General features: G+C 36.2%; 2 protein-coding genes across 2 annotated transcripts; one reads left to right on the top strand and one right to left on the bottom strand.

Moving 5' to 3' along the window:
* The first annotated feature begins 61,821 nt into the window (after positions 1–61,821).
* On the top strand, positions 61,822–67,122 carry LOC117329395. Its single transcript, XM_033887331.1, has 2 exons — positions 61,822–61,978; positions 65,495–67,122. Exons 1-2 carry the CDS (start codon positions 61,944–61,946, stop codon positions 66,117–66,119), a joined length of 660 nt encoding a protein of 219 aa, XP_033743222.1. The 5' UTR covers positions 61,822–61,943; the 3' UTR covers positions 66,120–67,122.
* A 200-nt stretch (positions 67,123–67,322) lies between these two features.
* On the bottom strand, positions 67,323–124,179 carry LOC117329394 (transmembrane protein 272-like). The gene is made up of 4 exons (XM_033887330.1): positions 123,215–124,179; positions 80,990–81,161; positions 73,461–73,520; positions 67,323–71,727 (listed from the first exon to the last, which is right to left on the bottom strand). Exons 1-4 carry the CDS (start codon positions 123,326–123,328, stop codon positions 71,279–71,281), a joined length of 795 nt encoding a protein of 264 aa, XP_033743221.1. The 5' UTR covers positions 123,329–124,179; the 3' UTR covers positions 67,323–71,278.
* Positions 124,180–144,179: the final 20,000 nt, after the last annotated feature.

Genomic DNA, 144,179 nt, shown 5'->3' with positions numbered 1-144,179 from the left:
ACAACACAATGATGTTCCAAAAAGGATTAACTACTTTTTTCAATTTCACGCTCTGGTAATTAATAGAAGCTAAGATGATCCTGGGGGGCTAGAGTCTACATTGAGAATGCTCGTATACGCGGTATGTCATTAATACCCATGTAATCCATCTTATGTTAATACCATTTGAACGCCAAGGTATCTCCATGACTAAACTACAGCAGCAGGATATGGGCACTGTTTATTACAGGACGTTAGGAGGATAATATGGGCATCGCCGCTGGTAATGAACGGTGGGAATTATTGATTTCACTTTTATTTTTACCTTCTATCGGATTTCGTGCGAATTCACTTTCTGCTAATTGGGGATATGCATTAAAGCGGATTCCTAAATGAATCAGTTTGTCGCCGTGTTATTTTTTAAATCTAAGCCTTCTTGTTAAAGTGGGGCAATCTGATGATAATGATTGCCAAGATTATAACATTTTCAAAAAAGAAACAGGCAGATGTGGTTGTTTTTCTGAGAACACACCTGATAGTGGAAGACCAAGCTGCTGCTGCCAGAGTGAACAGATACAATCTCTTCAGCCCAATATCTTGGGGGAAATTCAGTAGTTCAAGAAATTAAAAGGAATACTAATTGATTTCGGTACATGTTATACCAATAATACGTTCAACTGGTGTATCGATTGCAATAACGGTGGATGAAGCCTCAGCTGATTATGACGTATGTGTCGCATGATGGAATGCGTAAAACGCTACACCATTTGAAAACCTATATAAAACCCCGTTTTAGGATGTACATGTATTAACAACTTCAATTAGCAAGAAGCAAAGAACTTACGAGTGTTATTTGGCAGAAAAAAACTCATGCACATTCTTTGCATGCTCAATATGAAGATGTCTTTAAGGGTCATGTAAATAGCAAATCCATCGGTATTTCACAGGCTCTAAGTCACATTAGGGTTCAATTAAACAGAAGTGATTTAATCAATTGTAAGTATGTATCATAACCAACTATGGACATTGTTGTTAACATATAATTTGTTAAGCTGTATGTAAATGTATGTTTCAGGGGAACACAATTAGGTCACATATTGCGAAATATAACCATATCGTTATGTTCACAAGTGTCTATAGTACACAATAGCGGCATTTGTGTGACTTTATTTAACTCTATATACACGTACGTATGAACATTGATTATATTTTGACCATGATGTCCATATGGCGGTTGTGAATAATGACACACATATGGCATATAAGGAGGCATTTCAATCATCAAAATATTCTTACTAGGCACTATTTAGAGTTCTGAACATAGCAAAAAGATTGTTGAGCATGAGGTGAAACTTGCAGATTTCTAGAATATAGCCCAAACTCCAGTTAATGCCTTTCTTAACTCCCGGGGAAGCATATAACTGGAGCTGCCATTTCAGGGCTAATAGCTTACACATGAAATTTCTTACACTACCCTATAGGGTACTCATTTAAAGCTGATTTGATTGGAACACAACGGATTAAAGTATCTTGTTTATGGATACAAACCAGCGACCGTGCCGGAATTCGAACTACATTTGTAGCGACCCTTTGGCCACGTAGCCCAGTACCCCTTTAGACCACCCTGTCTCTGTACAAGGACCTGTGTCCAGTACGACGCTTTCCGGGACAGATGTCTATTGATGGCAGCCTTGCAACACGTGATCTCAATTTGAGTGTTGTATTGTTTTAATGTTCCTATCGCCAATTATAATCCTTAATGGATACACAACACCTGACAAAGATGATCACATAAAGAATCACATAAATTTTCATTGTTAAACAGGTAATAAGCTTGCTGAAGGACGCATCACATCTTACTTTAAAGGTTTGTTGCACGTATATACGCTACTGATTCTCAATTCAAATATATATTTGTCTATAAAGACAGAATACATAATAAAAACTAGTACAGATCAATATATCAGGGATGTTTGGTTATATTTTTGTCTTCATTTGCTAAAACATAATCTTTTATTATGTATCAAAAAATGATCCATCATCATATGCAATGGATAATAGAAGCTGTATTTTTATATACGCTGTAAAAGCCTTCATTTTTATGTTTAAGAAACAATAAACGTAATACAAAGACAGACTTCATGATCACTCCCTGTCTATTTCAATGTCGTCATTCTACAGAAATCTAATTCCATCCTCCCTCAGGCGACTCTATTAGTGTATCGGCGGACTAAAGGCAGTTCGGCATTAACATACACATTGACACTATTGTAACTTTATTTGGTCTCTTCGACAGTTTCTTTACCAATCTTTAAATTGATAATGTAACTTTAAGGAAGCGATACATCTAGAACAGTAACACTATATCAACCTCTCTCTACTTGAGTGTATACGCGTTATATATGTATCTATCTGTCGTAAATTCATAGATAGTTGCGCACCTTAATCCTTCATACACATGACATTACTGTGAATTTTCCAATTATGAATATTTCATATAAAGATTTTTCTTTAAATCATCAGGTAATCACAATCACACGGTCCCTTGTAATCACATGTTACCTAACACGCTACATCGTCAGGATCGGAGGTAGATTTATGTCAATTAACAGCTTAACCGTCTGTTTTGGCAACTTCTCAATTAAATTGTTAGGATTTGAGGGAGATTTATGTCACATTAACAGCTTAATCATCGGTTCTTAGCAACTTCTCAGATACATTGTTAGGATTTGATGTGGATTAATGACACTTAAACAGCTTAATCGTCAGTTCTTGGCAACTTTTCGGATATATCTTTAGGATTTGAGTGGGATTTTTGTCACTTTAACAGCTTAATCGTCAGTTCTTGGCAACTTTTCGGATACATCTTTAGGATTTGAGTGGGATTTTTGTCACTTTAACAGCTTAATCGTCAGTTCTTGGCAACTTTTCGGATACATCGTCGGGATTTGAGTGGGATTTTTGTCACTTTAACAGCTTAATCATCAGTACTTGGCAACCTATCAGATATATTGCTAGGATTTGAAGTGGATTATATCACAGCTTAATCGTCAGTTCTTGGTAGTTTTTCGGATACATCGTTGGGATTTGAGGAGGATTTATGACACTTTAACAGCTTATTCATCAGTTCTTGTCAATTTCTCAGATACATCGTTAGGATTTGAGGAAATCGACATAACTTGATCATTTTCTATTTCTCCTTTGACACTGCCGTAACTCTAGCCTTTTGTGGAGTGTTCGCCCCTGTGGTCAATACTATGGATTGTGTCCCCTGCTATAGACAGAATTAAGTCAATACAAGACATATCTTTAAAAAAGATAAACGGCAAAGTTGTAATGCTGGTGGTTATAATGTAAAACTACTGGTGAAATGAATTAACGAACTCGTCTAGATCTAATGCGTTTCAGCACGGAGCACTTAATTATATCAGTTTGAATAATTTTTGGTGATAATAAGACTGCGTTTGAATCAGGAATATAATTTTATTAATGTGTCATTTGAAAAGATAATCCACTTATTCAGCTTGCATTCGATCTTAAGTTTGTTTCGTTTTTAACTGCATATCTGTATTTTGAATTTACCGGTACATTGACCAATCACATACTTCATCTTGACCAGTAACGGCACCTGTCACGTTATATCCGGGGCCAAAAGAATATTATACGGCTATGCCGAAAACTGGTTAACAGTCCTTGTAACCTTGCCATGGTTTCCTCAACGTTCCTTTATTTAAAAGGAACTTCCTTAACTTAAAAAAAAATCTACAGGAAAGCATTACCGGATTTAAGGGAAAATCTAAAATCTCAAGTTAAGGAATTAGCTTAAGTCAAGGAATATCGATGTTACTGGTGCAAGATCTATGTTTATAAAACGCAATGACAATCCGGTGTTTGTTATTGTTCCTTGTCTTTTAGATTGTCATTGTGAGCCCATTAGGAACCTTGGTGATACGTGACTATATTATCAGAACGTACTATGAATTACTATCAGAAACCTACGTATTGTTGTTGTTAGTTACGCCCCGGTCTTACGCTGTTTTAAGCAGTAAATGATAATGCTGTATGGAACGCCACGCAATAGTTTAATACGGGTAGATAGCAGATCATCATGACCATATTCCCTATTCCGCTAGGCCTATATAAAGCATATTAATATAATTTCTACCGTGGTTTTTCTAGTACTTTCAAAACGTCCAGTTCATGGAAATGTTACGTCCTTGCCTTTATCCCAAAACAACGAGACTATGAGTGGGCGATATTTGTCTAGATAAACATTTAACAGTCTTATCTTATTGACAAAGCTGCTATATTCTCCATGAACACGGTTATTCTAGGCATGTGCATTCAAAAATAGATGTTATGATCAGACCAGTGATAAACACGTGAGGGTGTACCTAAAAGCAGGTTCGGTCGTTTATGTAGCTCGGTATCTTTATAGCCCATTTTGTGGAATCTATTGGAATCGAATTTCCATTCAATATTATAATTAATCTTAAATTAGAGGTAATTTTAGCTGATAAAGAATTTCATTGACATTTGAGATATATTTGACTAAAGAATACAAAGGTTATCGTTCTGATTGACAGAGTACGATGTACAGCAGTATGTACACAATAGTTGTCTAAAACCGGGAATAAATACTAAATGGAATTCACTCGACGTTACCCCCCCCCCCCCCCCCCCCCCCCCCCCCCCCCCCCCCCCGCCTAGATATCTAACGAACTGTATCCATGGCAATGTGAGGTAATATTTTGAACAAATTGGAAACCTTATTACTAGATAATTTCTATTGTAGATATCGCATGTTAATCTTTCCTTGGATAATTATAAGAGTGAGTGGAATACATACATGAAAGTACGTGTTCCAGGTGTCTTAAGTATAGATTCAGATACAAACTGCAGATTGTGCTATTGACAAAAACATATGGCTCCCCTTCTCACTTACAAGGCATCGGATTATTTTTCGCTCCACTAACTTTTAATCTTGAGGTCAATATCGCAATGATCCAATGGCAGAGCACTGCATTTCGTCAGTGGGGCGGTAAAGGTAAAGAACAACTTTCATAGAAGATATCTTAAATGGTTTAAAAGTTATTGAAAATAAAAAAAATACATTAGAAAAAATGTACATGGACATTTGACCTTGAGAATCAGGTCTATGTGACCTTATGGCAGTGCATTTCACGTCGTCTTTAGGTTATGCAAGTATACTAAAATTGTTATAAAGAAATCTTCATTGGTTAAGAAGTAACATTATGTGGCCCCGACGATTTTGCACATATTTGACCTTAGCTTGACCTTTAGGTCAATGTTACAGTGATCCAATGACAGAGCAATGCACTTTGTCAGTGAGTGGTAAAGATAAAACTGTTTTACGATATGTTTAGTCGTTTAAAAGTAATAATGTATATCTTTATTCCTATCATACATAAATTAAACCTAAACCATCTGTAATACATTTTATATGTTACTTTTGTATTCCTTATTTTGAGGTGGCGGAAAGCCGGAGTACTCGGAGAAAAACCATCGGCCTACGGTCAGTACCTGGCAACTGCCCCAAGTAGGTTTCGAACGCGGAACCCAGAGGTGGGGGGGCTAGTGATAAAGTGTCGGGACACCTTAACCACACGGCCACCGCGGCCCCATGACCATGGATCAGAAATTATTATTCCTGGTTACGGAACATATTTGGTTTCCTCATTCATACGATGGTTATTTTCAGATTTTGATTTTCATTCTTGAACAGCAATATTGAATTTGATTGCAAAACTGATATGCATCACAACTTTTTAGTTCATGTACCATATATAGTTGATAAATGGATTTTGACGTAACAAAGCGATTATAACGTGTAACATTTGCCAGATATTTGCGTATTAATCAGACGTAGTATATTGGATTACCGTGACCCAATACATTACAATGTAGCGATTAGTTTGAGACTTTAATTTATCATAACGATTTTTACTTTGTAAAACTGTTTTAAAAACTATTTTATCAACCTCTTTGTTCTTTTTTCTTTGCGTGGATAGGTCTTAAAAATACATTGTAATGAGAAAATAAAAAACAAATTGAAAAATTGATTCCTTCACTATCCTTAGATTGCTACCGCCTGTGTACATTTATATATTGCCTGAAAGAGACCTTCCGGAGTAATCGGGCCTCCCGACGGCCAGTTTGTGTGAGAGTTTACCAATATTTTGCAACTTAGACATATTTATCCGACCTCCCTCTGGGCTTGTTGACCACGGGATACATTATTAGATAAAAGAAATGGAAAAATCCACTGCGTTGTAATGAAGGGAAGCTAGTCGATTTTGAAAAAAAACGAGATCTTTGCTTCTATGCGGGCAACAGTAAGTCCCATGTTTGAATGTATGCGTCATCGATGACCGCCCGGTCCGCATTTTGAGGACAGGGTATTGATATAAAGCTAAATGGTGGTAAAGCAGAAGATGATTTTTGGGGTTCCTCTTAATTTTCAGGTTATCGTGTATTTTCGTGCAGTTGTATATTAAAGTTCGTATTTTCGTTTTACTGAGTTTAAGGCTGAACTAGAGTTTCATTTGCACAGCAGCATTCTCTGTTCGTATTTGATATGACCATTTGTGTGTTTATTTTTGTTTAACGTCCTATTAACAGCCAGGGTCATTTAAGGACGTGCAAAGGTTTGGAGGTGGAGGAAAGCCGGAGTACTCGGAGAAAAACCACCGGCCTACGGTCAGTACCTAGCAACTGCCCCAAGTAGGTTTCGAACTCGGAACCCAGATGTGGAGGGATTATGATAAAGTGTCGGGACACCTTAACCACACGGCCACCGCCGCCCCATGACCATGGATAAGAAATTATTGTTATCAAAACCGTTTCATATGTTTAAATAAACGGAAAGAAAATATAGAAATGTGACGCAATCATATGCATGCTACTAGTCGACCGTCGTTAAGCATGGGCTAAAACGTCTAATAGGTTTGACAAAGCTTCATTTTCAGCACGTATCCTTTGACCATTTACTCGGAGTAGACAAACAATTCTGTAATCGATATCTCGTGCATATTCATTGATATATATAGCTACCGCCAACATTTGAACTTCCAGGCCCTGCAGTGTAATATACAGGATTTAATTTCTCCGCGTTCCATGAATTTTGATATCAATCGCATTCGAATTGTACAGGCTAACCTACGCAGGCATTATAGGTGTACACTGCGGCCAGACGTTCTATTCCAGGCGCTAAAGACAGATCAAAGCAGCCACTGAGGCAGACCTTTCACTTTTATCCTCAATTATGTAAATTGAAGCAAAAGCAGTTTGAAATCCGTCTTTGAAATCCCACCAATGGAAATTGTTTATGTGACAATGTCGGTCCTTTTCTAAGGGACTTAGTTTTACTCCATACATAGCAAGGCCCTCAGTGATTCACGCTGTTTGTAAAACCATTGGAAAATATATGCCAGTATTTTCATCAGTGAATAATTAAAAAAAATAAACGAATAGAAATATTTTACATACCTGTCGTCTCTGTGGAACATTATGAAACATGTTCCGTGTAGATATGCACATTATATATTAAAAGGTATCATTGGTTCCTTTTGGTAATGTGTTCCTCCAACACGCACACGTGTACATGTATATCAGGAACATACATCTACTTTGTATTCATTTAAATTTAGTATTTATTTATCTCAGCTAAACACGATTAGGTAGCAAATTTTTTTTCTATTTGTTTAAACTGCAGCTATTCCATTATTACGATATATTTTGTAATAAACTGTGTTCCGTGAAATTGGACATTATTATACAGTAAACATTAATGACAATTCGGTAACAATATGTCTTTGGTCCATCAATGGCAGTTAAAACTTTATGTAAGGGAGATTAACACAACGTTCTCCTTACACAGAAGAAATAATATATACTTTATGCAAGGAAGATTAACACATCGTTCTCACTTCACAGAAGAAATAATATATACTTTATGTTAGGAAGATTAACACATCTTTCTCCATACACAGAAGAAATAATATATACTTTATGTTAGGAAAGATTAACACATCTTTCTCCCTACATAGAATAATCATATACTTTAGGTTAGAGAGTTTAGCCCGTCTTCGGTCCTACACAGAAGAAATATATAATCTATAACCCGTCTTCGGTCATACACATAATAAATATATACGTTATGTTAGGAAGATTAGCCAGTCCTTGGTCCTACACAGAAAACAATATACATCTCATGTTATGGAGTTCAGCCGATGTTTGGTTCCCCATAGAAGAAATGTAAGGGAAATTAGTCCATCTTTGGTCCTCCATAGAGGAAATATAAAGTTTGGTACGGAGATTAGCATATCTTTGGTCCTCCACTGAGAGAAATATACACTTTATGTTAGGAAGATTTTCCCGTTTATTTTGATCTCTTTGATCATTCACAGAAAAAGAAATGTAAACGTCATGTTCTGGGCATTATCATAACACTGGTCAGATTATCGATCAAACGCCAAATAGAATTCTGCTATTGCAGCTCATCAGAAACCGGAAATGGATTTACTGATCATGATAATTACTCGATCACACACTGGATTGACAGTCTACCCAACTACGAGAGATAATCAATACCTTTGGTGATGTAAGGAATTATCCATAACTATCTACCATCCTCATCTGTACCCATCCTACTGAACAGACATTTCACAAAGGTGGTTCATTAAGTCAATGAAATTAAAATCAATTGTGTAATGCCTTCGCACTTAAATGAGTAGTGAATTCCCAATCCAGTTTTTGTTCTTCAAATTTCAAGACAAAGCATACTCCCTCTAATATTCTCCTTCATGATTTTATGACTCATTGGACAATTTTAATGTGATGATTTTGTCTGCTTACATCACCCAAAATTACTCTACGTTCGGTTCTTGAGTGACGATCGTCACGGCGTGCATATAGTAATGCGTATAGATATCTGTATTATATTTCCGTTTCCAATCTGTACGCTAAAGCGGCGGGTTACTTTAATGATTAGAAGCAATCTTGTTGATTAAACAGATATCCGGTGATCGACCATCTAGAATCAAACATGTTATTAGATCAAAATTAGATAAGAAACTAGAATAACAAGCCTATCCGAAAGGTTGAAAATTCAGTGCACGGAGTGGAAAACAGCACTTGAACGTTTGATCGAAACATTCATAACTGAGGAACCAAGGGGATAATCTGAATAAATTACACCTGAAACTTTGTACAAATCAAACGATAACCAGGTTAAATGGTCGCTTGATTGTGATTGGATATTGTTTGACGAATACCTTTACTTTGTTTTATAGATGACATCCACCGTATTAAAATCTATGTCGTTTCTTCAATAGGAGGACAGTATAAAGGAAAGCTACGGGGATATCAACCAGCTATAAAACATATTTTATTCATGGAAGGAAGTGTAATATTTTGCCAAAGTGATCATAATACCCGCCATAGACAATCTCCTTTCATTCATTGAAGGAAGTGTAATATTTTACCAAAGAGGTTATAATGCCCGCCATAGACAACTTCCTTTCATTTACGAAAGAAAGTATAATATTTTGGCAGGAATTATAATGCCGGCCATAACAGTTTCCAATATTTCAGCAAGCAACATATCCAGGATCAATCATCAACTCTGTCATAGGATTTGCGAAAAATTACTCTTTCAGGATTACACTAAATACATACCTTTACATAGGACCCAATAGTAACAAGCAAAGCGAATGATCTACAGCGTAAATAGGCTGGGAAGATTTGAGCGAGTACGATAGTTTATAAATATTATGTTATAGCCGCTGAAACGGCAGTATAGCTCATCAATTAGAGCTTGAACAAGTAATCTTTTAATTATCCCAGAACATCATTGTATAACCCTGTTTATATACCTTATCTGTCACTTCCTAGATATCATAATGGAGAACAAATATCAAGTTACCATTTCTTAACAAATCTAAGAAAATTCACATTCCTTTATTGGTTTGGTCTATTGACATACTAATACATAGGTGATAAGAACAAGTGCCATTGATATGTAAGAATATGAATGTACATCTTCACAGCTCTTGGTATAAAATACAAATTAAAAAGAGTTCGGCTTCTTTTTTATTGACTCCGATATAATACGGGATATTCTTATGCGCTATCGTCAGTTTTACTTAAACGATCTACAGAAATGTTTTACATAAGATGTACGCAGAAACTCAATTACGACGATCACTTATGGAGAAACGAGCAAGAGAATAGCAAAAACGGAAATTAAAGCACAATTCTCTTTTTTCTATTTGCATAAACCAGCAATCGCCAGTGGGATCTGACATTTATTATCAACTTAAGACAAATTTCCGAAATTTACAAAGATACAGTTATATAATGGCCAATCGTATTCCAACGTTCTATACGATAAAAATTGTTCCCCTATTACTATGATACGATAAAAAATGGCCAAGGGTTCCCCGAGATAACATCTGGACGATAAGCAGAACCAATAAGGAGAGACTTTGTGACAACTTAGCAGATATCCCTTATTCTTTATCTGATCCCTTTAGTCTGGGTCTGGGTCGTCGGTGAACGCCATGGACATTACCATTCATTTGTTAACTCGACACAAGAAATAATTTGTACTTTTACATATGAGTCAATTGGATTAAGTGGCCAACTTTACTGTAGCATAAAAGCTTCACTTCAAATAGTAACGCACGATGATATGTTATATACTGTATAATGATAAAATAATCTATAGAGGACGGTATCTATATACTGATAAGATTTTTTCGTATCAAAATCACACTGCTATAAGTTCGTTGTTGTGTACACTGAGTTCAACGTCATCGCAACAGTTAGGGTCATGTGAGGACGAAGAAGCATCAAAAGAACAACAAATTATTGAAGGAGGAGAAAGAAAAGAAAGAAACAAATCAGGAAGAAGCGTACTTAAAGTTGGTAGCAGGCCAATTATGAGTTCGTAAAGGTCCCTAAACAGAAGAAAAAAGGACAGAAGTTTATCCCCGATTCTACAAGAGGCTTACCTTTATGATCCCGCATGGTGAAAACGTTATGCGATTCGGGAAAAAACACCTTTTACTAGATTTTGATACACTCCTGAGTCGATCTCGGCTGGTATGACTTTTTTTATTTTATTATGGTGTGTTTTTTGTTTTGTAATTCTGAATGAATTGATTTAATGATAATATACATGTATGTACAATGTACTGGTAATGGTGCGTTTATTTTCGATGTAATAAAACAAATATTGCCCCTTTTCTGGGTTGACATGAATATTTGACCACACGAGAGGTGTGATGTCACCGTACACGTAGCAATACTTGTATTATATCGCGTCTTACTTACACAATGACAGTATTTTATGAAATACATAAAACTATATTACGCTGCAAATACCAGTCATACAAATACAAAATTAGTTAGCTTTTCAAATACAACATATATTCTGGCATAATTTGACGAGAGAACGTTATAATAAATCCGTCTATGATAACCGGTTGCGCCAGGCTCTGATAACCGACTGATTTTATCAAAGACTATTATTCATTTATGGAAATAGAAGAAATATAACGTGATCGTTCAATACAAAATTAGGACATAATGGGAATACGGAAACAACCTCCCTGGTGATCCCTTGGATCAATCCGACAGTGTACGCTTATCACAGCAGAAATAAACCCAACCATATAGTAATGCGTCTAGCCTAATCGCAAAGTGGCATATATGGACATCAGTAGTGACGGCACTGACAGGGCAATATGTCGCCGTCTTTCACGTACATGACAGTTATTAATTAAACCTTTGTCACATTTCCTAACCTCTAATTAGTGATGGCAATATCTTGGAGAGTATGGTATTGTCTGATATTAGTCCGATAATACATTTGTCTTAATTTTGGGATTATAGATGATCAGAAAAGAAATTCAAGATTAAAAATGCAATTCATGAAAAAAATGTCAGACACACTAACTTAGCAGGTCATTCTCCTTACTCGGAAAAAAAACTTACAAGAAGTACCTTTATGTACCTGACAAACCAGGCAAAATCCTTATGTTCCAGCGGGAAAGTACAATGTACCTCAATTGAAAAGCAAGAAGAAGGAAAGGCACAGATATAACAGCAGGTTATATAGTACAAAGAAATAACGTCCCTACTATAGGTGATCTAAGGGAAAATATTGACCGAGGACAAAGTGCGAGGTGAATATATTTCTAAGGTCGATATAACCATGTATCGATCGAAATAGAATATTTATATATATATTTTTGTATCATTTTTTTATACGATTTTTTTTTGAGGAAAAATAATATTGATGACGGAACATATCCAACAAATATCGGATGTTTATTTGATCCTTAATTACATTTATGCGATGAATGCATACAATTGTATCTCATATTTGGGTATGTGTCTATATTATCAAATAACTTTCCGGATAATGTTCGCGCTGACATTTGACTTAGTTTTATTAGGATAGTATTATGCTGCTGAATTGATATAACCTAAAGTAAACAACCCTATTACCTTTCCGTAGATGTCTTAAAAGAATGCCACCTCTATATGCTAACGATGTAAAATTCCGGTCACACCTTTTTCTTTTACATTAAAATGTAGTTAGCTTAACATTCATGATTGTAATAGCAAAGGAATTTCTTGAGCATCCTTACTCGGTGTTTAAATTGTTTCGTCTCCGGACAGCCCGCACTGCTTTCTTTTTATTGGCTGCTGATGAGCTCATCAGGGTTATGTAAGGGCTGGTCACTGATTGGCTAACAGAAATTAAGGCCCGCGTCCCCTGCCTCATTCGGCAACCATCTAGGATATAAGTATGAGTTACATAGAAGCCTATACTGTTTTGTATAATAATTAAATCTGTTTAAAAGAAACACATGTTTTGCGGACGGACATACCGATAAAATGGTGGGTGTGAGTTCCGTCGTCGCCTGTTTGCCTTTTGAAATCGTTTTCAATACAATACACATTTTGCTTTCTATTTTAGTATGAAATACAATACCTTATTCCCTGAAACATATTTTCTAAAAAGGAAAAAAAGCAAAGTGAGTATTGATCAATTAGCTCGTGTGTTAGATAGCGACATATGATCCCACAGGGGTGTCGTTTGTAATCTGCTTGGCCCAGGTGTTAGGCGTATTTCATTTATCTTAATTAGGTAACAGGGATGATTTCCGGAAGATTCTCAGTTGCAATATGTCACTGTATGAAGTGGGAGATATGAGACAGACATTAAATGGGTGTCACAGCGAGGACTAGCCTTGCCAAGGTTAATGATGAACCTGTGAAGTGGGAGAGATGAAACAGACATTACGTGGATGTCACAATGGAGGCTAGCATTTGCAAGGTAAATGATTAACCTGTGAAGTTGGAAAGATGATACAGACATTAAATGGGTGTCACAGCGAATACTAGCCTTGCCAAGGTTAATGATGAACCTGTGAAGTGGGAGAGATGAGACAGACATTACGTGGATGTCGCAATGGAGGCTAGCATTGGCAAGGTAAATGATGAACCTGTGAAGTTGGAGAGATGATACAGACATTAAATGGGTGTCACAGCGAATACTAGCCTTGCCAAGGTTAATGATGAACCTGTGAAGTGGGAGAGATGAGACAGACATTACGTGGATGTCACAATGGAGGCTAGCATTGGCAAGGAAAATGATGAACCTGTGAAGTTGGAGAGATGATACAGACATTAAATGGATGCCACAGTGGAGGCTAGCATTGTCAAGGTTTCTGATGAACCTACGAAGTGGGAGAGATGATAAGATATTAAATAGATGTCACAGTAGAGAGAAGCATTGTCAAGATTAATGTCGTCGCCACTTTTGTTTCTGTATGTTACGTGTCAAAGAAAATTAATCACGCTTTCGAAATATTTTTCGTATTTCGGATAGTACAACGAGTAACATTTATCTTTTGACACTTAAAAAACGTTATTGCTCTCATTATTTAATCCGCGTAGCATCATCCTTATTTTTTGAAGTGCAGTAAAATGCATTCAATTAAATCTGCAATTAACTTATTTTATAACCCAAAATCCAAAAAAATGAGATTTGTTTCAGAAAAAACTGAAAATAATCTTTAAATAATTAAACATTTATCAAACATATAAATGTATACTTATACAAAGCAGGAAGTTAATCGGGAAATTGATGTCAAGAAATAATATCGAGAATGGAAATTTCGAGCCAAAGTGTAGCTATGGTTTAATATAGGATTGTAGGAAGTAATAAGGCGGAAAATCCCACTTGTCCACTAGGGGATTTGTCCCGCTAGACGTCCGGGGGTCGGTAGTGCACCTCTGGGTACTTTGTATTGGATATACTCGTGCGCTCTAATCACGGCCATCGATTTTATAAGTAATGTGTGTTTTATCTCTGGGCATTGTATTCCAGCCGTCCTTTCATTCCTGATGTGGTATTAATTCTACCTCGCACACGAAGCCATTGGGGCGATATCAAGTCACGCATCATCTTTGTCCTGCTAGTCTGTTGATGGTCAAAAGCTAGTAAAACTACAAGTAGTTTGAATGAGGAAAAGCTTGTAAATACTCCATAACGATCTGATATATGTCAGGAATCACTGTAGCTGTAGAACGTGGTGTATTACGCGTTAGGTTTCAATCGGCTTATAAGCAAATTTGTAGATATTCGAAATGTCACGATTCCAGGTGATTTATATGCTATTAACAAAGTAAAATACTAGTAGGAAACATACTTCGGTAGCATGCAAAAATAAAATAAAAGCAAACGTCGACATCAAAAGACAAAGGCCGTACCTATGACATAGAAAACAGACGTTAGGTGTTTCCGAAAAAAGTAAAACAATGTCTCAGTATTGTTGCAAGTGCCCTACGGCTTACTCTGCCATCTGCAGAAAGAGAGCAACAGGAGTATCGTTGATGAAGTGTTGACATTTCATTTCTATCTTGTAAATTTCCTGATGGCTAAAATTAGACCTTTCAATTACATGGGAAGACATAATTAAACATTATTTATATTTAGATCTCATTCATGCTCTTCAATATTGTCTCCAAACCGCCGACACTAAAAATAGCAGACTTTGCAATGGTTGTGGGACAAGCCTTTAACACTGAACTCGTATGGGGGACAAGAGCTGGTAAGAGAACGTTCAGCACACAAACTCATGTATTTAACGCAAAATACACATAGTTTGGTAAACGACAAATGTTAAACTTGAATGACATATGTTTATTAAGTGCTTTGTGAGTGATTTTTATAAATTACACTGATATGATTAAACTGCAGGTTAGAAAATGATTTCTTGGACGATGTTACAGAAAAAAGTGTTCCTCATCTAGCTAGTAATTTATCTGATATGCACATATCTTCAGCATGAGTTTAAGATATGCAGATATTCACATGCAATGATGATGATAAAACTCTCGAGAGTTAAAAAAGAATTTAAGTACAAAAATGTTAGAAGATTGTGACCACGCATTGCTAATATATCCTTAAAAAGCAAATATACACAACAACAAAAAAAGTCTTTTTGCAAATCAATTGTTACTCCCTTTTAATATTACGCCTTTAAACAGATTTGAGTGCTATATTAATAAAGTGTATTGCTAATCTAGCAGTTGTTCACTTACCTTTTACATGTACGAGGACACAAAGAAAAAATTCTCCATAAAAATCGCTGAGCCAGATGATTTTTTATAATCCATTTGGATGTGATCATGTAACGGTATGGAAAAGTGCGTTAAATATTTCCCAGATAATTGTGATACATTAGGTATGAGCCTTTTAATCAGCCTTGTCCGTGATTCCTGCTGCTGTAACGATTCAACTGTAATCCCACGCCTACGCCTAGCGTTAAGATTCGCCAGCAAACCAGTGTCGCTGTCTGGTGACACTATGTACAACACCAAGACACTACCTAGTCCCCACAGAATATATTCAATAAAGAAAAAACTCACATCCGAGATACCGACACATTTTTCACCTTAGCGACGTTTTCCGTTGGCGATGCTGATACAATTGCAGGAAGGCCATAGAGCGACTGTGTTCAACACACCTGGTACAGCTGTAGCGGCGATCTGTTCACCAGGCTGGTGCTGGCACTCGTATCCTGGCTTCATTGTGACGCAGGAGACAACACAGGTGGCACTGCAAGTAAATATTGAGATAGGAAACCATACCGGCGGTATTGCATGTAAATACAATAATGTAAAGTAACACAGGTGGTACTCGTTGTTGACAATACATGTGATGTTACATGCATTCTGTAATAGGTGACAAAGCAGTTGATAATGCATTTATATACTGGAATATTTAACCGTTCTGATAGGGAATACACGTGGTGTTTCTTGTTAAAACACATGTTATACTATAATACTGTTGCCACGTTCATCCGTTCGTGATACAGTACGTGTTCTACAGCAAGGAACAACACAGCTAAGGTTTTCTTTGACATCAAACAACACATGTGAACTTACATGCCCACTGATACAAATATATTATGGAATGATTATGGAATAGCACTATTCCGAAACTGCAATATCGCATTGGCTAGATTCACTTATGCAGTCCTAAACAACGCATTTGATTACCGATTTTCACATATATTGTATCCGTGGTAGCTGACGTTTATGCCGAATGAACATTTTCATATTATAAAATGTCGCTATCAATTGTTTCTCAATACACTCGTAATGTCGGCGTGTCACATTTAACTACTATCGATGACAAATTAAAAAGTGTTCCCTTGAACCTTTGTATTGCATGATATTGGTTTTCTGCTATGCTCTTCAAATATTTATAGTATTCAATGGTGGGAAATCTTCACTATTCTTCCTGTAGTATACGTTCGTCCAATGATAATTACAACAGGATGGTGCAATCAATTAGTAAGTGTGGTATGGTACGCTAGTTAACCGATACATCGTCATTAAATGCAGTATTGATATGTAACAGCTTATGTAACGAGATATGAAGCAATAATTGATTATTGAAGGCACATTATAATGAAGGCTGATTGTGGTACATTGTACGACGCTGATAATATGAATGTGTACCATGTCAGATGACGAAATTCACTTTGATACAATAGCTTCTTTCATTAGTTTCAGCAAATTTATAAATTGTAAATCCATGGGATGTTAGATTTATAATTCGAATTAAGCATATAGCAAACAAATCGTTACACATGCATAAACATTCGGTTATTTGTCGTTTTAAATTATCGTAACAGCCGAAGTCATCCGAAGACTCTGTCCACATGCCACATGTTGCTACTCAAAACCTTTACTTTGCAGGTAAGTCGTACCAAAGCCTTAAAAAATGGAAGTCGCTATTCCTGCTTAAAGCTCAGGAATAATTTGGAGTTGAACGACTGCCTCGCCCATTGTAAGTATAATGTGACCGGGTGGTTATCCTGCTTGATGTTTTCTGCTGTATGCATTAATGAGAGCACTACATTTATCCGGCAAACATGAACATACCAGAGCTTGTAAAAACACTCACTGACCAAAGGCATTCAGTCCGCATACTTGAGTTGCAAAAATATGAAAGGAAGAAGAGAAATACTAAATCTTAAACATGTAATTGATAACTATTGTCGGGCACGGATTAAAGCGCTCGAGAAGTGTTATTGAGGGAGGAAACCCGAGCACACGGGTGACAACCACGTGGTCGCGTATGTGGCTCCATACCTTTTCACATCCAAATGGGGAATTAAACCCCGGCTGAGTAGGTGAAAAGAAGATATGATACCACTACGCCATCCGTTCGCGAGCTGCAGATTTAATTTGGGTGTTCTAACATCCCTAAGAAGAAGATGCAATTGAAAATACCAAATGCTGCAAGGGTTTGCCACGTAAGTGGTGTACTTTCAGCTAGAACTTGCCAGAAGTAAAATTTGACGTGTAACGAGTATTCAATTCACGGTTCAGTGTTGGATACAACTCTTATTGCCCGATCTCTACTTATCATCACAAACATCCAGATAACTTATTTGTTTTCTCTGAAACACGCAGCATATAGTGACTGATTCTATGTTTTGTTATCTGTGTGAATTGACAATATATTACTCACTGAAAACGTTACATCATTATCGATGATATGTCTAGGATGAAAAGAAATAGGGTCGATTAAATGGCCTCGTGTACAATGACTAACAACCGGAACTAACATGTGTGACGAACGGTTGGCTCCGTGATCAATTCCTACATTGCCCCATTATTTACTCTTGATAAGAGAGAATCTAAACCGCGGTCTGTATAACAAGTTACACTCGTTGAGGACCTCATCCTAATGTTCCAATAATAGATATAAATTCCAAATGCTTGTCTGGCGTTTTCCCGGAATTCCTCATTATTATAATTCTTCCTCTGAAGGTGAAACTAGCGTTTGTTGCTGAACCATTGTATGCTACACCCAAACCAAGACTTCTGCCCTTCAAATTCTATGGTGAACAATTCATACTGTATTTGGATATACATTCGGGTACATTCTGACAATTCGAGGAGAAACAAGGGCCAACAATACTAATATCACAGGAATAAGAATAGTCACAAACAGTTTAGAAATAACAGGGTTGGTTTATCCGATTTCTATGCTGCTCTGTGTTAGATCATTGATTATGTCAACACATTCCCGGAATGGATTGCGTATATAATGACTGTAAATACAAGTGGAGAAGAAAACACGTATAATCTACTATAACAATTTAAACTCATCCGCCTGGTCCAAATGCCATGATACCATGATGTGATGATGACAGTTGATAATCCAATTTTGTTTTTCTATGTTTCGTTGTGATAAAAGTTGGCAAAAGATCTATGGAAAGACTTTTTTTTTTTACTTATAGAATAGCCTAACATGACAGCAGTTCCTTCAACAGAACAAATCTGTTCATACATTTTATCATGTAATATCATAGAAAGGTTATATTCTTTCCACTTATGATTTAAACATATGCGAAGGCAAAATTATAACATCCCCCATTATTATACACATACAAATCACAGCCATTATATTTTATTGTAAAAGTCTATCACATGCATGTAATCAGGTGATAGCGACGCAGAAACTGTATTAGATAAACATTATATAAACAGAAGCTCTCTGAAAGGATACAACATGGAATAGGGAATTTACCTCAGGGTTTACAAATATCATTACACAATGCATTTAGAGTTGGTTTACTTTTTAACGTCCTATTAACAGCCATGGTCAATTGAGGACGTTTTAAGTATTTGAGGGGGAGGAAACCGAAGTACCCGGAGATAAACCACCAGCCTTTGATCAGTACCAGGCAACTGCTCCGAGTTGGTTCGAACTCGCGATCCAGAGGTGGAGGGTTAGTGATAAAGTGTGCCTCTCTGCCACCGCGTTTGGAGGAAAAATGTGTAAAACTCTCTACGTACAGAGCAGTGCAATACGTTCTAGACATTCAAAGCAGAGTTTTAATTTCTACATATAATATAGGACAACATTTGGGACAGAGGAACACTTTCAAACAATTCTAAATATAGAAATATGAAATGTTGGTCAATTGAATTATTTTAACGTAGAATATGCAAGACAAAAGTTGTTTACGTAATTAATGGACAAGCGAACAATTTCTTAATGTACTATTAGGACAACAATATTTGCATGTAATATGTAGGTCAGTTTAGTGATTGGCAGGTAAATGACAAGTGGACACTTCCCAACCTATTTATTACACTGGAAGGCATGAAGAGCAGATTACCTTTGCTGCATGTTGTGAGTTACTGTTCACGAGTGGGACCAATCCTATCTGACATTTAAACACTTCGAGGCATTATATTGGAGACACCGACTGCAAGATAATCACATGACACGGAGAAATTGCATGTGAAAGTACATTCAACTCATTTGCAGTTTTTGTTATTTTTTGCCTTGTTAATGTGGTTGTTTAAAGAAAACGAAAGGTAGTTTTCAAACGTGCAAGAAGAACCTCGTTTCGCTATTGTCTTTGATCATGTGCAATTTATCATTGTACAGCGTTTCGTATCTTCCGACAATAGCTTCCGTGAACCATTCAATTCAAAGTGGGTATTTATTTCAAGGAGAATGCCATTTATTTGTATCCTGGAAATGATTTGTTAATGGAGGAATATTCCTGCAACAGAGAGTCCGCGGTTTGGTTCTAGCTGACAGGCACGTCTCTCTTAAGGTACATGCAATAGAGACAAAGAGCTACCGATATTTCCATGAAACCTGACTGAATTACAGACGACGTTTAGTACAAACATAGTGATTTATTGATTAGCATGATGCTAATTTGTGATTAGTCAGTTAAACGCATGGCAAGTCATCTCTCAATTGATGTACAGAAAAAACATCCTTTTGAGAAAGACAAGCTCCAGGCGGAAAGAAGGAAATCCGCTTGTTGTTCGGGATCTAAGTAAATTATCGACAGAACTAATAATTAACAATCGTTATTAACATCCTTAAACTATTCTCCGTCGTCAGTTATCTAATCGTGTCTATTGTATCGCAGGAATTATATTCCTGTGGCGCATGTAAAATGCATAAATATTCATAAAGCAGAAGCGAATATGGATTTAAGGCGACATTGTCGAAAGTGCTGTTTGAAAAACCCCGTAAATTACAAACACTTCAAGGTCCGTTGAAAGGTTTCTAAATGACAAATATCTCAGTCTTTATCATGGCAGACACTTGGTTCACGATTGAATGGTGCATATATTAGCGTATAGTCAAAATAATTCTAAGGACGAGACAGATTTAACTTAAACCAAAGACATCTGTAGCTTGCCCATAGTCCTTTGTAAAAATTATATTGCATTTACATGTATGATGATTTCTTTTATGGTAAGCTGCTGAACCAAGCTTTTCCCAAAACCTCTTACTACAATAGTAACTTTGTAATAACTTCCTAAGTAAGTCAAGGATAAAGATATTTTTGTTGATTTGTATTGTTTAATAAATTATCAGGGCAGTAAAGATGTTTAAGGTGAATTCCTACCTGAATGAGTTGAGCTTAAAGGCGGCTTGTATTGTCATACCACTGAAATGTCTTGTTGCGGGCCAAATACTGATATCGGAATTGGCCTTTTATATTTCTCGTTCATTCCTTCTATTGCCGTGAATCAAACAGTGACCACCAAGCAAATCCAATAGTGACATTTGGAATAAGATTATATGAAGCGGATAATGATACATCATACAGATTCCGAATACATTCACTTTTTTTATAACCAGGTGTAATAATTGAAATTTACAATTTCCGCCCTTACATAGAATGTAACAAATTGTTAGGTGGCATCTTTAGAGCTCCAAAGATTTTTTTCTATATCAGTCCTAAACACATTTCATGGAAAACTTTTTTAAATGAAAACTCTCGTTCTATATACTATCAAACCTTACTACAAAAGTGTTCATGATTGGCCTTATGTAAGAGAGCAACCGGAGAGGTATTGAACATACCGGCGAAGTTTTCAGAGGAAATCCAAAGAACTTAACTAGATGGACTAGATCAATCTAACCGGAAGTAGTTATATCAACAAGACTTTTTCTGATTAATCCGATTCATGATAGGCCTACTGTAAACAATAGAATATTAACCATAACAAGAAATAATGAGGTACCCATAAGTACAGCATGTCCATCTTCCATAGTGCTGTTCGAGAAACTCCAATACTTTACACGTGACAACACTGTACGAGCTATTTGATTGAATTATATATGGCATGGACTTTCGTATGCGCGAATATCGTACCTCGTTACCTGGTTTCGGTGATACCAGGGGAACGTCGAATAAGTAAATGTTCTTATAATATAGAGTGATTCCGGTGTATGTGTACATTTTAATGGTGACAGTGTATGAACGTCACATGACCAGTTAGTGATCCAAACTACCTCGAAATGTGGTATTGGACATTTTGACCCATTTGTCCTATTCATTATCTGATAAGTGTCTTAATTGAATGGCTGGTAAGATATTCTTTTTGCCTGATTCAGGCTTTCGATTGTTCAGTATCGATTGATTTGTTAGGAATTGACATACACGACGTATGGATGGGATTTCAACCTGGTCTCATGACGCCATCACCTGTGCCTATTCAAAATACATTTACATTTAGCTTGTGCTAAAATACACGATTGCACGACAGGAAGACAACCGATAGCTTGTCAACTATAGCAGGATTTCTTGACGGTTTTTACAGAAGCTATTTTGTACTTTTATAAAAAAAAAAAAAGCGTACAGGGAAATCTCAGAACTTGCAACGTCTTTTCAAAATAATGACTTTTTTTGTTAGCCTGGTAAATGCTCAGAGAGTGAAAATCGATTGTTGCAGTTAGTTGACTCGCTCAGGTAAATAAGAATATAATTGTTGTCGTATGTAATTTATTCATGACGAATAAACTCTTGTGAATTCATGTGTTCTCATTATAAACATGAAATACTGTGTTTACCCTATATAAATCCACGGTTTATTAACTTAACTAATGAATAGGGGCATAAATTATATGAATTTTGACATCTCTTTGGCCTTGCGACTTGTGTCGTTCACATGGGTATGGATGATTTTTAAAAGAGAATCCCAAGTTAAGGTTGAAACAGTAATTAATCAATACAATTGATACTGATTTCCGAGTGAATTATACTCATTTTTTTTACATTATTCTTACTCAGGATGACGTACAATAGGCATGAAATAGCATGTATTAGAATCACATTTGAATATTAAACATATACCAAGACTTTTCATCTGTTCTGGTTGGATAAAAGATGGTCATGTGCGGGTTGCGGGTTATACAATATGCATCCAGTGCTTTTAAATTTAGAACAACCAGATCATATGGACTGTATGATTTTTAATTTATAAAATGGACTTTATGGAATCCATAGTACAGCACACTTTGTATTTTCATATTAAATACATCGATAATTCAAAAAATAGAAATCAGATTAAAATATATCTGTCCTAAATGTTTTATGATATTCCAATTGAGACATTAAAAAGTGTGTTTGCTTGATCCAAAAGCCTTTGATGTTTTGGACTTAAGAAAATAATCAAATAGTATTGATAAAAGCATGTGTTGATTTTATGCTCTTTGATATGTTCGTTCAAGTTTAGAATAGTATACAGGTAATAGAGTAAGTATTAGGTAATTATCAAATAATGGAAAATATGTTAAAAACATATGTAAACATTCATTACCTTTGTTATCTGTTAATATGGTGTTATATCAACCTGGTAGAACAATAACTTATAAGCAGTCAATATTATTTTTCTTGGTGAAATTAATAGCTTTCCCGTGTACATACAAATGAATATACTCTTCAGATAGAAATGTGAATTCATTCGCCCAATACCTACACTACACGTACAAATCAAATTGCGACATATTTCTATTGAGGAAAGCGCGTGACATATTTCAAAGGAAGCAGATTCTCGGAAGGAATGTGAATACATGTTGCGCTTTCAAACAGAACATTTCACCGTAACACTGCAGTCATTACTTCAAGAGTATTGGGTAGGAGCGTGTCGGTAACTTAGACAATATACGTGCGGTTTGATCCATCCAGAGATAGTATGGCACGGAACGAGAGAACGTAATTGCTCTATTAGGACCATTTGCATGTATGAATACTCAGACGTGCACTACTTAATTCTATTTGGGTATATTTCCTGCCCTATTACACCACTCATCAGTAAGAATTCGGAACTCTGATATGCATGTAAATCTGAAATAAGATTTGTCAGGTTCGAAAGCGAGTAGAATTAGATGATATATCCGGCCTTTGATGAATCTTTGTCATGAGAGCCAATACCATTAATTAAAGTAATCACTTACACCGTATTATTTTAAATGATTCCTTTGATTTATGCTTATCGACGCCACAACAACCCCGCGAATGCAGGAAGCAATTAACCAACGAGTTTCGAAATAACACACATTAGTAAAAATGAGATAGATAGGAAGCCTTTCCTATTTAAACTATTCGAGAATTAATCCTCTGGAAAATATATTGATCTCGAAAATAAGCGTACAGATATTTCCAGTGAAAGGCATCTTTAAAGTAAGACATTGTTGAAATCAATTGCATAATAACTGCAATACGAAATCCATTAATGAAACTAAACCAAATGTAAATATGCGTGCCTATTGTAACATCTCTGTGATCGGGAAGAAAAGATAGTGGAACCGTCAATTTTAGTAAGAGCAGCAAGTTTAATTTTACGCCATGAAAGAGTCAAGATCCTGTGTAGACGTTATTCACGGATTACTAGGCAATTGGCGGAAGAATGTATAGTGTCGTCACACTGACACGACGTACCTTGTACATTAAGGCATTAAACTCCATTCGGTCGCAAACTGGCACCCGGCTAACCGGTCCTTACCACCAACTCATTTGAATTTGTGTGTAAGGCAGACATCAACCAGTAACAAATATAAGGACTTAAGCTTGTTTCGGTAAAGAGATAATTGCGCGATTGCCACGTGAGGATAAAGGTACACTGTTTTTAAATAAAGGGAGCTCCCATAATTCAATCGTTAAAATATGGCATGTGATGCACCACAGTGAAACATTTTTTAACGGCATTGAATTGGAATGTGATATACACCATTTTTACGTTGATACAATTCTTAAATTACTATTTGAACAGGAAATGAATGTAAAATCCTTATCATTTTGAAAGCCATAAGTCTGTTCTACCATATATAGTTAATCAATGCCACTTCACTTATTTCAAACTGTATATATGTATATCGGTTTTAAGGCATTTTTGTCATCCACCATTTACTGACCTAGATGAAAAAAGAACTATGATAAAGATACAGCCAATGTATAAACAGATCCCCCGCATCAGTCGCCCCATACGCATTCTATATAATTCCATGACTATCTGCAGGTAGGGCGTAAGAATTGAACATCTTTTCCCCAATGCATGATTCGTAAGAGGCAAATAAATTTGGGATCGTATTTTTTCTCTGCTGTATTATCAAGATCCATCTTCCCACTGTATCCCTTTAAAATACCTCACTTGACTTTTACAGTAGGTGAGCGTTTGCATCTTTTAGGGAAGGCTTTTGATTATTTTTCTTGGCTGAGGTATACCAGAGTCACTAAAATGGTAGTTGCTGAATCTGCTTAACGTCCAATATGTTGGGAGTGAAAGAGGACATTATACAAAATACAATTTTTTTTTTTTTTCTTTTTGCAAATTTTCATCCCGTGAATTGCGGAGGTTATGTTCAGTAGTTTTAATTCATATGTATATATTTCGGGGATTTGCAACGATTTGAATCAAAGATACCAAAAATACTGTTATATATATCAATTTAACGTTACCCGTTTCCATTCAAAGCAATATTTACGAAATGTTACCTTTGCACACTGCCACAAAAAACATACAGCCAATTATAGGATCCTTCAGTTACGAATCTCTCTTCCGGTTCCCGGATAATACACTTTTGCATAGGCATGGCCACATAAACAGGTCAGTGGTGTATTTATCACATGAGTTACGGATGCGTCAAGAGTGTTACTTCCGTCAGATTAGCATTTGCATTGTGTTGGGTGGTGACTTGTATGGTTACATCCATGTCTAACATCCAATGAGGAGTATGTCCGGCGGAATGTATACGAACCAATAAGCGGTTAAAATATGATTTTACGTTTCAGTAATGGTCACGAATTAGTATTCCCTTGTGGAGCTGACGGTGGCGTTGTAAATTCATCGCAATGCTTTATTTGATACATTTCATTAAACAATACTCACGTATGTTGTTAACAGATCTAGATCAAGTCAGCAATTAATTGAATTATGAGATCTACATCATAGTATAGCGTTTGACATTTCCTGGGCTACTTAAGTTGTTGTTTTCGGCCTTCTCCTAGATATTAACACTTTAGACGAGTCTTATGAAGACGAAATAGCTGTATTATTCAGTAGTTTATGGCTTCAAGGTATCGAACTAAATATGTGTTAATGACTTGTGCGTTGTCTTTTCTACAGTCGTCAAAGATCTGACGAACTGAATTGTAAGGTTAGATTAAAATCTTTCACGTAAAATTTAAACATAAAAAAAACTTACAGCAGTAAACTTTGTGTAGAATGTCACAAACGCTCCAAAAAGAGGCTTATAAAAACAGAACGACTCATTCAAATAATTGACTTTGCTTTTACTTTCGGCTAAATATATCGCATTTACATCCAATCCTAATCAATTACACGGGGAATGTAGAGAGATGTGAACGTTTGAGCGTCATGTTCATGTCACTTGCCAATCCGATTATGGTGGAGGAACGGCTATACAATTCCACAAGGAGAATTCGTACATGCCTACCACATCCCCGAGAGAGTTCGAAAATGCAATGTCGTCAGGGCTTCCATGACAACGAATGCAACGCATTTGTATTAAGGAGCGACTTTAAACTATTCTTGGCTTACGGCATAAATCTGCATGTCACAAATAAATGAAAGCAAAATAAAATAGCCTATGGTGTCATAGATATTGTATTAGTACTTATTCGAGGCATGAGGCATTAAATTGAAGCACATATCAATAAACAATTATCTAAGTAAGAGAACATCTAGGGTTTGACAGGGCTTCCTAGCTTGTATACTGCTTATTGTTCTACGAAATATATAGGCTTGCATTTTTTCTGAGGTGCGTCATGTCTCGAGGTGTTTTGCATATTCTCATAACGTAAACATTTTCGCTCGTGATATCAAGTGTTCATGTTTAAAACCAGCTTCTATCTCGAATATACGACACACACATATGTAAAAATAGCCATAACAATCCCCTTAGATGATTACATCACATCTAAAATATGTTAAAATATAGACTAGAAAAAATGTCTATGCATTTTAGATTTATATTACATAGGTTAGTGTCCTAGCTGTCAGTTAAGGTATCTGAATTAAATACCGATACCGGGTTTCGGTGGCAGCGGTAGCAGACCGTTGGAAAAAAGTCGATACTCATTATGTGTCGCTGTGTTGTGCAAGAATTTAAGGTCTGTCCGTGATATGCCTCTCTGTGATGTTTTAGTTAAGCGAGTGTAAACGTTTCTCGGCAGTTATATACACGATTAAAATCAATCACTCCTGCATTATCACCAAGAAAATACTGATCTACATTTTGATTAAAATTAAGTTACTGTAAACAGTCTCATTTAATGTGATAAAATAATGGTTAAATACTGTCTGTAACACGCGGTAACATATATAACAATGGTCATCACTTGATTAATACATCTATCACGTTTTAGGTAGGTCTGTAAAATAAGTGTCGAACGGCTGTACAACTCGGTAAGATATATAAAACCATTCTATCTTTTGGTTCAAATTTATTACATTTTACGTATTTAAAGACATTCATTCGAAAAGCTTCAAAACTCGGTGAACAATAAATGTTGTACCACGTGGTAAAATTCGTAAAAAAAACTATTTGTATATCAGTAGCACAAGTGTGTAACAAACTGACGCATTACTTGGTACAGGTGACCCAGATATTGCTGAATCAGGCAATAAAGAGTGTGGGAAATTTAACATATTCAGGATATTTTGTTTTATATCTATTTTTATTTACCGGGGGTATTATCTATACATTACTGCCTTCTTTTCATGGCGCTATGGCGTGATAGTGACGTCGAGGGATGGCATACTGCTACTGTATGTCATAAACTATTCCATCCGAGACAACATCATCAGACAGTAGTGCCCTCAAATAAGTTTTAGTACATCAACAATTTCCTTTACATTTGTACCGTCTGCATCCAGCACAACATTAACAATGACGTCACAATATATTAACGTTCAATTTCGCGCAAAAGTTGATAGTGCCCAAAGGAGCAAGCATAATTGTCTCATAGTACCAATGTGCGTAACCAATGGGAAGCCAGTATTATGCCATCTCATGTACTAATATAACTTTGTGACGTATTCAACCGTTCATATTTGTCATAATGTTAGCGCAAAGATGGTAATCGTTTTAGTTTGAAGAATGCCATTGACACAATTGTCTCATTAATACATTACGGAATTGGAATTGGAATATGCATGTCGGAAAACGGTCTATTTATAAAACTGGGGAAAATATCAGTTCATCAATTCAGAATTGAAATTATATTCTTTTATCGAATCATCGATATCTGAACATTATGACAGGATGACTTATGCACTTTTAACGAATGCCATAACAAAATGCTTAAAACAGCAGCAATAATGTGTTACTCGTCCATATATTGACCCTGGATTATTTATGGAATACATCACACACTTTAAATTATGATCAATCACATTGTGGCGAACTAGCCGTCCCGGATGGGCAAGAATTATGATCTTTATCATGCTAAAGCGTCATTTTGTTCCATTGAAGACTTGTAAATGTGTGTGTTCTGTATACAGATTGGAACAGTGACAAACTTCGTCTGACTTTTAATAATAATACGCCTCAGAGGTAAAACTCAATTTGCTGATGCAGTAGCATTAATAAAGCTAACCTTGACGCGGGACTGAGCAAGTCTCTATCGTCGTTTTATTAATATGGTGTGGTACGCAACGAGTCTCATGTTAGTTGCTCCCCATCCCGAATAACAATACTACTTTCACATAGAAAGTCCACTATTTAACAATTAGTTATAGCGATTTTGGCATTTAGGTTTAACAACGACCTGTTAATAACCGCCTACGACATATACAGGATAAGCCAGGGGAGGAAAGGAGGACAAAAATCATACAATTGTTTCTGAAAAGCAAATTACTTCACCAGACCAATAGAAATAGATTTTTTGAAAGGATAATATATTTGCTTTTCACGAGTGTCCCGTCTGTAAGTGCATGTTATACCGATGGAGGAAAAAATCCGAGTACACAGTTGTGTTTTTACCTTCCCACTACTGGTGTTGTCAGAGGTTGTAAATATGAGCCGATCGTCTGGAAAGAAACCTTGGGAGGAACAGAATAGATATGATGTCCTGTTTCGCATAATTGAAAAGCAAAAGACCTGAAAGTATGGACCGGTAAAAAGCGCTGCATGTAAAATTTTATCCATTTAGGAAAGTATCAGTTATTGCCAAGGTCCAATGATAATTGATGTCTAGAGACACTGCCAAAATAATTCGCTTGGAGGAACCAGTCTACACAGTCCCATTTGTTGTAATTATGCAGTTTATGCATGAATAAAATGATGCGATAACAAAGCAAAGAAATATAAATCAAATATGCAGATTTTGGATCGTTGCTCAGTATTTCGAAAGTACCAGAAAATGAAAATGCCAGCCCGATTTACATTGGTAGCCTACACAACCTCATGGAATCAACATTATCACACAGTAACTTAAAAAAGACGTTCGAAAAAAAATGTATCAATGAACTTGGTTGCGTGATTATGTGTCATTATTTGATAAAATGCTGTGGCACTTCCGGTAAAATGCAATATCCGCCTACTTAAAATCATAGGAGATACAGTAGGCAACTGTATCAGTATCCTGCAGTTCAACTTAAATGGCGCATTTAATTGGTGAAAATAATAGCTTTTAGATAGACTGAATTATGATGCAAACTAATGAAGTAATAAATTAATTCCAGGGAAACCCTCCAGTGCCACTATCGATTTCCTCAAAAGACCAATGCCAAGGTAAAAAAGATCCCGTTTAAATTTATATTGGGTGATTTTACTATGTATCACAGCGCACTAAAACAATAAACATTCGGAGTCGATATACAATGATTTTGCAATGTCGTATGTCTTAATGATTAATGGCTATGATAATATTGGAAACTGTTCATTTTATAGCATATGATCCTTAAAAACAGAGAAAGCAAATGTTACATTCGAAAACACCATTCGCCGATATAAATTTTTAGGTAGGATTTTTACAATCATACATTCATGTAGAAATCAGTTTCATAGAATAAAAATTAAAAAAAAACGTCCAGTAAACGCAAGCCCGCATGATCTGTTCTGTTGATATTGGTTGACCGTTATGGTTTAAGTACAATCATTGCCTTTTAGGACAGTACCTACTGGAATAGACTGACATAAAACATATTGCTTGAAATTGCCACCAAGGCGTGTGGCATAGAATGTACCAAAGGAAAAATGCTATGTCATTTTAGGTGTATGATAGGCCTAATTACATCCTCTCCTGAAAACGTTTTCTTCTATCAAGACGTTTGATTGTTCGACTACTTTCATTGCTATTCTCCATTCTTAACTTATAGAACACCTTCGGTTTTTTTGTGATGAGAGCTTTCTTCTTGAAGAAAAGTCAACGTCAACAATCCGGAAACATAGGACAAGGGCCAATAGAAAATACACCGAAGATAATTATTGATTAACATCTTTGCTGAATCATACAGACTATTGGCATACTAATGAAAAACAAGTGGTTTCTTCTTTTGGTCGGCTTCTCCGTTTTCATGTTAGGCTGGTTATTTTGAAGAGTTTACAGAACAGCTAATAGATCTAACAAAGTCCTTCAATTTTGATTGCACAATCCCGTAGATTTTTTAATCAAGACACTATTGATACTTCAACACCAACAGCTTACCTTAAACGTATTCAGCAGAGACAGCTTATAACTAAGCAGTATAGAAAGTATATTTCAATTTCCCAATTAATTATTTGCTTTGTTATCTTTCCATTTCTAGATAGCAACATCAATGTTTCTCCTTTCTACAGTGTTTACGTGTCCTAGTTGATTCGATATTCAAAGGCTTGTTCCCATCCCCATTTTGACTACCGATTTTGAGTTAGAATTACGGATTAATTATTATATTGGTATCCATTTGCTGCTTTGTTTTACACCGGAATATGTAAGTTACATTATCTGTATGTGTCCCTGTGTATCCTTCCTGTTTATGCGCGTCAAGCGGTATGAAGGAAGCCATGTTTTGATCCCGCCGGTATGCCAAAACCTCAGAAAAGAGAACCGATTGCCTTTTACACAGAGGTGAATCATTTAGTAAAAATTACAATGAAGATATAAGAAAGGAATAAAGATAGAGAAGAAAATAGATGTGAAGACATTCAATCGTTACCTAGGAATCTTGTCACATGTGGACTGCAGATGTAATTCTTACGCTCTGCTGGGATAGGGAGTCCCTTAGGAGTTAGAGATCGTAATGTTTCGATAGGTTCCATAGGGCTGCATTGTTCTGGTATATTAAAGTGACGTCAACTGTCAGATTTCACTAACAGTGGCAGCCGTGGTCAAGTGAGGAGCAGAAACTGATAACAGGTCAAGTAAGATATTAATTCTATGACGTATTAACCCCTAGCATGAGACAAATCGATAAATTACACATACATTTATAGTTACATTTACCATTACTTTATACTATAAATAGATGGTTACAGTAATGATGTTGATTAAACAGAACTGCTGTTGGCGGGTTTCATTGTCATATCCTGAATAGTTCCGGCCTTATCGCCTGGACACATCAGTTGGACACCCACGGTTTGTTCTTCTGCCTCAAAGACACGGCTTTATTGTGCGGCGTTAAATGTAATCCCGCTAACCGCTAGTTAAGTCCACGCTGTTGGATCAAATTGGAATACCACCTACGTTCTGTAAAATAACGATCCCGTCTGGTGCTGTTACTGGATATACATGTTATTTAATGCATTACAAAGTATGGTTTAAACACAAGCTTCAAACAGCAATATAGGGCGTATTAGTACGACCCACCATTACAGTTTAAGTATGAAATAATGACACAGAAGATCAGAACAAGTTCAAACGACCACTGAAGAATACAAACGACCCCTCATGACTTCATTGAACAAATAGCGAGATTTCTCGTCCCTCGTCCTCGCGCCGAACATAAGTTTATATGATCGGCGTCCCTGTGAGCATCATGGGGCGTAACGACTTTTATATAAATTTAATAAAGTTTACATGCCACCAGGGACCAAAAGCGACTACTCACAGGAACCAGTTCTATATAATCACAATTTTATGAATAAGTTAATCTTCACTGCCAGGGAAATAAATACAGGTTTTTTGACAGTTATATTATACATTTGTAATAGGTTTGCGCATAGCAAGGGTTTATAAAATGAATATTTCTAACATTTGCTGCGTGTATTGCATATGAATCATAGGCATTTGTATATTATAATTAATATGTTCAGGTATACAAAGATACTATAAAATGGTCAAGTTAGAAGGGAGTGTCATAATTTCCGATGTTTGACTCTTCAATAATAATAATAATAATAAAAAAGATCAGTAAATAAAAACGAGTATTTTATTGGTTTTCCCGTCGTTTTTGAAACCTTTATTAGTTGCTGGGGTAATCCTTCTTTTAACTGTATAAACAACCAGCAAAATCCTCGCTCACACAAACATACAAGGATACCAATCACCAGACAGTTGTAGCTGTGCAGAGTAATACATGTACCAACCTGAAACAAATTAGTTTATTGTTTGTCAGAATTAACGCTATCGCAAATTATTGGTGTCTTCAATGTAGCTATGTTTTCGTACGTACGGTTCTAGTATCCAACACTTCGCATGAGCCATCATATTCGTTGATCTATGTTTCTTGCGACGACCGAGAGACTTTGTAACTGAACTAACGCACTTGCATGATGACATTCAAGTACAGGTAGCACTAGCGTGAGAGATTGATTTCCAGATAAACCTAACATCACTTCTCATTTAGCTTCATGTGAAATACATATTACAATTATAAAGTGTATTTCATTCCATTGGTGATCTACATGATGTCTTTGTGACGTCAATAACCTAGAAAGAAGATTGTGAGTTGCTCGCTAATTAGCGGCAGTCAGTTGTCTAGTAACATGTGAGGCCTGAGAAGTGACACATTTGTCTTTGACATGGTAAATGTGTAGGAAACCTAGAAAAGAAAGTATATATGCGATAGAGACATAGATATATACATGATGTTTCAACTGTAGTAGTGAAGGTACGAGTCACTTAAAAAAAACAATGAAGAAATCCTCCGAAGTGTCCTCTCTTCTACACTCTTTTTTTTCAATCGCACTTTGTACTACAACAGAGTACAATACGTTCATTTCACTACAACGCCAGTACCGAGTAAATCGTTGTGATAGATTATCCTAGCGCGTATAAGTAGATGGGGGAAAAGCCAAATAAAGTACTTTGGTATCTCATCATTTAACAAAAAAAAATTAATATATATATATATTTGCACGTCTAGATTTCCAAACCAGAACACCAACCATGTCGACATCAATAACGTTTTCGAGCGCTCGTCGAACGATCTATACATAACTTCAATGGTGCTTCTAAGCACTAGTCGTATAATGCCTTCACGTGCTAGTCGGACGAACAGACCCGTGCATAGAACATCAATGGCTGTCGCATCTGAGCGCTAGTGGGAGGATGCATGACATTGCTGACGCTTCCTGTGTGATAAGATACTCAGAAGGTTATAGATATAGGGAATCCTAACAGTATTGACAGTAGTCGTTCGGCTTTAAGAATGAAACAAACTGAAAATTAAATGGCATTCATACCAAGCATCAAATCACTGTTATAACAGAAGATACTCGTATTTTTCACTATGCTCTATGTTACGTCCTTTTGGAACAATATGAGCAGAATATAATTGTATCACTAGATGAAAAAAAACCTTCACAAAAAAAAAAAACATGCACTCAGGAACCTTTTCAGTGTATGACACGGACATTTTATTTAATTTTCACATATGTACCTTTTAATATATACTTTTGCACAATACATACAGTAAAATCCCAAGAAACGGTTTGTAACATTAATCCAGAGCTGGAGATTTGTTTTTTGTTTTTTTGTTTTATTTTGTTTTTGTTTTTTCCCAATTAGAATTAATTAAATCAAATATATGAGGCTTAGGGGTGACATAGGAAAAAATACCTATGTTGATAGGTAGTCAGTGACAGATGAACTAAACTACAGCAGTTGATGCCAGTCAGGAGAAGTCCTGTTGTTATAATTCCGTGATTTAGATCACTAGTGAGTCAGGTGACATATGGAAAGGAGGAGAATATCGGAAGTAATTCATCGGGATCTTGTCTAGACATCACATAGTTACGACTGCCTATCGCATGTCAGGAAAACACCAAAATGGATGTTAGATTCACTTTGTTTTATTAAAGTATTTCAAAAGTGAAGATTATATAGCAAGCAATTAAGTTCATCCAACATTCTACAGGCGAATTCGTTTTAGTGGAATAAATGGTGTTTTCCAATAAACTACGACGTATAAAAATCATGCCAACTGTTCGGTGTTCTGCCTCTAAACAGGAAATGATTGATATGTGAATAGTTTTTATTTATCCTTGATATCGTTTATCAAATGTTCTCCAATCTTTCTCTGTGTGTGTTCTGTAAACGTGGAAATTTACGCGAGGGGGGCGCTAAAGGGCGTATTTCACTGGCGGAGACGTCGCCGCGATTGCCTCGACTGTGCGGCGACTTGAGGGAAAAAAATGTCGTGCACTCTCACCAAGACGACATCAAGGCGACTTCCGAGCAGTTGACGATCAATTTGCACGAAAAGTCACCGGGATGTCGCGGAAACGTCGCTGAGACGTCTCCTTAGTCGCGGCAGTATCGGCGATGTGAGCTTGGGGGGTGTCACGTATTCTCTGAAAGACGTCAAGCAGCGTCGCGGACACGTTGCGGAGACGTCGCGGCAACATCGTGGCAACGTCGCCGCAACGTCGCCTCAGTCTTATTAGTCTTTATTAGGTCTCGGAGACGTCGCGGAGACGTCTCCGCAACGTCGCGAAAACGTCTCTCTAGTCGCGGACAAAATCAATCTCCATCAGTTGCGGCGACGTTTCAGGGACGTCTCGGAGACGTCGCCGAGACTTGCTGGAGACCTACTGGAGACAAAAAAAAAGTCTCCTAAAAAATCGAACATGTACGATTCTCCCGCGACTCCACGGAGACTCGGTTAGTTTCCAGGAGACGTCGTAGCAACGACGCCGCGACTAGCGGAGACTCGAGTCGCCAGTGAGATACGCCCTTTACTACACGGAGTCCTTTTGATCGCGAAAATGTTTTCCACGCGTATAGTTTACATATCGTAATCCGAAGTTAGGTTTCTTTGTAATTTTGTTTCCTACAATTAGACATCCGTGTTAATAGGACACTGTGTTACGAGGATCGGATATTGAAAGATAAATGTCATTCGTGAAATATAAAAATATGAAAACATGTGGTTTGTCTTTCAAAATAGCAGCATCTCCGGTCCCTCACCTACAGCGGGAAATGTTATTTGTTTCTTAATAACTGCTTGCACTGACTGCTATACTCTTTATTTTCTATAAAAAGAGAGGCAATTGTATGTGTCCTCATTAAATATGGCAATAATACAATGGCCCTATAATATGTGACAATAATCTTTGTCGTAAGCCATTGACAGAAAACTGTTAACAGGCATAATTACCAATAACGAAAGTGCTCTAGAAGCGACAAAGCTAATCGCCATCGGCTCGTCATAGCGAAATGACATCCCACCAGACTTTCTGTGTAGTATGATGCTACAATCTTGCAAGTTTCTCTGTGTGGTCTTGCTCTTTATTATAAATACTAGGTATTATATAGCAATAATTGTCTCTTTCAACTAAATTATCTCATTTAAATGTTAAATTGCACCTGTAAGATATCATGTTATGTAAATAGTTTTTGCTACAGTCTAGTAGATTTTTTTAAAGAAACATGTGTGCAATAGTAATGACATCGAACACGGAGGGATCGTCTCTTATACTGGCTGACCAAGAAAATAAACATTATCCTGCTTTTATTTCAAATTCAAAATACGATAAAATGATGTGATCAAATATGGTTATGTTTCTGTGAATACACGTGATCAGATTTCGTGAATTTGCAGTTCCATCTCACTCAGTCTTTCAAGACAATTTATATCACACAGCAGCATGTGTCAATCGCTTGTCACATGCATTTTCAAACCACGTTAAATCCCCAGGACATGACTAAGCAACAGAGCCTTGATGTAATAAAGACTGTTTAATCAAGGTTTCAATGCAACATGTACTGTATGGTAAAACTACAAAGACTAGATTGACCTCTTGGAAGACTCATTTAATCAGAAAATGTATGTAGGTATATAGATTGGTGAGTTTCATTTATGACCTATCATAGCTTATTGCGTAGATAAGGTTTGCTATCCACTACACTGTATGTGAATTCTGGCTGATGCTTGGAGAACTGTTTTTATCAACTGAAAGGATACAGGCACTTTCTATATTCTCATTAGAAGAATAGATGCTGGGACTGCGAGCTGTTGTTATTGCCTCAAGCTGTGAACAAATACTTAATTATTCATGAACATTTTGTGTATAATTAAGATTTTAGTTTAATTTTCACGTTAACGATGCAGCGAATTAATCGAGTGTGGTTATATTAGCAAGGTTGTGGATGTAATGTTTAGGTATAGTGTCAAAGAAGAACTGAAGCATCGATGAAAACGTAGCATATGTATATCAATGTCAATACTATAAGTTTATATTTGAAATAATCTGGTTAAATTCCATTGTATATCGCTATACTTGCGGAGGTTGGTCGATACTGGCAGTTAATCGTCACAGTCGAAGCGATGTTATCGACGGACGCCTAGTATTTCCACTAATGAATACACATACTGCCTGTTCAGTAAAGCTTGATAACCTGTTTTCCCTATCGACCTGAACCTTCCTGTTTCTTTCTTTCCAAAAAAAAAACCCATAGGCGACATCTACGAATTGATTGAAGGAGCCAATTTATCCAAGCAATAAATTATAAAACCTATGTGAACCTATAAGCAGACGTCGCCATTTGTCCTCGCATCTCGTTTCATGATCGTAACATCTCTACAGCGACATTTGCAATTAAACCAAGACGGGAATACCATGTGACAATCACATCAGAGCGGCCGACATCACCCTCTTTAATATTGATTAGCTTATCGCTGATGCAGAATCACGCGATTCCATATTTTAGACATGGGCCCTGATGACTGTGTCGGAAACCCGTATTTTGATGAGGGTCCGGGTATGGAAGACGTTTCATTCATGACTCTGTATGTGACAGTTTTGTTTTATATAACAATCGTGTATAATGTGTACAAATTTGTAGCTGCAGGTATATAGGACTCCAGTATGACGCTGTAATATGCGATATAAAAGTGATATAGATGTCTATGGTCTTACAGGAAAATGATATCAATTACCGATTAGCTCCAAGTCACATAAAAACAGCACAATAGTCATATTTATAAGGTACAATCGACAGCATCAATAATTTGAGCTTGTCTTTTATCTTGACGAAAAATGTCAATCGGGGGCATTAGAGAAACAAGTGTATAATTTTATGAAGGAGAGTACATTATTTTTCTTTTGTGCTGCTTCTTTCATTTTATATTGAGAACAAAACAATAGGAATGTTCATACTTGGCATATGATGGTGATTGCTTCTTCTGAGTGTGTTGAGTAAATGTGGAACTAGGTATTTCCACGGAATTCTCTATTTCGGCACATCGCAAATAATATTAAAAACTGCCAATGACATATACATGTAAGAGTGATGTTACAGTTATTGCATGGAGGCATTTTTGTTTTGTAGTATTCCGGAACAAATGTATTCCAGAAAGGAAGTGACACAGGTCTTAATTCTTCAAAGAAAAATGTCACAATAGGATAAACACGTTGACAAAACTTTGTCTACAAAATCAAAATAAGTCTTTATTCAATCGTTATCGAGGATGTATGAAAATTGTGATAATTGTGTACCATTACTCTTGCTAATTTTCAAATCGTGATAATTGTGTTTTATTCTCACTAGTATTTAAATTAATAAACGTTTATTTTACACAAATTATGCATTTGTTTATTACTACGTCACCTGACCATAACATTGCAATTTTAGTATTTTACCCCAACGTAACAAGAGGGGCTAGGCTACTCTACAACTTACAGTATAAACAATTGTCACGCCTCTATGAAAGCTCAATGACTGTATAATATACTAAATACATTTATCATCAACTAAAACAACCAACCGTAGTTTAACTCTTTACATAAAAATATAATGTGAAGCGTGTGGGCCAAACCAGTACCAAGCTCAACCTTATAACTAGGAATCGCTGCTACTCCATTCAGAAGAAATAGGTCGGAAAGCCGTGCATGTCGTTGTCATAGATTATTCAAGACATGGATCACCTCAGTATAGATGAAGGTACTGCATCATTTTCTGGCTCTCTAGCTCTTATTGATAATTAATTGACTGTTTGTCGCTATACATGTACCTCTAAACACTACCGTCAGTGGACAAAGTGATAGGGACACTTTCACTAATTTGTCACATTGCTTTGTTCTTCTCTAACTTTGATGATCCTATGTAAAGTGGAGTTTGTGTGATCTTTCCAGGGAATCTCACCCATGTACATGTATCATACCGAAACACATGCCTACTGCATCTCGCTGCATATCTGTATCTAATTATCCCGGGTGTGGTTTTCCCAACATCCTGTGCTAAGGAGACGTTGAGGAGCCCATTTTGATGTCCCATTTGCAGCACATAGGATTTCTATAACAACCTCTCTCTTTCCTATCATTTTCCCCCAATATTTCCTGTATGATCATTCATTCTATATGTTTGTATCCTCTCTGTATTTCCTTGACATTAATTAATCCCAATACAACCATGGCTTTTCCGAAAACCTTGAACCGCGTAAGATAATACTTGGAAAATGGTCTTCAGCTCAGCGTGTATAGATTTGCATGATTTTGACACCGTCTATTCATATCAGATATGACTGGATGTAAAATCTATCAGGAATCGGGAAAGGAAATTTCTAAAAAGAACGACATGTTATGTTGAAATTTGCATACCCACAATGGCATTCTTCAAACAGTAGTCTCCAGAAAGATAATTTTTTTTCTGAAAATTCCACGCTAACGGTATGGTGTATGAAGATTTTAAACATTTTCTTTCAAAAACAAAAAATACAAAAAAAAAACAAAAAACAAAAAAACAAAAACAAAAAAAAAACAAAAACAAAAAAAATAAATAAAAAAATAAATCCAAAACAAACAAAACAAAACATTTCGAGCTCATGTGATTTGAAGAAGCGTTATTGGAAAGGACATCATCGACAATGCGACAAAAGAAATTACGCAAACTAGCAATTCATATGAATTATATAAACGGAATTTGATAAACATTCCAAAACCCACAATATATCAAATACTTGAATCATCAATGTGCACAAGTTATTTGATAGCTCAAACAAGTGCAAAATCATAATATAAACCAGTTATTGAACAACAAAGCTACATGTACATCGTTTCAAACATGCGTTTAGACAAGATGACTGTCATGACGCGTGTCGTCAAAATACACTAACTAGGATAACTCCTTCATCATCTGTATTGTATGTTTGATGGAAGGCTAGCAAAGTTTATATCATAATAACTGGTGGGTGCTTTAATTAAAATAGATTATGTGTGCAATGGAGAAAAAGATTAAGTTTTGAAAAGGATTGTCTTCGATAAGGACGCATACAATGTAAAACAACACCATTGCTGACCACGGTGTTGTCCACGTCCAGACCTGTGTCAGTAACGTTTTGTTTTTTTGGAAATACTGCTAACACTATTCAAATGATGGACCTTCAAATGCAAAACGTTATGATAGCATCAAGGATGATGAATGCTAACGGTCAGTTTGTCTATCCGCCACACTGTTGGCTTCGTAAACTGTACTATATTCCAGGAATATTATAGAGACACAGGCGGAATGATTGCCTTACATTTGTCTCTGATACAAGAAACACATCTACTGATTAATGAAATAAATAAGATATATCGCTTAATTCGTTCCAGGGTTAAGTTAAGATACGAGCTGAGAGTTGACATGTGGTAATTCTGTCTGGCCTATCAAACTTCCTTGAGAATCTTAATATCCTCATCGGATGTCAGCTAGTCATAATAACATTCAGTACAACACGCAACTTAACTCGCCGCCATCAGGACTTAAATATGTTATTGCATTTCAAGTATAACAACAAATGTTGGGTTGACATAAGACCAGTATACATAGATACTCATTATTATTGATTATGAAACATGTCTGTCCCGAGGGAATCTATTTATATAATAAATAGCGTCAGTTATATATGGATTCAAGTGGAGCTGCGGGTATATATATATATGTATATACCATTAAATTAATACCGACCAATGGATATTTACAATGTATGTCATTAAATGTTTAATTCCAATAAAAGCGAACGCCCTGTTAACATTAATGTAATCAACATGAGTAATATTTGTGAATGTTGTATAAATAATTTATAGAGGACAGACCGCTTCTACCACTCTTTAACACTCCCAGCATCGGAAGTTGTCAAACATGCAAATGAAACTTAAAACATTTATCAACCTAAAATATCTGCGAAGACGTATGATAGAGCACATAAAAATTGATCAATTGTCTTGTACATATGTGCATACGGTGTATATATATAGGGTATTAATTTTGAAAATGCTGAGTGCATTCATGTTCCTCTGTACTGATGTTTTCCAGTTTTCCGATTGATGAAGACTGTATTTATAGATCCCTCCAGATGTCCAGTCTCGGAGACAACATCAGATAAAGCCAGAGCGACATGTCACACTATGTAGTATCTCACCGTCTTAGCTGCGTGCATAGGCAGATTTTCTGCAGATTTTAACATTATTATCAAATACACAAATCAGCTCAAAATAACACATACTATCACGGCATATCTTGGATTGTAAATCACATCGAAGTTATAGATGCATGTGTCAAACATCACGTGATGAACACTGACACTTCGCCAAGGTCGATACAGTCTGACATCTAAGTATCCGTCACAAACTACTAAACCAGGAAATCAAAGGATTTTTTCTCCGCTCTACCAAGAAGATGTCTGATATATATGAATCATTTATTTTTCTCTGTTCTTTCCATTAAAACGCAGTAAAGATTGTTTTTGCTATCTTCATTATTACAAATGTATTATTTATTTTCACTACGCAAATTTGACGAATTGAAGTACACACTTTAGTACATGCTAATTAACGAGGCGCCATGCTACTGCCTTCTGCATGATAAACTATAGTGGCATGCATGCTGTGTCATTGAACTTCGAAAGTGCTAAGTTTTCAAGACTACGGCAGTACAGTGAGACAACACTTTACCAATTAATTTAATATATATAGCACCATGCAGTGTCCAAGGCTATTCACGAATAACGAGCATGCTTCGGTGACTATAGAGGAAATAAAGAATATACATTAGACTGCAGTTACAAGAAGATCATATACATGTACAATGTAATAATTAATTTTGGTTAATGAGGGGTCTAACAATTCACTGCGCCCTTCGAACAACACAATTTACCTACATACGGGTTCATTGCAGTGTGAAGTATGTATACGGGTTTCCGGTGTGAAAAACAATACCGAAACTAGACCGATAGACAGAGTAGAGTTATAAAGGGGACATATTTACCAAGATAGTATCGCACATCGCCCATCCTATATGGTTATCAGAGGTAACAGTAACTGCCCTATTCTCTAACATCTACTCAACGTGCAGGAATTGCGCAGAAATCGTGTACGAGCATGTGTTCTCTCACGAACAGATGCTTACTGATGTAGATTTGGAATTTGTTACAACATTTAAGTGTTACTTTATGATGATTTCTTCCTCAATTTAAATAACATTTTGTACAACGCCATATATAGCGCTTGCAATACCTATTCATTCGCAAATCACAGGCTTCTTTTTCATTTGTATAGATTCAGTTTAATCTCATTATCTTGACTTCATTCGGGTTATTAACAAACTTCGAGATATCCCTAGTATCGAGGTAACAGAGTATATCTTATATTATTGTTTTACTGTCGGAAATTAATTTCTACTTAGTGTTCAGCAGATTCTTTGTAATTGGAGATTGAGATTTTAAAGTGTGACTGTATGTGATTAAATTTTAAAATGTAAAGGCACGGATAAATTATATTCAGGGTTAATTGACAACTTATTGGCAAATTTCTCAGCGCACACTATTACAATACCTAACAGAAAATAATTGTTTCTCTTCTTGCCTTCTTATGTTTCGATATGATATTAATTGATTAAAAGCAATGCGTTTTATATCAGATATATCCATGTATCAAGGTTATCTAAATCGTTAGTGTACTCCTTATGGAGATTCTTTATCAAAGTAGGTGTATATCTGATACCTCATGACCAACAAATCAAGTTTCTAATATTAGGTCATAAATTTCCTTAAACTTTGCATCACATACCAAGCTACCTTGCTTTGCTTGTCATTCCCTGTAACAGCTGAACTCTGAACGGCGGGTAATAAAATGCTCCAACCTCAAACAACCGACTATTTTATTTCAAACGACTGGCAAAGGGAAATTCAAGCTGATACTGCGATCGAGGTCATGGTCTATCACATAGTAGTTAGGTTCCGATTCATTAACATTGAATATAAATGTAGTCATCATAATTTGTGCCTCCTGAAATTACTATTCTCATTATGCTGTGCGTTCTGATCGAACGCGTACAATAACTGATAGAGCAACGAGATAGATTGATGTAAAACGTCAGTTATTGTGTTACGAATGGAAATTACAACGTTCATTCAATATTTCAGAAGAGCTTCCAGAATGTAATGCAACTACTATGGGGCTAGGCAATAACGTAAGCATGATCACTGATAAGAGTTGACATACAACATAGATTTGATTCAATATATTAGGAACTTTCTGTTATATATTGTACATGGGCGGTCGGGTGACATAGTTGTTACACACTTGCCTTTCAGCTAGACAGCCGTGGTTCAAATCTCAGATCTTCCATCCGGGCTAAGAAGATTGATTGATATAAGTCGGTGTAATTCTTTTCACAATTATTGAAAGAATAAATACATTTCAAATGTTTAAGCGACATGTAACGATTTCTATATGAATATAATTTGTATATTAGCATAACACTCGTAATCTTCATTAGATATGTAATAAAACTCGTGGACATTATATCCATTTGGAACACAATGGACGTCAGAGAGGATATGTGACAAAACAACATGTCATATAATGTGTCATTAGAAACATCCCTTTCATTCTTTTATTGTCACGAGATTGATCTGTGGAACAGATAACAATATTTCAGTTTTATACAGTAACAAACTATTACACGAAATACACCACTTTTGATGCTTTGACAAATTCTACTATGACAATCACATCTGAAAGCAACACAATAGTCATATACAAAGCAGAATCAACAGTACTGATAATTTACGCTTGTCAATTCTCTGGACGGAAACTATCGCGCAGAGTTTGGATAAAAAAGTACATGTTTCCTTGCTATGAACTGCTTCCTTAATAACGATGTATTTAAAACGGAAAAAAATATTAATAAGCATACTTGGTTATTTATGTTGATCGCTTCACTTCATGTAACCTGCTCATCATCACGAAATTACGAGTAAATATAATGTACATAAAAAGAATACTGACACAATAAAGAAACCATAATTCTTACTCAAAATCGATAAAACGACCGGAAATATGAAATATATATTGATCTGCACGGAGGCCCTTCAGAAGAAACAATTAAAATATGACAGGAATGGGACAGCACGACACAAATATACCTGGACGTGACAGAAATAAAGATAGATTCATAGAATATCAAAATAGATATTCTCCTCACCAACGTGGTTCTGTTATTCGTCTTTAAAACATTATGTTTTCATTAGATAATGGTGATAATCTTGAAAGAGAATAATAATATAAAATGCTGATATCTGACCGGATTAAACGCTCCCAAATGTATAGCAAAGGCTTTCTAAAAAAAAAAAAGGGTCTATTCCATACGTCACTTGCATGTAACTTATTGTAAGGGGTTGTCTTCTTTTGAACACTACTCCAACCAACGTTTAAATCCTCAAAATTTGTTTCATTGCTATCAATTGATCCAGGTAGATGTTAAGTGTTGTCTTCATTACTATCGACACTTGTGACTGTACTACAAAGTTCCATTTTCGAAAGCCCTTTATCGAGAGTAGAATTGTTAGCGATAGTTTTGAGGGTTTTTTTCCTAAAGAAAGATTGAATATCAGTTTTTTTTCAAATTTAAAATATTCTCGTATGTCGTTTTGGAAGAAAAAATCTCCACCAATGTCAAATATTAACACATTTTAATAATCCCGCTTGTACAGCTTATAAACCGGAAGTAAACGTACATTGTACCTGCTGGTAAGAACGATAACTCGTCAGTAAGCGGCATAACTCGTGTCAGTGAAAATACAGAATTGAAGGGAAAGACGCTTAACCTCCCGGATCATCTGGTGTTATTTTCCTGGTAGCTTTCTCAAGTTCTCGGTATTAATATATATTTCTTTTCACAATTCTCCAACAATTTCCAACGTTTTCTCTGTTTGTAGACAAGATTACAATTTTATTTACACTTTCGTATTATCTACCTTTTGACTGTCAATCTCTTCGGTGTTAACATCTATCTTAAATCACATTTGTTTCTATTGTTGATAACGGGAATACACTTGCTAATAGTAACATTGTACATTGACTTTCCCTAAGTGACATAAAACCATTCTTACGTTTACCAAATTCTTCACACGGCATGGTTTCTTGCAAAAAATGTTGCAATATCTTGGCTTTGATATATTTTATCTAATCATTTACAAAAAGGAATGTTGGCATAAATGTTAAGAGCTATTCATGTCTTTATAGCGAGTTCCGATCGAAAGGGACAGGCATGGTGTTACAAACAACGTTGTGTTTAGTTTATCACATACGAGGTATGCGTGTATTTCTACTTTGCGCTAAAATCAACTGATCCGTAAACGTTGGCCAGATAAATTAAATAGTCGATACATGTAATAATATAATAATGTGGCTTAATCTTATGACAGTCGTATCAACGAGACCCATTCGTCTTATTGTTTTAATGGGGTTTATATCTTTAGCGTCTTTTGTAGAATCCATTAAACGCCCTGTACGAGCTTTATCATACAGAACTGAACAAAACATCATATCACCACCTGGTAGGTGTTCAAGCAGCCTAATTTCCATCATGCGGTTAATATATAATCATGCGGAGTGATCAACTTATGCCTCAAGACCTTTTCGTTTGGAATTACTCAAGCACTCAAAACCACAGGGAAAATTCGCTTTTTGTTTGAAAATGGAACGCATTCTGATAAGTATCTATCGCGTACATCTCCACATTACCTCCGCCAGCATGCTTGCTGTAATAGCTAAGGCTGTTGATCCCAGTGGTGTACAAAAAAACAAACGCTGTGCATGGTAAATCTCTGGAGTGAAATCATTGTTCTTTCAAACCCAAACTCAATGAATTCGCATAGGTTGACGTTGATCGCATGCTAGATAAATAATGAAACATCACTATGTGTACTAAAATATCTGTTCATTTAACGAATATTTGTTGTATTTTTTCCCCTTTTAACGCATCGTTACTTGAAGGTTATAAATAAACAATGTATCATTCCGCCTAACAGGTATTTATATAGAATATCGATAGATAATTAACACAAATGATGAAGGAAGTTAACTTTGACTCCTGTTGTGACCGGGTCTCGAACTCTACAACATCAATTCGCCTTGCTTGGAATACCCGCGGCTATATAATTACACCAAGCATAATATACTTTAGAAAATCAGCGGTCGATAGGTTTCAATCTGATACTGATATCGGAAATGAGAAGTCGCCATCAGCGTATCATTATTTATGAAATACATCTGTAGCATATCAGCACTGATACCTTGATATCTTATCTTAAGGATTAGGTCAATATTAAACAATTTTGGAGAATTCATCTTAAATTATATAAAACGTACAATGTATGTCAGACCAGAAAATATACCTTTGTTGACCTCGTCACGTGTACATCCTCGTGATAATTGTCGACTTGAGTAGATATCCGTGTCACATATAATATAAAGAGTCACTGTTATTTCCTAGCGAAGTCCCTGTCACGTTTTCCTTGTAATATGAGGTTAATTATTTCACCAGCAGTGACGTTACATCTACAAATCCCGCATTTTTCTCCATTCCTGTGCCATTTCCGTACATTCGATGCCTTCTGCCATCATCCTAACCAAATATTCTTCTTTCTGATTGACGCAGGGAAGTATAGGACTGCGCACGAACACATTCAAATTAATTTATTTTCCGCGTGCACGGGTTCTGTGACATGATTAAATTTACTGATTAATTTAGAAATCGAATAGCCAGTGTCAGAAAGGCATTGATTCTAAAATGAGTCCATTACGCCGTCACAAGACATATTAAGTTTCGAATAAGTTCGCTTTGTTCTTTGAAATTACATTTAAATCCTCTTCAATTTAAATAAAATGACAACACAGTATCGGTGGTTCTACATCAGTCTCGGGTGGTGTTTCCTACCAGCAGTGTTGTTAAGGTGACTATACATAACTAATGGTGACTGGTCGACCAGAATCACCTGTAATTGTATCGCCAATATCACACGCACGGTCTCCACATCATTTTTAGTTTCCACGATATGGCTTTTTAGCCTTGTATCCAGCATATCAATGTTTTCCGACACATAACAATTATCAAGTAGACAAGGGAAAATGCATCAAGATGGTTTGTGAAAGTGTGATTAAAGTAATGTAAAAATACAGTAGATACAATCATATATAAGTGTCACATTCATCTACGGAATGCCGGCAGTCAGTGACATATACATATATATAAAAATATAGATTATTCGGTGTGGCATGAACATTCTTATGAATTAACATTTTTTCACAAACATATAATTTCGTGATGGTTCTGGCAAAGCAGACAAACCTCTGTAAATACATCACCAGTCGAGAAGTGTTTGTGTACGTTATGTCAAACACAATCAGGCATTTGATACATCATTCCCTACATATTCTAACCATTACTCTATCGTTGAGTAAACCTTATTACCGTCCTTGGTATTTAAAAGCTATAAATGTACAAACATATTACGTACATATTTACATTTAAGTGTATTAGGAAAATTCTCTTGCGTTCATCCAATAGGTTTTATGAAATTAAAACGTATTTTAAATGCTTGAATAATGAGTTACTGACAAGGGTGCAATTATATAAAAGCTCTTCATTTCACAGCAATGTAACACAGATGGCAACGAAGCTGAGAGCGTCCCATACACTGTCAGGGACGCTTGAATGACATGTCAGATTCGGATGACGGAATCTGATCATTTTGTTAGACCATGACCATCGATACAGATCTTTCACCCATTAGCGCCCCCAGGGCTGATACGTACATGTACATGTAGTAGTGTCGACGCACGAGAACCTAATCATGCCAAACTGACAAGTGGTTTCCAATCAACTAATTAGTGAATCGATGTAAATTCACAGCAGTCTTGTCAGTTTATATGTCATTTTATTCTATCCTCATTACGGGCTGTCAAGGGAGGTAATGCATGCTATTACTTGTTTATTTATCGCTGTTTGTTAAAACAGAACGAAATCCAGGCCGGTAGATGCTCGTTAAACTATGTCAACCGAAGCAAATGCAATGTGGATCATCGATTGGTCAGTTATGATGCACGAATTATTCATTTGTTGACACAAAATATGATAGAGATTGCCACGTGCGAGTGCTTATTTTTTTTTATTGACACAATGCATGACTTCTACTTATTACGTTTTAACAGCAGTATATTCAACTTGTAAATATTTTACATGCTACCAAATTGTATATGTATAAGGTAATGGTTTGAACAGAACAATTTACGTGACAAGATACATGTAGATTGAGTCAGTGACAACGTCTTGCAATCTATTACATTACGTATTGACAACAACCCTAATGAATCTGCTGTCTGTAATATTATTTCAGGAACTAAGAAAAGTATTCTCTTTCCTTTATTTAAAATTTTTTTTTATATATTGTTGGACAATTTTTCGTCTTTGTCTTTGAAGTTCAGCGCCCTCAAAGGTGGACAAACTTTCTATTCAATAATGTCGAAAACCCAAACCCTTTGCAAAAAGTATCTTCTTTTCACTGTTTGAGGTCCAACCTGAAATTTGATTGAAAAAAAAAAGATTCCGTTTTCAGTATAATGTAACGGGTAGAGTGCCACGCTACCGTGTGTGGTGATGGCTCCTGAGGGGACCAATCATCCGTGAATACCTTGCTCCTGTGAGGCCTCAAACCCTCAAACACCAACAGTAATATTCTACGTTGCAAAATGTGAAAACAGTAAATCAATGATACAATACCTCATACGAATATTCTGTCCAATGGTACACTTTTAAGGTGATGACTGTTGCGTCCCGACGAACTAATAATGTCAATGATATGGAGTTTCAATGAAGCATCATCTCGTCCAAGCATACAACAATACTCAGTTGAAAACTGATACAGAAAAATGAGAACCCTGAATTAAGAATACCATTGGAATCGTTCTTTATTGAAGTGTTCAATAAAACGTATTCCATTGTACAGGTGTAGGTAAAAAAACCTGGCTCAGTGGATCTAATTGATATCCGATAACTAATAAACTAAGAGATGAGAAACACCGGAGAAATGCTTATCTCGGTATAACTTAACCACAATGGGACGGATATAGTGTTTCCAGGTTGAATCATGACTGGCTGTTGTAACATTGTCAGGTAACGTGGACAACATTGAATCCTGTATCGATCGTGTGGTGGTTCACGTGTTCACAACAAAAAAACCTGCTATTTTGGTCAGTTGATTACATCTATATCAAGCTCCAGCAGAGCGAGTGCTGTAACGTTGATTGGACTTTCTGCAGTTTCGCGTGGGGAATGTTCCACATAAATTTAATCTTGGTTCAAAAGGTTTTAAATGAATTGATCTCAAGAACTACTCAGATAAAAATATTTCATTTTTTTTATATTTGATATCAATGTCTCTTGCTCTTGTCTATTTAAATTGTTTGATGATACGTAACAAACGCGAATTTCAACTTGGAATAATTTTGCATTGTGCCATTTGAGCAGTACAAAAGCACATTTTCAATTAACTATTACGTAAAATTGTATGTTCCGAAACAACTGCAGTAATACGTGATCATTAGACCCGACATCGCTGAACCTATTGCATTTGCATTGCGAAACTCATTCACTTCCATCGGGACCACGCTATCTCAGTCGTTGAGAGCGTTGGGGCCGCGGTGGCCGAGTGGTTAAGGTGTCCCGACACGTTAACACTAGCCCTCCACCTCTAGGTTGCGGGTTCGAAACCTACGTGGGGCAGTTGCCAGGTACTGACCGTAGGCCGGTGGTTTTTCTCCGGGTACTCCGGCTTTCCTCCACCTCCAGACCTGGCACGTCCTTAAATGACACTGGCTGTTAATAGGACGTTAAACAAAAACAAACAAACAAACAAACAAACAAACGTTGAGAGCGCCGGTCAGGTGAGGATCCGAGGTCCGTGGTTCGACGCTCAATACTCGTGTCGGTGTGTGTTTCCCGGGAAGCTGAGAAACAGACAAGTCTGTGCTGTTTTGGTTGTGGTCTTGGGTAGGACACATTACCCTAGCTGCTCTGGATGGCATGCTACGGGCCTCCTGTATGTTGGTCAGTGAGGTAGTCACCAACTACTACAAAGATACCCCGCCTCAAAATTACCCTGGTTCTTCACTTGGCGATAACCCCAACAAACAAACAAACGAACGAACAAACAAACAATCAAACAATCCTCACAACCGCATCGCCATTATTGTAAACTACAATAGTCACGAAACACTGTATATATCACTATCAGTCAGAATAGTTCCAGCAACATACAAGGTATAAATGATTCCTATGGTGTTTTTCCTTGTTTCTACTTCATTCAGCAAGGGCCTACCTATAATCCCGCATTTTGTTCTCTGTTTATCGATTTTGAGTTAAAATTATGGTTTTGTTTAAATGATAGCGGTATTATCATGCTATTCAAGGACAAGGGAGCCACACAAAGACGAATTGCCAATATCAATAATCTAGGATGTAACAACTTAAAAACGACATAATGATACTCAATCTCATCGTAATGATTATGCTGACAACACCTTAACCGTTTTGGGGTCAATTATTTTATCTCAAAATGAACGTTATGGTCGATATGGTTATCTTATTGGCAAATATTCTTGATAATTATTTGACAGATATGAAGGCGGAGTTTTTACAACAACATGGCAAATCTGAAGATTCTTTTCGAGTCTGTTAGCATATACAAAATTTTGAACTATCTAAATTATTGGTATGCATCACAAGATTTGAGTAACCATAGCCACTTTTTATTTTAAACTAATCATGAATGTACCAATCTGTATGTACACTTTTACATGTTTCGTGTTTTATGTAATTTCGTCTCGGCTTTTTTGCTCATATTTCTTATCACCTTTTTTGGCCCTAATGACCTTTGTAGTGTTGATGGACCGTAAAGCACTTTAACTAAGTAACTAGCTAACTTACGTCCTCGAGGTCAGTTGATTTCCCTAGTAGTTCCGTTGTAACCACCCTAGTCCTTATTCTGAGAATGTGACTTAACCCGTTCATGTATATAACCTTACGACCTACATTTTCGTGGCAGGTGTCACAGGTGTCACAGGTAAACGGAAGACGCTTATCCTTCCGGAACATTTGGTCTGATTATCCTTGTTCTTTCTTCTTATTTCAATATTTGTTCAAGGATGTCTCTGCAAATCTTTATTTCGTCCATATTTTGCCTTCATTTCTTTCTGATTCTGAGTTAGAATGAGTGTAGAACAAATAGTCTTATTCATTTGGACGTTCCGTTACACAAATAGAAAATAAACACCTTGTAGTGTGGCCAAAATCGTCTGTTAATTGTATCCTCCTACCGTAGTGTGCCATAGCTGATGTGACTTCCCTTGGTCATTGCGAATCACTTTAGCTATTATAAGTCGACTTAGAGGTTGCTTGTTTCCATAGCTGTAGCGAGTCACCTTTGCTTTTGGAAGTTGCCTAACCAATTGCGAGTCATCTAGGCTGTTTGGAGTCGGTAAGCAGTTGCGAGTTACATTAGCTGTTGCGAGTCTCCTATGCTGTCGGGAGTCGCCTTAACCGTTGCGAGTCACCTTAGATGTTGCGAGTCACCTAAGCTGTTCAGATACTGGGTCATCATTGGCACATAACTGAACATGAACCTTATACCAAAGAAACAGCTTTGAGGAAATAAAGCATCAACTACGAAACGTTATTTCACAGTTACTGTATCATGCAAAGGACAAAATAAGGAACAGAATTAAACAGAAGGCGTTGAGAACGTGTCACTTAAAACACAAAAATAGCCTGACATGCGCATCACTATTGAATGCACCAGATGTTTAATTACAAGTGGCAGGTTAAAACCAATTTTTGTTTGGATTGTTAAAGGTTTGAAATGACACATCTGTAACCTTGTACAGAAAGAGTATCGTCGTTCTAGGAACATTCAAAAATGAGTTCATTTCATTTCAATTATGTTAAACATTTCACAGTTGAATGTGGAAAATCATAAGTCAAAAATACAAATATGATAAGTGGTCTGTCCAGGATATCATGGTTACAATATCAAAAGTCCATTCTACATAATGTTATTACATACATATAGCTATATATATCTGTATCTTCCCTCTCATGCACTGACAAACATCAGGTCATTTCCATGTAATAGTGAACAAACAAAACCTCCCTTTTCATACATACTGTCATAAGCTCCATAACTTCTCTGTGTGCAATATACATATCACAACGCGATCCCTTCTCACAGGGAACACATTAATTAAACAACTAAATGATGCAAGCACAAAAAACCGTAAAAGGGAAAGAAAATGTATATAAATATTGCATATCCTTATCAGCATGCAAAAGGGTATGCAATACGTATATGCTTTCCCTTGCTCTGCTCCGGTTTTTTCTAGCATACTTTCTGTAGAAGGCGACAAAAACGAGCCTTCTACAAAACCAGGCGTTTTATTAAGTGGACGTTTAAACGACGAACACTGATTTGCTGCCCTCTCGCAGCTTGGAACCTTTATCCTTTTATTTCCTGATCGTCTTTCTGTGCTTTGTTTTTTTCCGTTGTTGTCGCCTTGACAACCGTCTTTCTATGACGTAGGGATATTAAAATCTGTACAGGTAGAGATAGGAAGACATAATTAACGTAGAACGATGTGAAGTTCGCGAAGATGAGATATAAATAATGTCATTATTCCTTATAATATCCGCACCTGCATGGAAACGTAAGTCTATTTTTCTATCTAATCCATGGATAACACATCAATTACCAATCTATAAAAAGAAAATATAGATAGAAAAGGTATATATACAGGTCAAGTTTGCAATCGATTTCTGTAAGAATCACAAGTAGAAGGGTGGACCACTGTTCTTAAGCTTCTTGGTGACACGTTAGTACGGAACTATGAGAAGCAGTTTGTTCGCTAGATTTATCGTAACGGGTCATTTTGAGGCGGGGTATCATTATAGTAGTTGGTGACTAACTCACTGAACAACATACGGGCGACCCGTCGCATTCCTTCCAGTGCAATGAGGGTAAAGTGTTTTCAATCATCTCCCTGTCACGGCTATGGCGGCTCCGAATTAGTGAGACGATGGTTGGTCATTATATCCCTGCCAACGTATTGACAGGGAGTTGTCTCGAGTTTCAGCGTCCCGTCTCCTCACAAATCTTAACACGAATAACTTTATATAAATAATATTTAATGATATCTTCCAAAAATAACTTCATTATAAATTTCATTAATTGATTGGTAACTTTAAACAATTTTTACGCGAGGTATATTGCGTTTATGTTATCTGTTTATATGAATCATCTGGGCCTGTATACACGTCCGTTTACTATTTATAGCTTTGTTGATCACGTGTCTGATACAAAGAATTGAAACAGCATCAATCGTCCCTGTCCAAGTTCTTCCCTGTTTTGTATTTCCATTCAAAGTCCAGGTTTGATGTCACTTTTCTTGTCCTCCAATGTCACAGTTTTATGACACTTTTCACGTCCCCCACTTGTTAAAGTTTTATGACACTTTTCAGGTCCCCTCCATATCATAGTTTTATGTCATTTGTCATGTCCCTATATATCATAGTTTTACATCACATTTCATGTCTCCTCCTGTTTCATAGTTTTATGTCCCTTTTCATGCCCCCGAAAATCAGTTTTATGTCACTTTTCATGTCCCCAAATATCACAGTATATGACACTGGAATATATTGTAAATATTTCAATGATGAATTAGTATCAATTGTTTTTATTGTCTGTATATTCATTTGATGCAGCTGTGGCTTTGAGTAGCAAGTAACCCCGACACTTTAGGTTATTGAACCATTAAACTCTTGGTTCATTTATTGTCAGTATAATGAGACCAGGTGATGTGTCCTGCTTGACGCTTCCGTGAGTTAACACTATAAAGTCGGCGTCAATTCCGCGCCATCCCACAGTTCCGCGCCATCCCACAGTTCCGCGCTATCCCGCGGTTCCGCGCTTTCCCACGGTTCCGCGCAGTTCCGCGCTATTCTATGGTTCCACGCCATCCCACAGTTCCGCGCCATCCCACAGTTCCACGCCATCCCACAGTTCCACGCTATCCCACGGTTCCGCGCAGTTCCGCGCAGTTCCGCGCTATTCTATGGTTCCACGCCATCCCACAGTTCCGCGCCATCCCACAGTTCCACGCCATCCCACAGTTCCACGCTATCCCACAGTTCCGCGCAGTTCCGCGCAGTTCCGCGCTATTCTATGGTTCCGCGCCATCCCACGGTTCCGCGCGATCCCACAGTTCCGCGCTATCCCAAAGAGGGAAACACGAACCTACCGTAACAGCACATACACTAGACGCGTACATCTGACGCAAAACACTGGCCTTCCTTAAATCAGTATAGAATTGTTAATAGAACGTTAAACCAAGCCAAATCAAAGAAGGCATCAAAAGATACTGAGCAACAGGCAGAGCCCATTCACCCGTACGTGTATAATGATTAGAGACACATAAAGGAACTCACATTAAGGACATGTAATTATTACCATCCTACATGTAATCTCATCGTGATAAGGTGTCTTTATTAGTTTTATTGTTTACCTGTTTACAGTCCGCGATTATAACTGAATTTGAATTGGAAATTGCAAATTGCAATTTGCTCTATTAATACTTCAGTTTAACTTGCAATTATACTGTGTATACTCTCACTTCTGATTAACATCGGAATAGTTGGTACATATTTAACAAACACAATTGCATCCTAGCGAGATTTCCTCACGCAGAATTGTCCTAATCCGCATGGTATGACATCCCCATCAGTCACGTTAATAATCCGAGCGTTACCTTGGTGCGTGAGTAAAATCGCACAGCATGTAGAAAAGACGGATATAAGAAGCCACAAGACATCTCGTTTAATTAGGAGAGCATGCTGGCGGTAGGTAGATCACAGGCACCCGAGAATCCATCTATCATTGATGGTGTTAGGTTCGTCCAATGTATTAATAGTCTTGCCCCTTATAATGCATTCTGGTCTATCGGAGTTACTTCCCTTCGTTTGACAACTTGAATATATATATATACATGTATGTGTTTATAGGGGAGGTGATGTTTTTATTCTATAATCAAAAATCTATCAAAATCCATCGCTAAAAGACAGGTTATACATGTATGAGTTTATAAATGAAAATATAGTGTTTACTTTTCCTTTAAATGTCCATATTTTGTGACAGGAAAAGGGTCCTCAAAAATAAAATTTCTTCCTTGTAAATGTTCATATTTACATTTGTCTGGCATTGTCACTATTTAGTCTGTTGAGAGCTCTGGCATTGATGAACGTTTAAATGCCATCCATCACGCGCTACACTTATCAACGTATTAATACAACACAAACGGAACTACAATATCAAATACACATTGATTATAATTAAGTTTAACGATTAATTATTTTGTCTATATTATTGGTTATAAATATGCCATTTGCGCATTACGTTGCTAATAAAATTATCAACAGAATTGTTGAATTGTTTTTTTTTTTTTTTAATTTTCCATGTACTATTTTGTTTGCCAAAAAGCACGCGACCATGTTCCAGCTGTCCCAACGACTGACAAAAAATCGGCTGACTGTCGGTAAGGCAGACATTATGAATTTTGAATATGAATACTAGCATTTAAAAATAAAAAAGTAAAAGGAATGTAAATGTAAGCGTTGAACTGTTTTTGTATGGTATTTATGATCTCTTTGAATGCCAGAGCTTTCCAAGCCAAGCAAATCATAATGTGTTTGCTAACGCACATTATGTTGTTTCCTTGCAAAGCTCTGGCATTCAAATAGATCATAAATACCATACAAAACAAGTTCTATGCTTAACTCAATACTCTATTGTACGTCCAATAGACACAACTATTAACTAATTCGATTTACCCTGTGATCAGAATATGTCCAATTACACATAAACTGTCACAAATTCGCAGGACCATTAATCAGGATAGGTTCAAAACACCTACACTGTATACTGTAACATATTTGCAGGACCATGTAATTATCATAGGTCTAAATACATCTAGACTCTTAACAAATACATTAGCAGGACCCTGTGATATGGACAAGTCAACACACTTAGACTGCTGTAAGAGACTCTCAGGTTCCTGTGTTCAGAACAACACTACACAAATATGTCATTTACAAATACGACGGCGAACCACATGCAGTCGTCAGATGTTCAGTTCGGTAATTAGGGGTATCAAATTAAAACCGATGTATGCTTCCTTCATTTAAATCAACAACACGTTTGTTTTTAATGTTTGTTTGTTAGCTGAGAGCGCACGTATCTTATTGATCTTAATGCCGTTATTCTGTTAAAATGTGGGTTATAAACGAAGAATATGATCTTTGAAAAATAGAACAGTCTGGAATGAAAACCTGGTAGATTACAAACATCACATGTCTTTTAGCATAAAATGCAGTATCACCATCGCTTCAATGTATGTGCAACAAAAAGTGATCGGCTACCGCCACAATCTCTCCCAGAGTGCATTGCGGTTACCATAACAATCTCTCCCAGAGTGCATTGCGGTTACCATCAATACCCTTTTCTCGATAAAAATATGGCGGAATATTCTGTCAGTCTAATTAAAATCTGGATGGTCGTTCTCACTACGTTACATGAACATCTAATAACATCCCTTAAGAGGTCACGTCCAGGTGACCTTTGAGATATGTGTATTTCACTCTCAGGGCGAATTGTCAATTTGTCGTTGTCATCGAAGTAAACCATTTCGTCACAACATCCATCTGAAGCAAACCATTTCGGCACAGCATTATATACATGAAGCTATATGCTTTTGTGACGAAATGACTTGAAATAGATTGACAGATTATGCAAGCTATGCACTCTAGTCATGCTAATTCGGTCACATAAAATTCACTTCCAAGATTCAGGAAGTAGTCATTTGATTGGCTAATCCAAAAGATCACCCCGACGTGACCCCTTATGGGATGTTGTTAGATATTCATGTAATGTAGTGAGAAAGACCATCTAGATTTTAATTAGATTGATATTTTGTAATGATTTACTATAGTGATGCTATAGTGACTATACCTATCACTCGTATCTACCCCATTCCTATAAAATGGACGAAAACCCTTAACTAACAAACACTCCTTTCATCAATTTTCATGTATCACCGTGTTATCCTGTAAAAACAGTTAAAAAAAAAAAAAAAAAAATCCTGGATAAAGTCATATAAGGATTAAATTGATCGAATGCGACATGTAGCACCACAGGTGGTGGATCAGAGATATTACTTTCAACGAAGGGAAAACTCTAGACAGACCGAGGGGGCCGCGGTGGCCGAGTGGTTAAGGTGTCCCGACACTTTATCACTAGCCCTCCACCTCTGGGTTGCGAGTTCGAAACCTACGTGGGGCAGTTGCCAGGTCCTGACTGTAGGCCGGTGGTTTTTCTCCGGGTACTCCGGCTTTCCTCCAGCTCCAAAACTTGGCACGTCCTTAAATGACCCTAGCTGTTAATAGGACGTTAAACAAAAACAAACCAAACAAACCAAATAGACCGACCGAAAAATTTTACCACACAGTTACGAGTCGTAAGTAGTTGACAATCTCGTTAATAAAGTCAGTATCGTCATTTCCGATTCAGGAGATATATTTATACCTTATAGATCTGTCAATAAATTCCTTAGGTGTGGGTTAAAATGTTTGGCAAGATATCTCTTCTCTCCACCGATCAACTCAGCTCAGTCGTGTCAAACAAGAGCTCAGTCGACATATGGAAAACCAGTACTGAATAGTCAGTTCGTTCTCCAAGGGATACCATCATATGCTTGGAAATCGTTCCACTGAACTTACCTATTGTTACTAAGTACCACACTTTAAATTAATATCATCCTCAAATATATGTCATCCTGACGTTTATGGAAACAACCTTTCAATGGAAACAACTTTTCAGAGAGAGAAAAATCCTACAAAGATCTTGAGAGATTATTTTTCTATTAAGATTCGACAAATTCTTCCCAATCGGTCGAAACACGACTGTCTTGATAATGACATTGGAATATTTGATACTGGTTTGTTTGAGAATCTAGACGAGTCAGCGACACTAGTCCATGCACGTGTGTGTTTTAACACGTCCATCAACAAGTAGATTAACACTTACCCATGTTTATCTCCCTCACGTTTGAGGATATACCTGAACCATATACAGATATACACTTACTAGAGAATAGCATACCTTATACTCGGCCTTACAATTTGAGGAGACATTCAACTGGCTCCTATGCGTATAAGGGGAAATAACCCTCAAATACTTATGATACTAAATTCATTCTGAGTAGAAATTCATTGTTGATGTTTCAGATGCAAAAAACTTTTCAACTTATTACGAATACAAGGACGAAACCATTTTCTACGATATGAACACATGTTCACTCGCGCAAACACGGAACAGGTGGACTTATTGGCATTTCTTTCTTACGCGGTATGTAAAATAGAGTATGATTTGCATATAGCTTCCTGTTAAAATTATCTGCCTATTTAAATTCAATGACATGTTCTGAGGTGTACAGGTTAATAGCCTCTGTGTATCTCAACATTCACTTGTATGCATAATGTATGGCTGGTTATTTGATTTCGTATCTTGTTAAACTTTTCTCTTTCGACAGTTTAACAGTACATGTCTCAAGTACTTTATATCAAGCGAGAGATGAGGTGCCATGAAGTAACAATCACTGAATTGATTATCTTTCTAACTTTTAAAAATCTAATTCCCAAGTTCCAGTTATTCCAGCTATCCACTCGAATTAAAAATAATGAATGGCAAATGTACAATAAATATGCGAATTGTCAACATACCCGGGGAAATCAGAAATCATTAGATTGTACTTGCTTGTAACCATGCATCAATTCACATTACACTCAACGACAAACACCGGAACCCAGCAAAACCTGAAAATTTGGTCAGACACCGGAACCCAAGAGTACGTACATTTGTATACCCCAAAGACAGACTCCGGAGCCCGAGACCACAATACAAAATATAATTCCGAAACCCGAGACCACAATACAAAATGTAACTCCGGAACCCGAGACCACAATACAAAATGTAGCCCAAAGACAGATTCCGGAACCCGAGACCACAATACAAAATGTAACTCCGGAACCCGAGACCACAATACAAAATGTAACTCAAAGACAGATTTCGGAACCCGAGACCACAATACAAAATGTAGCTCAAAGACAAATTCCGGAACCCGAGACCACAATACAAAATGTAACTCCGGAACCCGAGACCACAATACAAAATGTAACTCAAAGACAGATTTCGGAACCCGAGACCACATTACAAAATGTAGCTCAAAGACAGATTCCGGAACCCGAGACCACATTACAAAATGTAACTCCGGAACCCGAGACCACAATACAAAATGTAACTCAAAGACAGACTCCGGAACCCGAGACCACATTACAAAATATCACTCAAAGACAGACTCCGGAACCCGAAAGAAAATATATCTAAACTTCAAAGACACATTCCGGAACCCGAGACCACAATACAAAATATAACTCAAAGACAGACTCCGGAACCAGAGACCACAATACAAAATGTAACTCAAAGACAGATTCCGGAACCAGAGACCACAATACAAAATGTAGGTCAAAGACAGATTCCGGAACCAGAGACCACAATACAAAATGTAACTCAAAGACAGACTCCGGAACCCGAGACCACATTACAAAATATCACTCAAAGACAGACTCCGGAACCCGAAAGAAAATATATCTAAACTTCAAAGACACATTCCGGAACCCGAGACCACAATACAAAATATAACTCAAAGACAGACTCCGGAACCAGAGACCACATTACAAAATGTAACTCAAAGACAGATTCCGGAACCAGAGACCACAATACAAAATGTAGGTCAAAGACAGATTCCGGATACCGAGACCACAATACAAAATGTAACTCAAAGACAGATTCCGGATTCCGAGACCACAATACAAAATGTAGCTCAAAGACAGATTCCGGAACCCGAGACCACATTACAAAATGTAGCTCAAAGACAGACTCCGGATCCCGGGACCACAATACAAAATGTAATTCAAAAACAGACTCCGGAACCCGAGACCACATTACAAATGTAACTCCGGAACCCGAGACCACATTACAAAATGTTACTCCGGAACCCGATACCACATTACAAAATGTAACTCCGGAACCCGAGACCACAATACAAAATGTAACTCCGGAACCCGAGACCACAATACAAAATATAACTCAAAGACAGACTCCGGAACCCGAAAGTAAATACATCTTAACTTCAAAGACAGACTCCGGAACCCGAGACCACAATACAAAATATAACTCAAAGACAGATTCCGGAACCAGAGACCACAATACAAAATGTAACTCAAAGACAGATTCCGAAACCCGAGACCACATTACAAAATATAACTCCGGAACCCGAGACCACAATACAAAATGTAACTCAAAGACAGATTCCGGAACCCGAGACCACATTACAAAATATAACTCCGGAACCCGAGACCACAATACAAAATGTAACTCAAAGACAGATTACGGAACCCGAGACAACATTACAAAATGTAACTCAAAGACAGACTCCTGAACCCGAGACCACATTATAAAATGTAACTCAAAGACAGATTCCGGAACCCGAGACCACAATACAGAATGTAGCTCAATGACAGACTCCGGAACCTGAGACCACATTACAAAATGTAGATCAAAGACAGACTCCGGATCCCGAGACCACAATACAAAATGTAGCTCAAAGACAGACTCCGGAACCCGAGACCACATTACAAAATGTAACTCAAAGACAGACAGTACATATATTGCTCAAAAATAGCGTTATGGATCACCAGATTGTGATATCGAGACAACATACAGCAGCACAACACCCCAAAAGTATCGAAGATAAACAAAGGAAACATCTACATAATTGACAATAACATAGACAAACAATGAAATTTGATCCTTAACAATTAATTTGAGGCGAGTTTAGATATATAGCCTGCCTGTGTGATTACGTGGTGGGCTGGTTATAGATATCAATGCCGGGACACGTTCGCTTTCCTGATAATTTATGGAGTACTTCATGGTGTACAGTGGATAACACCACCCACTGTAACTTGACTGTTCCATTGTTCGATGACTGGCTTACCCAGTATGTACATAACCACTGACCGGTCATTATGTGACATTTGCTGAGGCGAATAGGTAAACTTTTAAGCAAAGTATATTATATAAATTGAAATTAAGATAGAAAATGTTCAATAGCCACTATTGGCTCTGTAGCCTTAATCTTATACATCAATACGTCACAATTTTCCTTTTAAACTTTTATCATCTTGAATGATTATACTTTAGGTAATCTGATATCACTCACGAACGTAATTAATTTAACCCTGATATTCAGGAAATTATGTAATCAACGTTGTCATTCATGTATTGATTAAATCAGACTATTGTCGTAATTCCCTAACTAACTCAATCAAACCCTGGTATCTTGGTTCCAATTTCATGAAATTTACCTCACTTACGGAAATCCCTGATCTTACTAGTATTTTAACACAGGAAAGTATCATAGAATTTATGGAAGATTCCTTAATTAAGAGTTCCAGTAATGATTTCCTTTTCAATTTTCTTATATTAGGGAACATTATAAAACTCTTATCAATGCCTGGTATCACAACACCAAGTGTCCTTTCTGATACGTTCTGACGTCAGTCATGAACCTATTGATCGGAGAAGGATATCACTAACAATCCTATTGATATCTACCTTATACAGGATTATAAATCAGAACCATTTTTATATCAATCTCAAATATTTCAAAACATGATGTTTAGATTAATTTTAGTTGTAGGTACTATATTTAGCATATATACTGTTCGCCTTACAAGGGATGCTCGATGTTGTGAGCTTCGTATTGAAGGAGGTCCTCAAGGATGTTCTTTTTAAGTCCTACTATTCTCTGGCTTATAGGGCCATGCACCCAAGAACTGGTCTCATTTGGTTAGTTTATATTGACGAGGTAGCACTCTTAAGTAAACAAGACAAGCGGCTTTTGCAAAATACTGAAGGGAATTATGTTGAAAAATAATACATTATGTCCGGCAAAATTCAAATCCTTCAATATGAGGCTCACAACTTTTCAATCAGTCCCCGTAAGCTATGAATCAAACCGAAACATCCCCTGCTCCCTTTCCCCTACACACGTATTACACACCGTGAGAGTATGTGTATGTGGGGGGAGTATTCGGTATGAATACAGTTGTGTACACATATACACAAATACCTATACGACTAAGGACCCTGATAGATAAGTGTCCTAGACAAACGATGTGACCGTATGTAACAGCTCGCAAAACATGAAATTTAAAGGAGGGAACGTCAGCGTTAATAAGTAAGTATACTATACATTTTATTTGTATTAATATTGTAAGGTTTGGAGGGCGAGTTATAGTTGGGCTACTTTCAATGTATATGTCTCGCATCTAAACTTAAATACTTTTCCTTGCTCATCATATATAGCGTATAAAAGCAACTGATAACGCCTTTAAAACATATGGTTATACATATATGTGACACTGGTTCTGGTAATATGTCGGGTATTATAGACATCAATGCAGGTAGAGATACAGGTAAAATGTTGTTTTTTTTTTTGTGTGGAAATCTCCACCGTACAAATGTACAAGGTGTTTAGTTCATGGGATATGAGCTTTGTACTTGCATACATGTAACACAACATTTGTAAATAACGAAAACATGCATATCTAAATGTAAACCAGTGGCATAGCCTGACAACATAACTTTGTGTATCTCAGTGTGTAGTTATTATGACAGATGTGACATCAGGCTGTTGGTGAGATGAGCCGCTAGGTGACAAATGCTGCTTAAACTAATTAACGTTACGCTCGCTGGTAGTCGTCATTCGAGAGAATACAAAAAACTTATTTACATGTCCATGTAGTACCAATACATATAATAAATTCATGTCCTTATACGACAGAGAAAATGTTACTACGAGATCTCCTTAAAGTGATAAATGAATAACCTAGAAAGCACGCCATGTCTCAGTGATATTAGGCACTTAATTGTCTTCTACATTGTATCTTGCACCATCAAGTCATTATTACGACACCCCTGCACGAATTCTGATTATTTCTGTAATTAAACATAACAAGAATGATGTTTTCTGACTGTATTGGATTTTTTCATTAACATTTTCTTAGTCTATAAAAAGCCTATTTTATTAATTATATTGTAGTACATTTGCACATTTGCAGGAAAACATTACATTAACTTCATTACTGTAAAGAGTTATTTTTTCTCAGTTTTCGAGGAAAGAACACAATCACGAAAAAATACTACTCAATGTAAATACATGGTAATAGCAAATTACGACTAGTTTCATAATTTTCGCGGAAAAATGCACGCTGTATGATTCAAAATTGAATGGCATCGTGAAAATTTTGAACCACCGAAAAAAATCTGTTAATTGATGTGCTCAAAGGGAATCAGAAAAATACGGAATAGAAAACCAATAGGGAAGTCCTCAGATCGGGGTTGTGCTGTCGTGACCTCTACACACGGACGTATGGAGACTAAAATAGATGTGCTGCACCCTTTACATCATTAGGTATTTTTAGTCTCTCTCTCTCTATCTTCTAATTACCTGTTTCAATCCTAATTAATCACTTGGCAAACACTCACCTATTGGTCGAATTAAGTGTCCGTTCAGGCAAGTTAAGTTATGGATTCTGTCCCCTGACCGAGACAATCCAAAGTCTGTAAAAATGCTACTTCCTGCTGTCTGTTTGAAATTCGGCATTAAGTCGGCAGTAAGGTTTGGCTGGCTCGGGGTCAATTTAATGTGAGCGAATCGGGTTTTGTGCTTTCATTTACATGTACGACATTTCAGTGTGACGACACTATGCAAATCGTCCGTCATTTGCCCTATTGTCCGTTAACACTGTCTTAACATGACGTTAAATGTTACAAGGGCTTTAAACAAACACCAGTACATTATAAACATCATAGCAGACCTGTCGGGAAAGATACCAGTGATGGGGTCATATTGTAACACTCAAGTATTCTTTGTGGCATATTAACATATAAGTATGATAAAATTTAAGCTTATCTAAACTTTTATACTGAAGGACGAACTCACTATATACGTATCGTCAGAGTAAACAGTATTCGATGATGCTATCTGTAGAAATAAAAATAAACAACCACTTAATGCCTCAAGTTAAAAACTATAAAGTTCGATAATTCATTAGTAACCGAGTTAAGAGTAATCACAGGCGTCTGCGTGTAGTTATTATTTATAGAAAAAAAAATACTAGTCCCTACTTTTACTAAAATAGTAGTAGGGGCTAATATCTTTTTCCCCCTGTAAATACTAACCAGATGCAGACGCCTGTGGTGTAATTTAAGACAACCTCTAAAGTGTTAGATATACGGGTCAGATTATATAGGGACCGCTCAGCAGATAAGGTAGACTACAGAGTCATCTGATAATACTTATTTAGTAACATGTATAACACATTCTTTATTAATTGTAGATGTAGGTACATTATTATTGATATAACATTACATCTTATCGTTACTCCCCTGTGCTTTCATTCTTTCCTGCCTGATCTGTCTGTTTTAGTTCCCCACTAGCTGTTGTCTCGTAGTTGCTAGGAAGTTAACCCCAGTATAAACAAACCACACTGTATTTTATAATCTGTCATCATGATTTATTCCTATTTCGCATTTTATAAAGGTATCTTTCACAACTACTGTTTTCATTTATCATCTATTTCACGAATTTGTGATCGTTGATGGGAAAATTTGGTTTATTTGTGAACATCAGTATAGCTGGCAAGTCTATATAATGAGTAAACATTGCAATTTCTGCCAGCGTTGGCCGTGTGGATTTTATCTGAAACTTATATCGTCCGTTTTTCGATTCCAAATGTGTTTTCATGTATTTAATGACCCCTCCGTGTTGTTCGTTTTCGCCCCTTTCTCCGATTCAATTTCGTATTTAATTCTGCCTTATCATGCGTTCACATCTTCTCAAGTGAACTATTGTCCCCCATTTCAGTTTTCTCTACGGTAGCTTCAATTTTACCACCTATTGTGTTACTGGTCACTTTAAATCTGCCTATTGTATATCTCCCTCTCACAGATTTCCTTTTCACTATAAATATTCTCTGTTCGGTACTTTAGAAATACTGATTTTTTCGTCATTCAAACCTCCAGAGTTCTGGGTTAGTACTCTACACCCCAACTCTCACAACAGGAAGGGGCGAGTAACAACTTGGATGCCTTGTCACCACAGTCCACTGCACACCTAATCCCTGTTTAATGGCAACCCCAATGGTCATAAAGGTTGAATGTGTTTGATTTGTGGCTTCATGACGATGGTTAAGGATACATGTGGCATGCTTAACGGAAATATACCCGAGATAGTTAATGGGGTATTCTGAATGATTACATGGTTATTTTTGACTTTTCATGGTATTTCATATAATCTAAAATGGTCATGTAAGAATGTGCGAGTGGTAAATGTTCAGTATTTCCGGAAATGTCTGTTGCATGTCGTGTTAGAAGTGTAGATTCTACTTCTATATCTTTCAATCTTACTTCTAATGAAAATGACATAGAACAATATTTCAACACACAAATAATCTTAATATTTCAATTTTATACATAATCATGTACATCCCAAAGAGATAAGTATTTCTTTATCATTATCAGTCGTTCTAGATGCAGCACTTTTATATCGAGATAAAGAAGTGCTGTATTCAGATATACCAAACTGCTGAACAGTAGGGGTTCCCTGAGTATAACGCCGCACGGAATCTAAATCCCATCAATGCAGTGTTTTATTACATGTATAAGTAAGTAATTTCTTTTCTATTTTCAGTCGTGCGACCATGGATGTTCGAACACTGTGCAGTGTGATGATGGTTCTAATTCCAGTCATTGTGGCAGACAATGTTAAGGTGGAATACTATAGTACCACTACTTTTAAGTGCGATAGCATGGACTTGAATATCACCACCATTCCTAGTAACGCTAACAACATACAAGCAAAGTACTGGATTCTCCCGTCGGGCGAAAGGATTGACAACACTTCAACTTCCGAAATGAAGAAAGGTGAATTATCTTGGTCCATTTCTGATTGGTCCAACTACAGCCTCACTGTAAGAAATGTAGACGATGACGATTTCGGTTTATATTATTGTATCATAGTGAGGACCAACTACCACCTGGATGTCGTACAGAAAGGTTTAAATATCGACGGACCTGATTATTCCAAATTAATGGAGCGTTATCGACACAATGCGATGATTGGTGGAATAGCCGCTGCTGTACTTTTTGCCGTCATCTGCGGAGCCTGTCTGATAAATCACTTCCGGTATAGTTCCAAAAGAAGTAAAGATCGTAAGGAGGGGCTGGAGCTTGATGGAGGATATTACGACAATGCAGCAGCTGATTCCGGCATCGATGGAGTTAAAGGCAACGTAGAGGCCACTGAAAAGTTGTAGCGAATTAAAAAACAAACTAATTTGTATCTAGTCTTATTTGAGTGGAAACACTTAAAGATCCTCTGTTTCCGGCACAGACTAATCATGATCGATTGAAAACAAAAAAATAGACCGTAGTAAATTTGTATACCTTTACAATACCAGAACATAATATCATATGCTATTAGCTCTAAAAGTCTTTCCCTCATTCTTTTAAATGCAAAGGGGGGTAATTAATTGCATCCCGAAGGAATTCTATGGTACTCCGCCACCATGTTTTGTATGTATCTTTCGGTGTTATAAGAGATCATTATTAGGACATTTTTATTATCATTATTTTTCCATTGGTTTATGTGTTTTATACCGAAGATGTCATTTTAAACATTTTTGTGAGAAGCAGTATATATAGAACCTGTGGACAATGTAGCATTTTTAAATGTAGAATTAAAGAATTTATCGAATTTTCATCATAAATAATAAACATATATGAAAATCCCTGTCTATGAGATCTGCAAAGTGGCGTGAATATGTCCAGTAATATATGATAAACAGTTTCGTGATGTCACGTATAACAATATAGATATATAACTCCCCTTGGATTAAACTCCTCGTCAGAAGTCTTATCTAGAAGATGGATGTTACCTAGGGTGAGGACCATATATCCCTAATAAAGGGCTATGTCTAAAAGATTGGAACAAAGTGATTGCTGGTTATTAATGGTGTTTGTGCTTCCCTAATGGAACGTTGTGAATAGTCACTTAATATCGCTATAGGCATCACGTACGAAGTATGTTTATACCTTCAAGATTATAACCCACGAACAGCCCTTATGTTGTAGCAAATATATTCAGAACAAAAAATGTGAACTATGTATAGTTTTTAGTTCAATAGTGTAAGTTTATGTGTTACCCTATGTACTTAATAAGTAAAACAGAGAAATAAATGTAAATGTATGATCGTTGATATGTACGTGAACAAGTTGAAAGTCATAATAAATGTTTCCTTTTTTATTCTTCCTCCATCATTCTTCGTTTGATCAGTGCTTATTCTGACTTCGAAGATATTATGAATTGCTGGCGGGTGACGAGTGCGATGTTGGTGGTTTGAGTGACGTCACATGCATTCTTAACATGCTTTGTATCTGGTTTAAGAAAAGTAAAATATGATATGAAAATATTACTGAAATATGATTGGTAAACCATACAAAAGTATCTAGACAGGTTATGATGTTTTGAAACAATTTATTGTCAGATATCAATCAAACGTACTAGTTTAGATACCGCTCTCGTTCGGACAGACTCGTAGGTAATATTTGTGTAGATACGGTTTAATAAATACAAACGTTAATTACATCAATGCAAAGGGTATGAGCTCATGATTTATGAAATGTATATTATAATAAAACGATATGTTTGAAATGAAACTAGAGCTAGTAGCCCGCCACATTTACTACCTGGTTACGAATTGCTTATTTTTAATCGCGATTCCTTAATCTATTCAGATTTTACAGTCTGTTTAAACTTTTAATTGATTGGCCGCAAACGTTTGGAAGACACTGGGAGCTTCATTTGACTATACTGGTTGAATTTTCCCCTTTGTCTTTTAGATTTAACCTGCGATTGTCCCTTGCGATATTCCGTCTAAGTTGCACGATTTCATATTGATGTGTACCCTTTAGTAACTCTTTCTAATGGCATTTGAAACCATTGTCAGCATCAAAATAATTTTCCTAAAGTGATTTTGTACTAGCGAAATTAATTGGAATGTCCTCGACCAATATAAAATTAGAATGCCTAAATATAGAGCATCGGAAAATACAGGAGTGGAAGTTCACTGGGTCATACCTTTCTGAAAATTATTTTCTGCTGTTATGATAATGTCATTGCTTCGTAAGTTTTATTTTTTATAACGTACACAAATATGTCATACAGATCTAGCTAAATCCAATGTAATTAAAATCTAGATGGTCATTCTCACTAGTTACATGAACACCTATAGCTAACAACATCCCATCAGGGGTCACGTTCTGATGACCTTTGAGATGTGCGTACATGTATTTCACTTTCAGGGCGAATTGTCGATTTGTCGATGTCATCGAAGCAAACCATTTCGTCACAGCATGAATCTGAAGCAAACCATTTCGGCACAGCATGTTCATAGCTATATACAAATTAATAGATTATGCAAGCTATGCACTCTAGTCATGCTAATTCGGACAGATATAATTCATTTCAAAGATTCTGGAAGTAGTGTGATTGGCTAATCCGAAAGGTCACCCCGACGAGACCCCTAATGGGATGTTGTTAGATGTTCATGTAACGTAGCGAGAATGACCATTTTGATTTTAATGAGATTGAACTAAATCATATATATAATTTACACAAACTAAATATATATATATATTTATATGGTAAATTGAGGCTACGATTTCCATCAGAACAAAAGTAAACAGTCTAACTCCTATCAAATGTAATTAGCATTTTGTAGATCTTACAAGCGTTAATACAATGAAGTGTAAAAAACAAAGTAAGTGGTACACAATGCAAACAAAACACGATAAAATAAACACAACAGAAATTATACAAAATTAAATAATCAACAATGTCTTGCAAACATAAAACACATAAGGTAAACAGATTATTTTGTAAATGATACTTAAGGAATAATTCTTGTTTTTTTATCATTAACCGGCGTGTAAACTGTTGTTTTACAGATGTTTTAAATGTCGCACGTCAGTAAACGATAAAAACAAGAGTTATTCCTTATATTTACATTTTAACGTGTGTTTTATTCAGTGTTATCAAAAAAATAAATCGGCATTCTTTTTTCGTCGTTATACGAATAGACGTAACATCCGGACAGATATTGGTATCGCTAAACAATTGATGTGAATTCGGCTTTTATTTCGATTCTTGTAAGATATTTCAAACATTTAATTTTTTCATCGTTCTATTGTAATCAATTCTACCATACTTCATTCATATTTTATTGGAAAAAAGTCAAAACAGAAACGAAAATAGTCATTGTGCATACACCACTAATTGCGCATGTTTGTACCGCTTTGGCTATGATCAATGTATTCCTACGCGTCAGATTAATGTTAACACATTTGAAAATGATGTTTTCGTTGGTGATGTTACATTACGAACACACACTTAAATATTTATTTGAAAATTCGTAAATCAAAAACGATGTAAACACAATATCCATACACTATTAATTCATTAACCATTTTATTTGATTTAACATTGGATTAGTATAAAGAAGAGCGGCGAACCAGAAATCGTAAAGAGTTGCTTTCGCAATCGTCACCCTCAAACACAACAGTGATTTACCCAATAAAAGTCTCCAAATACTTTAATATTAGGCAAAGGATAACAATATCAAAATATAGAAAATGACACTCGAGATAAACTGTTCAATATAGACAGATTTATAGACAATTGCATAACACGGTACACAATTGAGTATAATCAACAAACCACATCTTATTCACTCATTCACATATTGGAGCAAATACGACATCTGGATGATATATAAGGCTTTCAAATCATTTATATTAGAAAATAAAGTCAGCAAATATATCTCAAAGAAAAGAATATGTTTGAATATGTTCTTAAGCATTTGAAGAGCGATTTCTACTGATAAAAGTAAGTTAAATAATTTTGTAAATCTTACATTAAATATCAGGGAAGAAATCATCTTTCAAGAGTGTGCACATATCATTGTGTATGATGTTAGAACATAATCTTATGACGATTATAACATCCACAGTATGCAGGGGTATGTAATACCTGTGACGTATTGATTGAATATATTCATGATATAACACATAATATGAGTGATTAAGATTTTTCAAATAATTCCAGCTTATACTATCCTAAGTACACGCGTGTCGGCTTTTTAAGAGATTTGTCTTGAGATTTGTCATTCGTAACCTTTTTCTATTTAATCATTTTCATGACTACACTCTAATCTTAGAAGGAAATATAGACGTTCCCAAGGACAGTGTGACCTTAAACATTATATGTAGGACATGTCCGGAAGAAACTAATAGAAACGAGAAGAAAATTGATAACAAATATCGGTGCACATTAAATACGTATAATGTTTTCCGAAAAGTAAAACACACACAAAAAAATCTTAATTACTTATATTATATTCTCTATTTTTTTTTTTATAGTATATTATAAATCTTAATTAATATTAGGAATCATATCATTAATGACAGCCAAACTGAAAGACTGAAAACAACTTGAACCAGAGTCTACAGCAGGTAGAGTGGAATACCAATGGTCCTGTTATGACAATAATGGAATGGCAATATACAGTCTTTGTTTTAAATATGCCTAAATAAGGTCAATTTAATATTTCAAACTGTGAATAATGGACTTGATAAATTGATACCTCTTTGGTTATAAATTGAACTAATGCTTACTAATATCCGTCTTGATTCAGATCAATTTTAAGTTACATATCTATATATTTGTACGCTTTTATCTACAAAGTTTAAGTCACAGTTTCATAATTTTTTGATTCGATGAAGCATAAACTACAATATAAAACTAAAATTTATCCATATGAGATATTTTAAATATCACCAAATTACGACATTATTTTATTGTTTGAAATGAATACATCGTTTAAAAATCAATACTGTCGATCAATTGATACAATCATAATGTACAGACATGTACTCCGTATGATTGGTATAATATCTGAGATATTTTTTCACTGTTTTCGCTCAAGAATGCACATTACTGTATACTAATATGCCTATATTAAGCTTGAAATAATATGTAAGTTGCAATGATGGAAGTGATAACAACAATACTGGTAACATATCATGCATACATAAAACATAAACATTTTGTATGTGTTTCAAATATTATAATCATACTCTATTTCTGTACCAAGGCAACGTTTTGCACAACCATAACAGAGTTACGCCCCTTTGTCTCTTAATCGCAAAGTATACATATGCGCTATCACGTCATCGTTTACAAGAAATTCACTCGGTGAAAGATCACATTTCAACTTCAGGTATCAAACAAATGAAAGCCTAGTATAGGCCTTTTGTTTTGATTCTTTAGGAAGGCATACTCGGATCCCGCCATCCCTTCTGTACCCTGTTGCGTTAAATATTTTTTGATTTCCGTCGGAAAGTCGTCGTCGTCATCTCAGGATTTGTCTTGCTGTCGTCGAGGACACCAGCACCAATAATAAGCCAGACATGCAAAAATGAAGAATACGTAACAGCCAATCAGGGAATAGCATATGAGTATCTGATAAAAGGTGTACGTATACAACATTTCGTGACACCAGTTTTTCGGTTCGTGAAGAGGCTGCTCATAATTTGGTGTCCATATTTGGTAAAACCAGACATTCCCGATGACAAACCACGTGAGTAGAAACATGTTAAGAATAAAACCAGTGAATTTCGTCGACCGTAACATGACTGCATCGTCGTCCATGTCATCTTCAGGTTCCAAACCAAATCTCTCGTAATTTTTCTTACGGTTTTTATTCCAGATCATCATGATAATCTTGACAATACCGAAACAGCCTCCCACCAATAGATAGATAGGGATCTTCGGCTCCTTTGGACAGTCCCTCCTATAGGCACTACCTATAACAAACGCAGGAGCAATTTTAGCACATTTCAACACTAGTACATGTTGAATGTTGCCTTGAGACCCAAGTTTATCAGGTACGAAACAATTACATACAGAAAGGAATATTCTTTATATTATGTGTAATGAAAATTGGTATTAATCGAGAGAGAACAATGGTTAACCTATAGCACACTTACTAAAACATTGTCATGGAAATGTCGTGTAGATCTCTATTGACAAATAATTGTTGTGTAAATATCTATTGTCATAAAATTGATGTCTGAATTTCTATTTAGCTGTTATTGTGGTGTTAATTTCTGCTGAAAAATACTTGTTTATAGACATGGCATACTTGTGTAAATTGAGATGGGATTGCTGTGTAAATATTTATTAACATAGAATTGTTGTATTAATCTCTCTAAACATGGACTTATTGTGTAAAAGTCTATTGAAATAGAAAAAAATTGTTTCAATCCCTAGCAATATACAATATATGTGTAAATCTATATCGACCTTGAAGTGTTGTGTAACTCTCTACTGACCTTGAAGTGTTGTGTAAATCTCTACTGACCTTGAAGTGTTGTGTAAATCTCCACTGACCTTGAAGTGTTTTTGTAAATCTTTACTGACCTTGAAGTGTTGTGTAAATCTCTACTGGCCATTAAGTGTTGTGTAAATCTCTACTAACCTTGAAGTGTTGTGAAAATATCTACTGACTTTGAAGTGTTGTGAAAATATCTTTTGATCTTGAAGTGTTGTGTAAGTCTTTATTGACATGGATTAGTTGTATAAAACTCTATTGATATACAATTGTTATATAAATTGTCTATTGACTTGGAATTGTTGTGTACAACTCCAATAACCTGGATTGGTTGATTGGTTGTATTAACATGTACATTTTGTTGATAGTGAGTGGTTGTGACAGTAAAATCGTACATCACAGAGCAGCAGGCATGATTGTGAACAATGAACTACAATTACACTGGTTGTACCAGCAGTTATCTTTATACTCTTTCTCATCGATTCTGATTGCTGAAATTGACTATATAGCTTCAGATATCATAGATGTAAGATCAGTATGACTCATTGTCTGATGAGCATGCTACATGATAAGGCTGATCCCCACCTGTCATCTCAATGTTGTGCACAACTGAACAAGAGCTTTGTTTTAGATTATGACTGATAAGCTTGGTCTAGGGAATTCGACACATACATTTTCTTATAATTCTTTGTACAGTATACCATTGTTGAACCATGAGTATAGGACAATTAAATGTTGGGTTTCTGCTTCAACATGTTCGCCTCCTTTTATATTTCAGAAGAGTTTATACTTGGACTTTTAGTATTCTGTTGGTTATACTAATAATGGGTTTCAAATGTAAGAAATGTCGATATAATGTCGTACCTGCTCACTTATTATAATGTTAATGTTTATATACATTAACGTGTCCCTACCTAATGCATTGAAGTTATTTCTCATCACGTTTAGTTTGTTTGTCTTTTCGGCTATTCTTCTGTGTACTGCTTTAATCTATAAAACAACCACTAGGGAAGGAAAACAGGTTTGAAGTACAAATGTAAGTTATTGTCTCGACGCTTAGCCAGAATTCCTGGTTTGACTAAATCATTTCCTTTATTTATCAAATACGATATATTATATGTCTGGTTGGGCTTTATTTGTTATATAGAGATAATTCCCTAATATATGGTCTTTATGGACACAGTTAAGGTAAACCGCTATACTTACCAACTCCTATCATGGTGACACTGAACACCAACAGCAGCACAAGGATCACCGTAGCTACAACTAGAAACAACAGTGTGTTAGACGTACAACCAACAACAAGTGATATTGTTATCCACACTATCATCTGCAGACTCCATATCATCTGCACGTGACAGTATGTGACTTAAAACCATGTACAATGTACACGTGACAGTGTTTGGCTAAAACAATATATTCACGCGACAGTATTTGGGTAACAACCATATGCACGTGACAGTGTTTTGGTAACATCAATCTACTGTGACAGTGTTTGGCCCACAACCATTATCATGTCACAATGCGTTGCGTGCAACCATATGCACGTAAAGTGGTTTGTGAACAACCATCTACACGTGGCAGTGATTGACTGACAACCACCTACACGTGCCAATGTTTGGCTAACAACCATTTACATGCGATAGCGTAGGCAGAAAGCCATCTATCACTGGTATAACTACGATGCACTCAAGCATTGTCACTGATATAACTAAGTTACCAAATTCCCAAAGGAACATGTGACAACTCTTTACAACAGTCCACTACTCGTACAGTATACTGTTACAACAATACAACAATGACAATGAAAACCACCATCCATTAGGAATGCACCTTACAAATCTAATCTCTGTAGGTTAAAGATCTATTGCTAACAAGGTAAAGCTTACATCCATCCATTACTGATATTGTTAGGGACGTTTTAAAGAACGTAATATCATTTTTATATACATTTGTACATGCATTTGTTTACATGCATTTGTTTTCTAGCATGCTCTCTGAATACGATTTATCAAAGTATATTCTATCTGAAATTCCTTGCTTGTTATCGGCACTTTTGTAAGTGGGGAACCGTTTTCCATATGATACTTCCTCTGTTCCTCTTGTGGTAAATAAAATGTTATTTGAAAGTCTATTTGACTCTTAAATTTTACGTTTTACACAAACGGAAGACGAGCCAGACACAGGTCTATCGAATGAGCAATGAGTATAGAAAGTGCGTCAGTCGCGGCGATGTGACCCTTGCATGGTTGGCTTTAATTTACATAGACGGTAGATACGTCAGTTTCGGTCGATGTGACGCTTGGATGACAGCCTATTGTGTATACAGACGGTAGACTGTTCAGACGCGGTCGATGTGACAATCGGCTGATTGATGTTGACAGGGATGTCTGATGGCAACTGATAGCAAGGTAAATATTTTATATGACAACAGATGCGTGCTATTGATTCGTGTCATATTTCCTACAACTATAAAATGTAAGCAGTAAGGACATATAGAAATGTAAAAATAATAAGTTGCACATACTCATTTGGTAGGTTTCATTTTAACTTGCATATGCATTTGTGAATGTCATTTACGGTGTACAACGGCTATAATTATGATAAACACTCTTTTTCAAATACTATATGATTCAGAGAATGGCGACATATGACAGTCCAATAGGTGTGTGCTGTATTTCTGGTGTTTCCGTAAGAAATGTTTTGCATTTTAAAATGTTATAAGCACGTGCTAATTAGGGTACAGACGTAAAGTATTTCTAGCTGTTGGTTCCTGAACGTGTGTACAGGCAAAATAAGAATCAATTGTGATATTTGGCAAGCTTTGGACATCATTTTGAGCATTTCAAATCAAAGATATCTTTAGTCATGTATTATCATTTAATTGCACATGCAAATGCTTATATCTGAACAAGAGGTCCATAGGTCATATCGATCCCCTGAGTTTTGACACAAGCTACATGTAACTTGACCCTTTTTGGCCCCGCCCATAAGCTCCTGGAGGTCAATCAGGGCCAACAAGCTGTCATCCCAGGCTGATAATGTTTACAAAATTATGAATGTATTCGAATCGAAATCAAACAAATAAGTGCCAAAATAAACAGACTATTGAACAGACATCCCATACTGATATTTCTAACTAAGTATATATATTTTTTTTTTTTTCAAATGGCAAAATGGTCAAAATGTGTTTTCCCTATGTTAACTTTAGTAAACTTTACCCCTCCCCAGGGGGAAACGCGAGAACCCAGGGTCATGCAATTCACACTTTTGGTAACGGACCTATCTATCAAGAGTATTTGATTCTATCATATCTGGGAGGTGTGAAGAAGATTTTTGCAAGATTTTTAGTCACTTTGATCCCTTTTGGACCTGCCCCACAGGCCCCTTGGAGTGAGAACCATATAATCTATAATTCTGTTTGACCTTTGGTCATAGAAGCGCTTCCTGCCAAGTATCAATGAATTTGGTTCAGCAGTTTCGGAGAAGTCGAAAACATAAATTGTTTACGACGTACGACGGACAACGCACGACGTACGACGCTGGACAAATGGTGATTGCAATAGGTCAACCGAGACTTCGTCTTTGTTGGCAGCATTGCGATATCTTAGAATGGACGTTGACATAATAGTGTATCATGGTTTAAATGGTGATATTTTATCAGCTGGCTGGACTCCCCGTGGGTGACGATATAGACATCATCAATAATGAAGATAGACAGTGAACTTTTCATGTAGAGGTCGGGATACTACTGCTATTGAATGACATATGGTTTCTAAGATACTATTTGCATTGAAGACTATTGCAGGGAGTGTATAATCTGTCGTCATGATGACAAGGATTCCCTTTAGAAGGTGGTTTAGTCTGAGGGCTGTCATTCAAAAACGAATCAAAAGCATAGGATTTAAAAATGAAAACCACATTCTGGATTCTATGATCCCAGTATACAAATTTTATCTAACGATTCGCGATGTAAGTCTGTTTTTTGTGTGAATCATTCCGATCTTCTTGTCCTGTTTGATTACAAAACAATGCTTCACGAGTTTATATTATAATTATAATAGTTTATACTTATAATTTATTTACTCTGCATACCAGTTGATGGACCCGTTTACTTTCTGTCTGATTCTGACATTTCTCAAAAATCCATTTGAACCATGTTAAGCACTAGATCGGCTAGTAAATCAACAAGCCTTTACCTAATTTTCCTAACAGCTGTGTACCATTCTGAGGACTAATTCACTGAAGTTACAGACCTACTTTTATACTATACGGTATATGAACTAACGGAAGGTGAACTCGAATGATTATTCGATCAGCATACAATTCAAAAACATGTTATTTCAGTTAGACAAGTTTATATATGTTGAAATCTATATGATATACCCGGTACAACACTTAAAAACCGCATTCGCTTTCAAACATATTAAATGACATGATTAGTTTGATGGCGAGATTTTCAAAACAACGAGCTAAAGTAACATTAAACCAAATTGTACCACTACCTAAGAACACGTATGACATTCAATCATATATAATTTTTATTGTACCATGTTTAATATTGAGGAGGTCACATATTCTGCACGTAAACTGTTTCCAAATAAGTTGATTTCAAGCGCTCTTTTGCCATCGTCCGCAATGTTGCTTACGTTTGTCTAGCTGTTAATGTAACAATAAACTATTTTTTCATGAATATCTTTTAATATGCCTCAAATTAATACAGAGGACTATGCTAGTTATGTATTGTGCAAAGAGGTAATAATTGATTAGAATATTTCTGCAAAATAATGTCAGCAAACCTACACTTATACTTTCCCATGGTTAAGTCATATATGATTTGTCCCTCAGTGCTGTTACCTGCAATTCACCATATGTGGCGTATCGTCATCAAATAACCAAAAAATACTTGCTACCTCAGATGCATATGTGTTACAATCCTGGTATATATATTGATCGCCTACCTGTAGCTAGATTCTTTATAATAACTTTGCCGTCTGGTTTATAATGATTTTTAACTACCTGCATCCATTCATTTCAGAATATTAACATTTCGTATAAAATATTATTCAAATTGTGAATTTAAATAGTTAATAGTATGAAACAGTTATTCCAAGATGTACAAGTATATAACCATAGATGTGATGTCCGCCTGTGCTAGGGACAGAAGAGACAAATAGTCGATAATATATCCGTGACAATGACGTTAAATGAAGCTTGTGATAAACTAAAAAATAATATACATTTGACATGGCGCTATTTAATGACAAACAGGATAAGTAAGTTACCGTTGTTTACCCTATTTATTTTGCTCAAGTTAGTTAATTTTCAAAGTCGGAAAAGACACGAGCTTTAAACAGCCAACACTCATTGGAGAACATGTGTATCCCATAACTTATTAACCTACAAGTGTACCGTATTCAAATTATCTTATTGTATCTTCTAAATTCTGTGAGCCGAATCACTACGGGACAAAATATGGTTCGTGACGGAGGAACGTTAATAATCTATTTTTGATAAATGACTTGTGTGTTTATGGTAATATATTTGTAAAATATGTGATTTGACAGGAGAAAACAAAATGAATAAGTGAGAGTAGCAAATGTAGACCGTGGTAATTGGCAAGAGGATAGCCGACCATAATTGTTGGAGGTCCGAATGACCAATCAGAGGCTTTGAAAGTGGTTACACACCTCAGTATGTAAACAAAAACAATAACACACTGTTACCAATTTTATCGCGTGGCATGTCTGTTGAGAAACGGACGTAGTAATGGGATAAAAGTACCTTAAACAGTTGTTTGTTAACACTTTATGTACCACAGGTCGTTCACTGCCAGTAATAATTGATTTTCATTCCTTTTTATTTTCTTAAATCATACATTTTCTTGTCCGACGATAATGACCTTGAATGCTCCAACAAAAGAGCATTGTTTTCTTTGGCCGAGGATTTGGAGCCGAAACGGCGACGCGAAAAATAACAGTGAAGAACCAGCCACAGTGATATTTTCTGTCATGGTAATATTCCAAACATTCCTACAGAACATCCTTGATAATTCACAAAGAAATGTTTTTTAATGAGTTCACGGGAAATATGTAATTACTAGAACAAGCCGGGTGCTTGCTGTGACAGGTTCATTGGCTCTCTGATTAGACAATATACAAATGACAGCATTTTAATTGATTGATTCGACTTATTATTGATATCTGTCAGATAATTTTATATAAAAAAAAATCTTACGTAGAATGTCACATACATACATGTATAGATGTTACGTTCCATATACGTCTCGTCACAATTAAGAAATTACCCCAAAATGATGAATATCACATTTTGTTCAAGCTGGAAACTCAATTAATCAAAATTGGTGCAAATAAGTGTTACCATCATGTTCGGATCTTGAAAAAAACATATATCCATTTTATATTTATTGGTGTGCCTTTTAGTTTCTTTTCACACAGAAGGCATGATTGTTTGGACTTGCTATAGGTTGACAGGGTGTTTGTCGTTGATGAAGCAGAAGGTTACCATTCTTCTAGGTTTAGTTATAATTTCTGTTTCAAATGATAATAACATGCACTTTTTATGTTGATATAGCACCTAATATCTGTGAAATGTATCTGTATGTATAATGGTGAATGGCTTGAACTATTGCAGGATCCAATATCAGTGCTGTGTCCCAGCTCAAACACATGCTCATTCAGTGGTATTAGTTTAAGAGTTTAATCGATATATCAGCGCGAGCGTAATTACGATAGTATGAACAGTTACAGAAACGTTCAAATGTGAACATGTCCGTGCCAAATTGCCATAGGCCTGTTGACAATTCTATTCGCATTGTCATTATTACTACGTCAAAAGTGTACTACATGTATAGTTCTAAGTACAGTTGTGGGATCGCACAACACGCCAACTATATACTGCTAACTTTAGTATTATACCGACATTTGACTAGCTACGGTGTAGGCCTATGTTGTGTATGATATTCACTTTGATAACCCAGTCATGCTCATCGAACTTATTTGCTAAATGCATTTCAATAAACTTGATGTAAAATGTGGGTTCTGGTATGGCATATGATATTGCGTACTGTCACCGTATATAGTAATGTTGCTTTTTATATATACAAATCTGTATATATCATATAACTTATGCTGCCATTTGTACATACCGATGTATACATCTTTATGGAAAAGGACGTTTATAAGTTGTGTAACTTGTGTCCAATTCCTTTATGAAAATTTTCAAATAGAATATGTTTAAACTAAACACACCAACGATATCGTAGATACATCGTCCGAACATCGTGCAGAAATCGTGCGCATATGATGCGCAGAACTGTACTGTTTCGTAAGATCAGACGATCAATATTAGGAAACAACAAACAGACGGAATATAAATGATATATATAGATCGCAATAGCAATTCATTTTATTTTATTAGATTTTAGTCCGTATGAAAATGGAAATTGAAGCTTTTAGCATCTACATAGACCTATACAGACATAATTACATGTACATATTTTGTTCAACGTCAGTAGCTAGCTAGGTCTTGGATATTGTATTGCACAAACCGTATAGCCGCGGGGGCGTTTCCGCATGTTTTGGAGAACAAAGAAATGCGATTGATTTGTAAGACTTATGCAAAGTAATTATATTCACTTTCTAACTTACCACAGCTAAAACAGGTAAGCATACGGGTATATTTATACGAATAGAAATAATCAAGCATTACATTGCTCTCTGTATATTACAGCCTACCGCAGGTTAGAAAATGATCCCGGAGTCAACGAAGTCAATGTTTATCATCGTTTCCATATCAACACAACATGGAATTAAAATATAGATTTCAAGATGGACAAGCTGACATATATCATTCCAAGAAGGATATTACAAAAACTATTTGTATATCACCCCCCCCCCCCCCCCCCCCCCCCCCCCCATTCAAAACCGCTCAGAAAGTTTTATTTGTAAACAATTCCTAAATTTATATAAACTTATTTATGTCGCCCATCGTGCGCCTATTTGCCTGCACGATACAATCACACAACTATGCAATGCTGTGTGCGCATATCGTGCAGACATCGTGCGCACATAGCATATCGCGAACCCACAGCTGTACTACAATGTAAAAATAAAATAGTCTGGCTCCTGTGCATGTTACATCATTACATATTATCAGAATTAATCATCCAATTTCAATTTTAACTGCACACTGGGCAACAAAATGAATCCCCAGTGATTTAAAAATGCCTTAAAATATACATACACATGACATGTACCAGTTACAATGTATATATATTTATCAACAAACACGATTTACGGAGTCACTAGTATGCTACATAGTTCTGTTCAATAAAGAGAACGGTGCTGTTTACAACGTGTAAAACTACCACTCGTAAGTACTACGGCTGACGACGACAACGACAAGAATACCGTCAGCAAAACACTTATTCCAATTCAAAATCAATACTACGAGGGCAAAGTAGGGAGAAAATAGAGATTTACTATTATCAAAAGAACAATGAAAATAAGGATATATCTGGAAGATCCCAGCCATGTAATGAATTTCAGGTGGTGGCATGTTCCAAATATAAGAACCGGGATGTTTACAACAGATACACCATAATGCGTGGACTCTCTCATTACCACACGATGATTATAACCTGACTATTTTTAAAAATTAGGAATTACATTGATTAAACAATCATTATCATTTCCATGTCATGTGATACTCACGTGAGCTCCAGAGCACACGGACTACTCGTGCAACAAACTCCAGAGGTCCCTCCGAGTCCGTCGATACTTCTTGTATCTGGGAAAATAGTGTGCCATACGACCCCGTGTCGAACTGAGAGGCGTCCGACATGTAGCTGGAACTCCGACACAGACTTCTCTCATCTTCATATTTCTGCAAGGAGAATGTTATCGGTAATCATAGGAAACTCCCTATATCACATAAAAACCGATTCGGTGTCAAAACAATAAAAACTTGTTGCATATATGGTTTCACAAATTCGTGCCCCTCGCAAGTGTCTTAACATGCATTTATATGTACTACCAGAATATGGCGAATTTATAGAAATATGAACCTAATCGATTGGATTATTCAAGAAGTAACTGTTTTTTCAGTTCCGCGATTCCGCATTAACATATTCCTATGTATTGTATATCGTGAATCAGTTAGAACCATTCTTTTTTCGCATTTTACTTTTCTAACAATGCATAAAAATCACACTTGTAATAATTGTCATTCTTATCTATTCATACAAATGACAGCATGTGTTAATTAAGCCACATTGCGACAGGGATGTCCGCTGAATGTAAGTAATGCGATTGTCAAAGCAAGTTTGTCTCTGCCCAGTTGCTTGTTGAATTGGACAAATGATTGTTATACAAACATAGATCTCGTGACAGCCGCCGACATTAAGGACCAATTATATATTGAAGCTAATTCATTAGATTGAGAATCTGCAGTTGTAGAAAGTGTTCGATTGGTTGATTGTTCGGACTCTGTCGAAGGCCGTCTTAAAACAAACAACAATCAGTGATTGTTTCCAACCGATGTACATACACATAGTGTCATTTTGCCAGTGTTCAATTAAACCATGTTATTAAATTATGTTATCAAATTAAAAGTTTGCATATGCATGACTAATTCAAAATGACATCTTCTTGATGGTATATATTTCATTCGCTGTTTTGCATTCAACAGCGATAAAAAAAGAAGAATCTCTACAACCCGGAACTCTCTACAAACCGGCTTTATTATGTAGTCTCAAAGGTGTCAAAGGTGTAGTCCACTGTATTGAATTTCATGAGAGAAGAATGCATGCTAAACTACACTGTTCATCAGGGGAAGAATCGTCTTTCTCCAGTTACGTGTTTATCGTGTCAGCTTGCATGGTTGCATTATTGCAGGTGACAATGAAAACGATACTGGACCTTCTGACAATCACGATTACCTGCAAATGGCGGACAGTGATTGACACAAAGCTCGAAACTACTACAAAGGCAATATATCTTGAGGTCAATTTGACCAGAACAAATATTGACCCGATATTGACCTGAATTTGACCTGAAAATAGGGTCAATTTCATATGAAGAAAATTTCAGGTCAATTTCAATTTTTCATGTCAATATGTTTGCACCCCTTCTTCATATCAGTAAACTCTGACTGCGTTCATACAATGTAACACCGTGAACACAGTGAAAAAAGACTGAGCGGCTTAATAAGCGCGGGAATCGGTAAAACAATCATGACGTCGTCTCTTTGTGACATAACGAAACGTCAACGAGACGGCGCCATTTTGAAAGGACTGATGAACGCAATGTAAGTGTTTTGCTCCTGTTACCCGAATATCTCTGCAAAAAAAAAAAGCTAACGTCAAGTCAGTATTTTGTCAAAAACTAAATTGAATATTGCGGAAATGGGTGCATATTCAATTTCTCCACGCGGTAGGATAACAACAAATGGCTAAAGAGTACAGCTCCTATAGAACAGTCGATCACGTCACTACTAAATCTATGTCGATACATGCTGTGCTTGACAACCATAATTCAGCCGAGGCGGAAATTGTGGACTGTGAATATATCAATAAATCAAAAGCTCAAACGGCATTAAACATCATTCAAACCCTATTTAAGGTGAAATGTTCATGTCAATTTGAGGTCATTTTCTGCTCAAATTCAGGTCAATTTCTTGACCTCAATTGACTAATCCGCTTTTTTCAGTTCAATTTGACCTGGAAATATTGACCTGAAATTGACCTGACGACATTTTGCCTGTGTTTGTCGTCGATACCTATTTAAGTTTCAGACAAGCAGATCCGATTCTGTTCAAAATGTGGTACAATTTGTACAAACTAATGCTTCAATTAAGATGAAAATATCATCTACATTTCCTGTCAGTTCTTGTCTATACGAGCTAAGTAGTGTAATTTGCATTGTTTTTATACTCATTTCGGAATGGAACTTTCTAGGTTTATATAATGCCACTGTAGCGCAAATATAAATTTTGTCATCTTAATCTTACTCGCTCTGCCTACTACAACATCCGATTTTCATTATATTTTGGCATCTTTGACACATGTAACTAATTTAATGATAAAATATCAGTTTGAACGAAGATTCATTTTACACAACTAGGTAGCAGTCGTATTTAGGAATAATACCGAACAGAAATAAGATTTTCTGGATGAAAGGATGAAGTCAGTGATTCTGGTGTGTATGTTAAAATTGTGTTCTATCTTATGTTTTACATTGCATGCAACCACCAGCTTTGTAAAACGTAATCGGCTGCATCGTCAGTAACCCGCGTGCTTTTGTTGTTTGACTCGCATTACAAGAGCAGAGTCTCGTGGGTTTCCGACGAGGAAGTGGCTGTAGGTTCCCAATATAAGTGACGTCCTATCTGATAGGCGACGTAGACCTTCAACTGCAAAACAATGTGACTTGACCAACGATACGTTGATATTTAGGACGTAAAGTCAGTCTGAAGAATGTTTTCAAAACCATATGTAAATAATCCTCTTAGTATCCTAACGCAATTTGTTCCCTAGGAGGAAACGAGTGTTTCTTGTTTTTATTTTTCTTCATTTTCAAAATAAAGTTTTACCTGAAATGAAAGCTCGCGTAATACTCTGTATGCGTTATATGTATTTCACTTGAAAGTATGGAAAATAAAACTTTAAATTAATCCGCCTCGACTGTAAAAAACATGACATTGACTAAACAAACAACATAATTTAAACATAAAACATTGCATGAATTAACCTAGTTATTGATGTTATGGAATTTATAAAATATTATATTCACACCATTATCGCTAAACATTGAAAAAACACTTCATCATGTACACTGTATAATAAATATCTTTGCTAAAACGTTATTTGACACCCTGTCCTAATCGCTCACTAAACACATGGCTACGTGTAAAAGACGGTATAATATCAACTCATGGCGCAACGACGTGTTAGCTTTACAAGATGTTGAGTTTGATATTTGTTTCACAAATCCCAAATCACCTGTAAAACGAACTGGTACTGGAAAATAACTTCCAGTAACGTTAGTCAATAACTTAATACCGAGATAATGCAAGGTCTGATTTATTGCAGCGAGCTCCAGAGACACAGACACAAAGTTGTCAACGATCATCGACAGCACGGTCATTCAACCACTCTAGGAAGGTCATACACACATTAATCGTGGGTAGGTGCTGAATCCTGAAACGTGAAGATCAGTCTCATTGTAGCATGCCTGTGGCGTACATTCTACAGAAAGTTATTTTAGGATTGACTATGTAACACCTGACATAATCTGTAATGAATGCGTCTTGAACCATCTTTGCGGTGTTGATGTCTTCATACTTCGGAATACATTATACGCCATACACTCGCCGCTCTTGTTATCATTTTTGCCCATATAATGGTGACCCTGTCAAATATTGAAACCATTGCATGTAGTTTACACTCACACGTTAACTGAAGTGTTCGACAATGATTCTTCGCCATCGGATATCCACGGTTGACCGTTCGTATCCGACTTTGCTGCTTCTTTTGACAACCAATTTGAGAAGAAGACAAAAACCAGATAATTAAATACCTGTATATTGTGTAGTTTTTTTTTCAATTTCACGGGGTTATTATTTCGTGGCTCTGCTGCAAACACCTATATAAATTTGTACATAAATATATATAGATATTCGCTTAAAATTTATTTTCGCGCTATATCCAAAGACAGGATATATAGTGCGATTAAATCCGCCACGAATTACCAACTATACTGTGTGTGATGCTAGACAGTCTCATACCGAAACACAAAATAACACGGATTCTAATGGAATTACCACACAATTTAGAGTGTGCACCAATTTGTTATTCCGCAAAAGAAAGGTATATATGCACATCATACATTTAAAGATTGAAAATACACCATTTAAAACCTACGCTGTAGAGTAGAACGTCTTTGTTCATGAGATGATCTTATTCAAAGAAACTACATTTGTGTTTTCTTCATACTAGTAGGAGTTAGAACAATGCATATTAGCCGTCATTTTAATGTTGTTAGAAGACCAGAACAGTTGTTTATTGGGAACAAGGACGTTGCTTCTATGGTAACCATTCTGTTAGAAAAAAAACTATCGACATAATATTTGGTATTTCAAGTATATACTGTAAAAGTTCTAATTAGGGTTGACTCGCATTTTAGCACAATACCAATTTTAACAGATTATTGCAATGGCGCATCAACATTTTTTACTATTAAGCTAGAACATTGGATACTGAAAGTGAAATAAGCGCAATCATATTTTAACAACAACAACAACAACAACAACAACAACAACAGGTCAAATCAATCATTCTATAGTCTTGTGGCATAAATAGAGCTTACATAACGGATCGTTGTTGGATATGGAATTTATTTCACTATAGCAAGTTATTTTTTAGAGTTACAAAAGACACGAGCTTGAGCTCTCATGGGAATTTCACATCCCAGCGCTGACCATATTTACCTATACATGCCTCAAAATAATTCAAATATTTACTTCGTAAATTGCCAGCTTAAGTATTCTGATTTTTTCTCAAGACAGCCAGTCGCATCCTTTAAATAGTATTGTCAGCGTCGTTTTACCATACGTCCAAAACTATCATTAGGAGATCATGGATAGCACCTCGCCTGAAGCAACAGATGTGATGCTTTCGTATAAAACCAGAGTTTTCCTTATCAATGATTGAGGAAAACTATTAGCAGAGATAGGTTTCAAAATCGAATATATGTATATATACATTTATATATGTCATGTGATCTCACCTGGCCCCGAATTTTGGACAGCATCTTTAATCCAAGGTCGTCCATCGTACAGATTTTCTGTGTACAAGTCAAGAGAGAGGATCTTTGTTTGTCTGTCATGGCCAAGCATTGGAAGTCAACTTGTAAAACATGTTCCGTTCCCAGCGACCAGCTAATTACTTAACTTGTCAATACTCAATCAAAAGCACTGCGAATCTGTTATACTTCCTTTCGAGGTAATAGAATCACCCAGTTTATCTGTTAAGACCAGTCTACTCGTTTAACCTGGGGGTGGGCAGGTGCGTTGTTGTTGTGTCCTAGAGCACTTTATATAGCACATAAGCAGTTGTTGACATTCTGCAGAAGAACCACCGCACCAGAAATTAGGCCCAACTTTCAAGCCATCAGCAACCTCATCGATCAAAGTGCTTCAGCGATCTAAATATATCGCTTTTAAAACATGTCGTGGGTTTGAACTTTCCACAGAATTACATTGCAGGTGTTAATGGAAGAAACAGAAGCGATATCAGTAGCTGCGTTAATCCCTTTGACAAGATAACACTTTCGAAAAACGTAATGTGTCAAACAATAGAGATACTACCACTATTGTTAAATTTTCGTTTTCTGAATGTTTAAATTAGGATAAACGAGCAGTAGAATGAAATGTCAAGACGGATATTGTTCTAAGGTCTGAGGGTTGGTAGTGACATAACGGTACGGTCGGTTTTGTTTCCTGAAAAGCATGTTCTGTGGCGTGACTGAATAACTCTTACCTACAGAATTAGCGGTAAGGGACCGGTAAGCGCCATATTATGACGTCTTGTGAAGGCTCGAAACAAATGCTCATGTCGTAAAATTAGAGACTGGTAAAATACGACATAATATATGAAATTTATTGATGATGATAAATGAATTGAATTGAACTCATGCAATGACATAAAGGTCTAGTAACAGCAAATACAATAATCTAGAGAATCTCCGAACCTCAACAACAATTCAATAATTTAATCAATGTGTCAAAATAAGCACAAACATCTTAGTTTGTTCCTTATGTAGCATAGTGTAAGCTCATTTCAGTTTTACCGTAATTTCCATATGTGTGAACATGGATCTTTCTATACAGACATGACGAATGGTAATAAGGTAATTCGGGAATAAAGGACAATACAGCTGTTGTAAATCATATATACTAGAATACATCCTAGCAGATAAATGAAAGACAATGTTGGAATAAAACATATTGAAAATGATTCAGTAAAGTGAGTAATGAAAAAACAACAACTTTTAAATCATGAATCAAAAATGAGGATATAGACGAAAATGGGCAACATTAGCACCATATGAAAATCCATCGTTTAAGCAGTACAGAATACTGTTTGAAATCATATCAAAACATTTAAAATGTGTCGGAGCATTCAACGAAGTTGTACATGGATTATGAAGACTCATAAAAAATAACAAAAAAAAAAAACCCAACATAACGCATCTTCGAGGCCTCAAATTCTTATTTCTGAAAAACTTGAATTATAGATAACTTATGAATAACTCTAGATATCTGAGTCCGTGACAGAGGATATGGATCAACGTGTTTAATCAAAGGAAGAGACGGATTGGGGTTACGTTAGGTAAATGTAAGTCTGATATTATTATCACCAGGTGGCGCATTAGTACCATTGTTGTCTACATCTATATTGATGAAATGTCGCATAAAGTCGATTTGGAAATCTATTATTTGAAGGATGGGGTACATTGTCATATATATCAGATATGATTTTAATTAACCTCGGAAGTAAAGATCGTTATTTTTCTTATGTACGGAGTTCATTAACGCTGCACGCATTATTAGTGCTTCACGACCGGGCATTAAGGAGGAACGGTGTCAGCCGCTGCTACATCGTACGCCAATTCTTTATCATGATGTACATTGCAAAAACACATAAGTCACTGCTACGTCCATGAAAAGAAAGCGGTTGTGAAGGTTTAGTCGTTTGCACTCTTTCTTTGATACAATTATACCTATAAGCTGCCTCTCGCTCGCTCCTTTAGATTCCCCGCAGAATGAAAATAGTTGTTTATAACTATCCATATTTCTTATTGAAAAGAAAGCAAAAAAAAGGCAGGTGGTACTTCCCTTAGTAGTAACCTAGGTATAACACTAGGTACTCCACTAGATACTACAATAGGTACTACACCAAGTACTACACTATGAACAACACTAGGCATTACATTATGTACTACACTAGGTATTACATTAGGTATTACATTAGGTACAACACTAAGTACTACACTAAGTACTACACTAGGTACTACACTAGGTACTACACTACGAACAACAATAGGCATTACATAAGGTACTACACTAGGTACTACACTAGGTACTACACTACGAACAACAATAGGCATTACATAAGGTACTACATTATGTGCTACACTAGGTACTACACTAGGTACTACACTGGGTACTACACTAGGTAATACACTAGGTACTACACCAGGTACTACACTAGGTACTACATTATGTACTACACTAGGTACTACACTAGGTACTACATTAGGTACTACACTAGGTTCTACATTAGGTACTACACCAGTACTTCATTAGGTACTACACTAGTACTACACTAGGTAATACACTGGGTACTACACTATGTACTACACAAGGTACTACACTAGGTACTACACTAGGTACTACATTAGGTACTACACCAGGTACTATATTAGATAATACACTAGTACTACACTAGGTAATACACTGGGTAATACATTAGGTACTACACTAGGTACTACACTATATACTACACCATGTACTACACTATGTACTACACTAGGTACTACACTATGTACTACACCAGGTACTATATTAGATACTACACTAGTACTACACTAGGTAATACACTGGGTAATACATTAGGTTCTACACTAGGTACTACACTAGGTACTACACTATGTACTACACTAGGTATTACACTACGTACTACACCAGGTACTACAATAGGTAATACACTAGGTACTACACTAGGTACTACACTAGGTAATACACTCGGTAATACATTAGGTACTACACTAGGTACAACACTAGGTACTACACTAGTTACTACAACAGGTATTATATTAGATACTACACTAGTACTACACTAGGTAATACACTGGGTAATACATTAGGTACTACACTAAGTAATACATTAGGTACTACACTAGGAACTACACTAGGTACTACACTAGGTACTATATTAGATACTACACTAGTACTACACTAGGTAATACACTGGGTAATACATTAGGTACTACACTAAGTAATACACTAGGTACTACACTAGGTATTACACTATGTACTACACTATGTACTACACTAGGTACTACACTAGGTACTACACTAGGTAATACACTGGGTAATACATTAGGTACTACACTAGTAATACACTAGTAATATACTATGTACCACACTAGGTACTACACTGTGTAATACATTAGGTACTACACTAGGTACTACACTAGGTACTACAATAGGTACTACACTAGGTACAACACTAGGTACTACACTAGGTACTACACTAGATACTACACTAGGTACTACACTGGGTACTACACTAGGTACTACACTATGTACCACACTAGGTACTACACTATGTAATACATTAGGTACTACATTAGGTACTTCACTATGTACTACACTAGGTACTACACTAGTACTACACTAGGTACTACACTAGTAATACACTAGTAATATGCTATGTACCACACTAGGTACTACACTAGTACTACACTGGGTACTACACTATGTACTACACTGGGTACTACACTAGGTACTACGCAAGGTACTACATTAGGTACTACACTATGTACTACACTAGGTCCTACACTAGGTACTACACAAGGTACTACACAAGGTATTACATTAGGTACTACACTATGTACTACACTAGGTCCTACACTAGGTACTACACAAGGTACTACACTAGGTAATACATTAGGTACTACATTAGGTACTACACTATGTACCACACTAGGTCCTACACTAGGTACTACACAAGGTACTACACTAGGTAATACATTAGGTACTTCATTAGGTACTACACTAGGTACTACACAAGGTACTACACTATGTACTACACTAGGTACTACACTAGGTAATACATTAGGTACTACACTGGGTACTACACAAGGTACTACATTAGGTACTTCACTATGTACTACACTAGGTACTACATTATGTACTACATTAGGTACTACACTAGGTACTACACTATGTACTACACTAGGTACTACACTATGTACTACACTAGGTACTACACTAGGTACTACATTAGGTACTACACTAGGTACTACATTAGGTACTACACCAGTACTTCATTAGGTACTACACTAGGTACTACACTAGGTATTACATTAGGTACTATATTAGATACTACACTAGTACTACACTAGTACTACACTAGGTACTACACCAGTACTACATTAGGTACTACATTAGGTACTACACTAGTACTACACTAGTACTACACTAGTACTACACTTGGTAATACATTAGGTACTACATTAGATACTACACCAGGTATTACACTAATTACTTCGCTATGTACTACACAAGGAACTACACTAGTTACTACACTAGTTACGTGTACTACACCAAGTACTCCACGGAAATTATAAAGAGGTTACACAAAAAATGGTTGTGGTATTGTCAGTCGAGTTAGTTATTTTTCAAACGTTACAAAAAACACGAGCTTTTTTTTTGTAACTTTGAAAAAATAAAGACGAGATTGAAAGAAATACGATGAACAAGAACTAGGAGTTTGTGTGACTGGCACAATAGAAAAGCTATTTTTAGGATGAATTGACCTTTTGTGTCCATCTGTGTTCTTTTAACAATATCAGATGGGGTGTAAGGATATGATCTAAAGTGAAATGCCGCTAATTAATATAAAAAAAACTGAAAATTTCGGATACAATAATGTATGTATGAAAATATTACAGTTTATTACTAATCATAACAAATAATAAGCAAGAGTATTCCTTTCAAAGCAATATACTCAAAAAAGTCTTTATACAAATATATTTTCAAAATATTACAACAAAAACTGCGAACTACTTTTTGTGAGTAATCATTTCCGGGACCTCATTAAACAGTCTTCAAGTGTTAGTCAATCAAAACGCATTGAACCACGTGATTAAAAAATAAATCCCGGTAAAAGCTCACCGTGTCAACTAATCAAAACCCTTTTAGAGTTTATTCCACTTAATCTTATTGTGGTAGAAAATAAATTAACTTTCGGGAATTTTTCTGACGATATGCAAAATATAAAAGTAGATGGTATGAACAATTACTGGTCATTGTTACAAACCTCACGACTACCTTTGTCCCCTCTCTTATCTCAAGCCTTTTCCAAACTTTTTGAAATTGAAGGTTTACATTTTCAGGGAAATTTTGAATGACAGGAACAATTTGATACCATTGTATTACATTTTCTATCATTCATTGTGTATCGACGATACCTTTTTCGAGGTCAAATGATATTTCATCGAATCGATTGCAATCTTCGACGTATTGCTTGTAACCTGTTGATTGGTCTACTAATTGACCAATCAGCCAGCAGTTTATTTTCTGGCTTCAGGTAAAAATGCTGTAATTGAGTGTTTAGACAAACTGCCGACAATATAAACTACATGAATAACATATTGGCTTTACTTGGCTCGATTTATTCAATATTGCATGACAGACTGTTTATATTATATACTGTACATTATCGGACTATTTTGTGCAAAACACGGGGAAATGAATCATTAACGCAATGTTTTAATGAATAAGCCCCAAAACTAAACAAAATTATATTGCACCATGCACATATCTCAGACTTATTAAACCCGTATTGAAGCCTTGTTATACAGGCATATGAACTTCCATTGCATTATAGAAAAATGTCATGAATCGCGCTATCATCCGAAACGGCATGCAGTTTAGCTGATGCTTATAAGTACATGTCTTATCAAAATAAAATAAATAAAAAACCTTGTTCTTGTTTAAAAGTGATATAAAACCACACTCGGAATTATTGTCGTCATTTTAATTTGCATCGTGCGTTTATAACGTCATATTCCGAGATATGCCTGCTGAAAACCGAATAATTAGGTCGTCATGACATCGTCCTATCTTTTGCTGTTGGAGATACGGCTGCAGTATTTGATTTGCATGAGATTCAGAATCTATGCATGCTGTTGCTGGTCGACTTTTCTGTTTACAGGGCTAAGACTTATCTTTCAACAGATGCACGTATGCCGTGACAATGCCAACTGGTGGAACGGATAACTGCTAAATAATATCATTAATATTACCAACAGCTGCCCATTTTTATAGAAGCATGATACTTAGTGGACACACACTTTGATTCAATGACTAGAAGATAGATTAAAATGTGAACGCATCTTGGAAAAATAAATAAATTCATTTTTTCCCGAATGGCGGTTATTTTGACGGGGTAAATGGTGCAAGGGGACGGATAATGTCATAAAAAATACATTGAATAGTTTATTTACCGATTAAGTACCAAATGAACGTCGATCTTCTTCGGGGTAACAATTTTGTAACAACATGAACTTGTCTCCCCTTTCCTTTTTTTGACAAATGTCGTAAATTGTACATCATTTTCATATTTGGTCTTCCTGAGTACAATAAAATATAATAAAGATATAAACATTTAGTTCTACCTTCCCTGACTAAAGCAGAAAATTTGAGAAACGTAGTAAGGTGTGTTACGTCTTGAGAATAGATTGCTGTATACATGTATATTGAAAATAATACATCTATACCACAGAAAGAAAAACACAAACGTCCGATTATGAAAATGACATCAAGGTCGAGTAAGAGCTTTTTTCCTTGCTTAATTAACGTTTTGAGCTGATGATTGTAGAAGCTGTTAAAACCTTAGATGTAACGAACCAAAGAGAACGACTTGTAATGAATTCGGTAACATCAGATTAATATTTGATAAAATAGCTACACTCGCCAAGATAATGTTTGATGCAATTGTTTTGAAATTAATCCAATGAAGCTAAAGCAAAATAATTCCTCTCCGATGTTTGGTTAAAATTTCTAAAGTAGTGGTACCCTTTCAAAGGAGCAGTTACGGAAGCAAGTGAAAGTTTAGTGTAAGTACATTGTATCACCATACATGTACATTAACACAAGGGCAAGCAAACAGGTCAGTTAGGGGACAGGGTAACTTTGATTACACGACGATACATGTTCGCAACTGTGTAAATTAAAAACAGATACTTACTTGCAAAAACTATGTACTAATTTTTGTTCCAGGTGTACATATTTTCAACACAAATCTATATACCACTACAACTATTGCATGCTTCACAAATTGAGTTGAAAGCATTTGATTGTATTCTTAACATTGACATATCATTCTTTGCTCCTTTTTTTTTTTTTTTTTTTGGAAAACAATAATGAAAAGTACTTTTTAATCATTTATTTTCAGGTGAGTATATATGAGGTATCTCTTGATTTATGTCCTCGTGTAGTTCAGTACATCCCTCCCCAGTACAGCTACTAATCCCTCCACAAGCCAATATCGCTAAGTACTAATCCCAGTTGCCGCAGGACACAACGAATGTCCATATCAACTTAAATTTTCACATTAATTCAAACTGATCAAAGCAAAACAGATTTATTTAAATCTCACACGCTTGTACCCGACCTAATAAACACTGACATCGTCTGTAATTGCAGATAGTGCAAAGCAGAAAGAGGAAACGTTTTGCTAGATTTAAGCTCGCAGTAGATATTAATATATCGATTCCTGCAAGCGTTGAAATTTTATTAATGAAAAATTATTAATTTCCAACCGTAACAACTGCCAAATGCGTGTCTTATGAGTTGTACTTATATTATTCTGTGTGGAGGAAAAGGGCAGAAAATAACACCATTGGTACATATGTATAAAGACAGGGCAAAGTAATCTTCATCCTCTAGCCTTTGGCAAAGCTAAAACAACCTCGTTTTTCAGTCCTTTCTCAAGCTAATATCAGATCAAAATTGTCATCCATGCCATCCTGAAATCTTTCAATAAGTATAGAAAAGATAATTGGCATGGTTCAAAACAATCCTTTGTTGTTACACTGTCTCTAGATTATTAGGTAAAGGTACAAATGTCATGTGAGAAATTGCTGTCCTAAACAAACCTGACTGCGGCAAGCTTAGTCTGCGCCATGCCCAGGGAGAACATTAAAAAAGAAGTTAGTAAACTTTTGAAAACAAAGTCGCTATTTTGTATAGCGGCACTTATGACAAGATTTCATAGACTAGAGCTACACATCTTGAACAGCTGGTTTTGTATTATAAAAAATACGGACATGTCTTGTGTTACAGGAAACACAATATTCGGCTTCTACCTGGGGATGGACCAGCCGCACTCGGCTTGCTGGTCCGCTGATCTACGGACTTAACTTAAAGGGAAATTCCTCCTAGCGCGAAGCTAGATAGCGACTGTGTCACTATTTACAATTAAAACCTGCCATACATGTATTGTTACAAAATCTAACATCATGACAAGCATCTGATTGGGAATGGACAAAATATTGTGAAGGAACATGGAAACCCCTTCAGGCAATCCTTCCTAACAAATCTGTTTAAACTGCATTCGAGAATACCACGATGGAAAGGCATTGGGTGTGATTGATATTAAAAACAATTTATATACATATAATGTCAAATATTCATTAACCTTTAATAAATTGATCAACCTGTAAGTATTTATACCTATTTTCAGTCTTTCACAACAGCTAAAACTTATTTAATCATCAAAAGTCGTAGATAGTCGTTAACATATTCGGACGGATGTATCTTAGGTTCTGAGGTCCACATATACATTCGATATCTAAAACAATATAGCGTCGATATGACTGAGCTAAACGGAAGGAAATACTAGTAGATTTGTACCCTGTATCCTTTCAGATTGTCTCCGTTGTGTTGGTAGGGTTGATGAGAGTGTAGGGAAGTATATCTTTATTATATTTCGTTATATGCTCTGTTGGATGATAACATTACTGTACTATAGTTCGGACATAATGTAATGTTTACTGACAATGTCACCAGAATACAGAATACTAAAGATATAGAGAGCATTATATTGGTAAAATTACCGTAAACAACAAGGAAGACAAATTAGTGAGAATGAATAAATAAAAAAAAACTGTTATCACAGTGAAATTAAATATCCATTCTATATATCAATATGTATTGTTATAGGATACGGGAGAACCCTAAGCCCTAATTCTTTTTGAAAAAAATTATTCACTTTACTGAATTAGAGAATTTGTCAACTCGAACATAAAATATACTCAGAGTATTTTTGTAAGTTTTTCGCTCGGTCACATCGTTTCTAAATAAAAAAAGACGTGGCAAAACAAAATTGCATTGCTTTATTATAAGTGGGTGTCAAATATATGTGCTTACAATTTATATCTAGTGAGGTAAAATTTCCTAAACACTTAATTACACATTTTCAATGTTTATTGAATCATCAATTTTACACGAAGAGCGATAACATTACACAAGGACACCAATTGAGATTCACGTTACACTATACATATGGATTTATCAGGAAAGTTATCACTAAGAAGCATTTGAACAGATTGCAACACAGTTTTATATGCTTTATATTCAATAGCGTTTTTGGTCATCATCACATATTGATTAGACACTTGTTTACATGAATGCTAATGATGATACATTTATGCCAGTTTGAAAGAGTTCGGAATACAAACATCATGTTGATTTTGTAAACAAAAATCTGAAATAAACGATGCGTAATTTATTAAGCAATTACATGTATCTGTACTGTAGGACGAGGACTAAAAACCATTATATGGCGAAAAAGATACAGTTTGAGTGCTCAGGTATACAAAAAGTAAGGAATTGGTATAGGTTAATTAAGAATTTACCTTATTCATTGCAGATTGTCCGAATCGGTAACACTAGGTGATGAGGAGGCCTGGAAGATTCCCTGGCAGTCCCTGATCTATATCCCTGTGTGACCAGTATTGCTTAACCCTCTATGATTCAGAAGCAAGCTGGTATACCATCACTATGTACATAGCCGGGTATCACTCTATATTAACAATATAGACCGGTAGAGCTTTGTCAATATTGTATGAAACGCACATTAGCGCTGCACCACCTGGTCATAACACGTGTTCACACACAAGTGAAACGTCTTCATCATTGAATTAAACATGCAATCGGCATATTTCAGGTATCAATTAACTGGTTTGCAAAGAACACTTTGTAATTATCCCGCCAAAGCCGTCCTTAAGCAGACGATAGTTTAGCCCACTTTCCATTCTCGAAGGTTTCTGAAAATTTACGACATTCCATCTCCCGTTTTTCTTTTAGGTAATGGAAACACATCACGCTACCTAGCACGTTACGTAATGTTCACAATTATATCTGCGGGACAACCAGAATAAAAAACAAGAAGAAAAGTAAATCATTTCAGTGCACTATTTCTAAACCCGAAAACCTCAGACGGCTAGGAATACGTAATCATCATGATGTAGTTCATTCGCCACTATAGTGATGCAACTAGTGAAACATATTAAATGTCAGTTGAAAGGCTGGTTTAGGCCATTTGACATCAAAACGCCAGATTTGAAATATCACTAGATCGTACATAGGTAACGCCAGCATGACTAATCTGTACAAGCCGCAATGAAAATTAAAAACATCTATTCAATTCATATATTTACATAACCTTGATTTAAAAAAAATTATATCGAGAAAACGAGAAATTTTATTAAAAAGAAAAATTGTCATGTATACGACGAAACGCCAAATTATTAGAACAGCTGGGAGATCCCGCCTATGCACCACGCCATTGTTTTAATGTCGTTACGCATTTTCCGGTCTTTTTTGTTTAATTTTGTATAAAACAAAAAGAAAGAAGTATTAAAGTAAAAATAATATTAAATACAATCATTCAATTCAAATCATATTTATTTTATGTGAACAAATTGCAACAAAAACACAATACATGTATTTCATAATTGAAAGGCGGACTATCTTTTTGATGGCATATTAATATGACCCGATTAATCAGATGATTTGCACGAGAGACAATGTTTTCATACGGTTTTCATAGTGTATTCATGGTCATATGTTTGTTGTTTTCACTTGGTATGTTCATATCAGCAAACCACATTAGGAATGTAAATATAAAATAAACGTTCCTATCAAATTCTAGTTCTCTATCCCCTTGAGCCTTGAGATTAACAGATCAATGTAGCATTACCATACATATACAGGCTTACACATGTAACGGGACACTACCCAACAAGAACGTGCTATATATACATACGCTACATACTATTTCATAGAACTTCATAACACATCACACGCTATATGATATTTCATAGAAATTTATAAAAAGAAATTAGCATGCAATATTCATGATGATGTTATTGATAGTATAGTATTGAATATGAAAACAGATCGATCTGTTACGTAATCATCTAAATGGCGATATTTTTATAAATATTGTCATTTCAACATTGTCACTGGATTAGGTCTTCTGTATATAATTGTATGTCAAATATATAATGGCTGCCATGTTGTTTGACCAATCTTTGTGTATGTTTAGCAGTATTTGTTATGTATTTTGTGTCATTTAAAACGTCAATTCCACAATAACACACTTTCCCAAAAATATTATGTGACGAACATGCTACTGAAATGATAAACAAGGACAAAAATACCAATTACAAGTAATAATTCGCTTTTTTTTTCTTTTTTTTTTTATATATATATATATACTTTTTTTATTCTACAACATTGGCACTCCCAAACTTATTTACCTCTAAATATGCTCTAAATGTAAAGGAATATAAATACTACCTTAAGAAAGTATCTTAACAATAACGAACAACTGTACCATACAGTCGTAAAACCCTTCCTATATTCTTCAGGAATGCATACTGGAAGTCAAAAAATTTAAATTCTGAATAGACATTGGATAAGTTATACACCCTATGTGTGCCATTGCCATGTCATTATTTGTAAGTTAGTGAATGTCACACATATGGTAACAATGAACCTCTGATACTATAATATAACAAGATTCAATCACTCGAATATATAAAACCATTCCTGACATTTTAAAGCTGACAACGCAAGTTATAAAGCTTTCGTTTTGATAAATATATATCTTCCGGTCTCCGTTTCCAAGGAAGTGGCACACATTTTAGCTGAGGTCTGCTTTGATACGAGGCCTAGAATCTGTGCCTATAAAAGCGCGCGTGCACGGGAGTCCGACTATCACGGTCCCAAGCCCGTGTTGAGAAAGGAGGAGGGAATCACCAACTGACAACATCTAACAGTCACCCCGGACTAATGTTCTAACCTAGAGTCGCGAGTAGAGGTTGTAACCTAAATCGATACTTTAAACCAGCAACATCAACATCAAGTCCGCCTATCATTATACCAATGCTAGCGCATCGCGACACATCGATATCTCTACACTATAAAAAGACGCTACGAAACACACTAGCTTTTTTTCTTCTGAATAGCACAGACAATGGACACGGAATTTGAAGAGGTAAATATAATAAATGAGTGTAAGTATTATCAATAAATAATTCAAAAATCATTTTTTACACACAAGCATGTACGTACTATAAAATAGCGTAACCAATGAAAGTTCACATGGGGAAACAAGTCGTGTCTACACATTTAAGATAATACAAACCTTACCTTGCTTTCTTCAGGGGTGGAATAAATTCCTGTGTTATAGCCTACTATATTTCCAGGTGTAAAATATAAAATAATAAAATGAAATATTATACATATATCTAGCACGTTCATTCCATACGTGGTACTTACTCGCTAAGCATTTACGTGATCAAGATTGAGAAACTGTCTACAAATACTTGCGTGAATAGAATAGAAACCAACATGGTCACGTGGAATGCAGAGGAAAGAAATGCGTGTAATGTAAACTGCGGCATTTAAGTTGTTTTGCCTTTTATTTTATTTTGTACATAATTTGGAATGTAGTATTGTAGAATAAGTACTGACCATTTTCACACCACTGTCATGTTATCAGGTGAGTGCACTCTTTATTTTCAGAAGAGGGTCGTCGGGTCACGTACGTGTATTTACGATACTCAACTCACGTAGTTACACGTCAAGCGTTCAATGTCACAATGGAAACCGGTTTGACAGGTATCGCGCTTTTATAGGCACCGGTCCCCAGTCTCGTATCCAAGCAGATTACCAACTGAAATGTATGTCACTTCCTTAGTTTGGTTTGTTTTTGTTTAACGTCCTATTAACAGCCAGGGTCATTTAAGGACGTGCCAGGTTTAGGAGGTGGAGGAAAGCCGGAGTACCCGGAGAAAAACCACCGGCCTACGATCAGTACCTGGCAACTGCCCCACGTAGGTTTCGAACTCGCAACCCAGAGGTGGAGGGCTAGTGATAAAGTGTCGATACACCTTAACCACTCGGCCACCGCGGCCTTCACTTCCTTAGAAATGGTGACCGGAATATATATATATTAATCCCAGAGAACATCTCCAAACTATTTTAACTTGCGTTGTTAGCTTTAAATGAAATAATGTTCTAGTGATATGACGTATAACGATTGAAATGACATCCTATCAGGCAGGTGCCTCTCTATTCTGGTAATGGTACAACATATGAACACTCTGAATAATACTAAACAATAATTAGGTAAAATTCAATTTAACCTAAACAAAGCTAACAAACAGTCAAAGAGTGACTTTGACGCCAACGATATGATCCTTATCTTTTATCTATTTTCCTGTAATATTAGTAACGTTAACATTGATAGTGATAATAATAAATCGGCCATGTGATAAATCAAAGACAATAAGAATGTTGATATGTCTGAACTTTCCTTTTACATGAGAGTGGCTTTCAGCCTAATTATGTACAAAAGTGATTTATATCTGTTTTTCACAATTTGCCATTTAACAATTTTATGAAATGTCTTGAAGCCCAGCTGTTCTTTCTGGCGATAGGGATAAAAATTAAGTGTGCGAAAATAGCAATTTAAAGAAATCTCAATAGATTTGAAAACGATCTCTAGGGTAATGTTCCCAGAAATGGCGACGAAAATTTGCAAATGACAAAACAGAAAAAGGCTTGCTTTCTGTTGGTAGCCTTATTTGCAAATAGGTTTCAATAAGAAAACAAAAAACAAAAAAAAACAACAACATTAGATTGTTTTCTTCAGGCTATAACGACCAAGTCGATGCAAGGTTATCAGTATTGTTAATTTTACCAAGTTATAAAAGTGAATATGACACAATACCGTATGTATACATTTTAAAAGCAACAAACAATACTTACACAATTATGAAACAATAATTCATACTCAAAATCGATTAAACGAAGACACAATATAAATGTGCATGAAGACTCCTGAAAGAGCTCAGAGAGAACAAGGATGGATAGTATTGCAACAGCAATACACAGTCCCCTGCCAGACCTAGGAGTGCACCTATTTATTTCCCATTTATTTTCGACAGAACTTCAATAGATATACAAAACTATATTCCCAACAGAACAACAGGAAGACTATTTCAGGTTGCGGACAACAACTATTTAAAAAAAAAAAAAAATACAGAAGTATACCTAGTTGGTAAAACGTAGGTGAAATAAGCCCCGGACAAGCTCTAATTTCGAAAATAAAGTGACATTTGACCTTAAATGACCTATGACTTTGAGCTATTTTACTCGCAAGGTGACGAGATATAGCTAATTTTTACTCGAATTTCGGAATTTGTACTCCGAAAAAAATGGGATGCACAACTACATGTTATACTGATCATGTATACCAAGTTTCGTTAAAATCGGAGTAGTACTTTAGGAGGAGTTGTCCGGACAAGCCTCAACCAATGAGAAGCCGGCGGCAATTTTGAAAAATGGTTTTTCGAAAAATGAAATGTGGGATGCACAACTACATGTTATACTGATCATGTGTACTAAGTTAAGTTAAAAACGTAGTACTTTAGAAGGAGTTGTCTGGACAAGTGTTGCGTGACAGACATACAGACAGACAGACAGACGGACGGACGGACGGAAGGACGTTTTTTTTCAAACGGCAGGGGACTAATAACACCAAGTGCTCCGGAAAAGTAAGCGTCTACTGATTCACAGCCGACACCCATCATATAAATATAAGTCAAATACGGCTCATGTGACCACAACGGAACCACATGGGATATCAACTAGCATAAAGATATCTTACTTCATATCGCTCATGGAAATATAATAATTCCTACTGAATCATTAATCTGTATCTCTCGAAACCTTGTGCTGTTATTTTTTCCGTCAGTAATCAACATATGTCATTAAAATCGGGACAGGCGATTGAATATAGAATCAACTGGAACATGCTCCACCAAAGGTGGGGGTGCAGGAGTGTTGCTATCTAGGAAGGGAAGATTGACAATCGGGAAATTCTTGTTCATGCATACTTATGTTACTCCTAATAGAACTGATCTGACACAAAATGCCCCAGTGCTATTCCTTACATTGAATTCTTAGGGGGCACTGACACAATAAAAAGAATCAAAGGAAGTTGAATGGAGACGAATGACAATCAAATGAAGTGGAATTAAGACAAGAGACAATCAAAAGGAGATGAATTGAGACGAAAGACAATCAAAAGAAGATGAATTGAGACGAGAGACAATCAAAAGAAGATGAATTGAGACGAGAGACAATCAAAAGAAGATGAATTGAGACGAGGGGCATTCAAAAGAAGATGAAATGAGATGAAAAACAAAAGAAGGGGAATTGATATGTGATATGCAAAAACGTCGATGATAGACCACCAGAACAATAGAGATGATGGTCATTATAAAATGGACACGAAGAAACAGAAAAAGTAGGGAATGAGATTGGGAGATAATCACAAAACAGTCATCGAGAAGGTAGAATATTAAAACCGCAATGACTAATTTAAGACAAAAATGACAAAAACTGCAATAACCGAGATAAAAATAAACAAAACTGCAATAACTGAGATAAAAATTATAAAAACTGCAATAAATGCAATAAAAACTATTAAAACTGAAAGAACTGAACATAAGTAATCAGCAAAACGACGCAAAAAGGAACGAACTAGCTGAAAGAATGTCTTAGCATTTTCTGACAACACTTGTTAAAAAATTAATTAATTAATTTAAAAAAAAAAAAAAAAAAACAAAAACAAAAAAAAATAAGTACGCGCAATCTAAGACACAAAGAAGTGATCATTTAGATAGGAAAGTCACGTCAGCATAACAACTGCCACGGCTTTCAACATAACCTTGATCAGATTCATCGATTTGGTACCTGGTCCTTCGTTGGTTTAACCGATCCATCACAGAATCATAATGTGCACCAAAGTTCTGGGGTAGCAATTGCGAGTATTACGGCGCAACTGCATTTAGATATATATTCACACACGCACACACGTCAAACATTTCAGCAGTTTTGTTATTCTTGGTCACGAACCCGCCCCCCCAAAAAAAATAAAAAAATTCCACCAAAAACCGGAAGTAGATTTGGTCATGGCGCCTTCTAATTATTATAAATTGTTTACGGTTATTGTCAAAAAACAGTTGTACAAGTTGTTCCGTACCTTTATCAAAATAGACTGCTTTTAGCAATAGGCCTTTTGAAGTTATCGAATCTACAATTTGATATGCAGTTAGTTAAACAAATGCAGACTTTCCTAACGCAAGAGAAAATATAAATCCCGTTTCTAATAGAAATAGAATAAATCACAAAGGACACGGGAATCGCTAACTAACTACCCTACACGTACAGCTACACAGACGGTCAGTTTGAATATTAATAGAATGATACCTTACCGTGTAAAGTAGATTAGCCGTGACCACGTCCATTTGTTTTCGTTAGATTCTTCAGTGTTTATGAATTAAGCGAACATAATCATTCTATCCTGATCAGCATAATCCTTGTAATGACGACTTAACTACTGTCTCTTACATCATAAGATTCATATCCGACAGCTAACACGCGACTCGCCTTTAACCAATAGCAGTCTGAAGTACGGTAGCATTCGAGAATGACATCAAAATGGTATAAAATCATATTAGACATAAATCATAGCTTCCATAATTTCCTTCTGGTGATGTGTTTTGTAGAATTTAACTCGTCAGAAGCACATTTGATATGCTAAAGGTTAAGAGGAGACGCTGACACGTCATAGGAGAGCATGTGTAGCCAACGGAAATAAATCTGGTCCTATCTTAACGAGTCTACATGGAAAGGCGTTAATGTCAATCTGTTTATATATATTTAATGCCAATGTTACTAACCAGCTTCTGTGTAGGACCGAGCTACCACGCATGTCGGCAGCTCTAGACAATGACCGATGTCAACTTTTAGACCGAGCGGAATTTTAACGAGTCGCTCTCAGCAGCAGCTCGGAATGATAACGTGTTACTTCCACTTTAGGTGATAAATCAAATGCATCACTTCCTGTCGTTGAAAGGTCTCGAGGACAGTTTGGTCAGTAAGGTGCTGGGTGGAACGGATATGGCTAAAGGACAACGGTTTACGGGGAACACGTGCATTCTGTTTAACGAATGCTTCGCCATAAATGTTAAGATCACATTCAGGGAAATGTATTACCTGGTAGTAACTCTCCACATGGCCTCATATGATTCCTGGCCAGACCATGTCACCATGGTCACATATATAATTAAAGGAATCGTAATCCTGGAGTTTTTATTGTTTTATATACATTTTAGTTAAACTACATCATCTAATATTATCGTGCTATCAATAATAGACTTCAGGTAACACGCGCCAGTACCTCCCCAGAGACCCCAAAACAAATCTAACCAGACCATGTTCCAGTAGTCACACATGAACTCCAAGGAACTCCAGCAGGATCAATCAATATGGCCAGAAGAGCTTGCTATCCTTAGAATCACAGCCAAATATTTACAGTCAGTGGTAAATTAATACTTTAAATTATATTGATTTTAACCAAAGGCTATTGAATTTTATTTTTCAAGTGAATCAGTGCAGTTTGGAGTCATGCGCATAACTACATTGGCCAAAGTCAATACACAACACGACCTGGGAAACTTCATGATGGAGCTGCTCTATGAAAAGGCAATGGATAGTGTTAGCTTGTACATGTAAAAAAATGTGTGCATACTGCATAGGTGGATATCAGTCATAGTAAAACACAAAGTAGGCGAGTTCTACGTTAATGAATAAGATTTGTGTGGGGATATTTTCTATAAAATATTAAATTACTTTAAAAACTAATAATTGCACGCTACTGCCATGAGTGACGCTGGACGGGACAAGGGGAAATATATATCCTGGAATATGAATGAAAAAATCTAGGAGTATATCAGCGAATCCGAAACAAAGTCCCAGTCCCACCTTTTCCTCGTTCACAAAGATTTCGAAGGAAAATACCAATGTCAGCCACACACTGACGCAGCCGTGTTCCGCGCACTTGTCTGCTGTGCCACCTCCGTCTGTAACAAACGTTTTCATAGTCGATCAAGATGCAATATTTTCCCTCTGGAATGCTTACAAACTCCACGCTTTCGCTTTTATTTTATTTTAGTTTAAGCTGTATTTGAAATCAAGCACTGAGTACTTCGTCTCCTTACCATCGGGAATTAGCGGTAAGACAGTATTAGGTTGGTATAGTATATAACACAGGGGAACTCGGGGAAGGAGAGTAAAAAGGGAGGGGTGCGCCAGGAATTGGATGAAAAGAAAAAAAAAGGAAAAACTGTATTAATAGAATGAATATCATATTAAAATAATACATATTTACTCCAGATATCAAATTTATTTGGAACAACAAAGTATTCTGATATCCACCAACCTACACAAGTTTTGCAAGCTGTTCTGTACGATATTGACAACATAATTAATGACTCTATTTCAAACTGAATGTGTACCACACCTGTTGTTGTAAAATGTAGGTTTTACAGTTGATATAAACATTGATGTTGTTTTAATTAACACGGTCATCCTAATTATTAGAAATTAGGACAAAAGCGAAGAAAATGGTCAGTAGTTAGAGCTGACTGGTTACAAATACACAAGGGACTATTTACTAAGTTAAGTAAAAATAGATAATTATTGAGGAAACTACAGTTCATCATCAGCCGAGCGTGGTGAATTTGGCCGAATCAATTAACAGTTAAAATAATATAGGATAAAACACGGAAATTAACCTCTCCAAAGACTCATTGAGGTTATTGACTGATGGGTTTTGCTAAACGCCGTCAGGAAGTGTATTTCATAAATCACTGAGGATAAAAATGAATATCTCTAGTAGTTAGTACGACATTTTACTGGAAAGAAATTATTTGTGTTTCTAGAATGATGAGAATGAATGTCAGAATGACGAGGAGGAAGTATGTTTGTTAGGAGGAACACTGACCATGGACAGTCTGATGGCATTGTACTATTTCGAGTTTTTCTTCTGTCAATGAGAGAGTTCTAACCAGTTTCTAATTATAATCTGTCATGGCTAGCTAATTTAATTGCCCTAGTTACAATTCTGGCTGCTTCTAATTGAATATTTTTTTTAAATTTGACCTTGGCCTATCGTCCCATATCACATCACCATATTCTAACAAAGGTCTTATAAATGTAAAATGAATAGATTGAAGGTTTTGTTTGTCAGTAGAAGACTCCAATTGTCTTAAAAGGCCTGTTTTCGAGGCTTTGATAATAATATGCTGAATATGATCAGTCAACTCAAGCATTTAACATTGAATAGCCCACTTCCTTTCTGTTTTAGCAAGTACGATTTAAAATGGAGATCACATCAAAACTACTTTACTTTTATCATGCCGTATACTGTTTGAATTTCGGCGCCATCTACATTAAGAAGAACAGACGCTTACTATTAATTTTAACGATGCCAGATTTAATTCTAAAAGAAAATATAGAACTATTACCTTGATACTATTTTGAAGAAACATACTGTATCAAACTATTCAATATCATGGAACGTTTATTGTTTATTGATCAGTTGATTGGAATTTCCGACATCATTTGACCGCTGTTTTAAAACCTGATCAAAACAAAACGTTTTATCGAAGGATAATGTTCAGAATGGTATTTATATTTATTTGGAATGGACCGTTTCCTAATGTCGATACCATACTGACTTTATTCTTTGTTAACACCGCAAGGAAAACACATAAATTTAATGGCGTCTCATTGAACACGTTAGCAGAATACATCATCAAAAATATTATATCGTATTAATCGGAAACATTTCTAAGTGGTATCAAATACATATCTTCATACTGTTCAGTAAAAAATCTTATTGAAAAAAAAAATTCTACACCCATATCTCTGATAAGTGCATATACATTATAAAATATAGCTTGGTGAATATATAAATATATTTCATATATGGCACCCTTTTTTTTTTTACTTTACACTTCATCGAAATTCTATCACGGCTGTATGACGAGACATGTTTAATTAAAAAAATAGTGTTAATGCTTCTATATTGTGAATTCCATGCACATGCGCTTTCAGTTTTTCATGACCGCCAACGAAACACGACCGCGTTGTCCATTAAAAATTCAGAATACCCTTTATATATATATATAGCTTAGAAACACAAATGAGGAAGGAAGACAACTTTTAAACTCGTGCCCTGACCGGGCCTCGAACTCACGATCTACGGCATCCAATCGCCTAGCCAGAAATACCCGCAGCTAATACCTCTGCGCCACATCGGCGTTCGTAAAAAAGAACGTTTCAATGGCGCAGAGATGGTCGGCCCGATACCCTGACATGATCATTGTGGAAGTCGTCTATAAGATGATATGAATATCTGGATCACAATGTATTTACATACATGGATACGAATTGTACATATACTATATATATTTCTCTCGGTACAACTACGACAGGAAATTCAAATCTATATCTTCGGATCACCAACACATAGTGTACATGACACATTGTGCTGATAAATAGATATATAGCTATATATCAAGTAATGAAATTGCACCTGATATAATTCTTGCACTTTCTACATGATTTTCGTGCTAATTTATATTACATTAGTACTTTAGCGCCGTATTGTTGATTATTTTTTTTAAGAAACATTGTTTACAGGGTAACGTGCACGATACACGTTCAGCGCTTAATTTATCTTTGTGTCGTAATAATGGCGTCACAAAATTGTCTCCGTAGTAAAAAGCGTTATAGTTCGAGTTAACAATTTCTGTCTTAAAGAGACGGGCTGACTATTTCAGAATAGAACGCATCATATCAATGTAATGAAGTGAGGAATTCATTCATTTGGACATGTCGTTGTCTTTAAAGGCTTCTGAACTCTAACTACCAAAAACGGTATATCACTAATACTCATAAAAACCGAATTTTATTCAGAAAAAGCGTTCAAAACAACTCTGATTGTATTATTATGGATTCAGTCAGATATACATTGTATTATGAATTCGTTCAGATACCCTCTGACTCTTAGGGGGCAGATAAAGTGTGAAATCGCGTAAAAACACCTCGATTCTTAAAGGAAAGATACAGTGTGAATTCGCTTAGAAACTCGTTGATATATTTTTTGCAGTCCTTGTATAACGATCTGCTTCAAAAGGACAGGTTATGGACATACTGTACTTTTAGGGCATTCTTTTGTATAGAAAAGTACTTGTACAGCATTGTTAATAAAATGTAAGAACTGCTTTAACATGTTTTCGGTGGGGAAATCATCATCTTGCTATAGACACGGGGAGATAAATAGGTATTGAAAAATCTGAAGAGATTCTGCATTTATTGTTTGAATTAGTTTGGTAAATCTGGCGTCGAAGACGGGTTTCATTTTCTCCGTGCGTTTTCATTGTATAGAGATCTCCGCTTTGTACAGCTCATTGAACTTGCTCCAAAGTAGGCTATCTTCTGACAACTTTCGTGCATTTCTGAGTGATGTACACTGCCATAAGATATTGGGAATCTTTTTGAGAAATGCTTTTAGAGATAGAGAAGGTCTTTCTAGATGTACATGTATAGAGGTGAGCATATGTGCTTCATCAGTTTCTAGCTATATATTATAGCAGTATACCAATGTCTGGAAATTGTAAATCAATATCCGAAATAAGAGACTTTGTATATAATTGTAAAATATGTTGAAATAACTTTTTTTTAATTGAAATGACTTTTCATATAATAGTATGTGCTTTTGAATGAAGCTACATATAGTTGATTTGTATATGCTTTGTTGAATGGTATATATTGTACAAATTTTATGATTTTGGATGCTTCTGTACATTCAAATATTAGATGCTCATATTTGTCACTTTCATGATATTATCTATGTCTATATGGTCATAACTCGCATATATAAGCTAAACGTTATTAAACTTTATCATAAGACAAACACCTGCTTTTGCACTTTTGCGCCTGTCTATTGATTAAGTATAAATCAAATGCATTTTGGAACAAATAAATTATACCTGTACTGTGGGCTGGAGGTCTTTATTACTGAATAAAGGTATGATATAGATACAGTATGAATTCGCTTAGAAACCCCCTGATTCATAAACAGCTGTTTCTTATAGAGGACAGATACAGTGTAAATTCGCTTAGAAACCCCGTGATTCTTAGACAACAGATTATCATAGAGGACAGAAAATGTGCGAATTTGCTTAGAACTCTATAATTCTTAGAAAACCTATAAAGAGTAAATTTGTTCAGAAACCCCCCGATTGTTAGAGGACAGATTAAGTGTAAATTTGTTCAGAAACCCCCTGAATGTTAGAGGACAGATGGCGTGTAAATTCGTTCAGAAACTTCCTTATTCTTAGAGGACAGATAATCATACAGAATTGGAATTTGGTCATGAAACACCTGACCTGTCTCTGAGTTCGTTTAGTCTTTGATGCTTTAATGATTAAGATGTAACGTTGATTTTTTCTTCTGATTCTTGAAATAAATTTATACTCGGCAACACTACGGAAATTACTAATAAAGGCTGTGTAATTACAGTAACACCGTTACACAAAATGAGGAAGGATGAGAAATTCTCACGCGATGTTCTGACAAGAATTAAACAAAAAGCGCCATCGATTGTGTGCCCTGTCGAAATTAATTCGAAAATTTACAGATTCATTCTTTTAACAAATTACAACAGTTGGTAAAATAAATTTATGTGTAGTCGTAAATGAAGCAAGACGTTCTACTGTATTGTTATGGCCATTTACAGCCATGAGTCGGCATGCAGTGGTAGAAATCGATAATGTTTCAGCGGGTCCGTATCAAGGGAGGCAACTCTTGTTGCAAGTGAACAGAATTGCCGTACATGTATACTTATGTACCGCTAGCATAATTCATGTATTTATTTTGTGTCCAAGGATATAAAAAATGAATAAATAAATAAATCTGAGATATCAAACTCGTTGAATAAATTTCATATGAGTTTGCCATTCTCGTAAGATCCTCATTATTAAAACGATTGTGTTCGTTACGGTTTGATAATATTGACAGCAAAGCATTATAAACTGATGTACAATGTACAATGCGTATCACCCAAAAACTGGCATCGCAATAATTGATAACGTCATACAAAATGACCATGCCGTGATTATCAACACATGTTGACGAAATGACACGGTTTTGTCTGTGCCTATATCGTAATTATGACACCAATGCTTCAAATCAGTTTATTGTAAACTTAAATGATCACGCATGCTCTGTAAATTAGATTAACGTGTACGTATTCCTAGATGAAACAGTAGAAGTATGCATATATATTTTCACAGCAATACGCGTTTTTTCACTTATATGATAAGAATACGACAATTCTGGTAAATCCCTATTGTGTACAGATCAATACAAGTATGAATTAAAAGTCAAACGTCAAGCGTCTTCCTGGACTGGCGGCAGGACAGCAATGCTACCTAGAAGTATAGGCATCGTGAATGAACACATGACGTCTGTAGCAGGTTTGGCCTGTACAAGGATGATCACGTGATGTCCAGTAAGTATAGGTGATGTAAGATTGAACAGCTGACGTCCAATGAGTAGTTGGCTTCGTCTAAGGAAGGTTGAACACGTGACCTCCAGACAGTAGGTGAAGTAGTCAATGCACGGATAACCACATAACGTCCAGTAAGTATAGTCAGAGCTCTGCCTTAGGTTGCCATGTATTCTCTATGTATATCGGTGTAAGGTTAAACGCACGACGTCCTGTGAGTAGGTTTTAGGCCGGTTTAACGTTGAATACATGACGTCCTGTATGAAGGTTGTAGGCCGGTGTAAGTTTGAACACATGACGTCTTGTGTGTAGGTTGTAGGCCGGTGTAAGTTTGAACACATGACGTCCTGTGATTTGGTATAGATGGTGTATGGTTGAACATATGACGTCCTGTATGAAGGTTGTAGATCGGTGTAAGGTTGAACACATGACGTCTTGTGTGTAGGTTGTAGGCCGGTGTAAGTTTGAACACATGACGTCCTGTGATTTGGTATAGATGGTGTAGGGTTGAACATATGACGTCCTGTATGAAGGTTGTAGATCGGTGTAAGGTTGAACACATGACGTCTTGTGTGTAGGTTGTAGGCCGGTGTAAGTTTGAACACATGACGTCCTGTGATTTGGTATCGACGGTGTAGGGTTGAACATATGACGTCCTGTATGAAGGTTGTAGATCGATGTTAGGTTGAACACATGACGTCCTGTGTGTAGGTTGTAGGCCGGTGTAAGGTTGAATACATGACAGCATGTGAGCAGATTGTATGTCGTTGAAAGGTTGAAAACGTGACGCCGTGTGAGTAGGTTGTAGGCCGGTGCAAGATGGAACACGTGTAAGTAGCGTCCTAATGACGTCCTGTGTATAGGTGGGGTCGCCGGTGTAAAGTTGAAAACATGACGCCGTGTTTTGGGCTAGTGTCGCCGGTATAACTGTGAACAGATGATGTCAAATAATGAGATGGTTTTTCGGAGCAGGAACACGTGACCTTTAGAGAGCTTGGAATGTAGTTGTTGTACGGCTGAACACGTTGTCTTTAATAAGAGTGATCATACGAGGTGAACTGAGTGGAACCAGTGTCCCGTAGTGATTTGGATATTGGCTATTTTTTCCTAGGCGTTTAATAAATACACTTTTTCCACAGAAGCAATAAGGCTTCATGTTGCAAACAAACCATACGACCCTTGGTTTACGAAACGGCTAAAGGGACATAAAGAACATCAAGTACATGGTATCTACAGAAACATTTGGTGTGCAAACTTAAGTCAAATTAACGTGTTGTTACGTTTAAAAGCTACCTAAATAGACGGTATAAAACAATTTACCTCGATCTTTACTTATAATGCAGTGATAAATCTACAATTTATTATCGTGAGTACTTTTAAATTGTGGTAGCAGTGTACAGTAAAAATGCCCAATTTTGAAAAATATGACACATGTCTTAGATAAGTAAACATTGCCAGTTAACCCGACATATAAACTCTAATAAAGTATATATATTTGTAATCTGTACAGCATTTGCAATTTTAATACAGCTCTGAAGGATAAGTTAACTGATATTTTCTGTGATTTTTAGAGCTGTGAATACCATGGTAACAGCTTAAAAAATGCTAAAAAATTGCAAAATATTATGATATTTGACCCAAAATACCACAATTCTCTACACAATTTTTTTTCTGAAACCTATTTAAAATTAAATATCTCTATCCCAAACACAGGATTAATCTTGTTTTGACATATGTTGTAAATTAAGTTGTTTCCGCTATCTCACCTTTGCTGTGGGCATCCATTTTTCGCTGTAGGCAAAACTTAATTTCCTGTGTAAACACACTTGCGGAAAATCCGGAAATTTAAAATCCGGAACCAATTTATTAATTTTTGTTTTAACAAATGTGAAGCCTGTATGTACTTCTTCATACTGAATATACCAATTATAGTGTACATTTATTTTTTTTCATTTTTTATGCATATCATTGATACAGGAGTTATTTGCTTAACAAAAAAATTGCCCATGGCCAGGCTGTCCTACTGTAGTGTGCTACTGTACCTGTATAGCTAAAATAAGGAGTCCTGAAATATCAAATGTTAGTATTTCCAGAAATTCTGTGAGTCCCATTAAAATTCTATGAGTACAGGACTCATAATTTGCATGTAGGTTTATCAGTGATAACGTAAATAGGATAGGCAGCTTACAAATGAGCTGTGTGATACACATTATGATTTAAAATTTAAAATTGTTAACTTTCCATCTCTGGATAGCACATCCCTGTTTTCTCTTCATACTGTGTGGTATGTGTTGATATGCATGTATGTACCCAGTGGTATCCACAGTCTCGTTTTCATTTTTAGAATGTGACTTGACCTGGATGAGGCCTATATTTGTATGGCGGGTGTCGTATTGACTTAGATATTTGGGTGGGGTTGGGATATGGGTGGGTTAGTGGGGTGGGATGGGGTCGTAGTGATCTATATGTGTATGGCGGGGGTCAAAGTGGCCTATATTTGTATGGCGGGCGTCGAAGTGACCTAGATTTGTATCGGGGTGTGGTAGTGACCTAGATTTGTATGACACCAACAACGGCAAATCAAACCAACCAAACTTTTCTCTTTTTGTTGCTACTGGAAGTTCTTTTCGTTTTGTTTTTTTTTTTCAAATTTTAATCATTATTAGATTTTTATACTACCTCGTTTTGGAATTGAACACATATTCCTTATTTGTCCAAGTAAAGTTTTTAACTTACATGTGTGACACTTGATACTAGTAAGTGAAATCAATTTGTTAAAACTGGCAGCTTCATAAGTCCTGTATGGACAGAAAGAGAGTTTAATGGTGTGAGATGACCACTATGTCCTGTATGGACAGGGGGTTTGATGGTGTGAGGTGACCCCTATGTCCTGTATGGACAGGGAGTTTGATGGTGTGAGGTGACCCATATGTCCTGTATGGACAAAGAGTTTGATGGTGTGAGGTGACCCCTATGTCCTGTATGGACAGGGGGTTTGATGGTGTGAGGTGACCCCTATGTCCTGTATGGACAAAGAGTTTGATGGTGTGAGGTGACCTCTATGTCCTGTATGGACAGGGAGTATGATGGTGTGAGGTGACCCATATGTCCTGTATGGACAGGGAGTTTGATGGTGTGAGGTGACCCCTATGTCCTGTATGGACAGGGAGTTTGATGATGTGAGGTGACCCATATGTCCTGTACTGACTGGGAGTTTGATGGTTTGAGGTGACCTCTATGTCCTGTATGGACAGGGAGTTTATGGTGTGAGGTGACCCATATGTCCTGTATGGACAGGGAGTTTGATGGTGTGAGGTGACCTCTATGTCCTGCATGGACAGGGAGTTTGATGGTGTGAGGTGACTCATATGTCCTGTATGGACAGGGAGTTTGATGGTGTGAGGTGACCCCTATGTCCTGTATGGACAAAGAGTTTGATGGTGTGAGGTGACCTCTATGTCCTGTATGGACAGGGAGTATGATGGTGTGAGGTGATCCATATGTCCTGTATGGACAGGGAGTTTGATGATGTGAGGTGACCTCTATGTCCTGTACTGACTGGGAGTTTGATGGTTTGAGGTGACCTCTATGTCCTGTATGGACAGGGAGTTTGATGGTGTGAGATGACCTCTATGTCCTGTATGGACAGGGAGTTTGATGGTGTGAGGTGACCTCTATGTCCTGTATGGACAGGGAGTTTATGGTGTGAGGTGACCCATATGTCCTGTATGGACAGGGAGTTTGATGGTGTGAGGTGACCTCTATGTTCTGCATGGACAGGGAGTTTGATGGTGTGAGGTGACCCCTATGTCCTGTATGTACAGAGAGTTTGATGGTGTGAGGTGACCCATATGTCCTGTATGGACAGGGAGTTTGATGGTGTGAGGTGACCCATATGTCCTGTATGGACAGGGAGTTTGATGGTGTGAGGTGACCCATATGTCCTGTATGGACAGGGAGTTTATGGTGTGAGGTGACTCATATGTCCTGTATGGACAAAGAGTTTGATGGTGTGAGGTGACCCATATGTCCTGTATGGACAGGGAGTTTATGGTGTGAGGTGACTCATATGTCCTGTATGGACAAAGAGTTTGATGGTGTGAGGTGACCTCTATGTCCTGTATGGACAGGGAGTTTGATGGTGTGAGGTGACCTCTATGTCCTGTATGGACAGAGAGTTTAATGGTGTGAGGTGACCCATATGTCCTGTATGGACAAAGAGTTTGATGGTGTGAGGTGACCTCTATGTCATGTACGGACAGGGAGTTTGATGGTGTGAGGTGACCCCTATGTCCTGTATGGACAGGGAGTTTGATGGTGTGAGGTGACCTCTATGTCCTGTACGGACAGGGAGTTTGATGGTGTGAGGTGACCCATATGTCCTGTATGGACAGAGAGTTTGATGGTGTGAGGTGACCTCCATGTTCTGTACTGACAGGGAGTTTGATGGTGTGAGGTGACCCCTATGTCCTGTATGGACAGAGAGTTTGATGGTGTGAGGTGACCCCTATGTCCTGTATGGACAGGGAGTTTAATGGTGTGAGGTGACCCATATGTCCTGTATGGACAGGGAGTTTAATGGTGTGAGGTGACCTCTATGTCCTGTATGGACAGGGAGTTTAATGGTGTGAGGTGACCTCTATGTCCTGTATGGACAGGGAGTTTGATGGTGTGAGGTGACCTCTATGTCCTGAACGGACATAGAGTTTGATGGTGTGAGGTGACCTCTATGTCCTGTATGGACAGGGAGTTTGATGGTGTGAGGTGACCCATATGTCCTGTATGGACAGGGAGTTTGATGGTGTGAGGTGACCCCTATGTCCTGTATGGACAGAGAGTTTGATGGTGTGAGGTGACCTCTATGTCATGTACGGACAGGGAGTTTGATGGTGTGAGGTGACCTACATGTCCTGTACGGACAGAGAGTTTAATGGTGTGAGGTGACCTCTATGTCCTGTATGGACAGAGAGTTTGATGGTGTGGGGTGACCTCTATGTCCTGTATGGACAGAGAGTTTGATGGTGTGAGGTGACCTCCATGTTCTGTACTGACAGGGCGTTTGATGGTTTGAGGTGACCTCTAAGTCATGTACGGACAGGGAGTTTGATGGTGTGAGGTGACCTCTATGTCATGTACGGACATGGAGTTTGATGGTGTGAGGTGATCCCTATGTCCTGTATGTACATAGAGTTTGATGGTGTGAGGTGACCTCTATGTCATGTACGGACAGGGAGTTTGATGGTGTGAGGTGACCTCTATGTCATGTACGGACAGGGAGTTTGATGGTTTGAGGTGACCTCTATGTCATGTACGGACAGGGAGTTTGATGGTGTGAGGTGACCTCTAAGTCATGTACGGACAGGGAGTTTGATGGTGTGAGGTGACCCCTATGTCCTGTATGTACATAGAGTTTGATGGTGTGAGGTGACCTCTATGTCATGTACGGACAGGGAGTTTGATGGTGTGAGGTGACCCATATGTCCTGTATGGACAGGAAGTTTAATGGTTTGAGGTGACCTCTATGTCCTGTATGTACAGAGAGTTTGATGGTGTGAGGTGACCTCTATGTCATGTACGGACAGGGAGTTTGATGGTGTGAGGTGACCTCTATGTCCTGTATGGACAGAGAGTTTGATGGTGTGAGGTGACACCTATGTCCTTTATGTACAGAGAGTTTGATGGTGTGAGGTGACCTCCATGTTCTGTACTGACAGGGAGTTTGATGGTGTGAGGTGACCCCTATGTCCTGTATGTACAGAGAGTTTGATGGTGTGAGGTGACCTCCATGTTCTGTACTGACAGAGAGTTTGATGGTGTGAGGTGACCTCTAAGTCATGTACGGACATGGAGTTTGATGGTGTGAGGTGACCTCCATGTTCTGTACTGACAGGGAGTTTGATGGTTAGAGGTGACCTCTAAGTCATGTACGGACATGGAGTTTGATGGTGTGAGGTGACCCATATGTCCTGTATGGACAGGGAGTTTGATGGTTTGAGGTGACCTCTATGTCCTGTATGTACAGAGTGTTTGATGGTGTGAGGTGACCTCTATGTCATGTACGGACATGGAGTTTGATGGTGTGAGGTGACCCATATGTCCTGTATGGACAGGGAGTTTGATGGTTTGAGGTGACCTCTATGTCCTGTATGTACAGAGTGTTTGATGGTGTGAGGTGACCTCTATGTCATGTACGGACAGGGAGTTTGATGGTGTGAGGTGACCCCTATGTCCTGTATGGACAGGGTGTTTGATGGTGTGAGGTGACCTCTATGTCCTGTATGACAGGGAGTTTGATGGTGTGAGGTGACACCTATGTCCTGTATGGACAGGGTGTTTGATGGTGTGAGGTGACCTCTATGTCCTGTATGTACATAGAGTTTGATGGTGTGAGGTGACCTCTATGTCCTGAACGGACATAGAGTTTGATGGTGTGAGGTGACCTCTATGTCCTATATGGACAAGGAGTTTGATGGTGTGAGGTGACCCCTATGTCCTGTACGGACAGGGAGTTTGATGGTGTGAGGTGACCCCTATGTCCTGTATGGACAGAGAGTTTGATGGTTTGAGGTGACCCCTATGTCCTGTACGGACAGAGAGTTTGATGGTGTGAGGTGACCCATATGTCCTGTATGGACAGAAAGAGAGTTTTGATGCCAGTGCTCGAAATAGAGGCAATGCGTAGGTTTGACGACTTAAACCTTTAAACCAACACCATGCCATTTGGATGTTTGATGTACGCTACATGTAACTCAGACTGACATCTAATCTGATAATACTAACAGTCACGTCGCAATGTCCTTGACGTCATAACCCTTTTCATATATCAACAACCCATTGTTGGAGTCAACATGGACGGAAAAAACTAACTAAGGTACATTGAATACATCGACTTTCTATTGTAATGCTGAGTACATGATGGACCACGGCATGTACTCACCAATATTGACAAATACGGACAGATATTGATATAATTGTAACCTAATTATATAATTAGTCAGACTGTTTCGTAGCTCTCCCCGTTTCTATATACCAACGTAACGTGATCATTGTGGCCTCGACCTTGACCTTGACCTTCACATTTATCTCGAAATTCGTCGTCATTTCTAAGCTTGGTTATTATTATTTAATTCCTTATCGTTGCCTTTAGCCTTTGAGGTACATACCAGAATATAAATGGGTATACGGACACACGATATGTTTACATTCTCATGACCGTGCCATAAAGAATTGTTTATCTACAGCACTGTAAATATTAGTTCATCAGGTCGACAGAATGGTTGTTACATCTACCTTTAATGAATAATTTATCTTAGTTTAAATCTAAATAGTCTACAGAAGACAGCAAAAACTGCAGATAAACCAATACATGTATAACCATTGAGCTGCTATTCTGTACAGATGATATGAATGACAAAACTTTGCCTGCAAACATACAACGTTACATATCGCGCTGGTGTTTGGCTGCAACGCTCTACAATTAAATATAACCAAGCAATTTCGTGCTTCTGTAGATAAATATCACAGTGAAACTTAATTGCATTGCGACTGTAAAGTAATTGCTATGTAATTATTTTAATGGATATATACTAGGATTACATCTAACAGTGTCACTGGTTGGCAGGGCTTAGCCGACGATCATTCGCCTTTCAAAGCTCTTTCATTTATATTGCCAATACATGTAATTAAAAGTTCTGTTTTTACATTTCAGACATGTTTTTTGTATGTTGATCATAAATCGATGTAAATCGAAAAACATATTTACCGACATACTGTTATTGGTGACATAACCAATATCAATCAGTTTGATGGGGGACATGTACTGTGGTCGATGTCTTTTAGGTTACAAATATGACGTCATAAAGGCCACGCGATTGGCGTTATTCAAATTCTTTAACATTTCCTTAATTGACACGCAAAATTTTATTTTAGAATCCAATAACATGGTTACAGGTTGAATATAAGAGAAACTCAAAATCTATAATAGAAATGTAGGTATTACACCGCCGCACGTTATAATTAATTTGTCTGAAATCCTGTGAGAATTATCAGACAATAACTTGTTCAATGCTTAATTGATAATACTTAAACTCTGTATGTAATAATTACAGCTGTGTCAACTCAATAATTTAATCATGTATTATGATAAATAGAGTACTCAACTCGAGATACTTCCATTAATTATTTACGTTATAATTAATATAGATTTTGTACTCTGGTGTACACATCATTTTCCACATTGTTAAGACTTATATGTGTGACTATACTTAAATGGGGTTGTTTCGGTTATCTAAAGCGGTTTTACGTGTACACACGCATTTCTCGTGACAAATGCAAATTAACACAAGAGGCAAACTTCTCATTATTCATCCTCAACCCAATACAACGTCGATATTAATTGCCACTGGCGATATACTGAACCAAATGATCTCCGAATTGATATGTCACGGAAACCCACTCTAAACTCGTAAAATCAATAAACACGGTTTTAATAAATCCATCGTTTATATAACGCCTCGACAAATTACTCCAAAGGATATGAGACTCACAAATAAAAAATTCACAGCCAAGATATTGACGTGTTATTTTATATGACGTCTCTCCCACAGAGGCATCTTAAATTCAAAAAGAGGTTTCGACTTTCTTGTTATTTTTTTAGCTGATGAACAATTTCACATGCTTCGTTTTGAAGACATTGGTTTCTATCAGATCATAGCACGATGCTTTATTGACGGTTGGCAGATGACCTGTTCAATTTCCTGTTTTTTATATGTACATGTATGTAGATGTATGTAGACATCATGGACAATCAATGACCGAGATAGCGCCTTCGGTTAGAGCTCCAGCCACGGAACCTCAGGTGAAGATCCGAGGTGCGTGGTTCGACGCTCAATACTCGTGTCGGTTTGTGTTTCTCGGGAAGCTGAAAAAACGGACCGGTCTGTGCTGTCGTAGTTGTGTCCTGGAACAGCTCAGAAAAAATGTAGTCACCACCTACAAGAAGGAGATCCCGTCTTACAATGACCCTTGCTGCTGACGGGACGATACACCAAGGAAGCAATGGATGGCTACATGGTTAAGCAGCAAGATTTTCCGAAGGAAAGATATTTGACGTATTATCAAGCTTGGATATTTGTACAATGTACTGATAAAATATAAATGCGACGCTGATTTCCAATTCATTTGGACACTTGGATAGTTATTGAAATTCCATGTACTTTCCTATTTGTTGTGTAGAGTATAAGAAGTTATGATCCTTCTAACAAACGATATGACATATAACAAACAATTGTTTCTCAAATAAAGTATATGTCAGCGGATGAAATGCATTATTTACCAACTTTTGTCACACCGAGATTCTTCGTGACATTATATTAGTAAAGTAAACGGTAGTATCAATACAATGAAACCGCTCAGTCTTCCTATAATATGGTATAGATAAATATATATTTCACGTTTTAAGAACTTCACATGACAGATTTTATACTCCCGAAAATATACTTAACTCTTCTCTCAATTGTCAATGTATCTATTGTCTGTTTTCTTGTTTAAAATGATCAATATTCACAATCCTTGTCCCATAGTTGGCTGCTGCCAAACCTCTACATCTATTAACTCTGAACATCTTGTTATTTTCTCATGATCTACAAGGCTTTCAAAACAGACCTGTTCTGCAGTGTCTCCTGTGAATATTTGTTCGAACAAATGCTATAAAAAGAAATTCATTTAATTGGCTCGATGGAACAAGGATTCCATTCTATATCATGCATGTGCTTACACTTACCGGGTCGTAAAATGACTCTTAGAATCTGGGTGATTTAAGTCTGTGTGTGAGATTCCTACGGAAGAGGCTTGACACATTTACAATACACCACATGAAGGAGCATACAAATTCAACAAAATCAGAAAAGATTGTTCGTAGTGCTATCTAAAGTAATATACCTTATAGTGAAAGTATACATATATATCATCATAGCCATTACCAGATATATTCATATACACAGGAGATAGAAGTAAAATTTCAGTTAAATGGATCACTGGAATTACTGCTTCTGTTCCAAACCTACTTAATTAATAATTGTCCATAGCTTGTATTGAACTTAAACTAAACTTCCCATAATATCACAATTAGTTTTGGAATCTTAAAATACCAATATCACAAAATAGCTTCCCTTAGTTTGGAAAATGGAAGGGAAGTGTTTTATGCTGTATGACATTCAGTTCTTTAAATTATACCGAGACCCATTTAATGTAGGATACTGCAGTAAGCTATCAGATATGTCAAAAGTCTCCGACATGGTAATAAGATATGTCTATGACGTTTGCACGTGCATCAATGTAATAATAAAGGCAGCAATCAAAATGCATCCAGTTTGGTTTTTACGGTTCGAACTACCTGTACCTTCATTATGTTGAAACACTGTGACATTCATCATGATATAGTTTACTGATTCCGTTACACAAGCCATCAGATTTTCTGGTATTGTGTCTAGGCTATCTTGTGATCTAATAAGCATACGGATTTGAATGCCATCAGCATATTGATAGTAACAGTTTTGATAGGATTTTCCCAGTCAGTTTTGAGTAAAAGCAAAATCTCATATAGATTCCTAACATTACATCATAGCCAATGATTCGCATGTAGCGAACGAGGCCAGCGTGAATGAGGTATCAATGTTTTATATGTAAGATAGCCGTGATACTGTTACCTACTCATAGACACGTAGGAACGCAGGTATGGGACGGCCATGTCAACCGTGTTCAGTGTAAAAAAACAAAATATGTTGTTATGGAAACCAATTGCGCGGAGACGCTTGGATACAATACTCTCCAACATTTGACATTGAATAGATTTGTCTTGCTGTCACTGTATGTGACAATGTTTTTCATCAGATGTGTAAGGGTGTACAACAATATTCAATCTTCATGGATGACGATTTCTGTCCCTATTCCCAAGCCAGGGAACATTCTGTTAGTCCGAGGTAGCTTCCAAAAACTAGATCTCAATAATCTTATTTTACTCTTTAAACTGATCTAGGTAGCATAAGGGTTTTGCAAGATATAAAAGAACAGCGTACATTACATGTATATCATAGTATTATGTTATATTGGTATACAAATTTAAAGGACAATTTAGACATCTTAAAACACGCTATATCTGTACATATATAAAAGAATAGCAATATTATATCGATATGGATCCGGAGGTCTTCAGGATTATAAGGACTCGCACAACTAAATCAGCTAATCAGCTGGTGTTTCCCCTGAACCAAGTCCCTGAGGAAAATGTGATTCTTAGGTTTGTAACTGTTTTCTGAGTAAATAACATATGAAATGGGTACTTTCTATATACGAGAATAAAGTATAGGGTATTGAGGTTTGGAAAATCAAAAATATACACTCCTACTGAAAATAGAATGGCGTAGGATTCGAGGTGAAAAAAGGCGGGAATTTCCCAGGTGGGGGTTCCCCAGTGCACTGTTAATGTCAGGGTTACTGTCTTTCGAGTACCCGTGTGGTCTAATATGCCATTAACCCTATACAATAACAACATTTATCCGATAGAAAAAACATCAAACTTTAATTTGATATAAACTTCACATCATTTGAACTTCAAACGAACAAATAAAGTGATGGGGTCTCTAGTAATAACATGTAGTAAATTATTTAGTTGTGTGAGTCCTTTAATAGGGAAATGCATTAAACTGCGGTCCGTTTTGGGTTTACCGGAAAATATCTTAGCGGGTCCAGTTTAATATTTTTATTTACATTTCAACTCCTTACAATACACGAAATTATAATTACACGAAAGATTTGAATTTAACTAAAATAAACCTCTAAGCGCGACTGGAATGTTGAAGTGGCGGAACAGCCCATAGCGCGTGCTTCCTTTTTGCGACGGAAACTTTCCATGTTCTTTCTCCTGGAACGGAAACTTTTAAAGTCCAACGGGAACTTGTAACGTAAAATGATTTTATCATGAATCAGTTCATATTTACTGTTCTTATTTTGCACCGTTCTTGTCTAAAAGTGTTGTAAACACTCTTGGAATAATTGTCTTTGTTATAAATTGCAATACTTTTTAATTGCGTCATATTGCGAAGGCACGTCCGCTGGATTTGAAAACTGAGTAATTCCGGTGGCCAGAGAAAATATGTCAGTGTCACGCTTTTTGTTTATGAACGATTCTTGTCATTTCTGTCATAAACATACATGTACGATGTATCTGAAATAGTCACGGAGTGTTGTAAATGACACACAAATGGATACACATAACACACTGAAACGTAAAACTACATTATACAGCGCTTCATCCTTCAAGGACGTGTCAGTGATGGTGTGACCAAGAGTAAGGAAACTCGGAAGACATGTCCGACACGAACATTACAAAAAGTGTCTATCCTTATAATTCAACCAATTTGAGAAATATCTTTTTTAGATATCGTGGTGGCTAACTTCAAACTATCGCTGAAAACGTGTAAGTACATGTAGCTTTCTGTATCATCACTATAAACTTCGTCACACCAGGATACGCTTCTTTAACGACATACTTTAGTAAGGTGATATACAATGTAAACTTTTGTCAATGCTATACGATTCCTGATACATTCCGGTTTGTATAAAATGGAGTATTTCAAGCTTTTATTACTAACGCTACGACGAATGTTCGTATAAACTGAAATAAAATCCAGCTCACGGCTGGAGAACATCGATTTTCAGCTAGCAACACAAAGTGTAATGGTGGTACGTTATGTTACCATGTCTACTACAATAATCGGTGTTTATCTTATACATCAAGTCAAGATGAGGAATAAGCTGGTTTAGACAGTAATAAGGAGGAAAACTGTGTTTGTTTTAACTGTCGATATCGATATTCGTGCTGAGAGTAACACACATGGACACTTTATAACGTATGCCAGTATTGTTAAGAACGGAGTTATTCTGACTTTCCTGTTTCTACGTGTAGTTTCAGAAATTGAGAATGTGACAAAAACAAACTGTACAGGGAGATCTCATGGTAAGACAATGTCGAAACATTACTATACAGATGACAAATGACACTTTAAAATGGAAGCAAATAATAACAATTTATACACGGTATCAACACTCCTACATGTTACGTACAACTGATATTATAGATTACCTCTGGTAGAAGGAGCTCCTTCGTTCCCCTGATGTGTTGCCCCTTGCGTCCGGAATTCAGATACACCGACCGGACAGCTCTTGTCCGGGAACCAATGCTGGATAGAAACGACATGCTGCCTCAGCTCAAAAGGACTGTCAGCATAGCATTGTCATCATCGTTGAATAATATCACAGATATGTCAGAGCAATACGTATGTAATGTTTAGGTTACCTTGCACGTATTGTTAGCGAATCATGGCCGTTAGCGTGTCACATATTCTACTAAATTTATAATCCCCATGCACGTGTTTTAAAAGTCATATGACCTCGTTCCACCACTATTTGAGTTTTGGGAATATAAACAAGTCAGAGGCACTCTCAAATTCCATGTGTAATTTGTTGTTGATAATTTGAAACGGTCGGAAAAGAATCGTGTTATGTCACAGTGACACACGTCGCAGTTCTAACATATTTGCTAAATTCGATAAGATGACGAGTATTTTCTAGGCATTCATATTCAATATCATTGAAAAATGTCAATGTGACATTAAAACCGTGTTTCCCCTCGTCGGGTATATAACACCATGGCGTGGTGGTGTTACTCTCCTGGGGAGATGGTAGTCATATTAATGCTGTCAGATTGCAGAAACCTGTGCATGTGGAACACAATACTTAACACGCCATTCTCGATCACAATTCAGGTATACATGAAGGTGAAGTTCTCAGCTGATCCACCATTCTGACATTAGCATTGTCTGTTTCTCTTGGCCATGTGGGGACGAACAGGAAGAACGGGAGATGTATTAGATTATGTTGTTACATAGCCTGACTGTTATTGACACACACCATCGACCAGTCCAAGTAAACACTACTACCACCACCACCACTATACAGTAGCTCTAGGCCTTCCATCGCCCTACGCCGTCTCATACGAGATTCGTAAACTTTGGGGCAATTATAGATATAACCCGGAGACCCCAGGGAAATATAAATGTACCCGAGAATTACAAAGAACCTTCAGGTGTGGTATGGAAATCCCTAATTGCGCCGTTCACCTCCCGTTGGGAGTCATGTCAGCCACAATTAGAGTATGTCACTTGCCTGGACCTAATGCCCGTCCTTAATAAGATGACAACTGCAGAATTGGTCAAATCTATGTAAACAGTCTATCACAGGGATCATTCACACATATTCACACATTGGGGTCAGAATAACGTCAGGAATCATTCACACATAGGGGTCGGCGTAACGTCAGGAATCATTCACACAAAGGGGTCAGAATAACGTCAGGAATCATTCACATATAATGGACGGTGTTTTGTCAGGAATCATTCACACACAGGGGTGGGCGGTAGGGATCAGAGTAACGTCAGGAATCATTCACACATAGAGGCCGGCGTAACGCCAGGAACAATTTAAACATAGGGGCCGGCATAACGTCAGGAATCAATCACACATAGAGGTCTGCGTTATGTCAGGAATCATTAACACACAGAGGTCTGTGTAATGCCAGAAACCATTCACACATAGAGGCCGGCGTTGCGTCAGGAATCATTCAAACATAGTGGTCGGCGTTATGTCAGGAATCATACACACATATAGTGGTCGGCATAACGTCAGGAATTATTCACATTTAAGAGCCGGCGTAATGTCGGAAATCTATAACACATAAGGGCTGGCGTTACGCCAGGAATCGTTCACGCATGTTGGTCGGCGTTACGCCAGGATTCATTCACAAATAGAGGTTGGCGTAACGTCAGGGATCATTCACACATAGGGGTCGGTGTAACGTCGGGAATTATTAACACATAGTGATCGGCGTTATTTCAGCAATCATTTACACATTGTGGCCGCAATAATGTCAATAATCATTTATACATGTTGGTCGACGTTATGTCAAGAATCATTTACACATAGTGGCCGACTGAAAGTTTGAAATTATTTACATATAGGGATCGACGTTATGCCAGTAATCATTCACACAAAAGGATTTGCGTTACGTCAGGAATCATTCACACATTTGGGTCGGCGTTACGTCAGGAATCATTCACATCAAGGGGCCGGCATGACGTCAGCAATTATTAACACATAGTGATCAGCGTTATTTCAGCAATCATACAGACTTAAGGACCGGCGTAACGTCAGGAATCGTTTACACAAAGGGACCGGCATAATGTCAATAATCGTTCACACATAGTGGTCGGCGTAATGTCAGGAATCATTTACACATAGGGGTCGCTGAAACGTCAGAAGTCATTTATGCAATATGGGTCGGCGTTACGTCTAAATTAATTCACACATAGAGGTCGGTGTTATATCAGGAATCATTGACACATAGGAGTCGGCGTCATACTAATTTTAAAAGTACATATTACTCATTAATGTGCTAGAATACAATTATGGTTGGAAAGTATATATAATTGTTGATATAATTCCATATCTTGATTTTGTTGCTTTCGAACCTCGATTTGAAAAGACCCTTCTGAGTAAAACTTGCATTTTTTTCACCTATAAAGGCATTCATTATGTAATCAACATGTATTAATATTAATTTCTTATTCCCGACCTGCGTAGATGAGTTTCATCTCGTTTAAGTAACAAGTATGCGAATGAGAAACATTGTAGCATCACTCAGGGGTTGCTTATCGCCAAGCACACAGTGCTCGAACAGCGCAATATGCCTTTTCTATTCAACATACAATGCCAAGCAGAAAGTCATAGAATTCATTCACTTGCAAAGCTTTTGCCTTACAATGCGATTTGCGACCATCAATAAAAGAAAAATAGCCATGTTATTGATCAAGTGTATCAGTGCGTACACTGACTGATCCCACGGAATCATTAAGGACACTCTGTCACAATGTAAGTAGTGTCTGCCGTGTTGTAAATCGCTGCAGCGATTCAATAAATGGTTCCATTAAAATAATATGGTGTGTGGGTAGAGAGATAACTCCATCGACAATGCCTATGGCTCCGTAATTATCCCACAACAATAATACAAGAATTATCACATGAGCAGACCAAATATACATATTAATATTACTGTCGAAAACGTGTTCTGAGAGTTATCAACAGTATTCTGATTTCAGCAGTTATGTATACAGTTCAAACTTCGGTACATTTTAGTACATACGGGTCAACAGTATTTTGATTTCTGGGGAAAATATATCTCGGAATAAAAAAAACAAATTTATGTCATTATTGTAAAAGAGATAACAATACAATCGATTGTTGACATATAGACATGTTATTCCCAGCGGATCTGTCATCTGCACCTACATGTACATTAAATGTATGTATTTCATTTTAAATTCTTCTTTACATGTGTCAAACCTATATCATTGAATATCATAATCTCCAAACATGTGACAATCAGAAAAAATAGTCATGTTAAAGCGTGGTCTGGTCCTGAGTCATACCCATGTACAATGTTCAAGTCAATGCTATTCCCTTTAGCGAAAACTGAGTGACACACGTTTTATTTCATAGTTTTAAATGACAATGGCGACGTACCAATGTAATGTCATTATATTATAGATATATATAAAGTGACGATAAACTGATGTCATGTCGTTACATTATAATTATTCCATACAATGAGAAAGTACGATGTCATGTTCTGACATTATAGTTAAACGATATTGTGACAATGTACCGATGCCATGTCGTTATATTATAGTTATACGTTACTGTGACAATGTACTGATGTCTTGTCGTTATATTATAGCTATACGTTACTGTGACAATGTACGATGTCATGTCGTTATATTATAGTTATAGATTACTGTGGCAATGTACTGATGTCTTGTCGTTATATTATAGTTATACGTTACTGTGACAATGTACTGATGTCTTGTCGTTATATTATAGTTATACGTTACTGTGACAATGTACGATGCCATGTCGTTATATTATAGCTATACGTTACTGTGGCAATGTACTGATGTCTTGTCGTTATCTTATAGTTATACGTTACTGTGACAATGTACTGATGTCTTGTCGTTATATTATAGTTATACGTTACTGTGACAATGTACGATGCCATGTCGTTATATTACAATTATACATTACTGTGACAATGTACGATGTCATGTCGTTATATTATAGTTATAGATTACTGTGGTAATGTACTGATGTCTTGTCGTTATATTATAGATATACGTTACTGTGACAATGTACGATGCCATGTCGTTATATTACAATTATACGTTACTGTGGCAATGTACTGATGTCTTGTCGTTATATTATAGTTATACGTTACTGTGACAATGTACTGATGTCATGTCGTTATATTATAGTTATACGTTACAGTGACACTGTACGATGTCATGTCGTTATATTATAGCTACACGTTACTGTGACAATGTACAATGTCATGTCGTTATATTATAGTTATACGTTACTGTGACAATGTACGATGTCATGTCGTTATATTATAGTTATACGTTACAGTGACAATGTACCGATGTCATGCCTTTATATTATAGTTATACGTTACAGTGACACTGTACAGATGTCATGTCGTTATATTATAGTTATACGTTACTGTGACAATATACCGATGTCATGTCGTTATATATAGTTATACGTTACTGTGTCAATGTACCGATGTCATGTTGTTATATTATAGTTATACGTTACTGTGACAATGTACTGATGTCATGTCGTTATATTATAGTTATACGTTTATGTGACAATGTACCAATGTCATGTCGTTATATTATAGTTATACGTTACAGTGACAATGCACTGCTGTCATGTCGTTATATTATAGTTATAGGTTAGAGTGACAATGTACGACGTCATGTCGTTATATTATAGTTATAGGTTACTGTGACAATGTACGATGTCATGTCGTTATAGTATATGATACGTTACTGTGACAATGTACCAATGTCATGTCGTTATATTATAGTTATACGTTACAGTGACAATGTACGATGTCATGTCGTTATATTGTAGTTATACGTTACTGTGACAATGTACCGATGTCATGGTGTTATATTATAGTTATACGTTACAGTTACAATGTACTGATGTCTTGACGTTATATTAGAGTTAGGTATACTTTACAGTGACAATGTACGATGTCATGTCGTTATATTAAAGTTATACGTTACTGTGACAATGTACTGATGTCATGTCGTTATATTATAGTTATACGTTTATGTGACAATGTACCAATGTCATGTCGTTATATTATAGTTATACGTTACTGTGGCAATGTACCAATGTCATGTCGTTATAATATAGTTATACGTTACAGTGACAATGTACTGATGTCATGTCGTTATATTATAGTTATACGTTACTGTGACAATGTACCAATGTCATGTCGTTATATATAGTTATACGTTACAGTGACAATGTACGATGTCATGTCGTTATATTATAATTATACGTTACTGTGACAATGTACGATGTCATGTCGTTATATTATAGTTATACGTTACTGTGACAATGTACGATGTCATGTCGTTATATTATAGTTATACGTTACTGTGACAATGTACGATGTCATGTCGTTATATTATAGTTATACGTTTATGTGACAATGTACCAATGTCATGTCGTTATATTATAGTTATACGTTACTGTGGCAATGTACCAATGTCATGTCGTTATAATATAGTTATACGTTACAGTGACAATGTACTGATGTCATGTCGTTATATTATAGTTATACGTTACTGTGACAATGTACCAATGTCATGTCGTTATATATAGTTATACGTTACAGTGACAATGTACGATGTCATGTCGTTATATTATAGTTATACGTTACTGTGACAATGTACGATGTCATGTCGTTATATTATAGTTATACGTTACTGTGACAATGTACGATGTCATGTCGTTATATTATAGTTATACGTTACTGTGACAATGTACGATGTCATGTCATTATATTATAGTTATATGTTACTGTGGCAATGTACGATGTCATGTCGTTATATTATAGTTATACGTTTCAGTGACTCTGTACAGATGTCATGTCGTTATATTATAGTTATACGTTACAGTAACACTGTACTGATGTCTTGTCGTTATATTATAGTTATACGTTACTGTGACAATGTACCGATGTCATGTCGTTATATTATAGTTAGGTATACTTTACAGTGACAATGTACGATGTCATGTCGTTATATTATAGTTATAGGTTACTGTGACAATGTACCAATGTCATGTCGTTACATTATAGTTATACGTTACTGTGACAATGTAATGATGTCATGTCGTTATATTATAGTTATACGTTTATGTGACAATGTACCAATGTCATGTCGTTATATTATAGTTATACGTTACAGTGACAATGCACTGATGTCATGTCATTATATTATAGTTATAGGTTAGAGTGACAATGTACGACGTCATGTCGTTATATTATAGTTATACGTTACTGTGACAATGTACGATGTCATGTCGTTATAGTATAGTTATACGTTACTGTGACAATGTACCAATGTCATGTCGTTATATTATAGTTATACGTTACAGTGACAATGTACGATGTCATGTCGTTATATTGTAGTTATACGTTACTGTGACAATGTACCGATGTCATGGTGTTATATTATAGTTATACGTTACAATTACAATGTACTGATGTCTTGACGTTATATTAGAGTTAGGTATACTTTACAGTGACAATGTACGATGTCATGTCGTTATATTATAGTTATACGTTACTGTGACAATGTACTGATGTCATGTCGTTATATTATAGTTATACGTTTATGTGACAATGTACCAATGTCATGTCGTTATATTATAGTTATACGTTACTGTGGCAATGTACCAATGTCATGTCGTTATAATATAGTTATACGTTACAGTGACAATGTACTGATGTCATGTCGTTATATTATAGTTATACGTTACTGTGACAATGTACCAATGTCATGTCGTTATATATAGTTATACGTTACAGTGACAATGTACGATGTCATGTCGTTATATTATAGTTATACGTTACAGTGACAATGTACGATGACATGTGGTTATATTATAGTTATACGTTACTATGACAATGTACTGATGTCATGTCGTTATATTATAGCTATACGTTACAGTGACAATGTACGATGACATGTCGTTATATTATAGTTATACGTTACTATGACAATGTACTGATGTCATGTCGTTATATTATAGCTATACGTTACAGTGACAATGTACGATGTCATGTCGTTACATTATAGTTATACTTTACAGTGACAATGTACCGATGTCATGTCGTTATATATAGTTATACGTTACAGTGACAATGTACGATGTCATGTCGTTATATTATAGCTACACGTTACTGTGACAATGTACAATGTCATGTCGTTATATTATAGTTATACGTTACTGTGACAATGTACTGATGTCATGTCGTTATATTATAGTTATACGTTACAGTGACACTGTACAGATGTCATGTCGTTATATTATAGTTATACGTTACAGTGACACTGTACTGATGTCTTGTCGTTATATTATAGTTATACGTTACAGTGACAATGTACGATGTCATGTCGTTATATTATAGTTATACGTTACAGTGACAATGTACTGATGTCATGTCGTTATATTATAGTTATACGTTACTATGACAATGTACTGATGTCATGTCGTTATATTATAGTTATACGTTACAGTGACAATGTACCAATGTCATGTCGTTATATTATACATGTAGTTATACGTTACTGAGACAATGTACCGATTTCATGTCGTTATATTATAGTTATACGTTATGGTGACAATGTACTGATGTCATGTCGTTATATTATAGTTATACGTTACAGTGACAATGTACGATGACATGTCGTTATATTATAGTTATACGTTACAGTGGCAATGTACCGATGTCATGTCGTTATATTATAGTTATACGTTACAGTGACAATGTACGATGACATGTCGTTATATTATAGTTATACGTTACTATGACAATGTACTGATGTCATTTCTTTATATTATAGCTATACGTTACAGTGACAATGTACGATGACATGTCGTTATATTATAGTTATACGTTACAGTGACAATGTACCGATGTCATGTCGTTATATTATAGTTATACGTTACAGTGACAATGTACGATGACATGTCGTTATATTATAGTTATACGTTACTATGACAATGTACTGATGTCATTTCTTTATATTATAGCTATACGTTACAGTGACAATGTACGATGACATGTCGTTATATTATAGTTATACGTTACTATGACAATGTACTGATGGCATGTCGTTATATTATAGCTATACGTTACAGTGACAATGTACGATGTCATGTCGTTACATTATAGTTATACTTTACAGTGACAATGTACCGATGTCATGTCGTTATATTATAGTTATACGTTACTGTGACACTGTACTGATGTCATGTCGTTATATTATAGTTATACGTTACTGTGACAATGTACGATGTCATGTCGTTATATTATAGTTATACGTTACAGTGACAATGTACTGATGTCATGTCGTTATATTATAGTTATACGTTACAGTGACAATGTACTGATGTCATGTCGTTATATTATAGTTATACGTTACAGTGACAATGTACTGATGTCATGTCGTTATATTATAGTTATACGTTACAGTGACACTGTACAGATGTCATGTCGTTATATTATAGTTATACGTTACAGTGACAATGTACTGATGTCATGTCGTTATATTATAGTTATACGTTACTATGACAATGTACTGATGTCATGTCGTTATATTATAGTTATACGTTACAGTGACAATGTACAATGTCATGTCGTTATATTATAGTTATGTATACTTTACAGTGACAATGTACCAATGTCATGTCGTTATATTATACATGTAGTTATACGTTACTGAGACAATGTACTGATGTCATGTCGTTATATTATAGTTATACGTTACTATGACAATGTACTGATGTCATGTCGTTATATTATAGTTATACGTTACAGTGACAATGTACGATGTCATGTCGTTATATTGTAGTTATACGTTACTGTGACAATGTACCGATGTCATGGTGTTATATTATAGTGATACGTTACAGTTACAATGTACTGATGTCTTGTCGTTATATTATAGTTAGGTATACTTTACAGTGACAATGTACGATGTCATGTCGTTATATTATAGCTATACGTTACTGTGACAATGTGCTGATGTCATGTCGTTATATTACAATTATACGTTACAGTGACAATATACCGATGTCATGTCGTTATATTATAGTTATACGTTACTGTGACAATGTACCAATGTCATGTCGTTATATTATAGTTATACGTTACTGTGACAATGTACCTATTTCATGTCGTTATATTATAGTTATACGTTACTGTGGCAATGTACGATGTCATGTCGTTATATTATAGTTATACGTTTCAGTGACTCTGTACAGATGTCATGTCGTTATATTATAGTTATACGTTACAGTAACACTGTACTGATGTCTTGTCGTTATATTATAGTTATACGTTACTGTGACAATGTACCGATGTCATGTCGTTATATTATAGTTAGGTATACTTTACAGTGACAATGTACGATGTCATGTCGTTATATTATAGTTATAGGTTACTGTGACAATGTACCAATGTCATGTCGTTACATTATAGTTATACGTTACTGTGACAATGTAATGATGTCATGTCGTTATATTATAGTTATACGTTTATGTGACAATGTACCAATGTCATGTCGTTATATTATAGTTATACGTTACAGTGACAATGCACTGATGTCATGTCATTATATTATAGTTATAGGTTAGAGTGACAATGTACGACGTCATGTCGTTATATTATAGTTATAGGTTACTGTGACAATGTACGATGTCATGTCGTTATAGTATAGTTATACGTTACTGTGACAATGTACCAATGTCATGTCGTTATATTATAGTTATACGTTACAGTGACAATGTACGATGTCATGTCGTTATATTGTAGTTATACGTTACTGTGACAATGTACCGATGTCATGGTGTTATATTATAGTTATACGTTACAATTACAATGTACTGATGTCTTGACGTTATATTAGAGTTAGGTATACTTTACAGTGACAATGTACGATGTCATGTCGTTATATTATAGTTATACGTTACTGTGACAATGTACTGATGTCATGTCGTTATATTATAGTTATACGTTTATGTGACAATGTACCAATGTCATGTCGTTATATTATAGTTATACGTTACTGTGGCAATGTACCAATGTCATGTCGTTATAATATAGTTATACGTTACAGTGACAATGTACTGATGTCATGTCGTTATATTATAGTTATACGTTACTGTGACAATGTACCAATGTCATGTCGTTATATATAGTTATACGTTACAGTGACAATGTACGATGTCATGTCGTTATATTATAGTTATACGTTACAGTGACAATGTACGATGACATGTGGTTATATTATAGTTATACGTTACTATGACAATGTACTGATGTCATGTCGTTATATTATAGCTATACGTTACAGTGACAATGTACGATGACATGTCGTTATATTATAGTTATACGTTACTATGACAATGTACTGATGTCATGTCGTTATATTATAGCTATACGTTACAGTGACAATGTACGATGTCATGTCGTTACATTATAGTTATACTTTACAGTGACAATGTACCGATGTCATGTCGTTATATATAGTTATACGTTACAGTGACAATGTACGATGTCATGTCGTTATATTATAGCTACACGTTACTGTGACAATGTACAATGTCATGTCGTTATATTATAGTTATACGTTACTGTGACAATGTACTGATGTCATGTCGTTATATTATAGTTATACGTTACAGTGACACTGTACAGATGTCATGTCGTTATATTATAGTTATACGTTACAGTGACACTGTACTGATGTCTTGTCGTTATATTATAGTTATACGTTACAGTGACAATGTACGATGTCATGTCGTTATATTATAGTTATACGTTACAGTGACAATGTACTGATGTCATGTCGTTATATTATAGTTATACGTTACTATGACAATGTACTGATGTCATGTCGTTATATTATAGTTATACGTTACAGTGACAATGTACCAATGTCATGTCGTTATATTATACATGTAGTTATACGTTACTGAGACAATGTACCGATTTCATGTCGTTATATTATAGTTATACGTTATGGTGACAATGTACTGATGTCATGTCGTTATATTATAGTTATACGTTACAGTGACAATGTACGATGACATGTCGTTATATTATAGTTATACGTTACAGTGGCAATGTACCGATGTCATGTCGTTATATTATAGTTATACGTTACAGTGACAATGTACGATGACATGTCGTTATATTATAGTTATACGTTACTATGACAATGTACTGATGTCATTTCTTTATATTATAGCTATACGTTACAGTGACAATGTACGATGACATGTCGTTATATTATAGTTATACGTTACAGTGACAATGTACCGATGTCATGTCGTTATATTATAGTTATACGTTACAGTGACAATGTACGATGACATGTCGTTATATTATAGTTATACGTTACTATGACAATGTACTGATGTCATTTCTTTATATTATAGCTATACGTTACAGTGACAATGTACGATGACATGTCGTTATATTATAGTTATACGTTACTATGACAATGTACTGATGGCATGTCGTTATATTATAGCTATACGTTACAGTGACAATGTACGATGTCATGTCGTTACATTATAGTTATACTTTACAGTGACAATGTACCGATGTCATGTCGTTATATTATAGTTATACGTTACTGTGACACTGTACTGATGTCATGTCGTTATATTATAGTTATACGTTACTGTGACAATGTACGATGTCATGTCGTTATATTATAGTTATACGTTACAGTGACAATGTACTGATGTCATGTCGTTATATTATAGTTATACGTTACAGTGACAATGTACTGATGTCATGTCGTTATATTATAGTTATACGTTACAGTGACAATGTACTGATGTCATGTCGTTATATTATAGTTATACGTTACAGTGACACTGTACAGATGTCATGTCGTTATATTATAGTTATACGTTACAGTGACAATGTACTGATGTCATGTCGTTATATTATAGTTATACGTTACTATGACAATGTACTGATGTCATGTCGTTATATTATAGTTATACGTTACAGTGACAATGTACAATGTCATGTCGTTATATTATAGTTATGTATACTTTACAGTGACAATGTACCAATGTCATGTCGTTATATTATACATGTAGTTATACGTTACTGAGACAATGTACTGATGTCATGTCGTTATATTATAGTTATACGTTACTATGACAATGTACTGATGTCATGTCGTTATATTATAGTTATACGTTACAGTGACAATGTACGATGTCATGTCGTTATATTGTAGTTATACGTTACTGTGACAATGTACCGATGTCATGGTGTTATATTATAGTGATACGTTACAGTTACAATGTACTGATGTCTTGTCGTTATATTATAGTTAGGTATACTTTACAGTGACAATGTACGATGTCATGTCGTTATATTATAGCTATACGTTACTGTGACAATGTGCTGATGTCATGTCGTTATATTACAATTATACGTTACAGTGACAATATACCGATGTCATGTCGTTATATTATAGTTATACGTTACTGTGACAATGTACCAATGTCATGTCGTTATATTATAGTTATACGTTACTGTGACAATGTACCTATTTCATGTCGTTATATTATAGTTATACGTTACAGTGACAATGTACGATGTCATGTCGTTATATTATAGCTATACGTTACTGTGACAATGTACGATGTCATGTCGTTATATTATAGTTAGGTATACTTTACAGTGACAATGTACGATGTCATGTCGTTATATTATACATGTAGTTATACGTTACTGTGATAATGTACCGATTTCATGTCGTTATATTATAGTTATACGTTACAGTGACACTGTACAGATGTCATGTCGTTATATTATAGTTATACGTTACAGTGACACTGTACTGATGTCTTGTCGTTATATTATAGTTATACGTTACTGTGACAATGTACCGATGTCATGTCGTTATATTATAGTTAGGTATACTTTACAGTGACAATGTACGATGTCATGTCGTTATATTATAGTTATACGTTACAGTGACAATGTACCAATGTCATGTCGTTATATTATAGTTATACGTTACAGTGACAATGTACCAATGTCATGTCGTTACATTATAGTTATACGTTACAGTTACATTTTGGTTATGAATTGCAACGGCAATGAACTGATGTCGCCCACATGTTTACTTTTTAAAATGTTATGACGACAATACTATCGTTATCACATTTGTCATTTAATTACACCACAGATGATTGTGGCGTATTATCGATTAAGCTTTATCTTATTTTCACGAACTAGACAAGTGATAACCTCTCCCACGATAATCGTTTCTTCTAGCGAGAGGGAGTGTGTCGACAAACGTGATCTCATTTTCACACGGTCTAATCACAACGCTGATACACATGTTCCAGTACATAGATTTGTAGGTATAGCTGGTTATTCCACTGGGAGTATTGGTAGTTTTATTCATTTAGATACCATTATGTCCGTATCGAGAAATGTTTTATGTTTATAGCCCAAGTAGGAATAATAAAATTTAAACACCTACGTACCAGCAAAGCAATGAATTGTTAATTATACTGAAAAAGGACAAATCGCAAAATATAAAATGTATCGCTAATCGTATTACGTTAATTTCTATTTACTAACATATCATTTCACACAAGGGAATAATCATCCTCAAATTATCCCTGAAAATTTAAATTAATGTTGCTATCAGCAAGGAAATTAGCCGGTTAAACTGCCAAATACATTAATTCTATGTTAGTTTGACCTGAAATTTGACCTTTGGCAGTCTTCTCATTTAACACAAACCAGATCAATACATTGTTGTAGCTGTACAGATGTAATTTGCTTTGGTTTCTTATGTTATAGTTTAATAGAAGTATGTTTTACATATGTCAAGATTCACCCCTTGTTCTGATTAGATAAAGGATGGTCTCGTGATCGTCGATATATAAAACATGGACGCCATATACTGTATGTTTCTAAATGAAGATGCGTCAGAGCTAGACCATATGGACCCCGGATTTTCCCGTATCGTTTCAAGGCGTATACATTCATTAATGTAGTGTATTTGTAAAACGTTTTTTTATTTAACTTTCCACATTTAGATTTTGATTGCACGTTTGTCTATGTGAAGAAGATGTTGGGTCCTGTTCCACGATCAAGACAAAGGTTCTGAGAAATAAAGCAGGCATTGTCCTATACTCCTACATAAAGCTCTGCAATCTGGGTGTTTCTCCCTTTGTCAGTATAATGTGACTGAATCCGGAGTTGTGCTGTCTACTTGACTTCGACAGCATATTTTAGTAAAGCAGACTATAAATCGGCATCTATTACGCACTGTCATGAACAAGTTGGCAAGCACGACCATATTGCAGTCCCCCAATACCTCCAACACCACACACTCACCACACAACCTGTATTTTGCAAGCAGGATCCATATTCTAATGACCATACACTATAAATGTTGATGCAAACTAAGCAAACCAAATCCATCCTACAAATATGTATTTCCATGCCTTAATGCCACACCACGAGTTGCTTACCATGACTCAGAGTTATCTCCCTTTATCATTACGAAACGAAACCCTACCGAAACGCTCACCTCCCCACTGGTATCACAGTATCTCACAGAATGTGACACCCAACGATATAATGTAACACCCTACTATTAGTGTTATCATATCAACATACTACTCTAATTTAAATGTTATATATACATATATATATATGTACCCTGGACATTAATAGTACCCCGCCATTAATGTAATGAATCTATTAGTATTACAAGACCGGTGTCGTTGTTGCTATTCAACTGGTTTCACTGTTTAATGGCAATACTACATTATCGTACTACAGATATGCTGGGACCATCTGGTAGAATAACCATAATTAGAAGGGCACATATTAAAGCGTGTATCACAGATTCACTGGTATAACGGAACGTAATCATGGTGGAGTGTTCCTCAGGGATCTGATATTTAACTGACGATAAAATGTTGTGACGGATTCATATTCATCCGCCTGACATATCTCACATTCCTAACAATCACAGCCTCCCGACTTTTATACAAATTGTGCAAATTCCCTGTTTTCTAGAATGATTTTAGGTAAAATCCGTATGGTATTGGTCTGATGCTGCTAGAATGGAAAAATAAAAGTATGACAGTAATGCCACATAGGCGTCCCCCGTAATAGTACTGACTATTACTAGATGCCATAGCTGCATTAAAGTTTACCCGGAACGATTTGCTACATTAAGTTTATAAAATGTAATTAAGGATGAAACTAAAAGTGATGTTGTAAAATAATAAAAGCATAGGTAAGCATTCTAAAAAAAAAAAATGGCAGGATATGATAGAAAATTACACAATTTTCTATGTTTTATAATTTGAGTTTAGATATTCAGAGAATTAGTGTGTAACAAATAAAATGGATAGACATGATGTCGTTATCAGTATTAAGGCAATCTGTTTTTGAACCTTCTGTTCTCGTTAGTTTCTCATGCACCGTCAGACGTAATGGCATTCAATAAAGTTTTCCTAACTTTATGTAAACCGACTTAATGCCTATCGATTCATTCATACTTTGCGCTTTTCATTGTTATTTGGCCAATGTCGCAAGTACCCCAATATATCCCACTGCATCTCAATTAAGGTCATGGACCTTAGGATGATAAAGTGTTTTACGTTGATATAAATATAAATGCCATTTAGTCAGGGGATTAAGTTAAATACCATTACCAACAACTTGGCCCAGGTAGTTTGAAAATGTTTCACTTCGATACTTCCTGTTTCCATCAGGACAACATTTAAAGCAATAAAAAATGATAAAAAAAATATTGAAAATAGGGAAAAAAAGTGACATCGAGTTATATCTACGGGTGTATTAACCGAGTAAAATTTAACAAGATGGCAATCTCATCGGTTCTGTCCGCTTTTCTTTCGAATATTATGGGTTTTTTTAGCAGACGAGTCAGTAATATGTTCCTGATAATTCTTAACTTGCAGGCAATTTATGTATTCATTTACTTTACACGGAATTGCATTTAGCATATGAATGATGCAGTTTAATTTATTGCTGGTTATCCTATCTAATTCTCATAGAAAAGTGCTATTTGCGAATGTGACAAATGTTCAGTTTTGTCTGACTTATTTACCTCATATCCATGCCGAATCGCATTGACAATTGCAAGCTAATTACACCTATAAATGTATATCACACCACGTCTCAAAATATATCAAATTGAATACTTTTGTTTCAATGTGTATTTCACAAACATATTGTACACACAACATATATCAGCATGTACCGCAATAACAATAAAACGTTAATTGTATGTTTCATATGTGTTAATAAACTTGCAGGAAATGCGCCATTTACGGTTCGGGAAATAAATGCGTGCTATTTCCATACTCTAGGGAGTTACAAATTCTACATTCTGATTGAACGTTTCCTTTACTCTAAATTCCGAATCTCGGGAGATTTTCCTTTAAAACATAAACCTCATTGGTGACAGCCAAAATAACGCCCAAACGATATTCCTGCCGAAACACAATAAAATATGATTTGTTTTTGTTGAATACACATACATACTATATACTACATGAATAACAACTAGACATTTTGGGTTTACTTCATAGCAGACATGCACGCCTTTACATACAATAGCTACACTATTTCCTTCTGAAAAGAGTAGATGGTAGGTTTGTTTCCACTAAGTGTTGTGATCTTCTAAAACCTCTCATCTTAATGATTATATAGAAAATAAACAGCTTTATACAACTAACTACAATCTGGAATGACAACCGGTAAGGACATTTAGTTATGGGAGTAGAAAACATAGGTTGTAAGAATGTAGACTCCTTACCTTTGAGCTTCCCTTCTTCTGACCGGTGCCAGGCTTTCTAGTCAGATTTATATTGGAAGCATAACGCGATACCATTGACATATTAGTAGTATGGTAGTAACATTTACCAACCAGAATGGCGTAAGTCTACAACCACGAGATGAACACGCACCCCGCACAAACGTATCCAGAATAGCTACCGTGCGATTTGCTATCCCGTTTTTACGGTCATCAATTAGCGCAGCCGTTAAGATAAATCATTCACACGCAATGCACACTGTCCCCTTTGGGGACACCCTTATGCAGGTTGAGGGAGTTCTACCTCTTGGTAATACCTTTGGGACAAATCTGTCCGTACATGAACCAGAACAAAAGTACGCTAATGCGTATCCAAAATTGCCTTGTAATCCATCCAGTGGTATATTTTTATTAGATTAAATCATTTGAATTACGAGTTTCAGTTTAACCCTTTCCACTCCACATTTACAGCTAGGATTATTTCAGGAATGACGACAGAATGTCAATACAGGAACAGATAAACATATGTAGTTCTCATCTCTTCTACCCTCTTTACCTCCCCGTCGATTGTACGTCTAATAGCTCATATGATGTAGAATGGTCCTTGTCCCACACCACATTTTTAAGCCATCTGTGCAGTAGTTTAACGGGCGCTATCCTGCATTGTTATTTAACCTTAGGTCAGAAAGGTTTAATCTAGACAATACCGAATCTCAAAATGGTCAAACTCGTGTTATTTTATGTGTGAATAAATGTTTCGATAGACAATCGAATTAATGTATTTCATTTTTGCTATAGATCTGAACTTCAATATGTTGTTTCAAAATGTAACACTCTAATCATTATAGAAAAGTGATAAAGCATTAGATGTATTGGATGTGTATTATCTGCTTAAAACACAAATAACTTTTGCACGTGTCCCAACTTCTCGGTGGATACTATCATTTCACTGTGTGTTTTATGTAGTTCGACAGACCCATCATGTTAAAGATATTACACAGTTATTCATATTAATTTTGTCGAGTGTTTTATTACACGACTGAAATTTCTGTTTCACTTCGAGTAAGCGCCGCATTTCATCTTGAACAGCTATGTAAATACCAATGAGAAGTCCGTGCCATTATTGTGATATACTGTCAAGCCTCCGGTGTTAACAAAGATAGTCAGCACTGAGGCCGACACGAAAAGCGACTGAACGTTCCCTCCTCGATAAACCTAATGACGCGGTTGAAACACAGTCTAAGATATCCACTCATCAAGGCTAGATTTGCAGGGATATTTCTAGTTAGACATATTGACGATTGCTAATGTTTAATTGGAATAAATAAGAGAGTGTTTCGAGTCAGATGCCATTTATTTTTGTTATCTTAAATTTATTATCAAGAAATTGATAATGACAATTTTGTTTATCCTATAGAAAACTGTTAGACAAGGATGACATGTCATAGTACATGTAATTGGTCCGCGTCATCAAAACTATTGTAATATTTGAATAAATATGCTGCCACTGGACATAACCATGCATATTTGTTAAAAGTTTTAACACTGTGTATTCAAATATAAATTTGATTCAATTCCAGAGTGTATACGAACAATAAATGCAGTTCACTGCTATTGGTCGGTGATTCAGTGATAACATCCTTGACTTTCACCTAGGCGGCCGGGGTTCGATTCCCATATCGGATGTGAAAAGGTATGGCGTAAACTGCCCGACCACGTGGGTAATCCCAGGATACCCCGGGTTTCTCCTACAATTTCGATTCATTGTGCGCGTTCATCATGACCAACAAGAGTGATAAATATAAGTTGGTATAATTTACTTCGCAATTCTTGTAAAATAAATAAAGTTTACACTACATAACTGCTAAAATAGCTGATGATAAAAATGAAATACTTTTATTTTTACCTTTTTTATCAGAACTCATTTCAGATCAATCAGGTGCTAAATCATTGACCATATGCATCATTAAGATTCATGTAACAATAAGAACAGACAAGCAACATTTCAAAAATCCACTGCAAAAAGTTCGGAAATGACTGGGAAAAAGAGGAAGAATACTAAAGTTGTCATACATTTTATTCATGTGAGTTTTTAATACTAATGCTATAATACGCATATTGTTTTCTTTATTCTGTTTCGTTTTTTATATGTAGAATATATAGTCCCTCACAAAACAAAAATATTATAATTATTCCATGAATTTATAATTGATTGACAGATTGAAAAATATGTCTTACTGCCAAACATCATCTATGGTCATCCCGGACTTAACGCTGTAGAAAAAAATCTAAATGATTGATTATTATACATACCATATTCTTTAAGTCATTTAAATATAATGGAAGTATCCACGTTTTCCCGACAAGTCGTTCATATTGATGATGTGATTAACCTTGATGTCCTGAACAGTAAAAAGTTTCATAATACGTCACACAATCAGAATAAATCATCTTCCTTTAATTGAATATACATAGACAATCATACCGCCCTCCTCTCTCCTTCTATATTTCTCTGTAACTAGGATATTATACGATACGAAGAATATCACGTTGTCATGCTACCTTACCAAAATAAAATCTACCATTCTGTCTCTTTCGTTATTCTCCCCGCCTCCCCTCCTTATTTTTGATATCCCTATATAATTATGTCTCAGTTCCCCTCTCTGATGAAAGGAACTACGATTGATAAGTTTTATCTTCTTGTATTGTAAGCCCTAATAAAAAGTGCAAATGTCCCAACTGAGGGAGGAAATCGGGGTACCCAGTGGTCGGACAGATGGGGAACCCTTGTTGGTTTGGTGAAAGGTGAGTACGTTATCTCTGTACCATCCGAGTTCGTGTATACAAGTGTTGACAAGTATGGAAGTCGTGTTAATGTGTGTATATGTAGATGTATGTATTGTCTTGTTTGGTGGAAAATGTACTAGGCCAGATCATTTAAAAATAATCTAAGGTTTTGTACCAGTGACAAAAAGCAGCTCCTAAAAGGTGTCTTCAGTTAGAACATTTGACTTTTCCTTTTGTAGATTGTTTCCTTTATTCTTTTACAAATTCAAGAAACACATTCATTTTTCTGATTTGAGTTCTTTTCAAATAAAGGCAACCGTCACTTTGGCTGTGAACCATACTGAATTATGAAAAGACCGAAATAAACAGAGGATAAAACCCTCAGTTTGGTGTCCTTGTTAGCAACACCTTCCCTTTTACTGAAGACATAATCTTCCAGGACAGTTTTGTGATGTAAAAATCTTTGTTTTCATCAAACGTGTTTTCGGTCACTTTCGATATCCGTATTTGACAAAAAGTGGATGCTATTTAACCTATGTTATATAACATTGTGCTTTAATTAAAAGAAATGCTTTCATATTTCAAGAATAATTTTAAAAGATTTTACACGAGGAATTAACACACCGTGCTTACAGTATCCTATATTCTAGGGTTATTTTTACAATATTCAGAAGAAAACATAAACCATACACCTTGATAAAAATCTGTTATCTACGCTGGGAAACAGGGTATATAAACATGTATTATATCCTCCAATTTCTTATTCACCAATGAGAAGATGTTTCAAAATACATATTATTCTAAATACATAAAAAGATATTGAGTTTATTTAACCGAAAGCAGTAAGAACACCCTTACCTTCAGTGGTTGGAGAGAGATAGTTGTCTTAGGCGTCGTACTGGAGTGTGCCTTATAAACGGGGTATCGGTCATACACATTGGCAGCCAGGGCCTTCAGGGATACATCGACTTTCTTCTGTCTATAGGCAGTCAGTGCGGCCGTGGAATTCCAATTCCGTAACAAGATGGGCATTTTAACAAATAACTGTGCTCATCAAAACATGAGTCTGATTTAGCCAAACCGCAAGGCGAAAAACACGCTTAATTGATATATTATGTACATTTGTATCGTTTATCCATGAACTTATTTGGTCTTGAAGATAGAATATCTACAAATGACCAAAACACTGAAACATTACACAAATTATTAAAACTC

Source organism: Pecten maximus, chromosome 6 (genome assembly GCF_902652985.1).
Source record: "Pecten maximus chromosome 6, xPecMax1.1, whole genome shotgun sequence".
Taxonomy (NCBI): domain Eukaryota; kingdom Metazoa; phylum Mollusca; class Bivalvia; order Pectinida; family Pectinidae; genus Pecten; species Pecten maximus.
The sequence above is the reverse complement of the archived record's forward strand: the minus strand, read 5'-3'. Positions and strand labels throughout refer to the sequence as shown.

What these genes read in the sequence shown, in the direction of transcription:
- LOC117329395 (XM_033887331.1), top strand. Translation starts at nt 61,944, where the DNA reads ATGAAATTTAAAGGAGGGAACGTCAGCGTTAATAA. An exon ending in GGGAACGTCAGCGTTAATAA is followed by an intron (nt 61,979 to 65,494) that starts GTAAGTATACTA and finishes TTCTATTTTCAG; the next exon opens with TCGTGCGACCATGGATGTTC.
- LOC117329394 (XM_033887330.1), bottom strand. Translation starts at nt 123,328, where the DNA reads ATGTCGTTTCTATCCAGCATTGGTTCCCGGACAAGAGCTGTCCGGTCG. An exon ending in CCGTGTGCTCTGGAGCTCAC is followed by an intron (nt 73,521 to 80,989) that starts GTGAGTATCACA and finishes TGTTGTTTCTAG; the next exon opens with TTGTAGCTACGGTGATCCTT. An exon ending in TGTCACCATGATAGGAGTTG is followed by an intron (nt 71,728 to 73,460) that starts GTAAGTATAGCG and finishes CGTTTGTTATAG; the next exon opens with GTAGTGCCTATAGGAGGGAC.